This window comes from Anopheles stephensi, chromosome 3, assembly GCF_013141755.1.
Source record: "Anopheles stephensi strain Indian chromosome 3, UCI_ANSTEP_V1.0, whole genome shotgun sequence".
In the NCBI taxonomy this organism is placed as follows: Eukaryota; Metazoa; Arthropoda; class Insecta; order Diptera; family Culicidae; genus Anopheles; species Anopheles stephensi.
The window spans coordinates 74708326-74826163 of NC_050203.1; the positions used below are offsets into that span (position 1 = coordinate 74708326).

Sequence of the window (117838 nt, forward strand, 5' to 3'; positions counted from 1 at the left end):
AATGCTTAACCAAACAGATTTACCTGCGGTGAGAGTCCGCGCGGGTGTATTAATCGATTTTTAATAGACGGAGCGCGGTTTTCGACAGTTGCGAGTGAGATCAGCGTCAAGGTTTAGTAATTAGCGGTTTAATCTACGCGAAACTATTCCCCGGAGGCATTCGGTTTCATGTCCAAATGACCAAATCAAAATGGACGTTACAATTGATTTAAGTTCGCTGGTGTTTGCTTATCTACAGCGCAATCAGAGAATGACAAGAGAATGGCAAGAAAGCGTTGACTCACGCATCAAATCATTCGCTCGCATTACTCACTCACAATGCGCTCTGCTGTTGCTTCTGAGCTGCAGTAGCTATTAAATGCCTTTCTTTTGATAAGCTACGATAATAGGAAGAAAAAAACTCTTCCATAAATTGCCCTTTTTCTTCTAGTGACATTAGATGTTACGCCATGTGACAACACCAACCCAGGGAAAAGGGGAAACAATCGGTCACGACGCATATCGTGATATCTCGCCAGTAGTACAAAAGAATGACTACCGATTCGCTGCGTTTAACCTCCCCATTAGCAGCAATTAGTGTGTCACAGTGCAGCTCGTAGCCCGGGTGCTGCATTAGTGCTGCTACGAAAGCGATCCGCATGCCGATGCCACGAGCCCGCGCCGAACCGAGCGTGACATGATCATGATGAACTTATCACATTTGCCCGTTAGTTTGTGGTGCCCTGCAGTTGCCATTGTTTTGCCCGGCATTCACTAGACGGAACGACTGTCTGTTCGGATTATTCCGGAGAAGTTCCTAATGAGATATGCGAACCGGGTGTCCTTGCCATACGGTGTGCGTCCTTGCAAGATTAGAGCTCGCGCTAGACGCTGTTGACAAGATTGAGCGAATTTCGATGTTGTGCCGACAGTTCAAGAGCAGGTTGCGAATCGGGACTTAATTAAAGCTGTCCGGAAGGGATTAGTCGGGTAGATCGTAGGCATATCAAATTACCAGCAAAAAATTTATTATCTCGTATTTTAATAAGTACAAATGCTTGTAGTCGTTGAGAGTCTTATCTGAAGAAATTATATCTTGGTTGGTGTAAAAATCAATTCAATTGTATTTAATTCAACTCGTTTTAATTGATTAACAATATCTGGTGGAATATAATTAAACCAATACGGCTACGTGGAGCAAATTGTTCAAGTTCACGGCTTACTGGAAATCATGATAACGTATAGTTAAATTATTAAGATACAATGACAATACAATTAGACCACCTAATTAAAAAAAAATCCTTAAATGATATTGATGTTATCGATATTTTTTCTGTAAACTGTAATTGATGATTCTAGGAAAACGATCTTAGTATTGAATAAACCAAGAGATCGATCATGAGTACTTTATCATTCATTATGATGAAAATATGGACAAAACACATTTTACTAAAGGCTGTATTATAAAATAAAACTGTATACCAAATTTTAAATACAAATCCAATTTTCCAAAAAAATCTTGTTTCTTGTATTTGTATTTTATTCTTGTATTTGTTTTATTCTTAACACATTATTTTTAAATAGTTAAACATAAACAAAATTTATTTAAAAAGATAATTTCAGTTTTATTATTTTAGGGAGCGAGAGAAAGAGATATAGCAAAAACTATAATATAAATAAAATGTTTATAATTAAAACAAAGTTTTTACCTTCAACTGAACGACTTTACCCACCATGCATGAAGCTCCAAAGCTTGGACCCTGAAAGTTATGCAATCCCGCATTACATTTCCCACATACAGCTTTTCGTTCAAAATGTATCGTTTCGTTAAAATTTCAAATCTTTCGTTAAATCAAACAGGGTTGGCTGTGTACGGAATGCACAATTATACGTCAATAAAACTTTTCATTTTTCATTTCATAAAAACTTTATAAAATGTTGCAAAAGTAATGTGACAAAAGAAATCGGATGATTCTTCTTCCTATTTGGCACTACTACCTCGAGAGGTCTTGGCCCGCTATTTCTGGCTTTCTGTGACGGCGAAGCGGTCTGGATGGGATTTGGCCCCCGGTCCTGTCATGTGAAGGCTGGCACTGGAAAAAGAACCTGATAAACCGGAATCTATTTCAAAAGTAACCTTTTCTGGATCTAGTTAATCCTTTTTACAAGAAAAAATCATTTAAAAAATCCTTCTAAAACCAGAATTCGTTCATAATTTCCATCGCCATGAACGTCGTGCAATTTCAGCCCGAAAGCACACGTTTCCGATCGGAGCCGATCAATTAATTGCTTGATTACATACCGCCAACGACCGACGTGCAGCCATCATTACATATTCCAACAATGTACCACCAGATCAGACAACGGTGTGAAATTGTACGCCAATCGATAATTGCTGGGAAGACACCCCACCGAACCGATCACCGATATCCGGATGGGAAGCTTCATTTGGTCGCTAATGTTAATGTCGTACGTAGCTACATTCCTCACCCGGGGTTGTGGCGTTTGTGAGCAAGCCCGTCAATCAACGGGCACGTGATGTAGTGTGATTAAGTGACACGCGATAAGCGGCAGAGAAGATAAGTTGTAAAACGCAGGTTTAACATTTTATTGACTATCGATGACTAATTTGTAGCTCTACTATATCCTATGGGACATTTCATTATTTTGCTTAAGGACGCGAAATCTCCTCAAACAGCAACAAGATGGCGCTCGGCAAACCAAACTTAAAGCTAAATAGCACGGCGGTGGTTGATAAACCATAGACGCACGTCCTGCTGGACGTAGGGGGAATTTTTTATATGTACAGTCACTGAAATGCATTGCGATATGCGTTATCGCGTGCGCAAGTTGGCGCATTCTTTAGCACCGTCCGATAAGCGCAATTGGCTGGTAACAAGAAAATGTTTTGGAAAACCCATTTTTGGTGTCGTGTCGGGTAATGCAAATCACATCCACCGATTGCTTGGCATCACATTTAATCGTATCGAGTGCTCCCGAACGAAAGCTCCAACGAAGAGCTGACTTTGGTGCGGACGTGTTTACCGCACCGACATAACCTTCCATCGGAGACAGAAGTAGCAGAACACGCGCACCAACAGCAGCGTGGCACAGAGAGCGTACACATCCTTCCAGAACTGATCGCCTTCCATGGAAATCTCGGACAGGAACTTGGCAGGATATCTGAAGGGGCAGAGGGATAGCTGATGTTAGTGGCGATCGGGTACGATCCACGCCTTGTAATGGTACGCACCTGTAATGGCAGTACGGCTTCAGCTCACAGTCCAGCGTCTCCCGATTTTCGCCATAGATTGCGTTCACGTAGCCTTCTAAACCGTACCGTAGATAAGAGATGTGACTGCCCCATTTCAGGTAGCTTGGCAGATCGCGCAGCGTCACACCGAAACCGGCAAACATCATCATCGGGATGGTGAGCACCGGGCCGAGGAAGGTACCATTCTACACGTACACAAGAAGAAGAAGTTCGATTGATGGGCCGATAAGCAAACAAAAGACCCGGCTGAGCAAGGGGCTTTCGATAGATTACTCACCACCACGTTAAACCAGGCTCCGATCGTCAACCCGAGACTCTGCGCTATCAGCACGATCAGCAGGCTGATGGTGAAAAACATGCCGAAACGGAACCATTCCATTGGCTGGCCGCTCATCAGGTAGATGATGACGGTGAAGATCAGGCAGCAGAACACGGACAGCGGTAGATCGATGATCGAGACCGAGAGGTAGTAACACTTGAGCGTATACCATCGATTAAAGTGCTCCTTCAGTATAACGCCCATCTCGGTGGGGACTGTAATCGGAACGGGGGGGGGGGGGGGGGGGGGGAGGGAGAGAAGCAGAGCAGTGTAAGATTCCTGTGAATGGCCGCACCACAGCAGACGGTCTGCCGACAAACCGGGACAGACCGCAACGACCCCGGCTAGTTCGCCCGAGAACTTGCGGGAGCTGTCAGGATTGTTTTACACTTACATGTCAGCACGGTCAGCATCATCGTGGCCATCATGTGGTGCATCAGGATCGAGAAGAGTAGATTGTAGTTGTCGAGTACGCGCGAACCCTCGTTGCCGGCATCGATGAACAGAAAGCCCAGCATAGCGGCGATGACGATGTTCACCCCGATACGCAGATGGGTGAGGGTAGCGTCCCGCTTTGCCTTGATAATGCCACGCTTGATCAGAACCTGCAGCTGATGGACTTGCGACGTCGCCGTCAGGTCTTCGCTCTGCTCGATGATCTTCTTCAGCGGGTGTTTCTTCCGGAGCTGCTCGAGCTTCAGCAGTTTCCGCTTGTCGGTGAACCACTCGGTACATTCACCGTTGCCCATCTCCATCACCATCCGCTGGATGCGTTCGTCCCCGTACTCTCCGCACGCAAGCTCGATCACTGGTGAGGGAATGGAATCGATTAGCGAAAACGCTTATACCTACTCGCTAGCGCATTACAGGCTCACCATAGTCGGCAGGATTGTGATATACCGGGCAGGGCATATCGACGGACTGAAGGAACGGTACCAGGCTGTTGGTGCAGCCCTGATACATACACTCGCCGTTCGAGAGTACGTACACCTGGTCGAACTCCTGGAACAACTTGGCGGACGGTTGATGGATGGTGCAGATGATCGTGCGGCCCTGTTTGGCGAGCTGCTTGAGCAGGTCCACGACCTGATTGCACGAGAAGCTGTCCAGTCCACTACGATACAGAAAGATTTATTAGCTCGAGAGTATGCGAACAGACAGGAAGCACTTGCGCTACTCACGTCGTTGGTTCGTCCAAGAACATAATGGTAGGATTGTTGATCAGCTCCAGTGCGATCGAGAGACGCTTGCGCTGGCCGCCGGATAGACGCTTGGTTATGGTGAACTGATGCTCGTACAGTCCCAGCACAGTCAGAATGTCTTCAATCTGCAAAAGAACAAGATCGTTCGTTACTTCGTTCACAAACCCCCCAGCTTTCTATTGCCACAAAAAAAACGTACAATGGACTCCTTCTCGTGGCGCGAGACCTCCGGACCCAGCTTCAAATCCGCCGCAATGCGCATGTTCTCCAGCACCGTCAGCAGCGTCTGCAAACGATCGTCCTGCGTAATGTAGCAGGTCATCCGCCGGAAGCTGTTCAGGTTGCGGATGCGCCCGTTCACGTAGACCGCACCTTCGACGCCCGTTTTCCGGTAGCCGGACAGGACGTCCAGCAGGGTCGATTTGCCCGCACCGGACGGTCCCATGATGGCGATCAGCTGCGAACCAGGAAATTTGCCATTCACCTTGTGCAGGATCTCTTTCTGGCCTGGAATGAAGATGCGAAATGAAAAAAAAACACAAACGGAAGATGTAGAACTGTAGTATCAACAAAAATAAAACCCCTCCATTAACCTTGAGCCACGAGCCGTCAATCGGGCGTAAAATTTACACACAGGCATGACGGAGAAGGCCACAGTCAGTGCAGTAAATCGAAACAGTTTTCACACAAAAAGTGCCACGACCCGTGACAAAATATCAGCAATCGATATCTTATCAGCTCGTTACAGCTTCCATCGGTCGTTCCTTGCGTAAGGAAGTCTCGGCCAATGGGCGTGAGTCTACCTTATGGTGACTGTGTGTGTACAGATCGATTTTCAAAATACACTACACTGCTCTGGTGTGAATGTTGTTGCAAAAACGGTTTCTGTATATGTCGCAGTAGAACAACATCCTACTTGCCACCCTAACGTTTGTGCCGGGTGCCTGGGCAAAGTCCTCGAATTCATAACAACCGGACCGTTCCAAGTCCAGTCCAACCAGGAACTAGTGCTGAGGTACCGTAGGTTCTAAGTGCAAAAAGCGAAAGGAAGTTGACAAATCGCTGCACGTCGCAGTTCCCGGAGGGAGACGAGTCTTGGGGGTTTCAGTTTATTAGAGCGTTTTTTTGATAACGCCCAACGATTGTACACTTGTTTTCGGAAGGGTGTCAATCGTTACTACTGCTAGTGCGATCATTGATCAACAACACCGGGAACTAGTTCAATCACGCTCGGAATGCTTCGCGATTGATTGGGTCCAAACAGCCACTACCGTACACCAGCAAACCAACTACCGTTTGACGTAAGCAGAACGCATGATAAGCAACCAGGCTAGCTGGCTGGCTAAGGGACCGGCGACAAATGTGTATGGCGAACAGCGCAGCTCAAGGGATAATACCTAGGGCAGGTCAAAACAACTACACCCTTAGGGTAGCGATTACGCGGACCGCTCCAATAGCCCTGAAGATCCGGGAAGGATTAGCAGGGTACTCGGTTGGTGGTGTGTCCACCTAGTCGTCATGTAACCGACCGCTATCAGCCGCAGCACAATGGCGTCCCCTTATCCATCGCCCAATTGTACGATAAGACAGTGACGACGAGGTGATTGCTGACCAAAGGTCGCCAATTGTCGAGTGGCTCGGCTGTCGAGCGATTATTTGATGCGCCGAAAAACATGCTTCCTGAGTGGGGATCATCAAGATTCTTGATGTTTTACGTTGGAGCAGGTTCTCGAGTTGCAAAATCGAAAGTAGATCACTACCTTCCTCGAGTGGCAGCTTACCGTGCAATTCCGGTGAGCGTGAACCTGACAACTTCTGCCCACCTTAACTATAGGAAGGGGACTGAATACCTGTTTTTAAATACACCTCATGTCTCGAGCCTCCTTCCAGTGCACACGTGAATCAATCATTTGTGGTGTCGTTCCAACGCCACTCCTAGCGTCACGATCGGCCCGATCAGTCCACCCGGATAGTTCAAGTTCAAGTTTTGCACCAGCCAGGACAAATGTTAAAGGACACGGTGTGCGGTGGCTAGCCGGCTAGCAAGATGCCGTCCGGTTCGCCTGCCTCCCCAAGCTCATGGACGCGTGCGAATCGTTCACACGCACGTGAGTCACTGCGAACGCCAGGGCGATAGAGGACCTTTAGTTGGACGAAGTGTCCAGAGGGTCGGGTAACGCGCATAGCGCCAGTTAGTGAGAAATTAACGGCTTGGCGATGATGTGTACGACGATCACGACACCGCACCACAAGCGAACCAGTTGACCGTGGCGAGATCTCTTTATGCTGGGAGGGAAGTGGCGGTAGAGCACACCACGTCTGTCACTAGCGGGCGCGATCGGCGCGCGATCGTTCGATCGAAACGACGCACACAGCGTCATTTGACAAGTGTCTTATCATCACTTTCTTTCTTTCTTTCCCCTGCCATTTCTTTGTTCGCAACCGTTTGCTCCATCGCTAGGTGTTGGGTGTCCTGCCCTGTAAACACTTCAAGGACACGTACAAACAAACGACGCTCGGTGTTCCGTTTTTGATGCGGCAAAAGAAGACCCCTCCTAAGTAAACTGACAAACAAGCACGCACCCGATCGTAGTACGTATTTGTTATTCCGGTAAAGTGGTGATCTATAGGTCCGTTAGATGAACATGAGTAGCTCGTGCATGCGATTAGAATATTAAGAACACTAGGGGTGGAGAGACGCATTGCCGGGAGTGGTGCATGAATCAGCGATCGGTGCGTTATGTGAGTGTGGGCGATGTAGGAAATGAACTTTGCACGCGATCGGCGTTGACATCACGGGCCGTTCTCGAAGCGTCTTAATTACACACACCTGTACAAAGTGTCTCGATCAGTGCAATGATACACTTGCAAACCAGACCAGAGCAGCGGCAAGATTTGTTGTTGAAATGCAAAACAAACGCTCTCTCTCTCTCTCTCTTGTACGTCACTATATCCGCAGGCTTATTTGCAAATTTCATTGTTTGATCAATTATTGCCGAGTCATGACCAAGCTGCTGACTCAGAATATTTCTCCCCAAAAATACGAATGTATGATAGTCAAACAAACAGTTAAAAACGAAGTTCCCGACAACTAATTCCCGGACTGAGTTGTCTTTACGTCAGGCGCCAACATAGTGGATTGTATACATTTATCACCTTCAAGGTTTGCCGATCGCGCATTTCATTGCTCACCTGGACAGCGGTTGAAGGTGTGCATGAGCATGGCGGCGACAACAACTAGCCGACAATCATTGCCACAATAAAATGTAAATATTCTGTCCTTGATTTTTTTTCTTGGTAAAAACCACCAACTTCTATGGGAAGTCGATCACACACAACTGTTCGGTGTAATTTTGCTTCATTTCAGAGTAATCTCTCTCTCGCTAATGTCGCTCCGATGGCAGCTTGACAGGGATGCTAATCAATGCAAATGGCTTACACGCTGCGTCGGTGCATCGAAACTCGCCGAGAGTGACATCAGATGTCCACTATTTCTGTCTTCTCCTGCCTATCCTGACCTATCCCATCCTGACCTAACCTGTTCTCACACTTCCAATTCACACCAGAAGATGGTCCTCAAAAGCAGAATATAATACGCCCGATCCGATTATCAAGCCTGGTGCATCTTCCGGCCACGTCTTTGTTGACAACACAAAGAGGGAAAACCATCATCCCATTTTCCTATCTCCGCACGGAGGAAATAAAACGTATCTGTCATGTGCCCTTTTCGGTTTGTCCCGATTATCACTGTGCGATCGCGAGGCCTGCACACACAATACCAAACAAACGAAAACTCATAAAAATTGCACACTCACACCCAGTCAACGCCGTGGGGGAGAAGGTGATCGTCCTCGGTCGTTTGGTTCGATTTTGTGCCAACCGTCAGCACAAAGTGACTGCCTCACACGCTACCCCAGCATGGTCACTGCGCTGCGCCCGCTTGCCCACGGTCACGTGTAGCCGGCCACCAGCGGGATTACGGATCTCTCGGTACCGGAGCTCGGGATTGCTTACCTTTGCGAAACCCGAGACTGACGCAGTACGACACATCTTTAAACTGTAGGTCGACCGCTTCGCGGGCAGGCAAATTCTGGAACGGCCGGATGTGTCCCTCGATGTCGTGGTTCGACGGGTACGAGTTCGCCGTGTTGTTCCGTATCACGGCCTGGTCCATGTTGCGCGAATCCTTCCGATTCAGCGGCACGGTCGTCTGGTTGTACACCGGGGCCGATTGTACCTCGGACAGGTTGGCCAGCGCGATGCCGCGCACCTCCTGCTGCAGGATATCCATCGCTGGGTCTTATCGGGCGACTCTTTTTTTTTTCGCGCACTCGCACTTCAAATACACTCGATTATTGAGGAGGTGTTTATGGAGCACTTGTCACTAGCCCTTCACGGCGTTTCTACAGTATCTTCACAAGCTCAGGACGGTCGCACCTAGTCACACTATTATCGCATCTTCCAAACGAACCGTTCACTCTGACCAATGTCCAGTGAACTTCTGACTCAGGCACTGACACACAGGGCTCCGACGACGCCCCTAGTAACTTCAAGCAAGAGCGAGTTCTACGGAGCGATAAAAACCTCGAAACATTTATCACTAAGTAGGGTACAAACTTCAAGAAGCAGCGTGCGAGCAAGATGGATGTACCTCATTCACTACCGCGCGCACACACACACACTCACGAACACTCCAAATAAAATAAAAAACAACAGGTCGAAGAGAACTGAGCGCACAAACAAGTCGCGAACGGGTGTGAACCTAGGTGGACGATCGTAGTCGCCAAGAATCGATCCCCTTCTAACCCGATCCAGCGACAAAGAACTACTGATGCTGAACTGACGCAATCGAAGTCAGCAAACCGTGGGCCACCGCACGAAGCCGCGCTCGTCACCGGCTGCGACGTACGATAGAGACGGCACGAGTCTTTGTTACCTCCGTGTGTCTCGCGGTCGGTGTCGGTGCATTCGCGCGATTGACCGTCTACTAAGACAGCGAGCCTGTGCGGTAGAGCTGTGTTCGGCCCGCTCGGTACGGCGCAACCCGACCAATGAGTGGGAGCGGGATCGCATGGATGACCAGCTGATGAGCTGATAAGCTGCGATTGATTCGGGAATTGCAATGCGACGCGAGCTACTTTTTAACCCCTTCTCTCAGCCCGTCTTACGTGTGTGCCTTGCTAAGGGAATTACGCACCCCACACGGCAGGACCGGACCGTCGTTATCTGCAGCTGCTCTACGCTTTGCCAAGGTGTACGTCGGTCGGGGAAACCTTCAAAATTTCGTATCACTCGATTTCGATTCTGCCGATAACGGCGAAGGGGGTGGTCGATGTTTTGAAGTAACGTATGAAACCTTGAAGTTTGGTGTGGTGATATCAGAAGCCGCTAATCCGCGAACGAATTCCTACGACTAATTTTTCCCGTGCCGTGACGTTGATGGGTTTAAATTTGGCGCTAAGCAAGTTCCGAAGGTAATAAATCTAAAAAAAAAACAAGCCCAATAAACACTATTGCCAACTCAATTGCTACTGAGCAACTGACAGGTGAGATTTATTTCCTGGACGGTATCGCTCAAGATATGAATCGAAGTCGAATGTGGTCAACAGGTGGCGAAAGTTACTCACCCGTAAGCCCGAAGGTCGCACACCGGAACCGGCTCCGATGCAAGCTAATCGGGCGAGCTTTGACGTTCGGGCCTAGAACCGGATGAGACAGCTCTGAGAATCATCCCAGACCTCGACCCCTTGGGGTTAACCCTGCAACGTGAGAAAATGCACTGCCACTGCCAGTTTTCCCCCATTCACTAGTGCATCAGCCGTCACACACTTCCAATGAGTCAGTAGGGCGTGAGAGGTGCCGAAGTCCGAAAAAACCGGATGCTTTGTTGGAACATGGGATCGGGCAAATAAGCGAGTGTTCCGATCGTCCAGAACAAAACGATTTCGCAGTAATGGGTTGATAATTGTGGACCAAAATCTGCCGTCGCGTAAGCTGCTTAACTGCTCTGTAATTATTTGTATTTATCGAGCTGCAAGCATCAGCTCGAGACGGGGAATGACTTAGCGTTTAGTGCGAGGCGTGGTCCACTTGAGACTTGAGCGCGATCCTCGAGTGTGATCTTCAACTGAAGCGATTGTCGGCCTTTTTTTGTCATCGATTGCATAAGAGATCTTGAGAATATAGCTATAAAATAAGATTCATTATGTCAGATAAGTAACAAAATTAAAAGAAATTATGTAAACTTGAGATAACCATGAGCTCAGGTCAGGGAGCAGGTAGAGGTTGCTACACACAGGGGCGGCTCATATGAAGGAACTTTACACCTCAAAACCAGTTCTAGCACTAAGATCCGATGCCCGGTGAGATGGTTGACGTCAAGCACAAATAATTATGCAGAAAATTTCCATCATATTTCAGCTGAACACATGTCAGGTAATGCTTCGATTTGCTGGAATCGTTTTGCAGAAGCGCGAAACGGTCACGACCGGTGTGAGAAAGCTGTACGGCGTTCACCGGGAAAATCCCCTATTCCCAAGTTTAATACGTAAGCATCTTATTAGGTTCCAATGTTATAGCACTTTAGCTAGAATTCACCATTACTTCATGAAGTAGAAGTAGAAGGCTCTCTCTCGCGTTCTAGAAGTATTTTAAGGTTAGGTACAAAACGCGATCACCTAAGTGATCGAGAGAATTCTCTCCAACCGAGCATTGCAGCTCCCAGTTTTTCCTTCTACATGGCACCACAAACAATAATTGTTAACCTGCAACGCCTACTGTACCACCGTGACACAGTGATTTGGTGACGGTGAGCGCCGTAATGACATACTGAACTACCTCTGGATCAGGGCCCTGGCATACCCACAGAGCAAAACCATTAATTTAGCCGCTTTAGACCAAGCGAACGTCGAGCTTGACACTTCCGCTTTCGCTCTAGTCCCCTAGAATTGTGGCCTCAGATTACCTGCCACAACGTGAGCGGAGAATGGGACACGCGCATCACGACACGCAGTCTCCACATCCTGACATTGACCGTTTAATGTGAAACGGATGTAGCGGTTCCCATGTGGTGCATTACGAAAACAACTTTCCAACCGTTAATTGTGACATGAGTTCGCCAATTCTGAACCCCTCTCTCTGTGGGACACTCTGTCTGGAAAGATGGAGTAAGAATGGAGGAAACTCAGTGATGTAATGCGAAGTATGTCAAACAGGGTGGAAAAAAACATGTCAAATATATTTCACTCTCACTCTCACTGCACACCACAATCTGTATGTGCGATGGAGCCGTACGGGGAAACGCTATTGCCTTCCGCGGTGTGAAATGCGTTCCCATTCAATCAAGAAAGTGCAAAACAATCGCCTGCACTCGAACGGTACGGCTTTGGCCGATAAGCCTTGTGAAGACTCCTCCGGGCGGGGGGTTCGAAAACAAACAACTCAACTCACCCCCAATCCCCAGTTCTTTATTACTACATCAAAAGTCTGTTGAAGAACGCACGACCAAAGGAGACGCCGATCGCACCGTGGCAATTGCGGACATCGGACGCTCCCGACTTCTGCGACTGGACCAGCAGCAGGCACGGGCAAAGTGCGTCGTCGTTGCTCTGACGTCAACCGTCAAACCCATCGCACTGACACTGGCCCTTCGGCCCCGGCCGCCGATGGCCTTCTGTTCATTGGCCTAGTAAATATTGCCTTAACATTAACACTCCACAGCTTCCCCTCGGGCCACCTCCTCCCCCTAAGAGGAAAAGGGGTCGATGGTCGAGATGTAAACGGCAGCAGCCTCCCATTGCTGCAACTGTCAAAATTTGTTGCCTCAACCTTATCAGTTCTTCCGCCTTAATGGTCGAGGTTGACCGGCATGCGTGGGAAACGTGCCCGACTTTCGTCCAAAAAAAAAATTCACCACAACGCAACTACGAGGATGTCGGGAGCAAGGTTTAACGTTCATTAGCATATTGCGATGCGGTAATTAATAACGACGGAGGTTTTCACTCCAATGTTTACAACCGCGATTCGCCCTTTTGGCAGGAATGCTTGTCCACAGTGTTCCTAGTAGTGGTTGAGGCGCGAGTACTGTGTCCACCGTATCTCTCGCCACCTGTGTAATCCAATCGTAATCGAACTTGAACTTTGCTCACCCTCACTCTCCTACTGATATCGGCAGCTCGTAATCGGAAACTCCTTGTGGACAAAGCGTACCAACGGTGGTCAGATTCTTCGGAGATCAAAGTCCCAATGGAAGAATAGAGCGAGACGGGGTAGCGGTAAAATACTTTATTGAGAACTCTGTCAATAATTTCGGCTGCGAGTCCTGATGGCTTTGAGAAGCCGGAACAGTGTGCATAGCTGCTTGGCTTTGAAGTAACACAAGACAGCTCCCATAATAGCTATAAGCAGGAGAACAATGGCTGTTATACAGTGAGAATTAAACTCTATACTACCTGTACCACTATTGCTACCACTACTCGATATCAACCATGTTATGGTCAACTCGTCCACTCGATTCCTTGCGATACATTCAAACTTGTCGTCTCCGGATACTGATGCAATCAGCATAAAGTTGGTGTGCGGCAGTTCGATGCCATTTTGAAACCAGCGGTACTGCGGCATAGGCCTACCGTTCACATTACAACTTAGTAGTAATTGTGTGTCGGGTTCTGCAACCAAATGTCTCACCCTGTCCTGAGCTTCTATGTAGGGCTGTACAATGCTTAACGCTAATGTTTTGCTTATTAGTGTTCCATTTTGATGCAGTGATTCGCATACTATACGGTTTTGGGATATTGTGACATTGTTAATCGTTAAATTAGCTACCCAGTTAAAGTTTTCTTGAAGACCCAATGCTTCCTCTCGTAGATCGAGGACACGGAACGTAAATCTGTTTGTGAAATTGTAACGATCTACGGAGCATTGGGCAGTGATCGTATCGCCTACGTAGATTACGCTACTCGGGTGCACTACCCGTAACGTTATTGCTTCGTACTGATGGAGCTGGAACAGTTTGGCGTGCGTCCAGGATGTACCCTGGGAGTTGGTAGCCTTACAGTGCACTATACCGGAAGATAAGGTCGAACCGATCACTTGCGTACTTTCGTTGAAGGCGATCGAACTTCTAGTGGATGTGGATTCAGCTAAAGTAACTGGCGGGTGGTTACAATTGTTCCACTCCTGTGATGGACATGGTGTGAAGGAAAACGTCACTCTCGGTGCAGGGACTGCCGTTCCCCAGCAGCTCAAATCGATGAATCCCGTGTCGGGTAGCATCGCGATATCATGCATCTTCGGTCTAGGTTTGCCTGGAATGTTATACAACGAAGATAAGTAACAGGTACCATCTTGAAGTAGCACAACACTGGAACCGCACCATTTAAAAAGACATACAAATAGTACGCTGCCTCGGACACGCTGTCACTTAATTGGACTTGAAATAATCGACTCTCGGTACGAAGATTGTACTCCACATTATAGTACAGATGGTTCCATAATAGTGTTCGGTCAATTTTTTTCCTGACCGTCTCGTTGTGATGGTGATCAGTACCGGCCAACGATACGATATCAACATTTTCAAACTTCCATCTGTAGCGTAGACATAGCGCGAAGTTAAATTTGACTAACTGCTCCGGAACACCGTCGGCAGATTGAGTTTGTAGAATCAGTACACCACTCGTTTCGTTGATCGGCATTATCTGACGATCCAATGTTGTGTACAGTACGATCACACTCTGCGATGCACAAATCGTTGTTGAGTCATTCAAACAGCAGTAATAAATGTTGGTCTGCTGTCTTAATACGTGATTGATTTGAAGCGTGCTTTTTCCAACGGTTGGCGAATGATACTTGTTTGTGCTTATCTAGAGAAAGAGATGCAAAGTTGGTGAGAAAAACAATTCTGATTTTCTTGAGATGTTTGTTGAACGATCGTGTACAGGGGTCATGATTTCTGAAAAGAACCAATTGATGGTAGCGTTTTGAAGATCTTCCGCTACAGCTTCGCATTCCAACGTCAGCTCACTGTGCTCAGGTACTAGTCGTGGACCAAAGATTCGAACCACGTCCTTTTGGTCGTAACTGCATTCTGGAATGAAACGAAACCTGCATTATTTAAATCTGAAAATTGAATCGCAACTATTTCGGGCACGTGGTAAGTATCTAACGTACGAATGTAATTAACAACACATAACACTAGTAGCACGTGATTTAAAAGCTGTATGCTGCTGTTAGCGCAATGCATTTTAAACATTTCGTTACACCAAGGCCCGATTTTATCCATACGGTTCACAACATACAACTAACGATCTGCATGGGCAGAAAAAGATGTTCAACCAAGTTCGAGTATTATCAATATACGTTTGCAGTGAATGATTCACCGGGGTGGTAGAATATTAATATGAATCATTTTCTGTTTTGCATTACAAAGTATTAATGTTTAACTTTCGCTCCCGACCGCGTGGCATAAATAAACAAGATAAAGTAGAGCCGGAGAAATCGTATAAAGAAAAGCTACGAGCTGATAACTGCTTGTTTGTTAGAATAATATCGATTTTATTACAGATTTTCATATGCGTGAAATGTTTCCAAACGTTGTGAAAAATATATTTTTAAAATTTAAATTGAAACCTAAAATATTTCAAATTCCACCACACACCGCATGGGGCCGTCCCATTGTGCGCGCTCGTGCGCCGTGCTGTCAAACCAGCCAGAACTGTCAAATGGGCTGCCCGTGCCATTCGTCGCTGTCATTATTTTCGTCGTCCTCGCAAGTGTTCTGTGCGTTCAAAAAATTGATGTTTTTTGTGTTGGCCCAACCAAATCTGGACCGGAAAAGGGTCACATTCCTTCTCCCGGTCGGTGCGCGACGTTGTTCCTTTGTGTGCGATACACGCACCGTGGTACCGGGCCCGTAAAAGGCGTATTGCTCGTCGCGTCACAGTGTGTTTGCTGCTACTGCTGCTGCCGGAATCGTTTCGAGACAGTGCTCGCCCGTGCACAAGCACACGGTGTGTGAAAGAAAGTGTGTGTGTGTGTATGTGCGCGCGATTCTAGGTGAAAATAACAAAACCGGGGTCGGTTGGTAGAAGGAAAAACGGGCCCCCACCTCCCCGTATTGGTGTAGTGCATAACCCGAAAAGGTGACATTGGGTGTGTGTTACAAAGTGATGTTGACGGGGTTTTCGGTGTGTCTGCGTCTCCGGTTAGCAAGCTCCAACACCCGGTAAGTTGACTCTTTAGCATCCCATACACACCACCTTATCACCACCACCACTACCATTGCCCGTTCCAAGACTGCAAACAAGAAGAGCGGGATGGGAGATGGGTGTTGGTGGTTCCAAATAGTTTGACAGTACGGGAGCATGCTGGGAAAAACCCAACATCCCGTCTCGTAAGCAAACCGGGCCTCCTATACACACACCCACCCACCACCCCAAGGGCCGTTGTTTACTTCGACGATGATTGCGAAATTTGAATAATCTTGAGCTTATACTGGAAAAGAAATGAACAGCACAAACCTGATAAGACACCGTCACGAGACGCAGCTGGGGGTACGGAATTCATCCCAAGGGGGACGGGACTGGGTGGTGCATTTCCAACCGCTTCATTAGCGGGTGATATTGATTATCTGTCAATCGAGTTACATACACACGCCGATGGGCGAACAAAAAGGAGAGAAGAAGCAGCGAAACCGTGACGAAACGCTTTTCCACCACTAAACACACATGATAACGGGGCGATTGATGGGACGGATCGGTTTCCTACGCTTACGCCACCGTACGTACCTCATTAATCGCAACCGCGCACCGGAAACTGATTTTATCTATCGATTCAACAATGCGGGGCAATCAAATTCGATAAGCGGAAGCTCGTGATCAATTTTTACTCAATTTTTAATCTATTTTAGGACGCTTATCTTGCGGGAGGCCTCACCGCACGCAGGACTGAATAGAGAGAGAGAGAGACTGTGAGGAAATTTAAGTCATGAAGGCAAGAAATGGCAAGATCTCTCCAAGTTGTAGAGCCAACGAAGGGAGTAAAAGGTTATGTTGGTCCAATGATGTTTAGTTTTTCCAAACCGGTTATCGGGGTACGGATAAATCAAGTCAAGGATGTAATACATATGCCTAGTGAAGGAACATTCCTGAGGTTGTAGAGCCAAAGAAGTTGAAGCGGGAGATAGGATTTGTAGAATCAGTGCGAAGGCATTTTAAAAGGATTTGACAACATACTATCAATTCTGATTGCCCGTAGGACAATTTATCGTTATGCAGAAGAATGTTCTTTTAATTATGGAACTGATGGCAGAAGTTAACGCGGAGAGACCGGTGTCAAATCCCACACTAACTATTCAACTACGGATATCAAACAGAAGAAGCCGGAGAGAGTCTACTCACGAAGTCCTCAGAAGAAGAAGAAAGGATATCGATGGTAAAATGGACTATTTAAAGGATTTTAAAAGTTGACAACCTACTGTCACCTGTACCCGTTCGGACGGCTTATCAGTATGCAGAGCAAGTACGTTTAATTATAGAACTGTAGTCCCCATCTTGTCCGCTCAATATTCTAATCCCGTCCGTATGCCGGTGCGACAATCGTTTTCAATGCTGCACACTTCGTCCTTCCATCGTTCCACAGAAAGAAAGCGACGTGTAAATCCTTATCCATCGCTGAGTAGGTCGCAGATTAACGTGTCTTGCCCACGTCGCCTCTGCCTCCGGTCAACAATCCCAAAAGTGCAGTTTGATGGAGATAAATGGTGGATTCCCTTTGGTCCACCCCGTCGCATCCACATCACTATTACCACCCCTCACAAACACACGCGCAAAGACGCAGCGGGATGAGGGCCAGGTCAGCGAAATAAGCGTCTTGAATGATGCTCGATTCATGCTATCACCTTTCGGTGCAAAACGCTATCGGGTGTGTGTGTAGGTGATATTATCCTTTGCGCGTCAGCATGATGGAACGGTGTGTTCCGGTGACGTGCTCCATCTTCTTCGAATCACCCTGTTGTAGGACGAAGGACGTCACGGCAACAAAGTACAGGGTGGGCCAGCTAAGCTTCTCACTCGCTCCACGGGGACACGGGAAAACGCTTCGTAGACCGGTTTCATAAAAATGGATTTCCACATGGTGCTTTACTTTTATGCTCTCTTCGCTCTCTCGCGATTGCATTCGCTGTGCTTTCCACATAAAAATGTTTGTGTGTGTGTGTGTGTCCGTTTCTAAAGGGCTTTCAGGCGTGGTTACGATGCGAGCGAGCGCAAAACCTTTCTATTGATCCTGTTGTGTGTCGGAAAAACACCCTATCGGAAAAGTGTGTGTCGAAATGAGGGAAAAACAGCAGTCCACACTAACACTAACGAGCTGTAATGTTGCTATGTATCCTTGTACAGCGAACGATAACAAATACACACGCACGATGGTAGCATAAAATCACCAACTCACACACATACGTGTTCACATTTATCCTTTTGTGGGTAATGGTTTGGGAGGAAAACACGGCGGCGAAAGTGGAATGGGGATCCTTTTGGTGGGGGAGAAGATTTTTATGTGGAAAAGCAGAAAATAAATGCTGTGTCCTTGCCATCGGTTGGTGCGACACAAAACAGTGCGTCTTCCCAGTAAATGAACGGAATATCGATGGTCGAGCAATGGTAGAATTATTTTGCTCAATTTTTCCGCCTTGCTATTAAAATTTTTTATCAAAATTTTAAAGTGAAATAATTTAATACATTATCAAGAAAATAATCAAAATTATGCGTTTATTTTTAGGTTTAAAAATTTGTTTACAGAATGTTAAAAAATTGAGCAATACTGTGCAACCAACGAAGACACTAAGGAAAATCGCGCTTAAGAGTCAGAAAAGGACATTAAACTTTTGTGCCGACACTTTTCCTGCAGGCTGCGGCAACCGACGCCGTTATCGGCAGAGCCAGCACAACTACAAACGCACACACGACACACCGCGCGCTCTCTCCATCCACTGAACTGTGCCAGTTTTCCGTGCTGGCCACACAATTTTCACGAACGCGCTTTTCCTCCCTACTCCACTTGGTTGGTCTGCCTACCGCCATGCCGATGTATTTGTGCGCTGGATTCGAGATTGCCACACTGCTTATCCTTCGTTTGCAGCATTCCGGCACAGTGACGATGGCACCGCCATTAACTTCCGTCGCTGCCGGGTCTCTCGCTCGCACGCGAGGCGCTCTCCGGTTCTCTAAGGGCCAATCTTTTGATCATCATTTTGAGATTCAACGCGCGTTCCGGTGGCCGCGCGGTTGTCACCATACGGCGCCCGCCGTTCCGTTGCTATCTTTATTTTCTGACGAAGGATGCTCTCCTTCTGGAACGATTTGATTGTAACACACGCACACAGGCGAGGCATCGGAGCCTGTTGGGGAAGGAGAATGAAGCAGGTCGCTTTCTTAGCGTGCTGTGTGATGTGGTTGGAAAAATGGGGGGGAAAAAATCGTCCTACAAGGGAAAATCGATTTCGGACGCGCTTTTGCGTTTGACGTCATACGGCGTGTGAGTGTGTACGAGGAGCTGAAATTGTTCGAGTGGTGTTGGTTTCGGTTGTCGATTCGGGAACGGGAACTGGCAGCCGCCTAAGGGAAAAATCATCACAGAAGTACAGAAGGACTTGCCTCGAGAGCTCCGCATTTGTCGGCATCATTGGGCACTGCTCGAACACGCACCGCAGTTGGTTCTATGAATAGAAGGACTCGTCGGAATTTTTGTTTCGAGATTCTTGTAATGTTTCTTGATTCCTTTTGAAAAAATCTGAAATATTTTTTTAAGTATTAAAAATAGCAATAATATCCATAAAATAAGGATGAAAAGAAAAATGAATAGCAAGGACTGTAATAATTCCCATTCCGCAAATTAATTTGTGGACATCCGCACAAGGACAGCTGACATGTTTTGTTTTGTAGTTCTCCAAATCAATATTGATTTTCAGTAAATGAAAACCTATCAATGTTTCGAGGCCATCGCGCAGGAAGGAAACTCTAGCTCGGTGCTGTCCTGTGCAATGGGGTGACCTGCCGTCGTCCATTGGATTGTGGAGCAAACTGGAAGAGATACTGCAAACTGCAAAAACAAGGTTGCGAAAAAAAAAAAGGCGGTCAGTGTATCAAATATCTTCCCGTGCTGCTCATCTGTCACCTTTTTCCTTCCCGGCTGGGGAAGAGGATGAAGTCTCCATCAACGTTTCTTCGCACACGGGAAGAAATGGTTTCCGGCAACATCCTTCAATTGTCACTCGAATAATGTGCCCCGGGTGCCTTGCAAATTTTAAAAGGGAAGACTCCGTTTTAAGATTTCCCTGACACCCAGCAAAACGTCCGGACGTTTAGTAAAGCACACGATAGAACAGTGAGCTGATAGGCGGACGAAGGAAACGTATTGTCTATGGGAAGGAAAAACGTTCTTCAGGTGGTGTGTGTGTGTTGCGCCTCTACCTGTATCACCGGCTGCAGCGAACGTCAACCTCGTGTTGAGCAAACAGAACGCACCATGCCACCACGTCACTCCGCACGTGTCAATGTGCTGGGAAGCATCAGCCTTGTGGGTCTGTGTCGTCGCCCTAATTATGCCCTATTCGCTTAAACCGCAACAAAACAGGAAAGCCTATCCACTTTGGGTGTGTGTGGTTTTTTTTTGGTTGTTGTTGCGCCAGAAAGAAGGGATACACCAGGACGACGGACCACTGGTGACAGGTGCGAATGTGCGATGTGTTACACGCAGACACACAAACACGTGGAAGTGCAATAGGAATTTAATGCCACATGGAAGGGGGGGGGGGGGGGGGTTAGGAAATGGGGCTAAATGTATGCGAAACAGCTGGAGGAAAAAAAGGCAAGGAAAACTGCAGTAGAAATGTAAGTTTATGAGGCCAAACAGTGGGGGCTTGTTTTGAAATGTTCGTTGCATGAAGCGAGGCACGGAGTAACTCAAGGAAGGTACATTAATTTTACTTAACCTCTGTTCGTGCTCTTTAATCCGCAGTTTTGAACTCAAAATTATTAAATATAGGCTATTTTTTATCATTTTTTATTCAAACTGATTTATAGCAAAATCTACTACTTCATGTCATTTCATCAAAAGACGAATGACATCAAAAGTTATGGCGGCATGAAAGGTCTAGTATCTTATCTCATCCGGACTCATCTCTGATATACAATGATATCCTTGTAGATACCCTAATCTCGCTTACAAAAGCTGGAAGTTTTGTAGAACTCTAGAACTCCAACGTCACTGTAGACGTCCAAGAACTTCCTGAAGTTGAAGTGTCAAAACAAGACCCAGACGTCGAAAGGCTCAAAGTTTCAATAATCAAACCACTCAATTTTATATTAAAAAAAAACACCTCAAAATGCATTTCTCCATGCTTCACACAACAATCAAACAGAGAATAAATCGCATTTTATGTAAGATACCCACCCGTTCCCGGTTGCACACGGTACACGGGAAGTGAAATCCGCCTGCTATTGGGAAGGGTGAGATTTTTTTTTTGTATGTCACGGATGTATTTTTTCGCCTTCCTTTTCTAGGATACCCAACAGGCGTTGCTGCGTTTTCCTTAAGGGAGGAAGCAATAGCAAAAGCCGAATAACAGTGGAACAGGGAGCTGGAGCACATTTGATGGAGCCGGTAGATGCTCTCTCCCTTCCCTTAGGGCGATATTCCGTGTGTCGCTGTGTGCGTTTGATAAGCTACCACTCTAGAAAGGAAGTGTGAATATGCGGTGTGGATGAGGGCAAGAAAGAAACACCTTCTTACCCCATCTTCTTCAACGTTTCGCCGGCAAAAAAAAAAAAAAATGGGCGATAGATGTGTTGTTCCCATCGTTTCATGCGAATCGAACGGATGTAACACATACTGCTGTTCACTTCTGCTGTCGACGGCGGACATCCTGGTGCGGCATGTCTGTTCGACGCGTTCGGCAGCCGACCCGAAGAGGCCCAAAAATGCCGGGTCTTCTCCAGCGGCTTTCTTGTCCTGAGAAGGATTTGTGCACGTCGGTACAGCTGTGGTAGTGTGTTGATGGTGCGTATGTCCTGTGGACAGGTGCGCAAGCGCACAGACACTTCCTTTCCAACACATCCGCACACAAAACCTGTCCGTGTCTGTGTGTGTATGCGCATCAGCGCCATATGGTTTTCCATGCACGGACACATCGGAGCAATCCTCCATACAAATGGTTCGTGCTTGGATTGCGCTGGCATGTTTTCCCCTGACTGTTTTTCGCCCGAGCTTTCCCGAACGGCAGTGCTGGTACTGTAGTGACGCCGTGACCAGTCAGACGGTCGGTCGGTTTGCACACCGTGGCTTCAGTCGAGTGTTAGTCGTTGCCGCCTGTCGTTGAGTTTTTCAGTAGCCCGTCCGGTTGTGTCTCGGCTGTTTTCGGGGGAGAGTTTGTGTTGCACGCGTGTGTGGCTGCCGCCTTGTGGCGTGCGCTCTGCCCAAAGGGTGTGTTTGTTGGCGTGCGTGCCGAGTGTGTCGGTGTGTGTGTGTGTGGGAATCGATAGGAGCAGGAGTTTGGTGCGGCGGAGACCGTTCGCGTGTTACACAGCTATCCTTGCAATCGGTGAATATTACTTTCTAATCGTAACTTTGATTGGCAAAGGATTGATAGGGCAGGGATTCCTTGAATGGGATACAGGCAGCAAGTGTCGCTCTGTTGGGGACGTTCATTATAATACAAATAGGGTGTTGTACAACATAGAAGCGAGGAGTCAGTATGTTCTCGAAAACATTCGATCAGTTTATGTAATCATTGCGACTGACCTACTGACACTCTTGCTCCAACTGGACAGAGTTGGCAAGCTGTATCTCCAACTCCAACGAGTCCTCGCAAAAAGCTGGATCTGTGTCCAAAATGTGTACCGCCAAGTGGTGCTTCGCTGAAGTTCCCCTGGAAACCTCGAACGAGGACCACTAATTTGGAACGTGTCTAAGGGCGTCTTAGGCGACGGTTCCGTGCTTGTGCGAACCGTGTCAGGAATGTTTTGACGCATATCATTTCTACTAGCTGCTACTAGAAACTGTCCAATTTAGTAACCTATTCCTTCTCTCCTGTAGAACGAACTCGCATCCCACTTACTAATTCTTTCTTCATGCATTTTTTTTTCGTCCTATTTTTGCCAGGATTCCGAGACATCCTTCACATCAAACATACAGCTTCCCGGTGCGAAAGTGTTTCCATGCGGCATCCTAAGCTAGTGGCACTCGACGAACCAGCAAAGTGAAAGATACGTTTCCGTTGTTGTCACAGGAGCCCGAGCCTAGTCTGTGTACTGGCCCAGAGAGTCTTCGGTCCGACGTTGGAAGTGTATGTGTGAGTGTGTTTCGCTCCTTTCGTCGCACTCGTTATCCTTATCCAAAACCGCAGTTTCCGTTCGTGTGAAACAGTACGCACACACTGAAACATTCGTGAAGGTGCTAGAGTTTTTTCGCTGTGGCGAGTTAGGTGTGCAAGTCTGTGTGCGCTGTGGAAGGAGCAAGAGCTGCTGGTGCCAAAAGTCACGCGGAAGAAAGTTCCCGGTGGGAAATAGCTAATGATTAACGATACACAACCAAACAGTGCGGAGCTGTCGGGTGTGTAGCGGCGGTCTTCAAGGCAGTAAAGATTCTAACAGACGTCTAACCCCACATCGGGTTCGTGTAGCGGATGCGGAAGTGAAACGCTTGAAGAAGGGAACCTCGTGTGTTCTTGATTTAAACGGTGCACAGTGTTAGTGTGTGAATGTGTGTGTGTGTGTGCAAGTGGTACCTGTAAAAGGAAAACCTCGGGGGAATTCTAAGGGATAGGAAGGTGAATCGTACGGTGTGAGACTTGTGTGTGATAGATTTGTGTTTCCGGTGCTACACTTCCTTTTTCGCTGGTTCGGCCTGGAAGTAGTCCCTCGTACGTGGTTTCTATTTTGGTTTGTTGCTACAACAGCAGCAAAAGAGAAAGGCAACAAAAATCGCTTTTCCCTCCCTTTTTTCTTCTGTAAGACTTCCGGGCGTGTAAGGAGCTTCGGCTGGTTTTGTGGAAGGTAAGTGAACCGAACAAATGGAAAATAATTAGTATGGGAAGAAGAACATCACGGATGATTAGTTGATTGGAAGGGTATAATGGAGATGTATTAATTTTCTCGCTAGATTTGTTCAAAACTAGCTTAGAAACTAATTTTGAATGCTAAAGAGAATTTTTATTAATTTGACAATCGTTGTTTATGTTGTCTTGTGGTTCGAAAGTTGACACATAGAGGGCTGCATCCATCAAGAGCATTGTGCATGATTTTTTCACTGGGAGAAAGACTTCTTCAAGCAATAAAAATTTTATTCCGCAAAATTAGAGAAATTGAACATTAGAATGGCTACGCAATCCCTTTTTTTGAGACGTTCTTTGAATAACAATTTCAAAACTCCATATTTTCCAATTTTCCTAACCTTTGAAACTCTTTCGCGGTGGGAAAATGCAAATTACTTTCGCTGAAAAACCTACCTCATGAAAATTAAAATAAGCAAGCATGCAAACCACTTTCTCTATCGCTACCCACATGCAATGAAACTGTTACATACATATTCGCAAACCAAGCGCAAAGATGCACACACAAAAAATACTTCACCCGAAACAGAAAAACGGCAAATGCCTCGTGCCTACCATCATAAAGGCGAGAACGTCTGTGATGTCGAGAGCTGTGTAAAATAAGTTTACCACTTCAAACAACACACACCGTGTACATCTGAGGCACCAGAAGGGCAGGCAGAAAGAAATCCGATATAAATATAAAAAAGAAAGAATGTAAAAAACAAACCTCAAAGAGCAGTGAGCGTGAAATGTGTGCACCGCAAAGGACGACGGAGCGCGGCACTTGAGGTTGTGTCGCCAAAAGTTTTCGTTCGCCGCCCCAGGTTTTCGCGTCTTTTGGGAGTGCCAGGCTCAAACGCAATCATGAAGGCAACGAAAACCGCCCAGTATCCTTTCCACACACAGTACGCACACATTACTTTGGCCATTACTTCAGGAGGGAGATGCTTTTCTTGCAAAAGGTACGAAATGTCGTGAGAGTGGTTACGGCGAGCTACTTCCCACCCATATCCTTCGGGGGTGTTTTCTCTTATCCTTCCCTTTTTTTTGCCGATAGCGTGTCCTTTGGGAAGTCTGCTGGGTGGTGTAAGTATGGTTACACTTGCGTGCGTTTTTTTTTCGCTATGAGTGCTGAACTCATCACCATGCTCGCTCTCTCTCTCTGATATCTGGTCGTAATTTTCTGCATATTTAAACAAATTGGAATTAAGCACAGCAACCGAGAGGCATAATTCGCCAACGGTGGAACTAAACTACACAACTGCTGGCAGTTTTTTTTTTTTGTCGGGCGACGATCTGCGCTGTGCCACGTCTTATCATCATGAAAACGTGCCCAAGGGCTCTCATGTCAGCGGAAGACCGCCGGAGCAAAAATACGCAACCAACGAAGCTATCGTGAGCTAAAAATCGTAATCTAATCCCTTTTCGCCATTACTGAACTGTTATGGAAACGAGCAGTGGCGGTACAAATCTTGCGGCAGCGAGTCGAAGAGCGCCCACAAATAATGTCCTGGCCTGTTGGTCTGGTTTTCTTTTTCGGGAGGACGTCTGGAGAAGCAAGATTGCCCATTGGCGTTGGCGCGTTTCCCCCGGATCCTGCCGAAGGGGTCTGGAGGGGTCTGGGAGTAATTAAAATCAGATTGAAAGTCGCTGATTAGAGCCCGTAATTGCCGTGTCTGTCGCTTAGCAAGCCAATTATCTGGTTCCCGTTCTTGTGTGCGCGTGGGCCACACCAGGATCTTGATCGGCCGGGCGAAGCGGCCACCCGAACGACATGACATGAGATGTATTGTGCGAGCGACTTACTTTTGCACTGCCGTTGGCATGGTGAGATTGATCCTGTCAGCTACTTAAAAGCGTACCGACCACTTGAAACGAAACGGAAAATGTAATTATTTGGAAAGCGCGCCTCTGCTCTCTCTCTGCTAGGAATTAACAGTTTAAATCTTCTAATGGTGCCATTAATACAGTCATGCAAAGCTTGTGCAGAAGCTCAGGATAAAGAACCGGGATATCATGACCAAAAATGCCTCTCAGAATATGGAGCATGTAAATAGCTAATTTTGTCATGCTAATTGCATACATTTAGGCGCTTTACATAATCTTTTCGCGTGCCGCGCCTAAAGCTATGCAATTCTCGTAGCCAAAAAGGATTAAAACGTGCAATTTTCTTCTCTTGCGAGCATGATGCAAATTAGATTTTTGGGGAAGCAAAAACAAGAAAATTACCCCAATAAAAATGAAATATGTTTCCCCCAATCGGACCTCTCTCTCTCTCTGTCTTGCGCACCGTCACGACGTGGACGAAGGCGACGAAAAAATGAGGTTTCCTTTCTACAAATACTATTTTATCGCGGCTAATTAAACGCGCTAACTGTAGGAAAGATTTGCTCATTTGCGTTCGTTTCAAATGCCGGAAAAAATCCCTCCCGTAGTAGACTTGGAGTTTTTGTGTGGCGTGGGCTTTTTTTTTGCCCAATTTTATTATGACTATTGTTGTTCATCCATCACCGTGGCCCGGAATGTGGCGTGACGGTGGTGGAATAAAGGCATAAAACGATGGATTCACAACCTGATAAGACTAGTTCTTCTATCTCTGTCTCATTAGCTGGCTGATAATTGGGGCAGCAGCGGCGGGCGAGAATGAATGGAGCAGGAGCCTTGATTAATTAATGCCGACTATTCGGCTGCTAGAAAGGAGCTTTACTTCCGTCAAAAAATATGTAGCTACATTTATCACGACCATGGACGGAATAGGACATACACAAAAAAAGTCCTTCAAAAACACAGATTCTTTCCTTCGTTACGGGAGACTAAAGATATGGATATAAATTGACGGAAAACAGGACAACGGCGAATGGCAGGGAAGCGAGACAGGCCAAACGACGGTTACTAAAAATAGCAACGCAGGAAAGCGTAACGCCCGTTGATTTGAATCGTCATCTGCAAATATCCTACAAAACTCAGCGTCAAACTGGCTGATGGAATCGTTTTTGTCCCGCCGTCTTGTGCCTTACGTCTCCCAATGCTCCACTTTTCCCGAGCAGAGCCAGTTGTCCTCGCGCTGGAGCGAACTTTCGTAACACATTTACACCGCCGAAACGTCGTCACACAGACAAGGAAAAAAAAACGGGGGACTCAGGCATCATTGACGGTGTTACGGGAAGTTTATGATGGTCTAAACTGTCCTCTCCTGGCAGAGCCACATCCACCGGCTAGTAGGTGTTATATCCTTTCGGCTTTTGTCTTTTCGCATTTGGCTGGAAGTTGGGAATCGCTGCTAGGCCCCGGTTTCTTGAAAACAGTGGGGGAGACATTTTATAGTGGGTCCCTTAATGGTAGTCGGGCAGAATTCCAGTCGCCCTGTTGTGTTCTTCTCGCTAGTCGATAGAATTTGTATTGCGCATGTCATGTTTTTGTGCGAACGGCAATGATTCGGCATTTTGGTTGGTTCTACCATTCGCTAGGTTCTACCGTCCGTGGAACTGTGGACCTTTTTCGATGGCGCCGCTCACTTGATGCGAGTGTGTGTGTGTGTGTAATGTTCCAAAAAAAATTAATTTGATTTCGTCACAGGAAACAAAAAATCTTTTCTTTAAGCGCTGATGTGGGTTTTTCGGAATAACTCCTTTGGGGGATTGCATTTATGGGCAATTTTTATTATGCATGAGATACTGATCTGCGCTGTAAGGAGGAAAAACACAAGCACAAGCTTTACATTGTTTCACTGTAAAGTCATAAAATGTTGTTGAAGGGAAAAGAAATAGAAGAAGATTCGATTTCATATTCATTCAATCCCTGAGGCTCATACTTCCTTTTCCTGATGAATGAATTCGGCCATTAAATATTGATCGATACGTACCAGGGGAGTTACCAGCGATTTTCTAGTCCTATCTATTTCTCTTCGCGAATTCATTCATTCCCCACTTACCACCAGTTCATATAGAACCGATTAAAACGGCGTTCCTTTGTTCACAGCAACAACCGAAACATGTCTAATTATGGAGCGGAGGTTTTTCGATTTGAACCCCGAAATCAGCTCACCCCTCGCCTGGTATCAGTTTTAATGCATCACCCCCTTAATACCTTCACCATATGTTACTGTCAACGGCAGCTTTTCGCGTGTCTTTAGCTGCTTTGCTAAATTATTCCGCAATTAATACAGCCAGTAATCCCATTTTGTATGCAGCACTTAAATCGAATCCCTGGCGTGTGTGTGTGTCTGAATGGCGGGCAGGCAGATAGAATTCTCGATAGAGCCTCGGTAGTAGCGTATCACGACGGGGTACAGCGTCTCTCACCGCCGCTAGACATTTCTAATGTTGGGCGTCTCGTGTTCCCAGGTTCTCCGTCTCTTGGCCTCCACCATCCCGCACCAACCCAAAACGGCGGCTAATATTTGTCCAATAAATTAAGCCAAGGAGATAAGGATGACGAACCCCGTCCGATGGCGGTGTTTTTGTACTGACCACCATTGAACAACTGTTTGTTGTGTACTTTGAGCCCACCGCCGCACCAAACACCGACCATCACCGCGGTCGCTTTTTATCGCAAAGCAATGTTTTGCAGGGTTTTAGGGGGCTGGCAGGCAAATGTTTGGTGAGTTGAATCACTAAACCAATCAGATGAACCTTAAATAGGGGGTTTCACTAGGATCTTTGGTTTACATCCAGTTGCATTATTTTATTCTATACTTTCAATATTCAGGAATTGAAAAGAATGAAATTCGCAAACTGGAGATATGATTTGAAATTTCGAATATATCCTCAAATCATGCATCGAAATATTTGTTTAATTGTGTAAATATTTGTTTGATTGTGTAAACAGGCAATAAATGTGTACAATATTATTTATTCTGTAGCAGTGGGCTTATTAACTTGACGAATAGTTAGTGGAATCAAAATCAAAAATCAAATCAAAATGTCAAAAGGTCTATGAAGATAGACCTGGTCATGTCTTCTAGATGTCCTCTTCCCTTGAGCAGGCCAAGAAGAAAAAAAAGATTCCAAGAAAAAAAGCGAATTTAATTGCAAATGTGTGAAATCGAACACTACGAATATTTGTGTGAAAAATATGCTAAAACACTTAACTGAAACACACCACCCTTTAAAAAATGCGAAAATATGAAAACTGAGTGTTTTACCTAAAAAACTAACAAAAAAAAACAGTTGTTTTAAAAACAACTTCTTGGTTTGTTGCAACGATCATTGATACCCCCGACCGGTTTAGTGCTTTCAGCTGTCAATCCAATTTACAGGCCTTTCTGGTGGACGTATCATCGCCATCGCCTCATCTCAACTAAGACTTATCACGTTTCCTCTATCAATATGAAAGGCCGAAAAGCACTTTACAATATTGGGGTATATCTATAATAAAGTATGAATAAATCGCTTGTCAATAGTTGTTATCTGCCATTACTGGCAACTGTATGGAGGATGTAATCAAACCGCTTATTTTAACAGACAAATTTAAACCATTGAAGAACTCCTTGAAAATAATATCCAGAGAAATGAAGTATCCCTTAAATACCGAAAAACTCCTGAAAAGAGAAGAAATCAATAATTCTGTTCATAATTTTAAAAACGATTCGTAAAACCCTGCAATATCCACCCAGCCAAACCGAGCGCATGTCCTGCCGTGCAATGCGGTGTGTTGTTGTTTGCAGAATTGATCCCTCCTTAAATGAACGTTAGGGTACCGATATCTATCGCCAATTGTTTCCGGTAGCCGTTTGTTGTGTACCTTTTCCACGGTGAACTTAATCGCTCTGGCAGTCACAGCCACAGCCACACACGCTGTCTGTGAAACTTTATCGGTGAACTCTGTCGGACTGTTTTCTAAGCACGCTAAGAGCTATGTGTTGTTACTGTCGCTTGTCAGCAAATTTATATCCTTCACAAATGTCGGCTACAGTCTGCGAGACCGGCTAGAGGCGGGTGCCCGCTACTCTACTGCAGAAATGGTGACCGGAAATGTGGAATTGAATTTGCTAATTTATTCATAAATTCAATCGCACGCATTCTCCCAACAGAGCACCAAGGGAAAGGACAAAAATATGTCCGTCCCCAGTTTCGAGGGCGCCTTGTATGTGTGCGTTTGTTGTGAGCGAAGTGCCAGCATGGAATTGTGGGCAGTTGTCTAAACATTGATGTTCGTCTGTAGTCTGTGGCGTGGTCCGTCCGCTGACCATTCAATGCGATTAATGGAGGAAAATTCGGAAAAGCAGTGGCAAGAGATATCCAGCCCACTCGGTTCCGTTCAGCGAGCTTGTGTTTGAACAATCTGTCTTTTCCCATCACGTTCCGAATGGTGTAAACGGCTTGCGGCACTTCCGTTCGATGCTTTTTCTGCAGAGATGGAGAACAACTCCCTGTCCACGCTGTCTCTCTCTCTCTCTCTCTCTCTCTCTCTCTCTCTCCCCCTAGCCGATAGCAATCCGATCTAATTCAAGGCTGACACTTTTCACAATCAAATCGGCATGTAATCGGCAACGCCGGATTCACATCGAGAATGCAGAGTGAGGAGAAGTCACTGCTTTGCGTTGAATAGAAAATGCCGAACTCTGGTGCTTCCGTTCGCGTTGCAATTTAAATTTATATTCGAACACGTTCGGTACGTGTGGCGTTTACGCGTTTCGCCGACAGAGATAGAGAGGACGCACGGGCGAAAAGCTTCGGCTAATTCCTTGCGTGAAGAGTCTGGTACGGATGGGGCTGAAAACCGTTCTCTGCGATTTTGTGTGGCTGTTGGAACAAGTGTATTGAACAAATTTTCATTCAATTGACAATTTGACTTTTCACCGTGGGGTTGGGTTAGTTGGGGGGCTTGTGGGTGAAGACAGGGAAAATATGTTTTGCTGATTGTTGACATCGGTAGTGACAATTTTCATTGCAGTTGCCTTGTGGTTTGGAGTCTCCCGATATTGGACAACTGCATGGCATGAAGGGTGCAATCGTTGGTTACGAATGCACGCTGTTCACTATTTACGAAACATTCTTTTGTGGATTCGTAATTCTATTCGACCGAGTCACACAGCGTACATTGATAGGAGGAAAATAATCGAATTGTAAATCATTTCTGGCACGGAAAATAGTATTTGTGGGATGTCATGTTAATAAATGTAAATTTGACACGAAACTTGCATAGATTTAGGCGTTTTATGACGCGGATTGCACTTTGCGACTTTGAAGCATAGTTTAGTTAAAAATTTGCTTTTCAAAAACTAAGCGCCTAGAGTTAGGCAACTCACAGGACATAACTTCTAGTTTATTAATTTCTAAGAAGAAAGCTGTCAATTTGGAAGCCCGCTGCTTGCATATTTGTATTACGAAGGAGATAATAAGTTTTTCAGAATAGATTTCCAGAACAGTTTCCCTCAAAATAGTTTACTTTTTCCTTTTTCTTCGAGTCGGATCTGCCAAAAATTGTTTTATGAACTTTTTCTTCGAGTCGGATCTACCAAAAATTGTTTTCTGAACAAGAAAATACGAGGAAAATAATCGATTCGAAATTGTATTCTATTTGAAAGGTATTTCGGGATACTTCACTTCGTAAAACATATCTACTAGTTCGAAATTAAATTAAAACCATGTTCAAGTCACATTGTTAGGCGAGAGTGGAAACTCTCCTTGTTACTTCGGTTCCGATCATTTTGTAATAAAATTTGCATTGGTTTAGGCGTTTCTTGTCGTGGATTACAGTATGCACAGGATTCTTAAAGATAATTGATAAATAATTTATTCGAAAAGTAAACGCCTACATGTAGGCAACAAAATTTCGAAATTACTTGTAAATACTGCCTGTTCATGGCTTTCATTCAAAGGCTTTCATGAAGCTGTCATATATGTCTATTGAAAAGGGAAAATTCGTAAAGATAATGTTTATGAAACAGTTTGCGCTAAAAGTGGTATTTTCCGACTCGGTTTCCGAGGAAAGTAATTAAATTTTAAGGATTTTTTAGCATTTTGAATAATAATTCTGGGATGTCAAGTCAAGCAAGGCAACCTTGTTTTAAAATTTGCATAGGTTTAGGCGTTTGTGACTGGGATGGTTTATCCACTAGAATAAGCAATTTCAAACATCCAGTGCCTAAAATTAGGCCACATTTCATATTTGAATTAGTAGGGATGCTGTCGATGTTCTATTACTCTAGTGAACTCGAAAATTAGTTGAAGGAATCCTTTAAAACGCTACTCTTTGTCCCTCAAAAGAGGAACAATGTCTTTTTAATAAAAATACCCCTTTTCTTCACATGATTGGTTTCGAACCCCCCCCCCCCCCCCTTTTATGTGTGTGTCTGTGTGCCCTGGTTAAAACAATCTCGATGCTCTACGGTTCGATGAAGCAATAAGATCGCTCAACATATTACAACACACTTGTTTGATTTATTTCTCTACGACTCCTCCGTCGTCGATGTGTATCGCAGGTTTGAAGCGCCACATCCTTTCGGTGACTAGTCCCCGGTAGCTATTTACATGCTCTCAAAGCAGCATCAGTTATAGCAGCGTAGCACGGCGTGTCATGCATCCGGCTGTTTCATCTTTCGCACATCACGTCCCGGAAACGTGGAAGAAAGTGAGCGCACCCCACCGTATTATACTTCTTCAAAGAAACACCATTTTAGACCGTAATATCTTCAAGGGCTTAAGTGAAAGGATACGCCCCCGAAAGGATGAACGATGCGCGTGGTGAAAAGTGTGCGAGTAGTAGTCGACCGTCACCAGATGCCAACACGCACTCACGCGCGCTCTCTCTCGTCTAGCGGTGTATCCTCACGGTGTTCAGCCCTCAGTGTGGAGGGCTCGGTTGGGGATTTTGCTTTCTTTTTTTTGGGCCGGCTTCAGCGAACAATGTGGGATGAGAGCTCAGTAAAGTTGGGAAAAATTATCTTAGTCACGTACCGCGGACAGTCACACGCGCGTGCTGCTACCCACTTCATTGCCGCCTCTGTGTGTGTATGCCCCGAAGCAGCTGGAGCAGCAGAAGTTCGTTTCGTAGAACCACACTCTACGGTGGGAAGAGATTTGCGGTGGCTAGAAGCGAGGAACCGTGGCTTCCTCCAAGTTCTTCGGTTTTCCCCGGCTGCCTATTGAATTTTCCAATAATATTCCAATCGATACTTCATGAGTTATGAGGTGCTTCCAAACATCGTTTATTTCTATGGGGAAAGGTTCTTCTTCTATTTTTTTTGTGCTTCCAAAGTCAGTCGTCCTTAGCCATGCCGAATCCAGAGCAGCTTGTAGGAGGGGGGGCCCGGTTTTATATGTCCATCGATTCGTTGTGTCCTCGTTTTAAGCTGCAGCAAAGTGGATTGCGAAGGAAAGCCAAACAAGCTGTTCTGGATAACGTCCGTGGATTCTTTTGACACACAATGCTGCATACGAAGCCACTCAGCTTTATTTCGTATCGAAGTCCTGACGCGCACACATCCAGGGAAAAGCTCTTATTATTGATGAGCTTGTTCGTTTGCGCACAAAAAAAAGCACAATTTATTTACCTAACGAGAAGTGGCCATACATCAGTATTTTTTCCCGGGAAAATCATTTTATTACAGTTTGTAACAAAGAGAAAAACAAACTTCCGATCCCGGAGCTCTCCAGGAACGCGCTTTTTAATTATCTTAATTGTCGATTGTGAGGCGCCCCGAGCTTCACCGTTTTCAATTCCCATCCCTTGATATATTATGGGGAAAATTGTTCCTCAGGCGCCCAGCCACGGGAAACTCGAACACAATCAAACAAATGGAAAATAGTTTTGCGTAATTGCTCCGCCCGTGTGCACTATCAGCTAGCGCAGGTGCATCGATTGCTCGAATCTCGTTATTGAACGGCTAAACTGTGGAGCGCTCCGAGAAGAGTGTTTAATTTCATTAAAAGTATTTTCATCTTTCAAGACTCGCGACTGCTCTTATTGCCAACTCGCGGAGAGGGAAACGGGGTTCGAGGAAAATCGATGCCGAGAATTATATCCTTCCCAATGTCAACATTTTCTGTTGGTCTTTATTGGTCGTGTTTTCCACAGGAACCACACACCTAGTCTCCGGAGACAGGAAATGGTGAGTTTCCCGCTCGGGTGTGTGTGAAGGTGTTATTTTTATCCGAAGGTTTATTTTCCACTCTATTGATCAGTTGCTTTTGCTCCCTTTTGTCGGAGTTACTGTGCAGCTGTTGTGCTCCTGTGGAATGTGGGAATGATGCTCATAATATGTTTCCTCCGCCTTTCCGCCTGCTTCATTTTTCCGAGGGTGGGTTTTCCACGGTGCCTCGGTTATGCCCGAAACGCCTGCGTACCAGCTAAATACATTCCTTACACGCTGGCTGAAGGAAAACACCATTTTTCACATTCATCTTTTTATTCGCTGCCAGTGTCGAGCCTAGCGCACAGGCGTAAGGGCGGTTATTGGAGTGTGTGTGTGTGAGCGTCATTTGAATTCGTCGAAATGTACGTACCACCAGAAAAAGCACAAGCGTTTTTCGTTTTTAAATTTGACTACAATTTTCCTTTTACATTGGGCACGAGTTTCCAGCCCACAAATACACCACCACCACCCTTCTGAAGGAGATTTATTTTTCTGTTTTGTTTGTTTGTTTATTTTTTGGCAACAACTCACTCAGAGTGGCTTCGTTTGTGTTAGCAGTAGAACTTTTTTTTCTGGTGGAAAATTGTAGCAACGATGGCGCGTGTTTGGCTCTATTTTTCACCTCCTAAAATTACAAAATCATCCCTATGCCTCAACAGAAACAAACCAAATTGGAGAACGGTTTGCCCCAGGACACGATCAGCTTTTTTTGTCGGAAACAGAAAGCAATGTGGGGCTGTGTGTGTGTGGCTGCAGTCAGCCCTCAGCCCACGATGTCACAATAAATTCTGTCCCTTAACAACGCACACGAGCTAACGTTCTGGAGCCTATTCCAAGTGGGTTTTCTTCTTGCATTCATTCAAAGGCCATAGTAATCGGAGGTTGTTATTGTAGCTGCTGACGCTACGAGGCGTTCGTGTTCTGGGTGAAATATTTAAGACTTTTTTCCACTCGACACTGTACAATACACGAGAAGGGGAAAAAAAGTTAGGAAAAACACTCACACACATACGTACAAATGAAAAAGAGGGAAAAAGGGAGTAAACAGACTGCGCTGCTGCGTGTCGAGGGAAGTTGTGCACAATTTGGCGCAGTTAAGTGGATGAAGCACTGTGGGTGTTGTCGTTGTGCCTGTTGAAGAAGAAGTACGGTGCACCTTTGGCTCGTGTTTCGAGTTGATTGTGAACAACACCGAGGGAACTGGTGCTCGTTTTTCCAGATTTTTAAGGAGTGTCCTTTTCCACTCGGCGGTGTGTTACGAAACGCAGGCCAACGCATTCTCGCCACATGATGCAAACACATTATCGGATGGATTGTTTTTTGTTTTTTGCCACAGTCCCTCGCAGTCGGCCTACTTGTCACCCGAACCGGTAACGTTGTCATTGACGTTTTTCCTGCAAACAATTTCACAACTTCCAAGTGCCGTGTGTGTGTCGGAAGGGAAGGATGAACGTTTGATAGATCGTTCTTTGAATCGGGAGGAACCACAAACACAGCCAAACAACAAACAGCTGAAGGGGGGAAAAAGTGAAAAGAATTTCAATTAAAAGACAATGTTTGCTCTTTGGTGCGATGGGTGTGTGTGTGGAAGAGAGACTGGGTAGTTGATTTGCATCGACCGCAAAAAGTTAAGTGCCGTTAGATGTACTCAATTACCGATTCGAAGGGTAAGAATGGCGAGAAAAGAAGTTGAAAGCTGTAGGTTGTGAGGCTTTAATTAAAAGACAGATAAAAAAGAGTTCGACAAGAAAAAGAAAGAGTAAAAGGAGGACTTTAAGAGACCAAAATTTAATTATCTTTTATTGAGTTGAATAAATTACATATAAACTTATCAACAAAATTTTAAACAAAACGAATATAAATAAACGTAAAAAATGTAAATTGAATAAACGAGAAAAGTAAAATAAAGCGCTCTAACCGTTTTTGGTACCAGATTTGCATACATTTAGGCGTTTTTCATCGGTGCATTGCATAGATTGTGGTATGTTTTTTTCTGTTGGAATTTAGGTCATCAACTTTCGCATTTCCAGAAGTCAAAAATCAAAATAAATAAGAAAGAGACTAACATCAAACAACTATGTCACTTTTGCCTAGTAAATTGCATATCTTCAGGCGCAATGTATCTTGCGTGCGTTTGAAGCTGGTTTATATTTTTAATAGAGTTAATATTCACCATAACAGATAAATAAATAACATCTTTGAATTTGATAATAGATAAGTTATGGTGGTGGTATGCAAATGATTTGACTCAATTTTCTTATAACTTAACGAATAACTTCACGACTTTGATTCACTATTTGCTCACTGTTTGAAAGTTCAGATGTTTCTTATGCTTTTGTCCTTCCTTGAATTAATTTTATCCTTAGCTTGAAAGCCTTTGCTGCGTACAGCAGGTCAAAAGCCAATAATCTAAAAATAAAACATAGTTCACCAGTTTTGCCATATAGATTGCATACCTCTTGGCGCTTTGGCGATATAGATTCCATACCTGAAGGATTTCTTTTTCAACAAAACAGTAATTGATGATAAAACAAAAACAAGTGTTGCTGCTTGGTTTGCTATTAATCAAGCAACTTCAACGCTGTTTATCGTTATCCGCACTTCCGGCAGTCATACGCGTACAAAAATATATTAGCAACACACACACAAACACAAATCTCTCAGTACCACTAATGTTGGTTGCTGTTGATGCCTCCCTTTTTTTTGTACAACGATCTCAGGCAGCGGTCAGCAATTTGTACCATTACATAAATATCCTTTTTGTACTGCTTTTCTACCCTTCCCGCATCCTGAATTCTAGCCCAAGGACCAAGCGTTTGAACTCGGGACACTTCGGGGGAAAGGTTGAAGCACGTGAGTTGCTAACTTTTTAATTGAATTCTGTGACTGCGGTGACCCGGAAAGGGGCGACACTCGGTAGAAGAGCGATAGGGACTGAAGCTTCGGCTCGAAGGAAACAGCTGACCAAATATTAGTGGGCTAAAATGGGTGGCAAGGCCAGTTTGTTCAGAGTGAGTAGAATGGGAGAGCACAAGGATAAGTACTCGCGCGCATACTGTTGTAGGTAAGAAAATAGAAAGCGACTACCCCGTCACCATAGCCACCGCCATGTCCAGTCCAGCGAGGAAGAGCTTTCCTTGGTTGCGTTGGGCATGAACGGGGCATTACATACAAATACCTGCTGGAAGCGTTTCCGTGGTTTGAATTTTCAATAAGTTTTCCCCCCCTTTTTGTGTGCTCAGTACTGCGCGAGTTTTCGTTTTTTTCCAACCGCGACCTGCTCGCATATCTCCCGGGCGCGGTCGTATCTCCTGTGTGTACGGGCTTCTTCGACCTGGACGTTCGTTCTGCGCTATAGAGTTCTAGAAGGAAAGTAATTTCTGTGTTTGAGTTGTTGGTCCGCATGTCCGCACGATACGTTAGCGTGCGTGCGTGTGTGTGTGTGTGTGTGGGTATGGGTTCAAGGAAAATAACTAAAAGGAAGGCAAGTTTCTGCGCTCGCATCCTCATGCTGCCGACCGACGAACAACTTAACTACCACGACCTGCGACGGCTGCACCTAAAATACTTCTTCGTCAGGCAAGCAAAAACGTGCCCCAGTCACGCAATGCCATATGTTTATTGAACCCTGGCTGCAGTAGAAGCAGACATTAAGGGGGGCTTCAGCAGTTTTTCTCACATCAGACGTGTTTGTCCCTTCTCGTTTTGTTTTTTGCTACCGAAGTCTCGTTGCTGGAACATGTGGACAACCTGGAGATACGGGGAAGCGAGAGTTCCATGTTGGAAAGGTTTTTATGTGCGAATTCGGTGTGGTCTAATGCCGGATAAATTCAACTTTGGCAAGTGTCGTTGAGAAAGTGTGTTGTCATAAAATGGATTTCGCAACCCAAACCTAAATATAAGCACGAGTCCCGATGGGTAGTCGTGTGTTTGGTACACGAGTTGGACTGGCCAGCATGGCATATGTGCGTCCTACAACGTTGGTCCCGCCTGTCTGAACACCGTGGAAGGAAATAATCTAATTTTCATAATTATGAGCCTATCTAATCCTTATGCTGCGGTGAGGCGACGCGACACACCACTGGCCAATGCTCAGCGTCGCTGGCGCAATTGGAAGAAGTTCATCAATTTATCATCGGATGGTAAATTTTTGATCCAAAAACACACATAACCGAAGGGGTAGAGGTACCTCACGACCATGTGCCAACACGCAAAACTAAAGTTGCTTCTTTGCTGTTGCTGTGTTGCCGTCTAGAACAATTATCGATTGCACTGCGGGACGATGTTGGACGAAGATCTGGAAACCGTGCTGGAATGGGAAAGACATTCCATTTACCGAAAACCAACTTCACCTTCGCCACTGCACATGAAATATAGATTAAGTCGTCGTGTGAGGTACCCATAGGACGACGCCAGCCTTAATCGAAAATAATGGCACAAGATGTGTGGCGGTGGTTGCCCTGAGGCTTCTGGAGCCGTCCTCAATTTTTCTTTTGAAAACAAGACACCTACACACACCCACCTAGGGCTGCCAAAAAACTTTCCAATTCCAACATCCCTGGATCCCGACCGAGGGCGCCCGCGCTAGGATCCCGGTGGGTGGGACCCGTTTCTTGGAAGGTAATCGACTAAACTTCCCACATATCTTCGGAAACGCGCCAAACGGGACAACATGCGACAACTTGACCTCTAAAGCGTTCGGAATATGTACCTTGGGCGACGGTAGCAAACACGGAATACCGCGCTATTGGTTTAATAACGTGCTGCTTAATAATTCAAGCCCAAATCAAACTTCACTGCCTAGGAGCGGTCGGCGAACTCTACTGGTAAGGACTGGTGGGACCCTTGTCGTTTCGTGAAGTTTTCCACGTGAATAGTTTAATCGTGGCAAGCATCGCAAAAGCGTGTGCTTCTCCTATCCAAATATCCAGCATGTCTAGTGGCAGCCCGTTTTTCGATGGCTTGGATCAGATTAAACTGGTTATAGAGACCGCACGCGGCAACTTTCGCCGAACTCTTACGAAAATCTGGATATGGATTTTGGACGGGGAAGGGTCCCGTAAGTACTCAAACCCAGCAGCAGCAAAGCGCGTACTGGAGCGTGGTGGAAGTTTTACGCTGACGACTCGCTAGTCGTCGTCCGCCCAGGGTTCTCCGGCTTTTGCTTATCAGGGGTGGCAATCAAAAATTATATCGCTTTTCCCTCGTCCAAAACTATCGTCGTGGAGGTAAACTTTCCTTGCGCTTGCGGGAACGATAAATTTAGTCTGGCAGAATTTAAACCTCGAAAGAAAATGAAAGGGGAACTGGCATTAAACATGCAACTTCACGGTGGTTCCTTGGAGAAATCCCAACATCTTGACGAAAGGTTTTTTTTTGGCTGTCCTCCGCGTAGCTAATGTAGCTTTAATACAATTTTCCTTCTTCTCGTTGGGTTTCGTTACAGATCGTTAGCTGCTACTGCTGTTGCTGCTACTGCTCCAGCAAGACTCCCCATCACACTCAATCAACGGATTTCGGATCATTCTTTGAGACAGGTTAGTGACGGTGAACTTTATGAATAGACCAACAGCTCGCGGAAGCGAGAGTTGATTGCTTAATTACTTAATTCCTGATGAAATGGAAAATCAGCCCGAAGAGTCTCAGGAAGTCAGGAAGAACACAGAGCATTCATTTGTCGTCTATTGACGTCGATCTGTTTGACCCCCGGTACGGGTTGTCCACGGACAGAAAAGTTTCAGGAAAAAGGTATTCATTCCGCTGTCAAATTAGTCACCTTTTTTGCTCGGACATCCCGGACAGTTCTTGGATCTCGTCAGTCTCTTCAGTGGGGAATGGAGAGCTTCATTGCGGCGAAGAGACGCCAATTCCCATCCCTATCAATTTCGCGCCTGATGAGCATTTAATTTGAAGCCAAACTAATTTATGCGACTTTTCACACCTCACAAATCGCAGTTTGATGGAGTTGCTGGGTGTTCTTGATTTTGGTCCCGCAGTTGGGAAGCTCTTTGTTCTCCGGTTTAATTTAATCAAGCAGCAAGGCACGTCATCGGTCGAGAGTGATTGATAATCCGATATTCCGATCTCTGGCCTGGTATACACGGGAGGGAAATTAGCAGTTCTTGAGAAACAATCGTCTAATAGGGCGTGCTGGTTACCTTCGAGAAACGAAAAGAAAATGGGCATCAAAAAATTATACATTCAAAAACTCCTCCTCCTCCCTAGAGAGAACGAGCACTGGTTTCACTCGGTGTACTGTGTCCTCCATTTTCCCCGAAACGGACCGCGGAACATTGTCGCGTGCTTGGTGCGGATTAGAAAAATCGATAACTCAAATCCCCAACAACTCACAAACCGTTTCAACGCGCCCAACTGGTGAGCCGTGGTTGAGCATGCTTACCCCCGCCGTATTCTGCTGCGGGATTTGTCGGGAAAGTCAGCCAACTTTTTGAAGCTTTTCTCGCGCGATTTTTGGTCGACAAAACCTCACTGCTTGTGATTGTAAATCGGTCGACTGTGGCTGGTCACAGCTGTTCTTGGTCGGTAGGCTTTCTAATATTTTGTCTAACCATCATGGTCGTCCATTAAATTATCTCCCACTGCGGTAGAATAAAATTGAAGTTGAAATATCCTGCAGGCTCTGGGTGGAGTTCGCCATTAAGGGGGAAGTCTTCCGTTAGGTGTGCTCTCTCGGCTGTGACGTTGCAACCATTAATCAAACCTAAACCACAACCCAACACCAAAAACCCGGCCATCCGTTTCTGGAAACGCGTGGAAAAGTCCTGACGACAGAGAGGCGCACGATGACGACTTCTTAACGAACCCAATTACACGGCCAGCAGCAGATAGGTGACACTCTCACTTTCTCTGTTTCGCGTCTCGCCGCGAGTCAAAGCTGGTGCCACTAAGGGTGTCGTCAATCGACGATACATATTTCACAACAACCAAGTTCGCGTCTAATGGCCCGCACCTCGCAAATTGGTCCACACCACCCGGCCTTGGTACGGTGGGTCCTTGTCAACGCTTGCCACCATTAGAGGAGGCACATTGTGCAACACATTGAGGTTTTTGATGTAGACAGGCCTTTTTTTTCTAAGCGACGGCCAAGTGTAGTGGTGAGGGACACAAACGTAAGGTTTTTCCTCGATATTGACGGGAAAAACAATGGGCTTCAGAACGGTAGACACCGTTTTTTGCTCTGTGTGTGTTGGTTTGCAGGGAAAACTGAAGCTCAGGAAGAACAGGGAGGCAATCGTATCGATTTATGTTGGCCAACCATCATCATCATCGCACACCATACACACCACACCATCATAATCGCCCCCATTTTTTGGGGAGGTGAAAACGCAACGCCAGTCCTTAACCTACCGCGCACTCGTCGTCGTCATCCTTGGAAATCGTCCGTGACAGGTTTTGCGGTTGAGCCTTTTGTCATGTCAATTTCTGTTCGCGTTTTGTGTGTTTTTTGCTTTGACTCCACCAGAGCAAACGAGAGCAAGGTTTGGCATTGGAATTTTGCGTTTGCGGATGGATTTGCTACTTTTTATGTGACGCACATTGAACAGAACGGAGAGAGATTGGGGGAAAAAAACGCAAACAACGACGCGCCATTCATAAACGCCTGTCAGATTTTTGAGCCCAATTGGTGGAATGGTGGCGAATGCTCCACCGAACAGCAGCAGCTTTTAGCTTCTCTATTTTTAACACTTTCGTGTGTCCCTAAGCTTAGAAAGATTAAATTTTAAAAATAGCTTTTGCTTTTCTTTTCCTATGGAAATTCTTCAAACGTCAAATTGTTGTCATAAGGGATTTGCAAGTGTCTTTCGTCTTGGTTTTTTTTCTGTTTTATGTTTCTTGGTGAACTTTTTGGTGCTTCTTTTCACTGTTATTGATGATATTTTGTTTGCCAAATTCTCACTTACGAGCCCTACTGTGCGATGCTTTCAGTTTTAGAACGTGTGATCTATCTTTTTCATCTTGAATACATTCAATTCCCACGTGCGTCATTCATTTTTGCTTCATTTGTTTCCAGTTTTTATCTTTTTTTATTTGCTTGTATTCATGTTATGAGAAGCTATTTAACTTATTCTTGTATAATCTTAAAACAAGTGCAAGATCTTCTTGCATCACTAGACAGAGAGTTATTCATTTAAAATCACCAATCTCTTAGTTCCCGACCTCCTTAGGGGTCAACCGTTCACGTTCTGCACCAATCCCTTCGAGTTCATTGTTGAGCTAGTTTATGCAGCTAGACAAAATAAGTGGGTGCCATGGGAGATTATGTGAACCGATTTTGCTTTATAAGCTTTAGTGTGCTGCTGCCTCCGTCGTTCTTTCGTCCGCCTTCTCCAGCGAAGCCCATTTTCTCGATCATTGGTTCCGAGCGATATCATGTTCTATCATCGATCTGACAGATAATCGAACGTGCAGCATTTCTTTTTGGGGGGTTTTCCCATCGGTCCGATTCAGGTCCGGGTCGGTTGGTGTACCTTTCTAGCCTCTGCAGAAGGTATTTGGAGCATGAAAGTGTGGTGGTAGCTCCTTTTTGCAAATACAAAAACCATTCCCTCAAAAGCGAACTCCAAAAACACGAAAGCTTTTGTGAATGTAATTTGCATTATTTGCCGAAAACTTTACCCACCGCTCGGTATGTTTTGGAAGATGGTAAGGAAAAACTGGTGGACTTGAGTGAGTATTGTTCGGTTTTGTCTTTGAGCTGGTGAACGGGGAATTTATTTTTAGTTAGATTAGCACGTTTGGGGGGGGCTACGTAGAGAATTTGTATAGAAACGTCGGACGGATCGGATCGGGTCCTTCGCAAGGTTTATGCTCTCCGTTGGGATATAGGGAGAAGGTGAGCAGGCAAACACATAAATTGTAGCCTCCGACACACCTTATCGGAACAGACGCTGAGGTCGGCTGGTGTGATTTGTTGGCTAGAGGGTGAAGCGAAGTCTTGGGTTCCAGGGGTTATAAAATTTCGCGTTGGTTAATGTTTTGTTTCAATTTATGTGCCGTTGGTAGATTAAATGTACTGTTGCAAGATTTGTTGACTTTTGAGGAAAAAAGATATTAAATAGAAGCCTTTATACATTACAAAACGAGCTAAAAATATTTCTGCTAAATATCTGAAATAGCTTTAAGGAGTATGATTTGTCTAAGCCTTTGTCCTAGGGAAAATCCCAAGAATAAAATCGTTCCTGTACGTATCCTGAGCTTTTATCGCAAACATCGAGAGTGTGTGTGTGTATAACTGCTTCTCACATTAGAATCCATACGGAAATCCCCTCAAGCGTACTGCGATGTCTTTACAAAGTCTTCGGACAATCCCCGTACAAATAGGATTACAGAACGGGCATCCGTCTCGTTGCAACAGAGCGCACCCAGTAACTAGTACACAACCTCCCCATCTTCCGAACTGTTGTGCTCCATGCTTATTCCGCTGTCGATGCACAATATTTCTAAAAGAAGCAAAGCTGCGATCAAGCTTTAAAGATAGGAGTGCAAAAAGAGTGCAAAAGTTTCAAAAATCTCGCATGTAACACGCAACATCGTTAGAGTAAGACACAACGCAAAAGAAAAGTTCACTCTCAATGGAATGTATTTCATAAGTAACGTTCAGAAAAGGCAATTGGCAAAAGTCGTTCGCCCAGTACAAAGTTCTTACCCCGGTTCGGAAATGGTGTGATAAATTGTAGCGAAATATTTTTTTCCCAAACTGCAACCAGGAACGAGCGCACAGTGTCCTCCGGATATTATAGCTTGGTAGCGGACAAACACAAACACAACGAGTCGACTCCCCAGGGTGTGTCATGACGGGTGACGAAAGGGGCAAAAAGGAAATAGAAATTCTACCGGATGTTCCAGCCAGAGCAAACCTTGGTCGAGTGTGTAGTGGTTTGGCGTTGGTAAAGTATGTTTGACTATTCCAAGGGACATTAGTAACCCTCGAGGGTTTTGCAAGAAGTTGATGAAATTTTTTATTTATTTTAATCACCCCTAGTCCTTGCGCGCACGTGTTGAATAACCCCGAGGGCGATAATATTCATCTTCTTGAACAGGAATCGTATATCAGGACAAACAGTCGGTATCCGCTCATCTAAAACTCATTGCAGCTACAGTTTGACTGACATCACATCACGAATCCTGTAGAGATCCTTGCTCTAAAATCCACTGTATGCGATCAACGACAGGTTCGACGTGTGCTCCAGGATTTGTCGTTATACTTCCTGTACGATTCCTGTAGAGATCCTTGCCTGTCCTAGATTTAGACTTTACTTGTCTAGCTGACTTATTCGCTATTCTTGATGCATATGAGATCATAAACAATAATATCTTTGTGCCCGTCAAGTTCTAAATTTCCTGAATCCTAGAGCTCCACAGATTCTAGACCAGGTCCTTAGACATTCTGACGCTTGTCATTTGACTTGGCAAAACCGGTACTTGTTTGGTCCAACATACAAAACTTAGTCATCATTTCGGACATTCAAACACTACCCTATCAATAATATTCGACAGTGTGCACAAGCTGCTACTTCTATATCGATTATGAAATCCAATTTATTATGTTCGCCGATCGAAAAAACAGATGTTGTTCTTCGACCACTCGGATGGACAAAACACCCAGCACAGGGAAAACTTCGACATCGTTCGTGTGAAACTCCCTTTTGAGGAGTGAGCTCTGGTTTTTCTTCTCGGACACTCCACCGTGGATGCCATTGTGTGTGATAAAATCTAACTAGCCCATGGCAATGCCTAGCCAAAACCTGCCCACTGGAGACACGCAGCACCACCAATGGGTAAGGTTCGGCCGAAAGTTGGGCCAGTTATTTAAAGCGATAATTTATTGGCGTGGTTCTTCGCCCAGTCGCGCACGCTGTTTCTTCCTGTTTTTTTTTTTCGTTTTATGGTTCGCTATAATGTGTGTATTATAAATGTATGGCGTGTGGGAGCGAACGGTCCTGTTATAGTTGCCAGGGGATCTCTCTCCTTCGCTCGCCAAGATAGTACGAGCCCGGTGTGAAGCGATGGAAATTGATTTATGATTAGGTACGGCCATGGTAGACCCCGGCGGTCGTTATGCTTTCCGCAAAATGGTCAAGAATGTGCTGAAAATTGCGTCACGAGCGGTTGTATCGGAAACGTACGCCTTCCTGGAAACGGACTTTTCCGAGGGGGGGGGGACGAAGGGCGAAAATTCGATCGGAAGCTGGGTAACATTATTGCTGTGGAATGACGGGGAAAATGTAAAACTTTTTTTGGGAACTCTTCCCAGCCCGAATGCGTTATTGTATTTTTTTTTTGGGAATGACGGTATAAATTTTAAAATATGATAAAACTAAAGGTTTGTTTTTTCTATCCCACCGCACTTCCCAATCGAATTTATGTATCCAACGGCATATCGCCAGCGGGCCAGACGTTAGTCCACAGATTCCTCAGAGGTTAGTTTGAAGAAGGAAGGAAACAAAAAAACCACCCAGGCTTTCTTCGGTCCATAACGTGCATGATTTTGAATTATTCTATCCGACAGGTGCAAGCGCAAATAAATCCCGCAGCTGACTGGGCAGAGCTCACCATTAGTGTAAGCTTTCGATGTGACCGTAGAAACATCCGCTTTCATCCTTTTGCTTCCCACCCTGAGCATTTAGATTTCGTAGAACCGTTTTCATAATCTTCCCGGGCGTCTTCAAGTCTGCGGCGAAACGGGACCTTTACATTTTTCTCCCTCCCAACAGTAAAGAATTTTGCAAAGGGGTTCAACGGAAGGATCAAAGTAATGTTATATTGATGTGGACGTGGACATAAATAAAACAAAAAAATGTAAAGTTAGGTTCTTAAGAGGGATTCTTTCGCATTATCCTTCTTGGTTTGCTGATGCCGATCTTAAGACATAAAAGCATTCCGCGATAGACATTCAAGCTGTCATGATAAGTAAGCATGTACCACTTTAAAATAGGGAACAACAAAATCCGCCTAAAAGTATGCAATCCGTCATTCCAAATGTGACTTTGAAATCTGAAGAAGAAGCTCGATAATAACCTATCAGATAGTTACGGCTGTGTACATGAAACAATGCTTTCTATAAGCCAAATAAACTCCAAGAGGGCGCTTAACAGTATCTATTCGACCGTCATTTAGACGTCATTGAAAATTCGTGCTGTAACACATTTCTTGGTAACGGCTTTCTTCTACCGGCTTCTGCAACTGACAGATGACCAACAGCGAGAATACACCAGCACCACGAGACGGTAACAAAAAAAAGCGGCAACTTCCTTTTCTTGCCCTGCTGCTGCATTTCGTCTGACGTAGACGCCCGCAAGGATACGCGGGACAGTCTTGGTCGTCGCAAAAACAATGGCAAAACGTGGCGTAAGTGTCGTGTGGCTGCATGCATCTGTGACCGTCCGCCGTCTCAAGATGGAGCGCGTTTCGCTCGAAATCCATCCATGAGTTGGGTTTTGTGAATCACAACAATCATCGCCAGACATGCGCCCGTCCCCGGCATCTTACGCCACCATACTTACGGCCGGGTGTCACATCAAAAACATCCGCTTGGTGGCTCCTCCTTGCAGCCAGTGTGCAGAGTAGTGAGTACGTCGGTCGAAAAACGTGGCCCGTGTTGGTGACAGGAAATCTAATCCTCCCGTCGGATGTGTGGTGTGTCACACTTGGAAGCTACCACCGGTTGTGTCCTGTTTTGCTAGGTAGGATCAGTCATTTTATGCCATCCGTAAAAGAAGATCCAGTGTGCGTTTGTTTCAGGCATCGATAGCGGTGAAATTGTGGCTAGGAACGCTCGGAAGGTATTTGTTACGGTGAGCTACTTTTCTGAAACATGTCTGATTTTCCCATTCTTATCCTCCATAAGTACCTTTCGTTGTCTTCCCGACCAGCTGTACTTCATGGCGCTAGTTAGCAGTATACGGAGGCATCCTGCGTGTATGGCGCTCATCACCGTTTTCGTGGGATGCAGTAATCCTTGCGAAACCACTCACACAGACACGTTGAAGTACGCCCTACCGCATGGTCCCATTTTCTCGAACACTCTTTCCACACTTACTAACAGCGCGTAATTTGCTCTACCTCAATAAACCTTTTTAATGATGGCTGGCCTTTTGCACCACACCACCGAAGCATGAGCGTACGCGGATGAAGAGAAGTGTTCACATAATAGGCGGGCTGGCTATAGCGTCGTGCAATCGAGAACCCTCCCATCCCGGTGCCATCCTAGAGAGAGAGAGCTCACCTTAAGAGCTTAATTATTAGAGCATTAAGGCTCAGTTGATAATTCTGCTTCTCTGATTCTTGTGCTGTGTGAAAAGAATGGTAGAAGGACAATCCAGCAGTAACGGGAAGGGAGTGTTGTGTGTAATGTGGGACCGAAAGGTGAGACTCGGTTGATGCATCCCAGAAGGATTGGATCGATTCCGGGCGGTCGTTCTGTAATCGACGGCTCGAGCGAGAACTCGGTGAGATGATAACATCAAGCATGAAGTTCTGCACCATTCAAGCTATTTTTGGCACATTACTATTCACTCTACGGGATTTTTAAAAGGAAGATTTGCCTGGATTTGAGGACCGTCCAGAACTGCAAACTTACTGACATTAAACTTTGCCAGGAAAATAATTACAATCAACACACGCTACAGGAAAGAGTGATGAACCACGGCCATATTGCAAACGCTATTGCAAGCCTTACTATCGATTAAAAAACCAGGTCATTGCATCCGTAATTCTAACGTCCGCTTTGCGCCTAAAGGACCTTAACTGGAATGCAGAAAAAGAGGCAAAACATAAAAGCAAGTCCTAGTTCCACTTTCTCTCACGGTCGTTTCCTCCGTGTTTTTCCCCCCCTTTCTAGAGCCACTCACACAGCAGTGTTCTGGTCCATCAAATCGTTTCTGCCGTGCCATTCCGATCTGAAGGACTATCTGCATTAAATGGACACGGCGATGGCACAGGCCTACAATTCACACAGACCACCACCCATCGCATCCTCGACAGCTCCATAGATCCGCTGTTGTGAGTCTTTCCTCTATTGAATGTTTTGCAAGCATCTCCCAACCGGCGGACGTTGATCGACCTGGATTCTTCACTACTCGCTGACATTTACAGCACAGGGTTTGCAAGGCAGCGTGGCATGGTCTGGTAGTGGTGCGGCTGTGTTTCATGCTTCCGGCGTTTCGGCTCTCTAGCGCTTGTTAAAAGGTAGCAATATACTGGTGCAAAGGTTAGATAAGATTTCCTTTCTAGAATGTGATGTGAACGGGATGAGGAAAAAACAGTCCCCCGTTGGCAATCTTATGCAAAAGCAAGTTAAACAAGCCTTTTATCAATGGTTAAAAGCTCATATTTCCCTTACTTTATGGGTTTGGGGCGATTTTTGTAGCCTAAATGTATGCAATGCGCATCACAAAAGCGCGTTTTTGTACAACTTTTTACTTTGTTAATAGCAAAACCAAGTGGATTGTTTTTCCCCAGAACCGAAAGGAGTCAATGTTTATGAATATCGGTTTGTTTCGTCACTAAAAAGCAACGGCTGCAGATGGATTCTGTACGTGTGTGTTCTCAGACGATAAGTTACCACCGATCCCGGCGCCCAAAGCAGAGAGAATGTGTTTGCGATACGGGCGATAATTTTATTTGACATCAACCTAATGGAATGGCAGTTTCAAAACCAATCGCATCACGTTTCACTAAATCTCGGATCCATTTTCCCACCGGGCACATCATCTCACTTGCTGCTGCTGCTGCGATGGATGCGGGAAAGCAACCGCGTCGGGGCAAGTCACCCAGGGCACGCTGGTGGTGGGTCGCCCGTGAAGACAAGTAAATCATTTATACGCGCACCAACGATTTAGAGCGTGTCCGCCCGTTTCACCTTTTCCTGTGTCCACACGGGCCACAGAGTGGCACAACAGCAGGGTGTTGTGACCCATGGTGGGTGAGGTTAAAGGAAGGAAGGAGACGAGGTACCCGGTGAAATTGAATATCGATCGCAAGTCATTTGCCGTATGCGAAGTTTTACCCACTTTTCCCGATCGTGTGCACCACCGTCCCTCAAGGGACGCTCATTGCGCCTGAATGTTTGCAAGCGTAATGCATGGAAAATTGTGAGCTCTGCCGCGTGAGGAAAGTCGGGGCGAGGATCTCCGGAGGCTGTGATCAAGGATAACTGCTTGAGACTATCGCCGGCTGAGATGAGGCGGCAGCCATGGTGCTCTGCGCCACAAATTGGATGTGGTTTTGTGTGTTGAGGAAGAGTTCAATTTGTCCCAATGTGTTGTACCACTCCCATCAGCCGGTTTGTCTTTGTCTTTTTTGGGTCGGGAAGGGTCGGGTGGTTTGGTTCGGTTAAGTGTTTATGATTTTGACATTGTCTGCGCATTGTTTTACATGGAGCCATTGCTTACTTCTCGGAGGCGTGTGTCCTCTGCCGTCGGAGGATAAACTCACCAACGATCACAAGGGCTTTGTGCTGTTGGTCGTTGAGATTTGTTCTAGACGAGATGTTCGAGTCGTGTCCTGCAAGTGACAGAATTTACAAATTGTCCGATGACAATCGTACCTCAACAAATCACGTTTTCTGGGAACCGTTTAGGGCCATCAGGACGTGCAAGAGCGTTCCGTAGAAAACCGCTCTCGACCAGGAAAATGGTAATATTGATTTGAAATCCAATGAGTTCCTTCCAAATGCTCGCCTGATGTACCGGGGTCGTCCGTTGGTCGCTTGTCCATTTACCAAGAGTTTGAAACTATTTGTCCAAAACGTGCAAATAATCCTTCCAGACAACACTACGAGCATGGGAGTAGTACCATCACACAGGGCAGGAATGAATTCCCCCAGCGACACTCCGCATCCCGAGTGTTTGCGAATGTCGCATTGATGACCGCATCAAAAATAAACGACCCAACGACACATCGCATCAGGTGCCCGGGCACGAGCACGAGTGGTTTTTTGGTAGAGCCTCCCGGGACACACGCGGAGGTCGGCATCACATCGAGTCGAGCATGAGATGAGCAGTGAAGCTCTCAGGAACACGCCGTTGTTGTGGGTCGTAAATACAGACGACAGTTGGCATGGCTGGAAATAAAATGCTTGCTCGAAATAAATGGCCTCTATGGCTTGGCGCGCGCGTGTGTGTGTATGTGATTGTCACTGTACACTGACGCGCGAGCAAAAGACCCATAAATAAATGCATAAATAAATAAATACGCAACATTGGATTTCTGTTCTTTCCTTGTGTGGACAACGACGACAACGACGCCGACGAAGATGCATGCATGCGGAATTTGTGCGACACTGCACGTTCTATGGCCTCCTTTTGTTTCCAAAAATCTGCGCGTCTGCCTGTCTGACGGCTTGTTTTTCCATGGGTGAAATTCTTGGTGGCCCTAGCACACGATGGTCCAGAGGCGGACATTGGGTAAAATATTTTCCGTGCTAGTTATTTAAAAGAAATCCTGAACTTGACCTGGATTTTCTTGAAACACATTCTCTACATACACATATTTTAGGTGTTGTTACAAATCACTTATAATGATTAAACTGAAATAAAACTGATTTTTCGAAAGAATATTTGGTTAAATTCTTTGGTAATGCTTCGGATCTCTGCGACGACAAGTAGTTCTTTCAACTAATTATTCCTGATTTTGGAGATCTAGATCTCTCTAGCTACTACTAACTCTTTAACCTATTGTTTTGAATCGTTTTAGATTGCTACTCTTGTTCAGAATACTAATATCAACGGCGACTCAGCACATTAGTAGAACTATGAGCGGATACTAAATAAAACAGCGCCCTCTAGATGTCAAATGCTACACCGCCTACTGCGAACATTATCATCATCACTAACATTACCACTGAATTTGTGGGAAAAATCATATTTTTTTATGATGCCTCGAAATTGTACCCCATTAGCCGTTTGACCTTTAGCTGGACCACTGTTTTGGGCTACACGGACATCGTCCGAGAAGCGGGGTCTGGTCTCATAATTTTTCGGAGGGAAATATTATTGAACCGCTGGAGGATGTCATGTGCGCGCTCCGCTCACTGGTGTGTGTGTGTACCCTTGAACCGTTTATAAGCTGATGCTAGACAGCAAATAAAATTCTGCTTTATTGGGGCCGAGGGGGCCGAACCAAAAAAAAAACACGAAAAGGCGTGGAGAGTATAGCATTGCTTTCTGGCCGGACCTTGATATGTAGTTGCTGTCCGAGCCTGTTGGCCCCAATATCGCCCCGAAAAACGACGAACACAACGGACGAATATCAGGGCGATGGAAATTGGAGAAACAAACATGAACGCAGCTCCAGGGTGGTTGCTCATGGAGCGATTGTAATCGTTTATCCGGCATTGCACTAGCGGGTCCGCCCAATAATATTGGTGGACCCGTCCGGCTAGCTTTTTGACATTTATTTCGGCAGTGGGAAACAAGGACAATTTCTGCTATCGCAAAGCGAGATTACACCATCGGTGAAATGTTGCGAGAGCACGACAAATAAAATAGGCGGATGCAGTTTTTCCTTCTTTTTTGTTTTCACCCTTACAATAATGATAAAAGTTTTAGTTGTTAAGAACGAGTTGGTATCCTATTACTCAGCACGATTTCGTGAGCGTGTTTCCGGTCGTCCGTCGTTTGTTAATGGAAATAATCCCGGCATTGATCAGACGCGCTACTCTCTTCTAGTGCTACAAAAATAGCCATGTTTCATCTTGATACTTAGTTCTAAATTTTAAATTACACTTTCAAAGAAATCAATTGATGCGAAGAAAATCGAAAAACTTTTACCATCCCCCTTCACTACATAAAGCCTCTTCGCAGTCCCAATCTCTTGTTGAAGGGCATGAAAGGAATCAACAACAGCGAAAAAAATGAAAGAATTACCGGAAAATCAATGTTTGAACCTCTCTCCAGGCAAACTTCGGCCAACCACAGTTTCTGCTGTCCTTTTGCTTCCATTTTTTCACCACAACGAATTGAGCGGAACGTAACGTCGCTCAGGGAAATCTGGCTCCGGTCTTTGCTTTGTTTGTTTCTTTTGACTTCCTTGGGTGAGTCTAAGATTCACGAGCTCCCTGCATCCTGTTTGCTCTCTCTCTCTCTCTCTTTAGCGAAGCTTTCTTCGTCATCTAGTAATGGCTGCTCGAGACATCCTTTTCCTGATGGATGCCAAAACAAAGCATCGATTGGTTTGTCCGGGCCGCTCCGGGCGGTAGGAAGAATGTGACATTTGTGCCCTTACCGGGGCAGATAAATGAATAATGCTCTAGCGAACGATGGGAGGGTTTTGCCGTCTCGAGAAGGATGTCTCGTTAAACTAGACGTTTCCGGTGCATTAGCGAGCGAAAGCGGAAGAAAAATGGAGGGCCAAACACAGACCAAGTCAAACAAACACATCCGGAGAGTGTGTGTTTTGGCAGCAGTCGTAGCATCATCATCACCTATGCATCATCATACGTGCCGTCGTGGGCTAGGACAAATTTCGCCTGTTTGGAAGCCAGCCTTTATCTATTGCACTCCATAAATCGAACACATAGGCAGAAGCAAGCAGGCACGTGCATTTATCGTGAAAAACAGGTCTATAAATACTATTCTACCATACTATGCTTGTTCCTATCTCTGCACCATGCTTTATTCGCTTCCCGTGATACGATATCAGGCACGGTGCAACATAATGCCACACCAACTTGAATGCTTGTGTGGAGTGCATTTTTCCAATGAAAAGTTCGGTAGGAATTGCTCTGAACTCTGAACTCTCTCTCGCAGGATGAAACACCGACAACTGCATTATGGCCTGCTTCTTTAGAAACGTTTCTGGCTCTATTTTGAGCGCTCTGCAGGGAATTATGTACACACAGTAGTAGTCACACAATGCAATGAGTGGCAGATAATTAATAATAAACAATCCCAGCATGATTAATGTGATTATGTTTCACAGTATAATTAAAATTGAATAAACGGGACAATGCTCCATTTCGCTTAATGTCAGCCGATGTGGGGGGAGGAGGGAAACCCCGTACGGGACAAACGGATTATTTTAGTTTGGGTTGCGATTGTACTCAAATGAACGAATTAACCTTTTCCATTTATTCCCCACCGGACTCATAACTGTCTGTCTGTGAGTCTTTGTGACCTGTACCGCTAGAGTGCAATAGTGCAGGATTCAATAGCACAAACAGGAACCACCGGCAAAGGTCACCATTTTTAGTGGGTGTTTGTGTGTGTGAAAAAGAGACCGCACACAAGGTGGGAAAGGAAATGGTTCATTTTTGATGTTTTAATATTGATGCTTCTGGTGTGTCTGTGCTCGTTGTTGTTCGGTCTGCTACTGTTTCTGTCTGTAATTACACTACAACATGGTGAGCATAAAAATAAAACACACACGGGAGAGACTAATAGTACGTGTCGATGATGCCGTTTGGCTGTACCGCGAACCCCATCCTCCAATAGGTGGTACATGTTGAATGCAAATTGAACAGATAATTGGCCCCTATTGTTTTTATGGTTGGTTGGGCATTTTTTACCACACACGCACACACACACACGGAACTAATGAAGCAATTGTGTGCTATCATTAATATGTTTTTTACTGTGCGATGGAGAAATACAGGACGAGAGCCAGTTTTTAAAACCAAAATTGAATTATATTTGATGGTTTTGACATGCGGGTTGCATACGTTCGGGCGGTAGTATTTAAAACCATTCGTGCAGCTAATGGGGAAGACGCCAAATAAGCTGTGGTTTATTGCTGTGATTTTAAATTATTCAATTGCACGTTTGTAGAATTTTATCATAAATATTTTTTAATGATTGCTTGTAAAACTGTTATCATCTTAAGTATTAAGCCTCATAATAATCAACAGAAAAAAAGGATAATTTTTAATAAATTTCCCTTAGTATATGGAGGTAATGGGGGCCTGTCCTTTTTATATAAATGCTGGTAAATGTATGTACTAAAAGCCTGTTTTTTAAACGAAAACTGAATTTCAATTATGGATTTTGACAGGCGGGTTGCATACTTTATGGAGTTCGAATTTAAAAGCGTATAAACGCTGTACTTAGAACGCCAAAACTGTTGCAGCTTGTTAATTTTTCTGCTTTATTTAATAATTTATAAGAACATTTATACAATAAATTTCTGTTTGCCAATTAAACTCCATCGATCGAGGGCTCATGAAACTTTTATCTTCTTGCCTGATGTAAGCATCGCAAAACACAGAAGGATAATTTTAAGTACCCTTTCAATGCCTGCTTATTAATTTTTGATGCTTTTCTGTTTTCTTGTGAATGGTGAAAACTTGCTGATGATAAAAGTTATCCCAAAAGACGAGCAAGAAAAATAGCCGCCGCCATCAGCAGCGAAGCCTTGATCGATGCTATTGAATGAAAAAGTAAAACTTTTTAAAGGCTTCACAAGTTTCGTCTCTCGGTTGATTTGGCTTTCCCCGAAGCTAAACAACAAAATACAATAATTACAAGTACGCTTAAAAAAGGCCTCAACTTTTTGCGCTTCCCATCCAGAAGGAAGCTTAAGCTCGTTCGCGAGCAGGCAATTAGAGCACAAATTTTGCGATGGACCGGACGCGGGAACTTTTAGTCCGAATCCCGACGGCTTATGGTTGTGTGGCGTAAATCGAAAAGGGGGGGTAAAAGTGTGGTTCGTTCCCCCAAATTCTCTGCTGAAGCTCTCTACCCACTATCACAAGTAAACACAATTACCAAACTGAGAGTTACTGTAAAATGAGGATAAATTGGATGTACTTGTCATGGTCGTATTCAGACGGACGGGCAGGACTCGCACGCTCTAATGCGCACAGTAACCTAATTTTGGGAAACGCAAACACACACACTCACACGCTCAAATCCGGTCTGTATCAACTGTGTACATTCACTGGAACAACTTTCACAAAACTCCCCGTCCCAGTGAAAATCCCGATCGAACCTGCTGATACGCATCGAACCGTTGATAACCGTCCTTTTTGTTAATTTACGGGCAGGAGTCGCGATCCTTTTAGCTTGGTGGTGCTCCTAAAAGGCGAACGACGACGGCTTTTGTGTCGTCTCATCAGGTCCGTTTTTATCCGTCAGCCTCTCGTGTCGGGCGTCCTGGGCAGTCGGGCAGGGCGTTGATTGGATGAAAGTGTTTTACTTATTCCAAAAATTCGCTCTTGCATACATCATCTTTCCCTGCTAGCGCACGGGGATGATGCTTCCATTTTCATACCATCGATGTTCGGAGTTTTATGACGCCAATCCACTCTCCATATGCGGCCAAGAGCGCGCGCGCGCTAGAAAAGGAAGGCATTCAACCATAAAAAGGATTAACAACGGGAAAGGTTTGGTTTTACTTTTTTCGGTTTGGAAATGGAGCTTCGTAGATTAATTATCTCGACCCCATTCGGGAACACTGCCTTCGGTTCGGTTGGTGTGCCAGGAGGTAGAAATCTTGCAAACCTCCCGCCGAGTAACTGGTACGGAATATGTAGGATTCGAGGATTTGGAAAACCTTTCTTCTCGGAGCAGGACGTCGGACATCCATGCTGTGTGAGCCTCTCTAATAACTCACTCCAACAGCAAAAAAACTGGCGTCACTACTGCACAAAACCCTAACGAACCGTAGCGGCTCAAATCAAGTGTGTAGGTGTGTAGTGTATTAGTGGACAAAGGTACTCTCCGGCTATCCTTTTGCATGGTTATTGTGTATTCAAATTTATCCCACTGAGTAGATTTTTTGGTTTTTGGGAAAGCGGCCTCCAGTACATCCTCTCTAGCTCCAACACGGGGAGTAGTTATCCTGCCGGTGGATTGCAATACCATTTGTATCCTTTTTTTTTTTTTCTTGTCGTTGTCGGTTGAAATGGTTCGTTATCCCTTTTATTTGGCCCTAGAACGCGCATCCAAAAATTCCATCAGCAAACAGAGGAAACGAAAAAATAAAAGGGAACGAATTTCACCGCGACACACGGAATGTTCTACTGGTGGCTGCTTAATGAAGAGCAAGTCATGACATCAATTTTGTATTACCTTCGCACCGGGCCTGCCCTACAGATGCCGGTCGGTGGTACGGTCGTCCGTACTCTGGCAGAACTGTATGCAAACGCAGCCAGCTAGTGAATCCTGTGCCGTCCTTGTACAGGATGTTTGGGAAAATGGGCAGGAATGCTTCGGGAGATGCTGTTGGAACATAACTCTGATCGATTTTTGTGTTACGGAAGCATATGCCTGGGCCGAATTTTTGGCTGTTACAGTGTTGTTACAATGTTGTTGGCACTGTAGATAGGATTGATCCTTGTATATCCGTACCTGGCCGTTATGTGTGGCATGTCCTGTCAGGAAGATTATTAGTGTCTTCTCAAGCGTATTGAATCAAGACTTTTTATAAAACAAGGTCTTATTGTATAGCTTGTATAAAAATATAGGCCTAAAAGTATGCAACAGAAATAGTAAAAAGTCCCCCAAATGTATGCAATTCGCTGTACAAAATAATCTTTTGAAAAGTTTATTTAACCGAAAACACTCCCGTGATGTCTGGGAGCAGCATTCCGGAATGCGACACAGCATTCCGTCAGTTTTAATAACGCCCCGTGTCCTCGGAGCCACACCATTCTTACAGCGTTCCCCGAACAAACTGACGTATGTGACAGGGAACAGCGAACCGACAACAAACTAACTTCGGGTGCTTCCCTGCTTTAAGCCGAAAAAGAGGTTTATGTTCATAAAATATTTGAAATGTTAAATTCGCTCGTTCCTCTCCTGTGGTGGTGCAAAGCAATCAGCCTGCCGACCCAGAACCGAGAGCACTGTGAAAACATTGGCCGTTGTGGTGTGGTGCTGTGAGTTGTCTCGTCATGTCATTTTACATGTTTAGGGTGAGTGTGTTTGTGTGTTGATCGAAGAAGGGTGTGTGTGTGTGTGGGGATTGGATGGAGTGGTATCAGGGAGAAATGTAAATAAGATACATATCACCAAGCAGCCCAAATTGAGATATCGTTCTGGTGGCAGGACCTCGTGTCTGTGTGCGAAAGCTGTCCATTAGGAGGCGGCAAAGCAATGATGTGCGGTGTGGGTTAGAATTGATACAAACTACCATGTTGCAGAGGATCATTTGGGACGGATTCGTGTGTGTACTAACGGTGATGGGCACAAGATTTTCGGAGGGAAATTAATTCTACCCATTCTACTGCCACAAAGTGGAAATGGAAGCGAAACAAGCATGCACAAGATTTCTTGGAGCCATTAATTTCGATACGCATTCTTTCGAATCAAAAGCTTACGAAGCGGTGAAGAGGAACCATTTTACAGAGAGCATCATGGCGGCGTCTCGACCGCTTATTGTTTTGCCTATAGATTTTTTATGGTACCTGTAAAGATGATAAAGTGATAAATGCTTTACAGCTTTATGTGACGCAATAGAATATGTTTAAAATTTCCTGACTGAATTATGTTGCGTGAAGAGATCGAAATGATCTTCTATTTTTCGTGTGTTGTGCGTAAGGCACCATGCGCCTCCACCGATTTTGGAATATTAAAAAAATGTTTTTTTTTTGCACCCATTAATATTTTTAAATATTTTATAACCAAAGACCTTCCTGTCCGGCATGCAAATGCACACCCGGTGGCCACAAAAGTAACAGCCTTCTGGAGGCTAAAGTTTAATTAATTTTCGCCTGCTCACCGGAAACTGTCACGGAATTTAACGCTTGGTTTTGTGTTCTTCTTGCCAGTTTCCTTTTGAGATCCGACACCACCATCAGGTGTAGTAATAATTGCCATGCTTACGATGATGATGGGCTTCCTCTGTTGCCATCAACGTGTCCAGCCACCAACGTGACACTTTCGCCTGTTTTCGTCTGTCCATTTTCGTTGTTGGTGTCTTCTTTGTACACAATTTCTCACCGGACACCGGTTTCGGTTTTGTATGTTTCATTTTTATTACTATTGTTTTTGTTTGTATGTTTTTCACCATCAAATGGCGGTGCGGTGACTCGAACGGGCCGGGCAATAAAAAGTTATGAACCAAAGCAAATTTAATCACGTCGATAAAACTCCAACACAGTGTAATATTTCCTTCGCTCGAAAGCCTTCAAGTGTCCGTCTGTGAAATAGAATCGGGAGGACGTGTTTTCTTTCCCTTCTTCTCCAGAGCAGTCGTCGTCGGCGTCGTCCCAAGTTTTCGCACAGGAATTATGGTTTTATGGCACAATTGTTGTGGGCAAAAGTTTTGTCTAACTAACCGTCACTGTCACCACTGTTTGTGAGGCACGGTGCCCTGTCGTCGTGTGTCCCTTATTACATTCACTCACCCCACTTACGCACACTTTATCAATAAGCGTGCTTCAATTATGATAAAAGCATTCTAAGCAGCATCCCATTAACATATTCTCCTGCTCCAGTGGTATGGTATGGTTCGAGCAGCAAGCCTCGAGACGTTGTTAACGTTTTATTAAAGAAGAAGTATATTTTCCAAAGGAAAATCATTACGTGCAGAAAGGGCCATAATAAATGGATTCTCGTACCCGTGTTTCCTGTCCTAGGTCGAGCCGTGGAGTCATGGTACGAGGGCTGCCGATGAACCTGGGACCGAAAAAGTTCTACGGAACCTTCCGTCCGACGACAGCAGATCCTTTGCTGCTATTTATTACTAACCATGCGTGTGTTTCTGTGCATGTTTTGAGGTATGGAAAATCGATGAAAGCACGCGCTCGTTCGCCAGTGTCACTAAAAATAGCTGTGTGGGCCCCCCCGTTACGATATGTCCAGGTTGCTCGTTGCCCGAATGCTGACGCTGCACGATGCATAAACCTACCAACACATGCCAATCAATCGATTGGCGGTGAAAAGGAAGCCCTTTTTTGCTGCCCACTTTTCCTGCTATTGTTACGCTCTGCCCGGTCGGTAGCATAATGCTGCGGGTCGGGGTTTTATTTTCGTCCCTTCGTCCATTCTGTGTGATGTGTGTACATCTCGATAACGCCACAGACTGTCAACAGTAACGGAGCGCCATGCTGTGGTCAGTCTGCAGTGTCTCTTTCTCTCTCTCTCTCTCTCTCTCTCTCTCTTTATCTCTTACTGTTTTGCAATTTTTTTATGCATGCTATATTGTATTACTATTATTTCATTTCGACACTTCTCCACCTTTTTTTCGTGTTAGTGGATGCATCCAATTTATATCACACAGCAAAGAAATCTGATAAAGTAAACCCGTTCGTACACTCATGCAGGCGAAATAAAATCACCAAACACACACTGTAAATCGGTTTGCACAATAAAAATTCCACTACACAAATAAAAGCGAAAACCTTGTCGCACTGATTTTGTTTTGCATACTTTCATGCCTATTCTTTTTGCTTCGCAATCAAGTGCTAGTAGCGATACGGGCTCGGCCATATTTACAGTGACATATGGAAAAATGTTCGAGTGTGTATGTGTGTGTGTAAAAGTCCTTTTTAAAATATGCCATAAATTATCTTGTGTGCACCGTTTTGCTTTATTCAGTGGCGTTTGATTCGATATTCGATATTCGAGTCTACCAACGAGGAAGGAGAATATGGAGAACGAGAAGTGGCTTTTTCCTAGAACGATCAACAACCCGATGCAGATGCAGCAAAAACTCCGCGCTGGAAAATATCACCATCAGCTCGGTTTACCTTCCGTTTAACTGTTTCGGTATTTTTTCTTTCGTTGTTGATACTTTTATGAAAGTGAAGGTAATTGATCCGTATTTGACACTGATTCGTCGATGTGCTTGGGGGGCTATTAGTCGGTTGATCTCCTTTTAATTTTCGGCTGTTTGGCAATTGATATTGAAAGGGGTTTTAATTACTGATCAAACTAGTTTTTTTTAACATTTTTTACACTTGAAAGTTTAAAAATAGAGGGTTTCCGAAACAGTAATACGAATTTCAAATTTTATCTCATCATCATCTTTTAGGCTCAGCTACTTAATCGCCAAAATATGTAAACCAGAACATTGTTAAGATATTCTGAAATCTAGTCTAATAAGAAAAATAAGAAAATAAGAAAAGACTGACTATCCAACTAAGTAGTATTAAGAGGCCTAGTTTTTTTTTCGGTAAATTATGAATGTATAGAGGGACTACCCACATAAATTGAACAAAGAAGATGTTTAAATTTTAAACATAAAAAGACAAGCATAACAATTAAGAAATTCGTCTTATTTTATTCCCCGTCACTGTACTTGTTATAGCGCTCTGCAATATAGTGGGGCAAACGAGGTCTCAGAGACCCAAAGCCTCTGCAGTTTTAATAATATTCTGGAGTTTGAAATAGAAATCTATATGATTCATTCAATAACTAACGATGCAACAGACTCTCCCAGTTCCAAAGCTGTTCGCTTGTTTCACAGATGGTCACTTGAAGTTTATAAATTATAATTAAAGTTTCAAGAAAGCTCCAGGACAAATACTTACATACTTACGCATCTAAGCCCCAACACATTTCATGCTGTGAACCTGCACAGTGAGACAAGCATAAAGTAACCGCAGACAAAGGATTAACATTTACATTTCGGGGCCCACTTTTGTTTCGCTTTCGGTAAGCTCGCTTTACACTTCGCCACAACAAAAACCTCTGCGCGGTGATCGGTCAGGGATTAAATTTCCATTTCCAGTTCTAGAAGAGCTTTTATTTTGTTACTAGATGTATTCCACTGTCAGTATGAGTTTGTGCTAATTGTCTCTGTTTTTCTTTTTCTCTCTCTCTCTCTCTTCTTGGGCAGGTGTTAACATAAAAGACGGCCACCATAGAGTTGACATCTTCCGTGCTATGATGGGATCTTCTGCATTATGGTAAGTGATGCCTACCATTTCGCAATTTTCCCCGCCGCCACATCTCGCCTACCCCCTTCTTTACCGGGTTCTTTTAGTTACCAAAAAGCACCCCATCATCATCATGGATGGTGGTGGTATTCGGTGCTGATGGATGAAGCAAGAAAGATGATTTAGTGGTGAAATGTGTAGGAACTTTTTTTTCGCCTCCATATATTGTGTTGGAGTTTTTGTTACATTTGCTGCATTCTTTTTGCCGGCCAACCGTACCGACTGCAGTGTGTCAGAATCAGACGTCTTCCGTTCGGAGCGCAGCACATAAATCTTTCGCCCGGTGATCTCGGCGTATATTTTCCCCATTTCCCGCGCACACAGCAATGACGTGCGTTTTCTGCTCGTGCGTCTGTCAAAGCGCGTTACCGTAGCGCGAGAACACTGTGTGTGTATGTGTGGAAAAGCGTTTCCTTTTATTTTATTTTCACAAACGGAAAGCTCAGAATTTGGTGTTTGGGTGGAATAATGGAATAAAGAAAAGCTAAGCAGGATTATGCTGGTCGGCAATGGAATGGTCTTAGGCAACAACATGATGATCAAAAACCACGTCTTTAATGTCTGTATGTGTATGTTGGTTCGGTTTGTTGCAAATGGAAACCCAGAATGCGCTTGGAAAAACGAACCGAACGAGAGAGCTTCATCATGCGGCGCCAGTATGCCTCGGAAAACGCTTCACATACACACACACACACACACACACAGCAGGAGAATAAATACAGAGCTTTAGAACCCTGACGATGATGATGATATTGGAGGGCAAGAATAAACAAAGCCGGGGGTCGAATCATCATCATCAGCGTGCCTGTGTGCTTTCGGAACTGTGGTACTTTGTTATTTTTGGACCACAGCCAACACGGTGAAACGTGGCCAAATGGGGCCGAACAGCAGCGCTCAAATAGGGTCATTAGTTTGTGCAGCAACGAAACTTCTTTTGTTTTCGATGGGCCAGCACCAGTAAGAAGAGGAGGAAGCCATACTGCGACGACAGTACAGCTTCTGTCACAAGTGCAGACTGCGTGACTCCAAGAGTTGACCGAACATTATCATCATCATCATCATCGTTTCGCCATCAATCGGGTGTAAAAGCCTTACCGGGAGGTAGCCCGACTGGTCGCCGGCCACCCTTTTCTACCGACGTTTTCTATTTTTGGAAAACCAATCTCCCAAATCCGAATTTCTGTGTATCCATTTTTGTTCCGCACCAAGCTACTGAGCATTTCGCCGGAGATGCCGTAACTGTGTGCAGGATTTTTGCTCCTTTCGGAGGGAAAAGAATCCTTTTCAAACAGCAGCCACATCCTGTACATGGTGCTCTTTCCTTTTACTTGGAAAGACCTTCTGTGTCCCATACGCACGGCTAGATGCTGGTTTTTTTTTTGTTTGAGCTCAGCGTCTACAGATGGTGAATGTGAAGCTGCTCAAACTTGAATCAACGCTCTCCAGTGCCCGCTGTGCTGCCATCACACTTTCGAGGAGAGTTCGACTTCATTGGCACGTAAAGACTGCTGACTGGCACTACTTCTTCGCCCTAGGAAGCCCCCCGATAAGGGTTTTAAGGTCATCGGGGAGAGTTTTCCTTCCCAGCAGGAATTTAATTTACATTTCTTTGCCAATCGCCGTTTCGTTTCTCTCCCAGTGTACATAGTCGAGGTGTCCTGTGAGACTATGCAAATTTGTGTGCAAAAAGATTTATACGTGCCGTTAGAATGGGAACATAATTTCCCCGGAACTTTACGCTCATAACCATTGACAATAGGGCTGGTTGGAAAGAAGATTTGCAAATGAACTAGCTGGTGGAAGAATGATTTTCTATTCATTTAAGTTCTCCATTTTCATAAAGCAATCCGGGATAATGTCATTATTCTTTGGACCGAGTTGGATGAGCAATATTTTAAGTGCGCTTCTCCAGAATACACGCCTCACACAAATCCTCCAGGAAAGTTAGCACGCGGGTTTTCCAGTGGTGAAAGTTAGCGCTACTGAATAATTAATTGTTCACGTCTAAATAACCACACAAAACACTCAGCGCCTACCGGGGTCGAGAGCACGCGTTACTGCACCTCAACCACCGAACCAATGAATCATTAAGTTGTGCACAATTTTCCACCCGGTCGGATTTGCTGCAGATGTTCCACCACTGAAGCTTTTCGCTGGGAAGCAGCTGTGTGAAATGAAACTTGTTTCTCATAATGATGATGGCGAAAGAGTAGAACAAACGCTTTGCCAGATGTGCCAATTGCTAATTTCGGCTGGACAATCACCGAAGCACCCTCAGGGCCTCGAGAATGGACCCCCGCGGAACGCTCATTAAATGGCGATCGGTCATTCGATGCTCAGCGTTGCCATTTAGCCGCGTGATCTTGATCGGATCGAACCCTCCAAAAAAAAAACGAGGGAAAAGCTGAACATCACTGTTGTGTGAGCTTGGCGGTTTAATCCTCGTCGAAGCGAGATTGAAGCAAAACTGTTTGGACCACACACATAAGAGCACCGCAGGAGAGTGTTTATTATTTCCTCAATCAATCATTTTTAATGAGCACACATACATCGCCGCGCAACGGCAGAACAAAATAGGGGCAGCAAACCCCGTGAACGAGCAACGAACGCACTTCAATATCATCAACATATCCATTGGGTGGTTGACGAACCGCTTTTGGTGAGCTGTGGAAGTAAACCGGGATTGATGTGGAAATGGAATTCATTTATTCATGAACACGCTGTATAGCGCGCGCCACGAGCTACTACTACTGTTGACAGTGCGAACGAACGGACGAGTGGTCACAATCAACCAGGAAGAGTAGTGGTGGTGGTGGTGGTGGTGATGGTTGATCACCCCGAGGGAATTCGGAAGATGGGACAATCCCAATCAGAGAGCCTCAAATTGTGTATACTGTGTCTCCCCTTTCTCCCCCGTTCGGTACATTAACTTTCGACGTAAAAAGGATAAGCCCACCCATTTGATGTTACAGTAACCACCGGAAGCGAATCGAACATGTTACCCATCCCCGTACAAGTAATACGTTCTGGGGCTTTTTTTGTTTGTTTGTTTATCTGCAGAATAAAAGGGCCAACAAGTTAAGGGTAACTACCTCTTCACTGGGAAAGGTACATACTAACGTGTCAATACTGCAGGGTTTGGTGTATTCCTCCTAGACTACCAAAATGTAGATTTATTTAACATTTATATAAATTTATTTTATAGTTGAAGCTGTTGGAGTTTTTGCATACAATTCCCTGAAAAACAAATGGAAATTTTATCAAGGAAATACTTATAAACAGTGATTTTAAAAAGTTTAAAAAAATTGTCTTGCAGGTTGCATACATCTAGGCGCAAAAATGTGAAAAAGTTATTTGCTTCTTTCTTTTGCCTAACACTATTTATTGATATATTTCGAGGGTTTTTATCTTGAGTTTAATATAAATTGAGACCATTTAAATTAATTAAAGCTATTTTGTCTCTCAAATTACATAAATTAAGGCGTTCAGTAGAAAACATTTGAAGAGCTTTACGTTTCTTTGCCAAAAATATTCTACAAAAAAGTTATTAAATTCAAACTAAGGGGGTTTAATTTTAATTTCGTATAAATCTAGGCGCTTTAATTGTCTCGTTATTTGCTTTTCTCCTACAATTACAATGCACCAACTCAGGTTTGTAAAGAGAAAGAAAAGTTGCATGGAAATGAGTTAATTTTATCAAGGCTGGTTTGTCTTTGGAAAAGCATAAATTAGGAATTTTTAATAAAATATAAAAGCTAGTTAAAATATTGTTTTTAATTGAGCGATTTGATTATATTTCTCATTTTTGCATAAATTTAGGCGATTTTAATTGTTTTTTTGTTTGCATTTTTTCGCCTAAAATCAACAAACCCATTCTCTTTAAGGAGGCATACTTTTTTACATAGATTTAATCAGAGTTTAGAACAAGGATTTTCATCTTTAAAGTAAAATGTAAAACACCCGTGTGTAATTGAATCCTCCAGGTTCTCCCTCTACTGACAAACTTCGAAAGTGGGCCAAAAGTTCACGATGAAATCAAACTCCCCGTTCGCAAACTCACGCCAGCAGTCAGAGCCCGGATACCTTTTAGCAGTTTGATTCCATTCGGTGCGCGTTTTTCGGTAACAAATGAGCTCGCAATCATTTGATCGCTTCTTTCCACCAATTCCACTCGCACAACAGGCCCAGAAGATCCTTTACAGCCATCGCACGCACACAATTGACGTGGGTTGTGCGAAAAGTTGTGCTTGCTGGGAAGGAAAGAAGAAGGGGGTTGCGGGTTCGCACCGTGAAAAGCGATCACACTTTTCGGTCGTCAGCCCGGGGTTTTACCTTCATGCGTCATCACAGCTGCGAACGTTACTTTTTTGCATCGAATTTTCTCAATGAGTTTCTTCCCTGTCGGCAATCTACCCACTCCCACCAGCGATACGAAAAATGGTCCTCGCAGGCTTATACCGGGCCGGCGAAAAGCTCCCTCGAAACCGTTGGAAGAGCAAATTTCAACAATTGTGTCTGTCTGTACGCCCGAGTGCGAATAAGTAATTTGCTTTTCGGCTACCGGCAGCAAGCAGTTACATTAAAGACAGCAAACGAAATAAGTGATTGGGGAAGCGGTTTTTGGGGCGGATGCTTCGTTGTCCTCTCCTCTCCGTATTATTTTCCCAGGGGAGAAATAACTTTTTGCGAAACTCCTCATCGGTACAACTTTGGGGCACAGCGTTGGGCACACGATTCGGAATGAAATAAAGCAACGACAAATTGGTGCCAATCAGTAAGCAGGAAAGCGTTCGCCGTTTGCTGTAACATTTAATTAATCGAACGTAATAATTGTACTAACAATTCTCGGGGAGAAAAAAAAACCCACACGCGAACATAATTATTTTCTCTGCGGAGACGATGGAGACGCCCGGTACTTTACGCCGTTTGTTCGGCTCTTATCGCAACGCGAGCATCGATTTTAGTGGGTCTTGCTTTCCTGCACTACCACAACACTTCTAGAACGTATTGTTGCGAGGAACAGCTGTAACGAACAAATGAGACCGGGTTTCACATAAAAGAAATCGTGCGCTAGAACGATTCTGAAGCTGACTGTATTTTCGTTTGATGTTCAGCTTGCATCGGCAAAACCAGTCTCACCTTGCATGTTCTCTTCGCTCGGGGAAGAGGCGGTTGGTATTAGCTGTAGACTGCACAATAAAACCGTACACCGAAGCACGAAGTGCGATTGTGGATGGAATTTATATTAGAAGAAGATTAGACATTCCTATTGCAGCAGCGTTATGAGAGTGAGCGCGAGATCGCTACCTGGGCGGAGTAGAGTTTAGTGCACTTTTAATGTGAGTTTTATTAGGTTCTAGAGCGAAGTATGAGAAGCTTGCTTCTATTCTCTGTCGGACATTATTTGTAAATGATCTTTATTTCATCATGACTGGAGCGGGATTTCATTAATTCAATTTTGCTCCTTACATGAAACATATTTAGCTCAATCTACTGTGAGCTGAATGCATAATAAATAATTTATATTTTTGCCTATAATAATTAACATACAAATACGCATAACAAATATTAAAGAAAAAGCCATTTAAAGTTAAAATAAAACCGAAAGCTTAATACGCTCCTTCTCAGGTGCAATCGTACCAAATTTCTAAAGCAATGCTTTTCTCTGTACGATTTCCAACGCTTCCAACGAGTGTATGGGTGCATGTAGCTTACCGAATCCTTCGCATTGTTCCTTCCGGGGGCGTTTCACGGTGAACTATTTCCAAACGAGTAAAGTTTTGCCCCAAAATCACTTCGGCAAAAGCCATTGCAAAATGGGAGTTTTCCTTTTTTTTCTGTGCAAAGGTTAAGAGCGGCATTTCGGGGGCGAATTTTCTTTTCCGAAAGAAAATGGTGCGATACTTGTAGATTCACAAAAAAAATCAAGAGCACTTGGTGAAGTATTTCGGAATGAACTTTTTCGCTCCAACGTTGGGCGCGCGCCCAGTCCTTTAACGATCGCCGGGCGAACGAACAATTATCATTATTGCTCGAACGATGCTTGTCTTGTACATTATGAAGGGAAAAAAGCAAAATGAAAAGTAAAAATGTTTTTCAAGGGAATAGATATGTTTCCTACCAACCGGAATTTATTATTTGCTTTATTAGATTTGTTTTACTACTCTGTTTAATTGAAGCAATAACTTGATCACTGATCTGCTTTTCTTCTACATTCTCTCCATCTCTTTCTAGACAATAACAACAATTCAAGAACAAGTGAGAAACAACTTCGGGGCCTCAACATGAGCTCACGTCACGCCTTCTACACCGTCGAGGTGGGCGACACCAAGTTTACCATTCTAAAGCGATACCAAAACCTGAAACCGATCGGATCCGGTGCTCAAGGCATTGTTTGGTAAGTACTGGCAGATCAGCACCACTCCTCGGGCCAATCGATGGACGCCAGCGTCCTGCTGCGCTATGATGAGTGTAACCAAGCCGGTTCCCACTTTACGGACATAGTTTTGTAATTAAACACCACCATTCGAGGGGGAAGGGAGAGAACCCTTGTGTCGGTCGAGTGTCTAACGAACTTTTACAACGAATGTCGATTATACGAATGCAACTTCTTGCATAGCTAGAAAAAATAGGTGAGACAGAGAGGGAAAGAGCGAGCTAGAGGGAGTTGAAAACAATACGCAAGTTCTATTCATATCCTCTCACCCAGTATGTGAAACATGGGCCAAGTCGCGTCGGGTTTACGAATTTCAAAAAGTCAATGGAAAACCCAGCTTCCAGTAGCTTTAACACACGTTTGCATGTTGCTATTGTGATGTTTGTTGCTGCTACTGCTCCTGCTGCCGTTCGTTGGTCGGGAATATGTTTGCACTACCAACATTCGCCCATCTAAACCCAAACAGCATCATGTACCGTGATGAATAAAGCAGCAGCTTTATTCGAATGTTGAATTTTCCCGCTCTGGTGGAAGCGCATCGAGAAGCGCCCGGTTCGCGGTTGCTGGTTTGTTTCACAGCGACTGCTGAAGCGGGGATGCGAAAGGGCGCAACAATTTTCAATTATGCAGAAAGTTCAAACCCACGGGCAAATTTCCATTCCTCACGTGAATGTGTCTGTGTGTATCTGTATACAATACCGAAAAAAAGGCACAAGCCCCCGTTTTTCCAGCGAATTGGGAATTGAATATTTCACCCGAAAAAGAAGGAATACTTCGCTATTGGGAGAAGCAATCCATACGGGGCTTCCTACGTCTGCTGCACGACGGAAATTGTAACTTTTGTATCTGGTGCAGTTGTTGAAATCGTTACCCATTACTCCTCTATCCACGTTTGCTTCTCTTTATGGGTGGTGCCTGTTGAGTTTTATTTTCCAAAAGATTTGCCACGAAACAGGTCACCTGCGAGCGAGGTGGGTTAGAGGTGGAAAATCGAATCCGGAAAAGCATCCACTTTAATTGTTTGATCATTGTGTTCCGAATGGGCAAAGCTTTAATATTTAATCAACAAAGCAAAGAAAATGTTTCCGGGGTGGAAAATTGCCTACATTTAGGCGCTTCGTTTTTTCATTTGTTGCTTGAAAGTATACAATCGACAACAGACAGAAAATCCTAAACAAATGTTTTGTATCGAAATGAGGGGTTTTCTTTGCCTTCTGCATCGGTGTTGGCCGTCGAAAACAGCATTTAATTTATTAATTTTTAAACTACAAAAAGTGTTGGAGAAAATTGAACATCGAAACGGGAAAGCACCCACTTTAATTGTTTGTTGTGTTCCGAATGGAAGTAGCTTGAATATTTAATCAATAAGCATTGTACGAAACAAAACGGCAAAAAGTGTGTTTGTATTTTAAAATTGCATATATGTAGGCGTTTCTTTTTTTTATTAGAAGCCTGAAAGTATGCCATCCATCCACAGAACAGAATGTCCAGAAAAGTTATTTTGTATCAAATTGTACTTTTATTTTCCTTTTCCTCCTGTTTTGGACGTCTAGTATTGCATACATGTAGGGGCTTTGCATTTTTGTTCCGCCTGAAGGTATGCAATTCACTGCATCAAAGCACCCTAAACAATTATTTTGTATCGAAAAACATGTTTTTTCAGTCCTTCTCCAGCTGTTTTAGACATCAAAACTCTTCTTTTAATTTACTTATTTGCAAATCGCTCTTTCGCTGCGTATATCAAGCTGCTCGATCTCTCTAACCTTTTAACCCACGCGTCGCAAAGCAAACTTCCAAGCATCTTCTGGCAGTTGCGCCGAGCACGGAATGATCGTTGACAAATATTAATATTACCCCATAAATCTTCACCCAATCCAAGCACCAGCTCCCTCCTCCTCCCGATGCTGGTGGCTTCTTCGGGAGCGCTCGAAGAAAATGGTGAAGTTATTCCGTGCGCCTAATTTGCTTTTGCACACAACGCGCAGGATGGCTTGCGGGCTGTGTGTGGCGGCAAAGATGGTGGCAGAACAGAGCAACCATGTTCCAGCTTCTCATTTTTCGGTGTCTTTTGGGACATGGGCAAACGTGTACACACAACAGCACACGCTCACGGACATATCCTATGAAAATTGATGTTACCTTATGCGGCGCGCTGCACACGACGGGCGAGTCTTGTTTCGCCCGGTGAAAAAGAGCCGCCGGATGGTGTGGTGCTCTGCGGACGATGCTTGAGGAGTTTGGTTTCTGGAAGTTATGAAATGCATGAACCAGCCAGCCAGCCAGCCAGCAGTGAGTATTATACTCACTCGCATGAGTAACTTTCCATGCATGAAATTTGTGAAGCGCTGTGATGATAATAATAATTGTTATTATTTTTATGGCTACGCTCCTGGTTTGTTGTCGGAAGGATGGGATGATGTATGTGTGCTTGGCGCTCTACCCGCAAAACTACACGATGAGTTACCCCCCTAGGGGGAGGGGGGGTTTCAGCCGCAATTGCACAAAACTTTCGCCACGGAAAATCTGCTACTAATCACCTACCCGACGGCTTTTGCCTCTCGCAAATTTATGAAACACTCCAGCAGGACTCGCAGCTCTGCTCGAGCAAAATCTTCCGGTCGATTGAATTGCAACGCTGAGGTGGAAAATTCGGTCTCAAAATTATGCGGTTTGTCATTCGGGCTCGGTGGGAAAACGTTTCGGTCCCGGCGGACCCAGCCAGTATTATCCTGCCGGGTGTCCTCTTGTCACAAACAAAGCTCACACTGGACGCGCGCGTATGTGTTAGTTTTGGTGCATTGGCGTGTGATATGATTGGCTAAATGGGTGGGGGGGGGGGGGGGGGTTGAATGGGTGAAAGCGAGCGAGAGATTATGTTGCAGAATTGTTTACCAATTTGCATACCACTACACACAGGCGAAACACGAGCCGATGGTGGTGAGAGGCACGCGAGGACACGAGCCCCGGATGTGTCACTGGAATAGTAATTAATCGCAAACAGGAGAGTAATTAAAAGGTTATTGCACCGTGCACGGGATGATCTGAATGCATAGTCAACACACGCACACACACACAAGCGTACCGTCATTGAGAATTGTTCAACGTCCAATCAAAATCCTTGATGGGACGATGGGTCCTTACATGCTACGCTGACCGCACTCGATCATAAATCACTGTAGATCTCGATTTTGTTTTGCCTCTTTCGGAGGGGACTGAAATGAGATTTACTGCACCTTTTTCACCAACGGAAACTCTGGTTCAGTGGACTTCGATCGATCTTGATGAATCTCGGGCTGGGCGTGTACAATCACAGGGTGCTTTGTTTCTCGAGATTTTAGCTTGTTACAGTCAACCATCAACCGTGTAACGGGGCGTGTGTGGACACTGAAGCAAAAGGTCATTAATTTTAATGGTCATCTGTCGTCAAGAGTTCAGAGGGGCGGTGTGTGACGCTCCCTAGCTCAATGGATTTTCCTTGCTAAATGAATCGAAAACAGTCGGAAACGGTTAATTTACTTGAATGAATTTTCGTTTGGACCACATTTAGCTTGTTTATATGTTGGGACTATTTTTTGTATGATTTGTTTTTGATTTATTTTCCATTTATTTTTGTTTACTTTCATTCTCTCATTTACACATTGTTCATTTACCCTTGTTTTACGTTTATTTCCATCACCCTTACTATACTTTACATTTATTTTTCATTTCGTTTTAGTTGAGTCACACCTTACCACTACTTCTGCCTCGTGTTGTCGTTGTTTTGCACACATTTTGTGGTTTTATTTTTTTAAATTTTAATTGCCGTATTTCTCATTGTGACACAACACAGTCAAACCGTAGCTACCTGCACACCTACCCTCTGTAAAGTTGCGTGTGCGTTGATTGAATTCCCTCCAGCTCCGTCCACAGCTTGGATTGGATTGCTTTAAGCCTTGCCGGTCCGAGATTCCCTATTTGCAAAAGTTTGTATGGGTGTGCTGTCTAGTCATACGAAAGCGAAGGACCGAACGAAACCGCTCACAAAAGAGCCTCGGCAGGGGCAGCCGCCGCCGCAGCAGCAGCAGCAGCAGCACACCGTTGCAAACATGAACCGAAGAGCGAACAACTATGTGCGGGTCCAGTTCGGGGACACGGAGTTCGAGGTCCCGGATCGGTACATCAATCTCGAGGCAAAAGGCTTCGGTGCCCAGGGCACGGTGTGGTAAGTCGTTGCTTGCCTTGCTTGCGGTCCTCACACCGCCGCGGTTGCAATATGGTGGCCGGTGTATTTAAAGTTGGACGTACAAACCTCCTAACTACTTCTAATGCATATTTTTGTTGTGTAGAATAAAGTAATAAAATGTACCATAAGTAATGCTTTTAGGTTGGGAGAAAAAGTTGTGACGTGGGAGCCTCCATTTATTAATGGCATGCAGTAGAGAAGAGTAAATTGATTCCTGCCTTTCTGTCCCCGTAATACGTAATCCTTCGAGAAAGAGCGACAGATGAGATTGAGATTAGCTGGCGTGTGTGCTCGGGGTGGAAACCACAAGCTTCGAAATAATCCGCACGCGATGATAACTTTATTAAGAAGCATTCTTCTTCCCTCGTACAGCAGAATCTCTTTCATCGATCAAGATTAGTAGTTAGTTCGGTCGTGGTTGGCGTATGGTGATTGGGTTTCCTTTCCTCTCTGTTGCTTCCTTCGTGTTGCGTCTGTGTGTCACTCAAGAAAACACACCGGACCGGAGACTGCAGATGTCCGCAGTGTGCAATATTAACATTCACATTATCCTTTCTCTCTATACCCGTAACCCTAACCCCAAGATCGCAAGGACACACGAGTAAAGTCTGCACATGTCACCAAAAAGACCGGAAAAGAACAAAATGAATGCAAAGTCTCTCCTCTGTCTGCTTACACAACTCAATGTATTCTGCTCTCTGTCTCTCTCTGTCTCTCTCGCCAACAGTGCCGCATACGATACAGTAACACAGCAGAATGTGGCCATCAAAAAGCTATCAAGACCTTTCCAAAATGTCACTCACGCCAAACGAGCCTACAGGGAGTTTAAGCTTATGAAATTAGTCAATCATAAAAATGTAAGTATCAGTCATCCCGCCGTCGGCTGAGATTGTGCGTCACACGTGCTCGTATTGAATTTCTCCCGTTTTTGTTCGTTTGTTTCTCTTTCAGATCATTGGACTGCTGAACGCGTTCACTCCGCAGCGTACACTAGAAGAGTTCCAGGATGTGTACCTCGTTATGGAGCTTATGGACGCGAACCTCTGCCAGGTCATACAGATGGATCTGGACCACGAGCGGATGTCCTATCTGCTCTACCAGATGCTGTGCGGCATCAAGCATCTCCACTCGGCTGGAATTATTCACCGGGTTAGTATATGGTGTCAGAAGGGTATTCCTCCAATGCTAACATTACACCCACCGTTACTAACCTGCAGGACTTGAAGCCATCCAACATCGTGGTGAAATCGGACTGCACACTCAAAATATTAGATTTCGGGCTGGCGCGTACGGCCGGCACCACGTTCATGATGACACCGTACGTCGTCACGCGGTACTACCGTGCGCCGGAGGTGATCCTCGGCATGGGCTACAAGGAGAACGTCGACATCTGGTCGGTCGGCTGCATCATGGGCGAGATGATACGCGGTGGCGTACTGTTCCCCGGCACAGATCATATTGATCAGTGGAATAAAATCATTGGTGAGTGTGCTAGCGCCGATGCGCTTCTTTATCTCCTCTCATGCTAAATGTATACCCTCCGCTGCTTGCAGAACAATTGGGTACTCCGTCCCAGTCCTTTATGGCACGGTTACAGCCAACCGTGCGAAATTACGTGGAAAATCGGCCCCGCTACACGGGGTACCCGTTCGATCGGCTCTTCCCGGACGTACTGTTTCCGACCGACTCGAACGAACACAACCGACTGAAGGCTAGTCAGGCGCGGGATCTGCTCAGTAGAATGCTGGTGGTCGATCCGGAGCATCGCATCTCGGTCGATCAGGCGCTGGTGCACAGCTACATCAACGTATGGTACGACGAGAGTGAAGTTAATGCGGTAAGTGTTGTAACCCTTTGTTTTGAATGTCAGTTCTAAAAAGGTATCTACTTAGTCTAGTTCTAAAAAAGAGCTCTTTTTAATGAGGATAGAGAAGTTGCTTGTTGTCATATGATAGGTGAGGTCTCACGGTAGCTCCGCGCTCACTGAGGACACAGAGTTCAAAGGGTGCGAAGAGATATCGTGAGGGAGAAAACTACCTCTCATAACCTCTTGAGACCGAACAGCTCGTGCAGAGTGCGAATAGTTCGAAGTATATGAAGAGCTCGAAGAGTACAAAGAGCTCCAAGAGTCCGAAAAGTGCCTTCTGGAAGCGCTACCTGTAAGACCTCCTGGAAGCGCTCGAGCTCACTACCCAGCACTAGGGTTTAATTAATGTACTCCATCCTATCATGGACTCTATAATAACCCTTTTCTTATCCTTCCTTTCCTCTGCTTTGTAGCCCGCACCCGGTCCGTACGATCACAGCGTGGACGAGCGCGAACACACGGTCGAACAGTGGAAGGAGCTGATCTACCAGGAGGTGATGGAGTACGAGGCGCGCAATAATCTGGCGGATGGTGAGGGTGCTCCACGGTAGAAACCGGAGGGCAGCTGTACCGTGAGTTCCGGATCACAGCCAACTTCAGCAACGGACGAGGCAATGGCGGCAGCAGCAGAAGCAGCAGAAGCATCATCAACCACGGCAGCAGCAGCAGAAGAACTGCAGCCTCCATCAGAGGAGCCACCCGATGCCATGTCGCCTGCTGAGGAGTAAGCGACGGCCGCTCCCTCTATTGCAAAAATGTATGTAAACACTTCAATCCCTGTGTTCCCCCGCCTGGGCGAGTGACGTGGCAACGGAAAAGTCAAGCAATAAGGCCGGGCCATTTAGCAAAACAGCAACACCCTCTCCCGTTGGCCGTGTACGATCGTTGGACTGGTCTGGACTGGTAGGATCTCCAAGAAGAAGCAGTGACAAAAAAAAAACACAGGTAAGCGTTCGCGAGTGTGTGTGTGTGTGTGTGCTGCAGCAGAAGTGATAAGGTTTCAAGTATCTATCCTAGCGTAGAGAAAGGAAATGGGGCGTGTGGAAGGTGATGATGATCGGTAAAGGGGCCGCACACCTGCAACAATAACGCTCTCCTCGCACACATCCTCTCTCTATCTCTGGTCATATAATAAGTGCAATAATTTTCGTGAAGCGCGCCATTAAAGCGATGGTTACACGCACACACACAGAGTGCAGCACAAACCAAAATTGTGAGTGTGTGTGTGTGCGGGCGCGCACGAACGGACGAGAGAAACGTGATATTTACTACTACAGCCTGTGTGGCCAACGTCCTTTTAGTAGAAATCGGGGGAAAAATGGAGATAAGTAACGCCACGTAACAACCACAAGCTCCCGCATAACGCGTAACGCTAAGCTCTACCACTATTGCTGCTGTGTGTTGCGGCGTAGAGCTGTGAAGACAAACGACCTTTTTTTTTTACTTTTGGTAATTTTCGACTTTTTTGTGTAATTTATTTACCTAATCGAACTAATGACACAGTGGTTTTCATAAAAGTATAAATAATGCAGCTCTTTTTTTCTCTCTTCAAAAATGCGACAAGATGGTGTAAGAGTGGGTATAAGATAAAAGGATTGTTCGGATTGTATAATAATTCCATCTAGCTTCATTTTGAACACCACTCAGCCCATACATACACACTGCCCTTCTACTTGAAGTATAGGGACAAAAAAGACTCGAAAATAAAGACACAACCCCACGGACAGTCAGACAGACAACGGACAACGGTCGTCTCTCGCGCGCAGGGTCGAGGGACAGAAGTTTTAGGCAAAAGTCATTTTGAAACCCACACACACACACACACTTCCTTAACCATCAACCCTTTCAAAAATCATTGTGTAAAAAAAATCCTCACACTTACACAGCAAAGCAGTTTACTAATCACCTCCAAAATGCGTACTTAAAATCGGAGATTAACCCGGAAGATTTATAATACTAAAAAACCCCATAGAGCAAAACATTATTTAGTTCAGTTACTAAAGGGATAGTGAAGCGATGCTGCTGAAGGAAAGACAACACTCGCCCTTCCTTGAAAAAAACAAAAATAAAAAATAGGAAAAGAGAAGAGTAAAAAAAAAGATAAAAATCAGTACATTTAACGCTAAAAACTGACTACAAAAAAACAAACGCCGCTACACTTAGATAAAACGTTTAAACCTTACAACAAAAAAGAGAAGGTTAAAGCCACAATGGATAAATTGTTTAATTCGACTTGAAGACAGAAACCAGCACACACACACACTTTGAGTAAAAGAGAAGAAAAAAAAGGTGGTGAGCATGTGTGTGTGCGTGAGTTTTGCGTTACTTTACCACACTGATTTAAAGCCAGACGTCGGCAGTAGTAAAGGCAGTAAATATTACTTTTAGTAATTCATATACTATACATATTATAAAACTACAATAAACAACAGCGGCGAGAGATAAAAAGGTAAGAAACAGTCGTGTAAATAGCAAACGCAAGGAAAAAAGAAAAACAAGAAAAAGGGCCGTGTGTCATGCGGACGCAATTCGCAAATAATCAAGCTAATGCAAATAATAATTACGGTTACATGAAAGACTACTAGAAACGGTGAATGCAAAACTAGACAAAAAGGAATGAAAAGAGTACAGGTTTTGCTTACAGAAATTCTCATACTTTGTGTGTATAAGTAGGTGATTGCGTTGCGTCAGAGTCCGCTTCCGGGGACTCGAAAGTGAATGTTTGTGTGAGGCAACCGAACGCGCTGTGTAAACGAGAGTGATTAGTGTGATCGAATAATACGAGCAAACGGAAGAAGAGCAGTAACACGTAAAATATGCAAATATCGTCGCTTGGTCGGTACTTCCTGCTGTTATTAGGCGGTTTTAGAAAACCAATAAATAAATAAACAAAGGAAGAAGGCAAACGAAAGAAGGAGAATGAAACATACAAAAACACACACACACACTAAGAAACACAAAGAAGATAAATATGCGAAACAAATTAAATTAATCACAAAACACAGAAACAAAAGCAGCAAACACAACGTTACCCCACCCCCCTGGCCAAGTCTCCAACCGCAAAACCAAACAGCTCCCATTGTTCGCCCAGCCAGCCAAAGGCCTCCATTCCTCTCTTTTTCCCCTCTCTATTTCTAAACACTAAGCAAACACTAATTACGTTACCTAAAGCGCTCTTTTTCTCCCTAATCGAATAGAAGAAGAAGAAGAAGAAGAAGGAAAATTAAAACAAGAAAAGACGCAAAAAAGAGCAGGAATAAAACAGCAAATAAGTAGTGTAACACAGCAAATAGAAAACTCAAATCCCGCACCACAGACACGTAAAAATACACGCGCAGCTTAAAACTGGAAGTGGAAGAAAGAAAGAAAACGAGAGAAAATTCAAACGAAAAAAAAAACCAGTTAAAATTTATGAGTTAAAAGCGCTAGAAAACATAACAAAAAACCTTAAAGAGAAGAAGAAGCAGAAGAAGCAAAAGAGATAGAAGAAGAAGAAGCAAAAATGGTACAGTTTTACGAATCCGCCCTTTTTATAAAGAAAACAAACAAACAAAAAATACACACACACATAAAGAGAAAGAAGGAAGAAGAATTGTTTAAACAAAAAAAAATGTTGTCCCGCTCAGTAGAAGCGTCGTGTCTCCCGAGCAAGAAGAAGAAAACAACCAAAACGCCACCATTAAACCACACACACACACACGCCGGTGAGCCTGTTAACGGTAGCGCTATAATAGCAAAAGTATGCTTAGGAATAACTAAACTAATAACACAATGTGAATTTGTATAAGTAGAAGCTTTCCTCAAAACAAAACAAAACACTCCATTCTCTATCTTGTCGAATCGTTTCTGCGAAGGAACAAACCTATAACACAGCGAGCAAACAAAAATAGAGTTGTTAACACACACACACTAAAACACATCTAGTGACAATCGCTTTATTGTTTAGTTAGCGCCAGACACACACAGACAAAGACACACATAAAGACACGATTTTTCCCTCTTTTTCCCCCTTCCGTCGGTTGGCAATAGTTTGAATAAAAAACCAGAAGAAGAAAAAGAAGAAGGGGTGCCATATACGAAGCTTAAGCTCTCATACAAACACACATAAACACAGCCAGACACAACAATATAGGGCAAAACCAAGTTTAAAATAGTAGCGAAAACAAACCAACAAACATCACCATTAGCTCTCGCCCTCCTTCTTAACAAGCTCTTCCTCTCCCTTGATAAACCAATAACGAGAGAGGGAGAGAGAAAAGGAACGCTCTCGCAGTTACTGAAAGCAATACTGCTTGCGTGTGTGCGTATTGGACAACACGCCGCCCACACATGCACCAGGTCAGGAAGAATAGCAATAGCCGATATCAGGAAGAGGAACGCATCGCCCCATCCCATCCATTCCCAGAGAAAGCAAAAGAGAACTCAAAGAAGAAGAAGAAGAAGAAGAAGAAAAACACACTCACACTCATCAGGAAGCCATTACCCCTATATATTAACATCGGATAAACATATATAAAGCAAGAGAAGAAAGAAGGAGGAAGAATTACAAAACAAAACGGGCAAAAAAATGGAAAGAAGAAAAGTAGAGAGGAAGAAAAACCCCCAAAACACAGATTATAAAAAGCGTAATTAAATTATTTCCGTGAGAGTGAAACAAAAACAAACGAGATAAGAGAGAGAGAAAAGAGAGAAAAGGATATTAAAGACGGGGAGTTTACTACTGCCTAGCTTCTAGTGGGGAAAAACAAAATGGAGTAAAAGAAGAAAACAAAGCTTAACAAAACCCGTATAAGAAAACACAAATCCTTCCCCCTCAAAAAAGAAGAAATGCAAACAGTAAAACAGAACAAGAAGAAGGGAAGAAGGAGGGATATAGAAGTAGAAAAGCGGTAGAAAGGAACAAACGGAGAAGAAAGTGAAACGAGAGAACAAGAGAAGGAAAGAAAACACTCCTGATACACTCCTGTGGAAAAAAGCGTGAAGAAAAAGAGGAAGAAAAAGAAGGATAGAAATGAATGAATGAAACCAGCTGTGTATTAACAAACAAACAAAATAAACAAAAACACACACGCGCATAGAATTGTAGAGAAAGATAAGAAAGGAGGAAGAAAACACACGAACGTTTGTATAAGACAAGGAAAACAAGCGACGTGCGAAAGAACTGGATGTGTGTGTGCGTGTACGAGCGAATGAGAAGAGAGAGAGAGAGAGAGAGCGAGAGAACGCGAAAGAGATTAGGAGAAGAAGAAAATAAGCAAAACAACAAACAAAAAAAAGAAGAAATTATTCGAATGCACGCGATAAATGAAAATAAATGAATTAATAACTACCAATAAAAGGGTGATTTGGTTCTGTGTGTTTTTATTACTATACAAAAATATATTTTTAAAACATTGCCCCGAAAATGAGAAACTTTTCTGCCGAAACTTGATTTCGGATACCAGGCGAGCATCATCCCAGCGAGGAGAAGGTAGAATTGTTTCTTCGGCGATCCCAGATAGCCGGCGCAAAAAGTGACGAAAATTCGATCTTCGATACCAGGCGAGCATCCACATCAGGAGGCAACCTTTCGATCCGCCTGATGAGCCTGGTACTTTTGACGAAAAAAAATTGATCGAAAATTCGATCGTCGATAACAGGAGAGCATCCACAGCAGGAGGTAACATTTATCCGACGGCGCCGGGTATTTTCGCCCGAAATAAAATTGGCCTTAAATTTGGTTTCCGATACCAGGAGAGCATCCTTTTCAGGAGGTATCATTCGATTCACGGCGACTTACTTTTTTCGAACCGAAATTGATCCAAAATCCAGTTTTCGATACCAGGGCAGCATCCAAAACAGGAGGTAACACATTTGCCGCACGTCGATCGTTGCTCCGCCTGTTACTTTTTCCGAACCAAAATTTTATCCACGATACCAGGAGAGCATCCAAACTAGGGGAGGATGCCATTTTAATGCCCGTTTCGGATACAGTGCTAGTCAACATAATAAGACCGGTCCAAAATTTAATAAAACGCATAAATTTGATCAGAAATGTTTTTGATGGTATTGTTATTAAACTTTTTCGGGTTTTCTTTCGAATTACTCTAAATATATTTAAGTGTTAGTTTTGTTATTAATTAGCATTATTTTTATCTCTTAAGCTTAAAATGCACTTTTTAATTGTTTTTCTTTCTTTTCTTCCTATTTTTCTTCTTTTCTTTTCGTCTATTTAAACCAATCTTACTGTTTTACTTTGTTTTCTTACTATTGTTTTACCGTTTATGTTTTTTTTTCTTGCTGTTTATTTGTCTATTCTTGCTGTTTAATTTCGTATTTTCCATTTTATACTGTATATTTTACATTTCTTATAGCTGTATCTTGTTTTGTTTTCTTCTTTTTGGTATAATTTGTTGTTTTCTTGTCTTTTCATGTCGTTATGTGTGCGTATTCTTTTTCTATGTTTTCCTTTGTGTTTATTACATGTTTTCTTTTATTTTCATTGCTCTGACTTGCATTTCCTTCGCTTTTCTCTTAGTTTTCTCGCGAAATTATAGTTTTTTCTCATTTTAACCTACTTTTTATGTTTTTGCTGTCTAAATTCGTATTTTTTATTATTTTACAGTGCTTTTTTCTTTTCTTCTTGATTTTTTTTGTTGCTGTTTTATAGTCTTTCCGTGTCGTTACGATTATCTATTCTAACTGTTTTATAAGTCTCTACTCCATGTTTATTTTAGTTCTTTAAGTTTGGGTCTGTTTTTTATTCTCTTTACTGGTACTTTAAACGTGGTGGCATTAGTTTTTCGAGTTTTTACCCCCTTTTTAGTACCTTTCCTCGATAAACTTAAGCTGTACTTAGTTTTTCGATACGTTCAACTGACTATAGGCTTATAATTGGTTGTTTTTAAGTAAAATTGCTACATTAAATGCCTGCAAATACTGGCTAGAGCTCTCAAAAACAGCAGAACTCACGGGATTTTTGCCGATTTGTTGAGCTTCTTTTGAACTTGTGGTCCTTATCATCTAGGAAAAAGGAGTATAGTTCTTCGATTTGGACTCCTCAGCAAGCATTTCCTCTAAATCCTTCGGGGTTTGACTCGAAGGGAGCATTCTTCGTTCTTTCGATGCTTTTTCTAGCCTTCTCCACATCAGCGTCTTAGCCTTTCGCTCTGATCCCAATACGACACTTGGCTACCAGGTGCGAATAGCTCTGTCTTCTCATCTGCTTTCTGAGCTCGCCTTCTTCCACCCATCAGACCTATTGCAAAAAGAAAAAGAAAATAAGATATGTATTAATGTTGAGAAAACAGACACACTTTTATATTTAAAAAAATAAACTAAAAATATTAAGTACAAGAAGATTTAAATACTGGTCAGCTATAATTAACTGGCCACCACTGTACTTCTCAGAGCAAAGAAGAGTATAGAATCACATACTATTGTCTTATCGCTCGCTTCTCATTGGTTGATCGATCGGTGTGATCGGGAGATGATAATCCGGATTTGATCACTCCCTATCAGAAGCAATACGCCATTTCTTTCCCTCAGCTAGTATTTCTCTCTCCGATCTCTCTTATCAAACGGTAATCAATGGTAGCTTAGTGAAGCGATAACGATCAATCCCTCCTTTTCCCTATCGGTCGTTAACAGCCGTCCGATAGAAGGAAACAAAAATACGTATCAAATTCTTATCGAGACTGACCCAGAGCTATAAGTAAGTGTGAACTGTCGGACGGTCCCAACCATGATTCACCGCCGCCGTCCAAGCGTGTGTATGTGGCCGCGCATCGTTCACCATGACCATGGCCATCAACAACAAGCATATCTTCCTTGACGTCACTGACCCAAACAACGCACGGCGAGACTGTGTCGACATGTGTCGTTGTGTAATGTGAGAACCCGCGCGTGCCCTCGCGTGTGAGTTCCAACCAGCTGATCGTGCGGTGAGTACCGGACTCACCGCTTTACGAGACCGAACGACTCTGCGCATTAGAGAAATTCAATATCCATGTGAAATTTGATTGGGATCGCGATTTTTTTGCTTTTTTTCCGGTTTTCTAGCCCAACCAAAAAGGCGCCGACTGACTCATTTTTGATTGGGCGCGAGCCAGCCTCCTTCACAAAAGAACAAAACCTGCTTTTCTGGATGGCTTTCGATGGCTTTTCACTCTCCTGCCATGCAGCTTCTTCGTCGTCGTCGTCGGGGGCGATGAGTCACGAGCCCACGACGTACCCCGCATATCGCATCCAAAAATAACGTCGAGGAAATTATGGGGCTTTCGGCTGTCCCATAGTGTGATAAGTCGCGTACGTCCTCCTCCATTTGGTGACCCACCAGGAGAGAGAGAGAGAGAGAGAGAGAGAGAGAGAGAGAGAGAGAGCTTATCGCACCCGAAACCTTTAGCCAGGAGTAGTGCTGCACCAGTCCAATCTTGAGTCCGGCGACCAGAGAGGGGGGTCTGGGAGATGTATGGTTGCGATTTATGATTCAATATTCGGGTACGCACCGCCGGCTGTAAAGTCATATCGTTGACCGGCTTAGTAGCTTCTGGATGGTCTGGATGGTTGGTAAGGAGACCGGGCCCGCCACTCTAAGCGCCATCGTTCGCTCTTCTGACTGAGGAGACGTGTTGATGATTCATGGTCACCACAGCAAGCAAGCAAGGGATCCTGGGTGTTTGAAGATCAAGCCTCCATAACTCACAAGGTCGCGGGTCCATTTTATCTGCAGCTTAAAATAGAAGAAACTCGGGTTTGTGGTGTCAAAGCGGCAGGAATGTGCCGGTGAGATAATAAGATCCAGTTTGCAGACGAACCACCGCTAGCTACCGGATGGCATCATCCTTCCATACTCCGCCGGGGCTCCAGATTCCCGAGACATCTTCCCAAGCACGTGCTGCTAGCTCGGGGCGACCTCCGTGTTATGACCGTTTGTTTGTCTCTGCGAGTACGATACGGACTTCCCCTTTTACGGCTACTGTTGTTGGCTTGTCACTGCCGTTTGCCTTATTTAACTGGCATTTCTAGGGTTTGCTGTGCTAGATCTACATGTGAGAGGAGTTTATCAGAGGCCCGAGATGTTTCCCTTTTCAAATTTTATGCCTCCACAGTTTCATATTAAACTCAAGCCTCATCTTCAGCGGCCTACGGTAAGGATTCTAGTGGCTTATCAACCTAATCAATCAATCAACCCACCAAACCAAATCAAAATGTCCCCTCGAAAGGGTGTCACATAATCACGTGTCTGTATTGTGAATATATTTATAACTCAGCTTGACTCGCGGGTCTTAGGTTCTAATCTGCGCTAATCTTCCACCGCATTTAGATCTCACAGCGTTTGTCTAAGTGAGTCATAGAGTTATAGAGGTTCAGCACCAGACCAGGCAGATGGAAAGTTTGAAGCTACTATGTAATGCAAATTCTGGAGGATTGAAAAGGGAACTTCATATCGTAACTCCTGAGTTAAGGCGATCTTCATTCATATTATTGTGACGGTAATGTTCAACTCGTTAGCTTTAACCTTTTGACTGAGCCGTGCCTCTCATGACTGATTCATGCCACAATCATCCAGGTGTTGGAATACAAAACTGAGATTCATAAGATGCGAAGATTCAGGTTCGACGACGCGTTAAACAGACTGTTACGCATGATCAAGCGCACAAGTCGCACAGATCTTCACTGTCTTGTCTGCGTAACGCTCTAGTCTATTCTTCGATCAAACAGCGATTATTCTCATCGATCGCGGTGAGCCTATGAGCTTTAGAATGAGGTTTCAGCTGGCAGAATGTTAAGCTCGACTTTTATCCGGAGCTGATACAGGACCAGCTGACTTAGGTATTCGTTAACAAAATATTGAAGAAGTCAGAGACATGGCAGTTTTTGATGTTCAACCATCTGAGTGATTGGGACTGGCAAGAATAAAAGCGATATTCGTAAAAGGGACACTTGCTCTCTCTCTTCTTGGCCCAACGACCTATCTTAGGGCATGGCTGCCATTTCTAGCTTACAAGGGTCGTAATGATACCACGTAGTTGGATAGTCAGTCCTTACTACGGGGAAAACGGACCGGATGGGGTTTGAACCCCACTTCTGCCGTATGCCGGTCTAACACCGGCCCGCCCTACTTGAACAGCTTTGTGGACTGCTAATTAGAATATTTAGATTAATTTTACTAGCAACCTCCTTAGGGCTTACTGCCTCCTGCGGCAACAAACTCTTTGAATTAGGTGTGACAAGGAGACTTACTTACTTATCAGGCGCTACAACCGCTTTGCGGTCTTGGCCTGCTGCAACAATCCTCGATACCGCTCACGGTTCAGCGCCGTCGTTTGCCAATCCGTTATCCCGGCCGTTCTGGCGGACGCATCAACGCCATCACTCCATCTCAATTTGGGCCTACCAGGCCTCCTCTGTCCTTGTGGACGGCCTAAAAGGACTTTACGGGCTGGGTCGTCCGGTGTCATTCTCATGACGTGACCAGCCCACCGGAGCCTAGCGAGTCTAATGCGCTGTACGATAGTGAGATCATCGTACAGCTCGTAGAGCTCGTCATTGTAGCGGCTCCTCCATTGTCCTGCCACACATACGGGGCCAAAAATCCTTCTGAGCATCTTCCTCTCGAACGCGGCTAAGAGGGCTTCGTCAGTCTTGGACAGAGTCCATGTCTCAGAGGCGTATGTGAGTACTGGGACTATAAAAGTTCTGTACAGATGTGATGTGACAAGGAGAAGTCTTATTGAAAACATGTTCAGCTCTGAGTTTAATGCGTTTGACTAGGCAACTGTCCGATACGGACCATAATAACCGTCAATGATAGCATTCCAAGATCCATTTGGGCCGGTCCGAAGACCGAGGCGACAGTTGCACCGACAGTTCACACGGCAGGGCCGGGGTTCAAATCCCATCCAGATCGACGCCTTCCCGTATGCAGGACTGATGACTATCCAGCTACGGGTACAATCAAGTCACAGAAAGCCAAAAAAAGGCAGGCCCGAGACCTCTTGAGGCTGCAGTGCATACGATCTAACACATCAAAGACTGTGAGTCGGACCTTATCATCAGCCAACTCCTAGGAGCCACAAGAGGCGAATGAGGTCTCAGGGCCGCCGCCCAAAGACTCTATAAATGAACAATTACAACAAAAAAATCTAGGAGCCACGATTTGATCGGCATAATACGTACTCTATGTGACAGGAATTTGGCGTTTCGAAGGCAAGAAGAAGGCATAAATCTTCAATTTCTGTGTACTACCAGTTTCACTGTTCGTTCGGTTCGTCAATTAAGCAGTGATGATAATTTTGTGTGGCGCCAGTCTTCACGCGGCAGGACCGAAAACCGTTCCCCCATAGCGAGGACTGACTGCGGTATCAATAAGTCTAGTAAGCCAGAAATGACAAAACCTTAAGAGATCTCGGCCTGTAATTTTCTTCTTCATCTTAACCTCATCAGGACATTTGTGCTTTGATGCTTATAGGTTACTGTTCTCATGCAAATACAAGCTAACGCTCTAAAAGTGAGCTTGAGCCAGAGTATCAGAGCCACGAGCACAGAAAAGTTGAGCTTCACAAGCCGGTAGATCATCAATCATTAGGGAATAGGAATAGGAAGACCAGTGCTACATACACTTGACAGAATCATCAGCTGCTTATGGATCTGAGGCACAAGAGTCGCCTGTGAGATTCTCTCTTCCCTTGCGGATACACGTAGCTGGACAATCATAAGACGGGGAGGACTCGCATACCCCTTCTCGATTCGATTACGAGCACAATTATCACCACCGATTGCATTAGCCCCCGCTGCACAACATCCGAACATCCGCCACTCGCAGCCTTCAGAGGAGCGAGCCTTGGGACTTCCCAGCAGGGTTAAGCAAACTGTGGCCCTTTAAACCCCCCCTGACTGACCCACTGCGACCAAGAAAGAGAGAGAGAGACCGTGAGTTAGCGGACCACCATCCTCCCCCCTAACGACGTCATCAGCGTTGTGTGCATTGATTGCGTGTGGTTCGATTCGGTGCTATCAAAGTGAAGCGCGCGTCCGGTGAGCGATACGGTGAGAGCGCATGAAGAGAATACCGTCGCCCCCGTCGTAGGTGTTCGCAATGGGCAGGCGAAAGGGAAACAAAACCAAACCTTTTCGGTGAGAGTATTGGTGGTGGTGTCTGCAAACGGTCGGGACCGTTTTCGCCGGCGACCGAACCATGCTCCATGCTGCTGCTGCTGCTGCTGCTGCTGCTGGTACACACCACGACGCCGATGATTCATTCAACAAAAACTTGTCCCGCGCGCTCGGTTCAGTCTTCGGCTTGGCGCAACTCGAAAGGGATGGGTAGGGGGGGGTAGGTGAGAGACCCGCCAGGAGACCACGATGCCGCCGAGCAGCGATTCCAACACACGAGTAAGGGAGTGTTGTGCGCGCGCACACGCTCAACCGCGAGGCAACGGTGGCAGTCTTAAGCATCCCGGCGTTGTGATCGGTCGCGTTTGGTGGAGAGAGGATCATCATCATCATCATGTCGCGCTGTGGTGCCGTACGATCGTCTTCTGTGCGCCGTACCTGAGGGGAACGGGTACCACCAACACCATCATCGCCAGACAGCAGCAGTGGCGAGACAAAGCGATCATCGAGCAGCAGCAACAGTGTTGTTCTAAACGGAGACAGTCCAAACGGTGTGACTCTCCAAAGGCAATTTTCAAACAAGAAAGAAAGTGTGCGCGATCGTGTGCTCCAGTGTGTATGTGTGTATATGTGTGTGTGTGTGTGCATCGGGAACAAACACCGTCCGCGTATCGATCGGGGTTGTGTGTTGTCGCGGCGCGTAAAGTTCTTTGTTTATCCGCGGTTCCAAACAGAGGCGCGTGTCGGTGGACACGTACACCCTCTTTTGCTTCTTAAAGCCGCAAGTTTTGTGTTGCCATTTTAATATTAATCGGTGAATCGGTGTAGTGAGCTAAGCTAAGTTGTCCAAGGTGAGTTGATCCTTCCACCTATCTGTGCTTATCTGACTCATCTCAACTCTGCGGAGACCAACAACAACGAAAAAAAGTCCCATTAGTCAGCTGTGTGTAACGCACGCACGCACGCACGCACGATCGGACGGTTGGAGTTTCCAAAAGTGAGTGTTGGTGGGACACCGGATCACGTCCGCCACGGACGGAAACGCGCAAGCATTCCACCACCGCGCTGCTCTACGCGAGTTTTGCGAAACTCCAACCGATGACGTCGCGATCGTTCGCGTTCGCGGAAAGTGAGTGAGTAACCAAACCCCGCTGAGGAACCGAACCGCCGAGGGGTAACAATAGCGACACCCCTTCCAATGACATCACGCACAGAATAAGGGTTACTGTGTTACACATACACTGTTCTCGCGCGCTCGAAAGATCAGCTGGTGGGAAGAGGGTTTAAGTGGCGATGCTGTCAGGGATGGGCAAGCTTTTAAGGGGGTGGTTTGGAGCAATATCCATCGGTGAACGAGTTTTTAAAGTGATTTTTCCAGCTATGGACGAGCGGAATTGATAGCCCACCAACGAAGCTCTAAATCAAAATATCCGTGAAAAAATTATTTAAAAATTATTCTTCGATAATTTGTTCTTGTTCTTAAGCAGTACGGCCAGGCCGTTCTTGTGGAATAAAAAATCGCCCTTGTCCAGCTTTTTCGGATTGCAAAAGGGCTAGGTTAGCTAGTGGTTTCAGGATGGGTAATCAGAGTCCGTAGCCATGTCCATGTTATTAAATCTTGCGTCATTGACTCGGTTGAAGAATGATCTGTTATTCGATATCAATAGTCGTATTGATGCGACCATATTTCACAACACCTGAGAGTTTGGGGCGGTCCGGTTGAGAGCCGAGGCGATAACGGCGACGGTCTATACACACCAGGACCGGGGTTCAAATCCCATCCAGACCCTCCCTCCGTACGGGCTGACTATTTTACTACGGGTAAAATGAAGTCATCGAAAGCCAGAAACGGCAGGTCGAAACCTTTCGAGGTTGAAGCGCAAAGGAAGAAGAAGAACCCATCAAACGTTTTAAAATTAGGTCTTTTAAAACTAGTGTTACTTCTGATGGAGCTTAAGTTGCTTTTTTAATACTGTTTCATGGTAGCTTTCGTTTTGATTACCTGCCATGAATCTAACGCCCAATAACAAGGCCCTATTTTCCTTGACTAGCAATAGGTCATAGGAATGTGTCAATATGGAATTAAGACAATAATTGAAATGAATAGGTTTAAAACCCATGTCCCAACGTTGAAATGTAAGACAGATTATAAGCAAAATTCGTTACGAACACATAACTAAAATGCGAGCGGCGCCACATTTATCCGAGCTTGACCGTAAATGACCAACGAATTCATTTAGACAAGTCTTTCAGTTGCCGAGCAATAAAAAATTCTTTAAAATATTCCATTTGAATTAGCACTTACCTTATGTTTTGGAAGTACGCCGTCCTCGTTCAGCTTGATCCTTGTGATCGTTGAAGAGTTGACGAAATGCTTTGTCGCTTCAGGCGATGCTGCAGTAAAAAAAAGAGGACAAAAAAGGAAAATTATTAGTTACAAAATACTATTTCCACGGGTCTTTCCCATCTTACCCGTTTGATGACCACTGGCAACCCGAGACGATTGGCCCGCTCTCTCCCTAATCCACCGAACTAAGCGAAATCCAAGAGCGCCGGGTAGGATCTCGAGTGGGCGAGATCGCGAACTCATGTGGCGCTCAATGAATCTTTATCCCCCCAAAAAAAAAAAACACGCGCAATCCCCGTCGCCACTGAGTGTTGATCATCGCACGTGGTGAAGCTCTAGCGTTGATGCTGGCCACTCAGCACGAGACAAGCATACGCGACACAAAACGATGACGTGTGGTCTCTCTATCGACGTCGAATCAATTTCAACCCCGTACCAAGGGATGATTCACGAACCGATTCCGCACCGAACGGGGTGATGTCGCGTGTGTAGAGCATCATGACGAATGGAAATAAAGAGAGAGAGAGAGAGACAAAGCCGTTATAACAATATGACAGTACTTCGATAGTGTGTCTACATACCTCCCCTACACTGTTCATCTCACGCTGCACTCCACCTGCCCGTGATAAGATCGTAGTAGATAGGAATTGGGCAACCACCACCACCACGGCGTTCGTCGTCATCATTTGTTTTAGGAAATGAAGATCACCACACACGGAACTCTTATCGGAGGGCAGCGACGCGACGAGCCACAGGAATCTTGAATGGGTGTCATTATGATGCGTTCAACAGCACACCGACTAAATATATGTCACACAACCTCTGCGCTCAACGCGAGGCACACCTTCGTTAGCGGGCGCCTGGTGAGACACAATGTTGCTCGTCCACACCCTCCAGACCTCGTTCGAGTTTCCTTTTCTTTTTTTTCAAAAGTCGCTTCACGCGGGGTGGAATAATCAACCAGCTTCAATTGCAAGGTGCTAATCGTACGGTTAAACAACTTCGCTGTTTCCGTTGCGCTAAACAAACACTCTAATTCTGCAAAGGAACACCCTTTTTGGGGCTGGATGAAAAATAAAAGACACCTTCCCACAACAATGATCGCCGGTCTGCTCTTATCCCATAGCATGCAATCTCAAGCAAACGGTGCCGATCAGGAGGAACAAAGCAGTGCTGTCCACCGGACCACCGGTGGCTGCTCGTCGACACATGAGTTCCGCTTCGATCTTCCGTCCCGTTTCCCGCACGCACACCTGGTACCGATCGGGATCGGTGTCCAGGGTGCCGTATGGTAAGTCCCTTGTACGATTCAAGATTCTTCAAACGCGAATGACTCATTCACACTGTGCTCTGCTCACACGCTCCATTACAGCAGTGCGGTGGACCTGAAAACGGGGCGCCAGTTAGCAATAAAGAAACTGTCGCAACCATTCCAAGATGTCACATTCGCGAAGCGATCGTACCGGGAGCTGAAGCTGATGCGATTAGTCGATCATCCTAATGTAAGTAATCGTCCGGAAGAAACGGAGCTAGGCTTGAGGAGGCTGGGGACGGGAACGATTTACGATACAATCTGACCCCTGACATGATGTGAATCTTAGCTGGAAGGGCAACTTGGACGACGAAACTTTCCAGGCTACAGAGGTGCTTGGACAATAAGACCGTTTCGATAATGAGGTTTCTTGGTAGATGTAGCTTGGACGAAGAGGCCCACGTCGACGATAGACGATGATGACTCTTTAACTACAACAACTCTTGTTTTGTAAAGCCAAATCTCCTCCAAGGACTCTTGGTAGTAGAAGGTTAAACGGATAGGGTTCTTGGTAGATGTGACTCCTGCTTGATTACGAGGACTTTTTGTAGTCAAAGTCCTTCCTTCGACTTCTAGCTTTCTTCGTAGATGCAACCCGAATGACGAAGCCTCCATTTAACCGCGAGTTATTTGAGTAAAACAAAATCCCTTGGAAGAGTAAAAAATCCACGGACGCCAAGTTCATCTATGCGAGGAGATAATTCTGGAAGATATGATCGACCAGGTCTTTTCTTAAAGCCAGGCTATGTGATGCGAGATGCCAAAAAGATTTCGCTAAAAAGGGGAGGGGTTTGCGTAATTTTTCCGTCAAAACCATCTCGGCTCATCTACCCGCGTTGTTTAGAGCACTGCATGCTATCTCTCTCTTCAACCGAAAGCTACCATGGCAACGCATGGAAAGTGACAGAGAGGGCTAGAGAGAAGCGAAATCTTTCCGAGATTTCAGCTCGAGGAGGCGAAATCTTTTTGACGGATAGATTTCGCATAACCCCCCCTTTTTAGCGAAATCTTTTTGGCATCACGCATTAGAGACGAGGCTCTCACTGTTAGTAATAATGCCCTCCGCCCTTCCATTTCTTCTCCCGCGCCCAGATTATTAAGCTCCAGTACGCTTACACACCCCAGCAGACGCTGGAAACGTTCCGGGACGTGTACATCTTCACCGAGCTGATGGACAACAACCTGCGGAACGTGATCGGCACCAAGCTCGACCACGAGCGCATCTCCTTTCTCGTGTATCAGATGCTGTGCGGCATCAAGTACCTGCACGCGGCCGGCATAATCCACCGCGACCTCAAACCCTCGAACATAGTCGTGTGTAAGAACTGTAGCCTTAAGATACTGGACTTTGGGCTGGCGCGCAGCATCGACACCAGCTTCACGATGACGCAGTACGTCGTGACGCGCCACTACCGGGCACCCGAGATCATCCTCAACATGGAGTACGACACGAAGGTAGACATCTGGTCGATCGGCTGCATTATGGCGGAGTTGATTACGGGCCGGGTGCTGTTCCCCGGTACCGATCACGTCGACCAGTGGATGCGCATCGTACAAACGCTCGGTACACCGAAGCCTGAGTTTATCGCCCGCACCACACCCGGCACCCAGCGATACATCAGCAATCAACCGACCGTGCCGGGACGCCCGTTTGCGGAGCTCTTCCCGGACGAAGTGTTCGATGCGGGAACTTCGAGCAATCATCCCCAGCTAACGAACGATTCGGCCCGGGACTTTCTGCGCCGGATGCTTGCGTTCGATCCGAGGGAGCGGATTTCGGTGGACGAAGCGCTGAACCATCCGTACATTCACGTGTGGTACTACGAGGAGGATGTGAACCGGCCACCGCCCCAACCGTACGATCATTCGATCGACGCGCAGGTGTTGACGGTGGAACAGTGGAAGAAGCTGCTGTTCGCGGAGATACAGGACATTCAGCGGACGATGTCACTGGACGATGGGGAAGGGTGAGGGGGGCGGAAAGGCGGGTACGATCGCACAAGGCCATTAGTTTCCTTTTTGAGGCTGTTATTTGTTAGAGACACTAGGATCTTATTAGGTGAACGTATACCTAAGGCGAGGCATTTACTTATTACAATTGTTGTTAGTCGAATCGGAACTAAACCTACGTTCTCAGTTGATCGGTGGCGTAAAGTCGGCTGTAGCTGTACTAAGAACACTGTTGTTTTATTAAATAAAGTTTTAGAAATATTTGTTCTTTGCATTAATTACATTCCTATAGACCTAAACGAGACGATGCTCACGCGCCAACCCGCACACGGCCCAACGATGAAGACCACAGGGACCGGTGCAGAGAGTCGAATATAAGAGAGAGTCGAGATAGAGAGGAGGACAGACGAAAGGATCCTGTGTTTTGCTTTTGCTTCACGAGACGAATATTTACATCCTATATATCCGAACGGACGAGAAAACTACCAAGACGCCGACGAACAGGTGGACAAGGAGAACATTGAACGGGGGGACAAGGCGAATCAGAATCCAGAAATCCTTACTCCAATCGAATTAGTAAATGTACAGAGGACAAAGAATAGAATCGATCAGACAGCACTTATTATAGGAAAGACAGATCGTTAGATATAGATTAAATGACTTGCAGGAAATTAAAGAAAGAGGGGGGAAAAGTGCATACGAGCCTGCCACTTATTCGGTCGGTATGTTGCCCCGCTCGAACCCATCGAAGTACTTGTGCTCGAGGATCTTCTTCGCCGAGATGCGCAACATCGGATCGTAGATAAGGCACTTTTGCAGCAGATCGATACCGGCCGAATCCAGGTTCGACACCTGACTAGCGAGATTGTTCTGCGTCCAGCACGGGAACGAGGATTTGTAGTCCGGTAGCGAGGTCACACCGGGCCAAATGTCATCCGTCGGTGTGCGCAGTATGCGGAACATCCGGAACAGCTGATCGATCTCCGAATCGCCCTGGAACAGTGGCTTTCTGGTGGCCATCTCGGCGAAAATGCATCCAATCGACCAGATGTCCACCGGGCAGGAGTAGCGCGGCGATCCGAGCAACACTTCCGGCGCCCGATACCAGAGCGTTACGATCTCGTGTGTGTAGTTGCGGACGGGAATGCCGAACGAACGGCCCAACCCAAAATCGGCCACCTTTATAACGCCCTCCTTGTTGATGAGCAAGTTCTGTGGTTTCAGGTCACGGTGCAGGACGCGCCGTTTGTGGCAGAACAGCATTGCGGCCGTAATCTGGTACATGTAGCTTTTGACCAGATCCGAATCGATCATCTTCTCCGGCGGCAGACTGTCCATGTACTTCTTCAGGTCCATCGACAGGAACTCGAAGATCAGATACAGACGGTTCTCCTCCATCAGCACATCGAGCAGCGACACAACGTTCCGGTGCTTCAGCTCCTTCAACAGCGAGATCTCTCTGGAGGGACAGAAACGAATGCAAGGTGTTTACCGCAACTGCCACGTGTAGTTGGCCACCTGCTGGTGGTGGTTGCTTACCTGATTGCCGTCGACGGGATCCCTTCGTCCTCCGCTTCCAGCCGGATCTTCTTCATGGCCACGATCTCGCCGGTGATCTTGTTCCGTCCCTTGTACACCACCCCGTACGTACCTTCGCCAATCTTTTCTATCTTCTGAAAGTGTTCCATCGTGCACCGGTGCCCGCTTTTCCCTGTGTTCTCGTGATGTTCTGCTGGACCAACCGCGTGTTTTTCCTTACAATCGTGCTAGAGAACGGAAGATGCGTTTAAATGCCAACTCCGAAGCAAGATGCGCGTTGTAAACAACTTCGAGCGCGTAATAAATGGCGTTCGTTATGTTTGAATAGCGTTGAAGCGGACGTTACTGCTCGACTGTCAGCGGTGGTTTGACATTTCGCTTAGGTTGCTGCTGGAACAGCAGGATCGAGCAGTTTTGCTTTATGAGCGCTTTGATCGCATGGATGACATGTACAATATTGTCTGCTCTTAACATTTTTGTTCAATTTTGTAGTGAAAGAATAGAATAAACTTATAATAAATAATACATATACCAATTTTAGTGCAAATTTTTATAAAATCTCTTATTTATCGGCTTCCTTTTGCAAAAAGCAAACAATCAGCTGACAACTGCCGGCAGTTGATTTTTGTAAACAAACACACACCAAACAACATCCCGCAAGTGCGCACCGTACCGATGGAAACTCCCGTGTTTAAATTCGAACCACAAGATTACGACACGGTTTACGAACCTTCCGAAGATTCGTTTCTCCTTCTTGACGCGCTGGAAGATGAGCTTGAGTCGATAAAAGCTCGCCAACCTTTACTGTGCGTAGAAATCGGACCGGGCAGTGGTGTGCTTATAGTCGCGCTCGAAAAACATCTTCCCTCCGGACGAAGCCACTTTATTGGATTCGATATCAATCCGAACGCATGCCAGATGACACAAAAAACTTGCCAACTGAATGGCACTGCGTCGGTGGATGTAGTGAATATGGATTTACTAGCGGGGTTACGGACGGCGTGTGTGGATCTGCTCGTGTTTAATCCACCGTACGTTCCCACGCAACCGGCGGCCGATTCGCTGGAAGAACATATCGGCGAGTTTCACCTATCGGGCGAGGATCAGAATCTGGTGCACGCGTGGGCTGGTGGCGCTGATGGTAGAATCGTAACCGATCGTGTGTTGGATGATTTGGATCGGATACTATCGCCACGAGGAGTGTTTTATCTGTTACTGCTTAAGGAGAACAAACCGGAGGAAGTTTTGAAGCAAATGGAACGCAGAAACTTCCGGGGCGGTATTATCAAGGAGCGACGGATACGCGGCGAACATCTGTACGTATTGCGGATAGAACGGACCGGGGGAAATTGAACTGACAAGCGGACGAATAAATCCCCCTAACAAGAGAAGACAATCTCTAAGGAACGTTACAGAATTTTCAACGATGCAATTGAGAAGTCCATCGGAATATTGATTTGTCCAGCCATATTATTGATTTATTCATTGAGATGCTGCTGTTTTAGCAGTATTGTATACCTATACAAATCAACATTCCGATGGACTTCTCAATTTTATCGTTGAAAATCCTGTTTAACGCACTACAAAAATTTCCGAGAAGGGCGTGGACCGTATCAGCAAGCCGAACCGGTTTCCAGCTATATTTAGGAACATGTTCTGGAAAGTAATATAACAGTCTTACCAGTCATAGTAAAGTTAATACGGCAGTCATACCCAAGACGAGTTGGATAGCAATCAATAAGGACCAAACTTGGAACAATGTTGTAAATAATAGAAGAATCCGATTTTTTAACCGTCCTTAGTAGATACAGCCAAAAAATTAAGTTAAACATTACGGCAAAAATACCAAAATTACCTACAGCACCTCCACCACTAACACAGTGATCGTGGAGTTTGCCTAGCAACGGGGAAAAACTAAAATAAAAAAGAAACAACCCACTGTAAACTTGATCCTACGCGTATTATTATTATTATTATTATTATTATTAGCCTTCATTGATGCTTTTTCTTTTATTATTTAATTTCATTTCGTTTTACCATCGAACGAACAAATGTTGTATAATATGACCGTATAACTTATGTACGTGTGTGGGTGGGTTTGTGGGATGGTTTTTTGTTGTTCTCACCAATTCTTATTACCACACACCCGCGTGTTCCAATTAACATTCCACACACACACGCGCACATTACATCCTTTTTTTACGTTATCAGGAAACTTCCTAGTACGCTCGCACTTGTACAAGAGAGCCGCCGCTGTCTTAAGCATTACGGGATCCTTACGAAAAGGCGAACAAAATGAATAACAAAAATACAAAACAAAAAACGATCTTTTTTGTTTGTTTGTTCAGGCTTCCTTTCTGGCGCGTTTGGAGCGACCCGGGCGGCGGCTACCAATTCCAATTCCAATATACAAATAAAATCTCCATAAAGTAACATCGAACAACAACTTATATCCTGCCGGTTTTTTTTCGTGCGCGCGTATGTGTGTGTGCGTTTCTTCCTTTTAACCTTCGCGTATAGCATTGCTCTTACACACTAATACATACAAATATACGTACAAATATTCATACATGTATGTTGCCACAAAAAGGAAAGGGAGAGGAAGAAGAGAATGGGGGGGGGGGGGGGGGGGGGACCTGTGGATAAATCATAATGCATCTACAGCAATAATTGTAAGATTTACGAAACAAGAACGAAAACAAATACACCACACATAAATACTACACACACAAGGGACCGATTGCAGGGCAGTTTTGGGGAGCAGCTGAACTTCCGAATACGTTCCACCTAAAGACGACTTTTTGTTTGTTCTCCCACACCCACACAAACACATCGTTCGCAAAAGCGAATTTTTGTATCAAAACCAGCGAGAGTGTTATAAAAAACGCACACCGAAAATGCTCCAAAAATTGCGAACCCCGCTAAAATTGTGTTTCGTTCGTCCTAATTCGCTCTAATATTGTGTAAATGATCCGAAACGCTGCTCCGAGAAATTAGCCAAAAAGGGCATTTCTCCTGGGTTGGGCAGGTTAAAACAACCCCCCCCCCCCCCCCCCCCCCCTCTTTCGTGACGGTGTATTGCGTTTACCCCGTTGTAGAACTTTGTTCTTGTAAGTCTTTTGCGTTGTTTTCTTGTTGTTGCTGCCGTTTTTTATATTGTGCTTCTTTATATGTGTTTTCCTAACTTCGCTTCTACATTGGCTTGATGGCCTATTCTAATCGCCTACATCCACCCAAATTGCTCAATCAATTGGTTCGGCCATTTTGGTATTTGCTAGAGCGCGTTCTGCTGCTGAAGAAGGAATGCTGTTTATAATGCTGTTCGGTAGGTTTGTTTCTAGGTATTGACGGATGTTTCGATTATATTATATCGTAAGAGATTGTGTGTATGTGTGATTCTGAGAGAAGGAAAGGCTATAGCTGCGCTAGCTGAGTGAGTGCTTCACTTACCTCAGAAGCTTCCTAAATCTTCCGCCACGTGCGATCGCGACTAATATTCCGCACCATTTCTTCTTCCGGCGTTTTTTCTTCGCATGGCGCTTCACATCGCATCCGCACCGATGCCGGATAAATGCTTTTACTCATCGAATATTGGCCGGTTTGACATGGCTCCCCTTGCGAAGCCTGTTCTGATGAACCAGCATAATGTATATAAGTGGGGGAAGGAGACGAGAAGGGAAAATGGAGCAGGAGGAGAGGGGTTTACTATTTACAAGCGGCATATCGCCCCTTAACGCGCATTATAGCTAGCTACACTCTAATGATTTGTCTTTCTTCAAAAATGTATCGCCCGGTGAGCGAGAGAGAGGGAGCCATAATGTCCAGCGAATATCCTGAAGGGAATATTATCGTGACCCAACCGTTGTTCCCAAGCCCCCCCTGGACTGGTATTCGAGAAAATGAAATCAATGTCCGTGCCGATAATGATGATGATGAAACACACACTCACTCGCTCTTATGGCACCAGTTCACCAACTAATACGATGAACGAACACAAGAATACCAAATTACAGTAACAAAATAGTGAACAAATTGTTCTAAGAACGCTTAAAACAAAAACCGGCAAACGTTTCTCTCACACGCGTCTTCTGCAAACGGGAGCGAGAGAGATATGGCAATAATGTATGACTAATATAAGAGCAGCAGGTACAGGGTTTCTTGGGCCAGTTCAACATGGTAACACTACATGTCAACAGCCTAAGAGGCGTCGGTCGGTCATAGTATATGTAATTCAACCTCGTTAACCCCTCTCAACATGGAAAAACAGATTTTTAACTCCGTAAAATCCCAACCATATATATATATTGTTACCATGCTGACCTGAGAAACCCTGCAATACAAAGAAAAACAGGTTCAGTTGATATAAAAGGGCGATGAATTAGGTGGGCGCATATTGTACTATTTCACACTGCTTCTCGAATTCCCGCACCAGGAGTTTTCCTTCGAACACGATTCTTCCCCCCCCCCCCCTTTCGCGGATACGCTAGACCCCGGACACAGACCCCCCACCGTGTCGTGTGTGCGATTAGGCTTCCCTTCTCTCCTCACGCTCTCGACATGTAATCCGTTTGTTTCGATTAGATTCATATTGTCCGCTTCTTCCCTTATTATTGCTGGTCCTAGCCGCTCCATATCAAGATGCATAGGTATTATGAACATGTGTGTGTGTGTGTGTGTGTGTTTTTGTTTCTTTTAAGATTAAAATTAGTTTTTGGTTTTTTGGTGTAAATTGTGCATCCTTTTGTTCATGTAATTTTTGTTCCGTTCGGGCTGCTCGTTTGCCCGTTTTCCAATCCCGTCGCGATGAATGTCGGGTGAAAGAATGAGGAGATTCACTAAGGTGGTTGGGAAACAGAGAGCGATTTTGGGGTGTGTTACGTTTCACACGCGAAACAGAGGTAAAATCTGTACGCAATGAGCTTCTTGTCCTTCGAGAGATGTCTATTAATTCAGCTTTTAAATTCAAAAGTTGGTTTTAATATTAAGTTATTCATTCATTCAAACCATTCTTTCACCACGCAGTGCCACACCACCGTACGACGAGATGGATGACCATATCTCTCGACACTAGGAGATACCGACAAAGCTTCGCAACCACACCCCCCCCCCCCCTCCCCCCATATTCAACCTCTATCTACAATTCGCCCCCCATTAAGCATAACAATTACAAGAGCCACTTTCCCTCCCCCTTTGTTCTTTATGGCAAACAAACAAAAAAACGGCGATGAAACGAAGCGAAGAAGAACGGAAGAAGGTGGGAAAAGAGGGTGAAAAAAAAACGGGACAACCCTCGCTACTGCAGCATCAGTGCGGACAGGTTGCGGTGCAGGATCGTGTCCTTTACCGAGCTAAACACGACCTGAATGTTTTGCGTGTCGACCGCGTTCGTGAAGTGATGGTAGATGGGCGTTTTGGTGTTTTTCCGCACGTTCATAAACATCTGCAGGATAAAGTTCTGCACGTCCAGGATCGAGTGCGGGTTGCCGGTGAACTGGGGATAGTACCAGCGGATGTCCGTGTCCGGATTTTTCACCTTCTGCTGCAGCAGGTCCGTCTTGTTGAGGAACAGTATGATCGAAATACCCTGGAAGGTGGTATTGTTCACGATCGTGTCGAAGATGTTGCGCGACTCTTCCAAGCGATTCGTTTTCCTGAAACGAGCACAAGCGGAGAAGTGTGATGAAAGGATCGTCGCTTACAGCGGGGCAAGTTGCTGCTGCTGCTGCTGCTGCTACCTATCCTCGGCCAACACCTGATCGAACTCGGAGGTCGATACGAGAAACAGGATCGACGTGACGGAGCAGTCGAAGCATTTGGTCCATTTTTGGCGCTGTGTCCGCTGTCCTCCGACGTCAACGAACACGAATGGAATGTTCTAAAAACGTGAGAGAGCCAAGCAGAGAGAGGTGTTAAATGAGGAAGTTTGGTGGAAATGGTCGCTTACCACGCTTACCTGTATCCTTATCGTAAACTCAAATACACCTTTAGTTGCTTTGCGACAGTGCAAAATATCACGATGGGTGGGTATGTAATCTAACCTCGATATTCGGTCTAATTCATCTAGGAAATAACTAACAGAATCACTCTGCAAGAAGGAAAAGACGTTTGATTAGAACTGGGTAGTAAAGTGTTTTTCAGGAACTGAACCACGAATAAAGAATCCAATGCGCTCGCAGTACATGTTCTCCTTCTTTCTTGGCCTAACGACCTCTTCTCTGGCTTACTAGACTAAATGGTACCACGTAGCTGGATAGTCAGTTCTTACTAGGAGGAAAACGGTCCGGATGGGATTCGCACCTCAGTCCTGCCGTATGAAGAGACCAGCGCCGATGTCACCTCTACCACCGATCCGGCCCATGTATGTTATCAACGCGTAATATCCTGGAGCTTGTAATCGATCGTAGTACTGTAACAACCTCACGCCCACTCTACCTCCCCTCCCCTCATACGTCCTGGCGCTCCAATAGCTTAACGTAAATATAATCGCCCAATTAAGGACGGGTCGTAAGGGGCCAGCCAGCAGCAGTTCTCGCTTCGATCACTTTCCGTCTTCACCTCGAGCGACACGGCCGAGAACGAGCGACCGGGGGACCAATCGTATAATGAACTCCGTTCACCGTCCAGTTACACCACACGCCGTACGGCGCGCGTTCTGGCGGTGGCTAATCTTATGCAAACAATCTGCACTGGGGCCCGCACTGCCAAGAACATTGCCCTACATTCAGCAGGCCAACATATCGAACGCGCCCTTCCCATACGACGCTTGGTGTAGATGTGTGTCCCGCCAAAAGACCAGACCCCGCCGGTTGTGTACTTGTTTCTTGGACCTCCATCCTCCGCCTTACCGCCTCCTCCGCCGAAACAACTCTTCGTCCGTCGGTTCGCGGTCCGCTCTTATCGATAGAAAGGCATCGGAAATATTATAATTTGAATAACACTCTCGCCTTCGATAGTGTCTCGACCTGTTCGTGCCAACGAAGGGGTGGGTGCGGGTAAGTACATTTGGCCGGTTTGTTGCAGTTTCTACTAAACCTCGTGATGGTGTGTCCGTGTACTGGAACCATTTGGGACCTTTATTATTAAAATCCCAACCCATACCGATAATCTGGACCACTTTTCGAGACACCTTCTCCGGACGTATGGACATTTTACGTTCCAATTTCGAATTTACATACACCGAGAAGGGGAAAGGGATAATTGAAATGGTGGAAAATGTTTTCCTTTTTTTCCACCCCTGCAAGCTTGAGATTATCAACGGTAACGTTAATCGGATCTAATACGGAAAATGAATCGAGTTCGAGCCGTTTTAACAGGGGTGTTTTTGGGTAGTTTTCAAACGCCAGAAACGTTGGTAACCGAGGCGGAGATTTGCAATGGAAAGCTATTAAGAGCGCTATTCAGCGTTGAATGCAGCAAGCGGCGAACACGAGGAAAGTGTTCCACGTCCAAGCATTCAAAAAAAAGTTTGAGGACGAGTCAATTGATGCCCACTTAGTCGACCAGGGTCGAAAACCCTTAAAACCTATTCTGAGATTATTAAGTGTTGTGGCTGAGAAAGGCAATTTGGTGAGATTAGAGAAGAGTTTTGTCCTATGAGCCGCTTAACCCCGAATGGAGTAAAAATTGATGATCACCTTCCCTTTTGGCACTTCGAACTGGCGAAGTCTTGGATTGCCATTCCTGGAAGTCTTCAAAATTGAACTATTAGTGGACGGATGACGTTGGCGATTCCCCCCAAAAAAAAAAAACAACTTCGATTGGATATCGCCTAATGAACGACTTAAAGGACTCTTTGCTACAAGTCAAGTTATTAAAGGGTTCGATAGGCCAAAGCATATCTCTTAATTATCACATGGAATTAAGATGGATGATATTACACATATATCAAGGAACATATGCTCCGAGTAACCCAAAAAAGTTGAAGACGAGAACAGCTGAGGACCTCGTGCAGTAGGTACGGTAAAATGTTGAACACTTGCCTAGAATCTCAGCATCTTTTAAACATGAAAGGATCGCCTAACAATTTTTCTACAGGAGCTGTATGTATACCGATAAAGTTGAACCTCATCTTGGGCGAAGCCTTCAAGCACTCATCCTCTAGACTTGGGACCCTTACTTATTAGTCCCACTTTTGTTGTCTTCAAGGAATCACTCGGCAACTCCCAATTATTGAGGAATTCAAGACACTGAAGTGACCTACTCAACAAAATGAGTTGGATATAAAAAAGTAATCCAAATTGCAGTATAAGAACCCAAACGAACGAACTAGGAATTTTAAACTTCAAAGCTCCACAAACAATTTTAATGGCGGTTTAAGCGCTACCCACCATTAGAGAATGTGCGCAGGACGATATACTTTTCCCTTTCCCTTCATTTCCAATAATCCATCACACAAACACGCTCCCCGCCCCCCCATACGTTCCTCTCAATACAGTTCCATTTCTCGCTAGTGCCATATGTGCCCACCTGTTTCCTGCAGAGCATTCGCCAGCATCGCTAATGAAACTAGTTCCACTAAACAGTCAATTTATACGCCGTTTAGCTCTCATCAGTCAGCTCGCAATGGTTGCTCTAAACTGGCAGTAATGCGCTTAGAGTCCCGTGCTGCAGAGCAAAGGTGAGGTGAGAATCCGCGGGGTGTAATTGCCACCAACATCAATCTACCGGATTCTTGTTCTCCCACATCGGTCTCCAAAGATCGAGCAGCGAGGGCACCGCACCGCGTTGCACGCGGATACTAGTAGGGACCACGCAACACACATCCGTCGCCCGTCCGTTTTGAAGCACACGCTTGCAGAATGTGTTGGGGCTAACATTTTACCATTCCAATATGGTTCACGCGATTGAAAAGCGTGGAGGCGCGCATAAGCCCACCTAGCCCACCATACAGCTGTCTCGCAGATCAACGCTAATACATACCCTACCGTCCTACCGTAATATGTCGCAGGGTGGTTTATTACCATCAACATACGGTGCGGGCTCGTCAGCCAGCCAGCCGTCTTTGGGGCGTCGTTTGATTCCAACGCAGCTTCATGTGCCAATTTGACGTTCCCTTTCGCGCCTTTGGAGTTGTCTCCAGACCACCAGCAGCAAAACGAGCAGCTCCGAGCGATCGACAAGTTACATAAAATCTTAATCCTCTCGGTAAATGGGCTGCTCGTTTCGAATTCATTCATACATTCCATTCGCCACCGTTGAAGACCCTTTGTGGCGACGTTTGTGTTCTCCTTCTTCGTCCTTATGCTGCCGTGCCGGAATCCTAGGCGAGCTACGAGTACGGTGTGGTTGTCATAAATTTAATTAAAATTGAAATTAAATACACGCATTACATCGCGGACGCGAATAATCCGTTAATGGGGGGGAGCTGCTGCTCGATCGATTGCAGACCGGTGCGGGGTACGCGATATCAATTGCACCCAGACGTTCGAAAAGCAGCCTTTCACGACGTCAGCTTGCGTACGGCCAGATGTCGACACTTCATGCTAACTAAATGTTCGCATTTATTTGCAGCCAAACCACCAGAGCTCGGTTAGGTTTGGCTTGGTTTGCGTTATTTATTTTGCTTTCCTGCACTGCCATATCAAATCAATAATAAATGGGCGAGAGGAGAGTTTCACAACCGTTCGAGATTAGTAAGTTATGTGTTTATCATTTTTTAAAATGCTTAAAACACATCACTCAATGGCTGCCGACGCTGGGCGAGCGTGAGAATGTGGTGCTCGAGTTTATTTTGCATTATGATAGAAAAACACATACACCACACCGACTCGACTCGACCGACCGATCGCCCACGATCATTTTCCACTTGGGTTTAAGTAAGCAAGCAAACAATCAGTGTCTATTTTGAAATTAAAATTAAAATCCTTTAACCCACTGCCGCATTGTGACGACCGACGACATCGTTTGCACAGTGGGACAAGGAGTGGACATTGTGAAGGCGGGTTTTGATGTGTTAGTATTTAATATAAATAATTAAAAATTATTCGACCGTTCGATGATTCACTTGGTATATTTATACCAAATATCCGGATAGTTAGTGCTTGCTAATGAAGCCATGGCTGATTCGTTACCAAATACTTGGCCAAATCGTTTGTTTAAATTTATTTTATGAATGATTTTCCTCAATATTTGGTACCGATAGAAAGGATTTGCCGAGAGCTAAATGTGAGCTAATAAAATATTAAATTTATCAATAAACGATGAAGGCCTTTACAATACGGCATCAGTCCGTAATAATTAATAAATAAATAATAAACGATGAAGGAAATTTTCTAATATCTTATAGAGTTCTAAATATATAATATTAAGCTTAGCAAAACCTATTCCGACTTGCATTTTGCCACTACCTTACATGATTTTCTAAATTCTTCTTAAACTGATCGGGCAACAAACAATACAAGGATTGGTTTCACAATTGCTTCTCGAAAAAGGTTTAAACACTATTCTCAACATCTAAGCAACTTCTTTAAACAGGGTTTGTGAGCTTTTTATTATTTTTTCAATAGTGTTGCTATCGTCAAATAAAAATCAAAAAGCTTTTTAAGACACATAATGGCAAAGAAAAATGTTTGAAATTATATTAATGTCTACACCACGGGACGTGTTTAGAAATTTTAAATAAATATTTATAAATTTAAATTAATAATTTATAGACTAATCTTTCGAACTACGATGAACCTAAGACAATTAAATATTACTATTTGAATCTAAATTTGGTTAAATCAGACAATCGACAAAAATATTGCCTCCTTGTCTTGATCGACCTTCCCGCAATTACTTGGTATTTTGATCATCTTTCCAGCACAATTAATTGCCTTTCTCTGACTTGAGTACAGAATGTTTGGAAAAGGTCCTCCGCTAAAGGCTTCCATACAAAGCTATTAAAGGATGGTAAGGTCAGATAGGAGGATCATGTTCCATGTTTCCATCGCATGAAAAATATTTAAAATCTCCCATATTTGTTTGAATGCTTATGAAACAGGTTAAATTTGCTATTAACAGTTTTACTGATTTTTTTAATTGATTTTTACGAAATTGAAATCGTTTGTTCTGCGCTGTCCCACTGTGCGTTAACGGCAATGAAGATTACGCTATGAAACACGCTGCCCCATTACCGGCTCTGCTAACGATCCATGTGCGTCGACCGAGAGGAGGTGTGGTGTTCGGTTGCGCCCATCCAATCGCAATGACACACACACAACACAGCAGCAACAGCATCATCTACCACCAGCTCTAGGCTTATAATATGTGTGTGCAAATGCAGTGTTTGTGATACATTGCACATATTTACACCGCCCCCTTACCGATCGTTCCAGGCCCGAACCAACCGTCTTTGGATTGTCGAAGGCTGGCTGCTGATCGATTGAACCGACTCGATCGATCGATCGAGAAAAACCAGACTGTCCTCAGAGTACACCTGACCTCGCGTCTGCACTCGCTGCGATGTGAGTACGCGCACAATTTTCATTTAATTAGTGCGCTTGCAATTGAGGATATTTATTTATCTATCGTACCCTGATCGCTACATACAGGAGAAAAAGTGAAGAAACGCGCAACATTGCCATTTTGCTTCTTTTCTCTTTGCATGCAAAAGCGGGATAACAACTTCTGGGTGTAAATATTGTTGCAAATATATCGAGACCTGCCGATTTGCACTTCCCGCTAGGGCTCTATAATAGTAACTCTCCCCCGGGTAGTGTGGAAAGATGATTTTATTCCATCCATCCATCCATCCCCGATAGCTCTCGTGAAAGCGCAGCATCCCGAAAGGAAATCTTTCGTCACATAAATCACACAACACAGTGAACGATCGGTCGGGGCGAGGGTTTTCGCACTCTTCACAGCGCGCTTCACTTTCAAATAATCAACCTCAATCGCGACCGGTGGTGGACCGTGTCTCGACCGCGGTTGGCTATTTGGCCACGGGGCAGCAGCTGACACAGGCAAACAATTTGATTCCAGACTCGGGAGAGCAAGGAAAGGGGGCAGAAAAAAAAATCTATCCGATCGCTTTCTAGGTCAAGGCCCATCCGGTGAGTTTTTTCTCCATCATCATCAGCTTGTGGTGGTTATCGCTAGAAGCGTCGATTGGAGCAGAAACCTTTTCTTCCCTCTTCGCAGAAGACAATGTTCGGAGGAAGCGACCGTTTGACGATCAAGCCTGCGGGTAGCTTGATCGAGCGAGAGAGATAGAAAAAAAGTAAAACATAATCATGTGAGTTATGGCGAATCACATGCGCGGAATGCCTCCACTATACGGGGGATTTGGTCTCGCGTACAAGCAAAAGAAAGTTGCGAAAACGAAGCTGCTCTCGAACCACAACACTCGAAATGCGTTCGACCGGTTTACTAAAACACCGGCAAACAGCAACAACACCGGTTTGGGCCAGCTGGTTCGAATCAGCAAGACAGGAGGAGCATAGCGGTCGTTGGCTGTTTGCGAATTTCTGCTCGCGGCTGACGATTAGCAGGCTGGACGTGCGTTTGTTTGGAGTTAATCCAATGAAGCAAGAGAAATGATGCCAAATATTATTATACCCCGCGCGCACACACGCACGCATGCCCACTCTTGAATCTCTCTTGGGGTCGATTTAACGCAAATTAATAAGCTTCACCCCTAGGTTCAGGCAACAGGTTTTCGTGGGAACGGATCCAAGCTCGACCTTGCCTATTATATTGGCTACTAATCGATGCGCGACGCTGTGTCGACGATTGAGTGCTTGATGTTGAGGTTTGATGTGTTGATACTTCTATCATATACATGTGAGCTGTACTGCCGGAGATGATCTCCCTGTCTAGTCATTCGATACAGCCCCATTGGAGTGGTAGCTTAATTCCAGCCGTCCATCCAGCAGTGTTGTGTTGTAGTTAACTCCGGCTCATCGTGCCTTTAATTGCTGGCTGGCAATCGTTCTCGTCCTTCTCCCTATGGAGACGCGCCATAGACCGTACGACCTTCACGTTACGCGTTCCGTTAGACGAAGCAGCGGGAGTCATAAAATTGGACACCACTAATAAAATGTCATTTTTACAACTGCTTAACCTTTTGCCCGTATTCGCGAATCGGTGCTTCTGGTGCGAATTTCGAGGTGGGAGCTACTTTGGGGAACCCACTTAATGTACCCGATCAACGGGCATGTTTCCCATTTTGTCAAGAAGGTTACAAAAAGGCGTTGTGCTGCGTCTCTCCTTCTCTTTCCCTCGCTCAAGATCAAGATCGCGCTTGTGTTCAGCGTCATCGTTTTCGTACGTGCCTGGGACGGCGCGACTCTGATCGGCCATCTTCCAACGTTGATCCTCGAGTGTGTACGCGCGCAGACGGGAGACGGTTTGCAAACAATGTGTGTGTTTTTCCCCATGCATCACTCAACAGCATATGTGTGCCGTCGCTACGCTTTTTTTTAGCAACAAAACGCGCACGCGAGCTCTGTTGCAAACATATGATTCCCTGAGTTTGTGTTTTTTTTGTTGCCCGCGCATGTGACGATCGTACATGAATCTTAAGCATGTTGACAATGCTTCAAAGACACGCAGATCCACACAGGCAGTAATTATCCATTTCAAATCGATCAACACACACATACACAAAACAGTACGTGACTTTCTTTTCGTTCTGCACGCCTTGCAAGGCTGGTGGATTCTTTGTCCGTAGACAGCGGTAAAGCTATAAGGACAATTTCGAGGACGACTTACAATTTGGAACTCCCTTCGCCGATCGTACGCCTTCCGGATGGCGCCATCCGTCCACAGGATGTTGATGATCGGAACGTACTGGTGGAACTGTTCGGCGTCCAGCAGGCAGCCGCTGTGAAACATGACCGCTTCGTTCGCGGCCAGCTGCGATGTCGGGTGCTCCCAGGGTATATCTAGCTTATCTCTAGCGTCACACAACACTTGCATGCCTGGGTGGAGAAACGGGGAGCAATTAACAATCAAATCAAGCCTTCGCTTTGCTTCTGAACTCCTTACCTTTGACTATGTTTTGGTAGATCACATGTTGGTATTCTCTAATTAGTTCGGGCTCGAAGTTGATCCCGTGGATGATTCGCATCTGCTTGAGAAACGTCGATTTACCGGATTCGCCTGCGCCCAGCAACAGTAACTTAACCTGTTCAGCGTGAGAGAGGTAAATTGTGTTTAACATTTCATCACCATATTCCCTTCGTTCATCATTGCCCATCACAGTCGCAGGTAGAAAGGAGCAGGGCGCGGACGGAATGGTGCTGCTTCGGGGTTCGGTCCCTCATAAACTTCTATTGCGGTCCACACCCGAAAGGGTACAAAGATAAGCTACAAGACGCGATCGGGCCTTCTGTTGCATCTTTCGCACATTATTACGTAAAAGAGATTGCGAGGACCCCGGGTCGGGGGACTTTATGGCGGATGGCGTGCAATATTGTAAACGGATTATAGCACACAAACCCCTTTCTTACCAGGGTACAGCAAGGGTACAAGGTAAAGGGTGTAAATCTTTTTTTCCACCGAGCGGATGGAACTGGGTTTTAGGGCTTTGCCTTGACAGGTACAATCATATCGGTGTCTTTTAACACGATGTGCAACCTGTTCCATCATACCTCTCATTAAGTTTTACATATGTAATGAGATTGTAGTATGAATATTTCTCACACCTTTGTATCCAATAAATAAATTGTAATTCAATAAAAGCAGCAACGATTGGCAATGGTTTGAGCAACTTGCTTGTCCTATTCGAGAAGAAGAGTTATTTGAGGACTTTTTCAGTGTGGATTCCGCAACGGAGAGTCAACTAATGACCAGTTCTACAACATGCAGAAAATCTTGGTTAGTATGACAGAGCAGCAACTTCCTTGCTTCCTTGGGCTTGTCGATATGATCTTCAGCCTCGAGCTAGAGAAGGTCATCCGAGCAGCAGCTAATCAAACGGTCGAACGAGAATTGGAGATTATTGAGGCATTGGATATCGAATCGAATACAGATTCACACGACTTAGATGCCGTCCAAATCTTCACCTGCTAAGCTGGGCTCTTGTATATTATTCGCTTATCCACACCTCAATTCGGTGTACAACACTGAGGCATATCATGAGAATGCTACCGGACGACCCGCCTCGTAAAATCTTTCTACCTCTTCCACATCGACACACAAGGCATCGTAGACCAAATTGCGATCGTGTGAGGGCGTTGATGCGTCCTCCAGAGAGCCCGAGATATTGAATTGACAGGCGACGGCGTCTGACCGCGAGCGGTATCAAGGTAAGCCAAGACCGCAAACGTGCCTGATAAGTTGACCAACCTAAGTGTCGCTCCCGCGCCTCTTAGAGCGGCATAGGTAAATTGATTAGAGCGTTGAACGAATTAGCCCCGCACCGACGGACAAACTCACACGTGCCATAATTCAATTCAAACACTCAGCGGTGCTACTACGCAGCGCCACCACACATGTGAAAGGGTAATCAGATTTTTCAATTAGCTACAATTCGTTACACCAGCAGGCAGATTGTTGCACCATAAATCTGACCATATCGCCGATTCCGTTAGGAAAACGTGGAGATGGAGATGGAGTTGGCCCGCAGGGCGCACACACACAAACACACACCTCTAATGAGACGCGATCTTGTACATTTAAATTGAAGCTTTTATCACTTTTACACCCGCACGGAGGGAGCCTCCAGGCAAACGCCGGTTGGACACGAAGGTGATCTATCTTGGCTTGCGATCTTGCACAAGTGAAAGTGATGCTATTAGATCGTGTCGCGAACGAAAGAGAGAGAGAGAGAGAGAGAGATCGCCGGGAATGTGTGTGAGCTAAAGACAAAAATATGCTACAAGAATGCTTTTATGCTGGACCCCACAACCACACCATCACCCGAGACACGGTGTTGGGATGGCCTTCGTTAACCCACTTTTGACCGCGCCAACAGTCTCGGAATCACGAAAGGCTTTCCTTAAGACATGGGATCGTGAAACAGTCCATTAGCATCTACACTCCTCAATGATCGTCGTCCCGGTTGGCCGATCCGTCCTCTCCGTATGCATTCATTTTACTCTAAAAAAAGGAATCGCAGGAGAAACGCATATAAGGAAACAAAAATCTACCGTGGAGAGATTCATCACAGGCTTATCAACCGGAATGCTTTAAATCGGACAGCAATAAACAACGGATAGCATCAGATTGCCTAGACGCCACCGTGACTGTGGCCGCCCGTTGCGTGCTACTACTACGCTACAAGTAAACAAACGCTTCGAGAATAGAAAACAAACACAAACTCTAGGGCATGATGTACTGTGGCTGCAGTTTTTTTTATTTTACTCCAACATCCTCTTGGGCCGAACAAAATCAAATACGCCGCTCAACCGATCAACGTACCAGGAAGAAATGCTGGTCGGAGATGAGGCTGCACCACAGGGATCCACAGTAGCGACCGGCTACTGCGATGACAATCAGCGGTAGCAAAAGGTGAAAACAAAACATAAATATTTTCGCTAAACGCTCCTAGGCCTAGGCCCTTTAAGTACACACCGATGCAGCGACAGCGACATTCTGCACAGCAGCGAGCTACATTCCACGGCAGCGATGCCGATCGACGAATGACGGCGACTCGCTCTACTCATCACATCAACTCGGCAAGTCGCGACTGGCGCTTCGTAAAGACGCTCTCGAAACGCCAAGAACGTTGGGAATCTTCGGCCTGCGCGCGCTCTCGCTCTCTCTCTCTTTCTCTATCCCTCGCTTGATCTGATGTGTGCGATCACGAGATGTCGTCGCCACGAGATCGGTGCCAAAGGGTGTCTCCTTTCTGGGTCACAAGCAGTCACCAAACACAAGTAGCGCTTTTTTAGCGCCGAGACAACAATCGATCGCGAGAAGGATGATCGTGACGACACGTGTGCCTCCGTACCGATTCTTCCTTAACGTACCGCAGGCGAATCGCGAATCGCGCGCATGAATCAATAGCAATAAATCAGATATTCACTCCTCACAGCAACACCAGTAGCGGGAGTGACCTTCAGGGCCCTGCTTGCTGGTGCTAATCGCTTTCACTTCTCTCTCTCCCGGAACTTTAGACCCCGCAAACACAAAGATCACGCGTCAGAGAGCAGATTATAATCCGCGTGACGCCCTCCCTGCCTTTCAGTAGCAGGCGGGAGCAGCTGCGATGATGATGTTGGCTGGAAATTGAATTTCCTTTCTACCAGACAAAGAGCGGCAGTAGGGGAAAAAAAACACGCCATTCGATGATAATCGAAACGATCCGGTACTTTCCATATGCGCGCTTTGTCTTCGTTCGGTCGGACTGTTTCATGCCCGAGTAGTGAAGGGCAGGATCGATGTGACAAATGCATCTAAAACGGCCGCTGGTTTGCATCACACTTTGTACGTCAGTACTTTCCCTTTTGCCCCTCCAAGTTGCGAGTAGCAAGACAGGCTCAATCGAATCGAGCACCCATCAGCACCAACATACAGAGTATTGCGAGGGCACGCGCGCTCGCCAATGTGTAATTCATTTGTCCAATTAACATTGTTTACAAGCTGCCGATAGTGGGCAACAACATCACCCTCTCGCGGACAACAAGTGCGCCCGGCTCACCATTCAACACGGGAAGCGAAAAGAGGTTGTCAGCGTTTAGACTCTGGAATCGATCTTTATCGGACGAATTCGGCGATGCCGTGGACGGACAGCGTCAGAGTGCTGGCTCTGACACCTTCCATTCGCCATGGGTCAATGTCAAACAGTGCGCAAGTTTGGTTGTGGTCGAGTTATTTTTTTCTCGTTTTCCCTCCCCGGAATGTTTGTTTTATTTAAATGCTATCGAAAGATCATGGAGCAGAGTGTGCGTTCTTTTTTTTTTGTGGATGGTGGGAAAGAGTTTTTGATTACGTTTCAACACACTTCCAAGCTTCCCTTCCCCAGAGCAGTAAAGGTTATCTTGAATTTTGTTGTCTTTTTTGGTTGTTGATAAGGACATCTATAATCTGCCTTAGAGGCGTAGCGGATTTTGTGCTCTGCTTGAAGATGAGCTCCATGTCGAGGATTGTTAAATGTCGTCCAGCTTCCGGGAGCCACCAAAGGCGCAGAAAAGATCACCTCGTTTCATTGATAGTATGTGGCCTTGGACGATTGAAATTGGGCTCATCCTCGCAAAGGAGTATTTCGGCCAGAAAAATAACTCTACCATAATTAAATGCACTTTTTTGACAATTATTTTTTTAAGTCTTTCATGTATAGTCAATATTGAACTGCAGGAATCAGTTGATTTGTACCAGCTGTACCCAGCAAAGCCAAGCAATCTTACTCAAGCAAAGACTTTGAATATTTTGCGGCTCTCCGTGAATGCTTGAAAAAGCCAAACCTTTGAACCTTTGAAATACTCTCATTGTTATCAAGGAAGCAAGAAGATCGCAAGAAGGCGGCCTAACACTAAGAGGAAGGAAAAGCTTTAGACTAGAGGTCGTCAGATTTTGGGCAGTATGAAAGTGTTAAGTGGAAGCATCGCTAAATAAGAACTTTATCGCGAACAATTATTCAGGAGGAACATCTCAAGTTGCTGATTAAACATACTTCATGGATCGAGACTTATTTGACTTAACTGGCTACGAACTTGCCGATATGCAGGGATTTTTAGTAATTACAAAATACAACACGAAGAGGTATGTGACCCTTGGGTCTCAGAGCTCAGCACATCATGGGCAGAGGTCTCAAGATATAAGAGAGAAGGCAAGGACATATATTGTTGGAGTGCATGTCTGTACGAACTTGATATTAAGATCTTACTGCAATTATTTTGAGACCAACAAAGTCAAGGTCAAGACATATTTACATCAAGACAAATCTATGGTTCTGGCATATATTGACCTAAAACCAAAGGACTTGGTATTAAAGCAATAAGAAACGTACTGGCTCGGTTAAGGAAAAATTGTTCCAATGTGCTTTCTGAAACAGATCAAATTGTCTATCGTCTTCGGCGGGAAAGTCAGGGTTTTAGCCAACAATGTTTTGGATAATCTGAACTTGACGGGTCGGTCCGGTGGCCGAGGCGACAGCGGTGGCGGTCTTCACACGGCAGGACAGGGGTTGAAATCCCATCCAGACCGCCTCCACGTACTCGGGGCTGACTACTTTGCTGAGGGTAAATCTAAGTCGCGGAAAGCCAGAAGTGGCAGGCCGAGACCTTTTAAGGTGGAAGTGCCAAGGAAGAAGAAGAATTCGATGAATATGTCCGTTACGTTAAATATAATATGGGATAATTCAAGGTACAGTATATAACAAGCAAAAATCAAGACTGTCACTCGCAGGTTGTACATTTCAAGAGTTATTTCGCCACACTCTCTACTAGTGCTACTGTTTGGTATGAAGTTACTAATTGCAATTTATACGAATCGTGAGCCTTGCATAATATTACTCAAGCAGCTCGTGTAGGACATATACCATTTTCCTATTTTATTGTGGTCTGCCATTTATGGCTTGCTCTTCATAGTTTACTTGTAGTTGGATAATCAGGCCTGCGTACCAGTAAATGACGCCTCTTCCAAATACACCCTCAGATCAGGTCCGCCGCCACAACGAATTGCATTCCCAAAAAAAAAACCCATCACTCGGCCCAATATTTTCAAAACGAACGAAACGAACCAACAAGAAAATAGAATAATTTCGACATGACAGCAGCACAACACGCGCTAACAGGAGAATGAAAAACTACTCTCATGTATCGAAGAAAATGTGTACAACAGCGTGAAAAATCGATAAGAAAAACAGTACCGTAAAACATTTCCCCTTTTTACCGACCAGACCACCAGATACATCATCATTCTTTCGCCTCGCTTAGCAAAATAAAAAAAGAAAAACCCCCGAAACCGGATGCAGGATGTTCATATGCAAACAACGGCTTTACTCACACTCGATATTGATTATTTTACCATTTTGCTTGAGACAATGTTTTCCTAACCGAATGGCGGATGGTAGGTAGGATAGGGTAGCACACATGCAGAACTCTTAATGTAATGTACATTTGGTGCGTTAATTTTGACGCACGACGAGCACAAGCCGGTAATAATTGTATTGGACCCACATGGCGAAGAGGCATGTTCTTTGGAGGGAAAAATCATTACCAAACGATCGACCGTGCCTGCTGTCACGTCGTGGAACAGTTTCCGCTAAAAAAAAAAGAAATGAAAGATGACGTCTCGTTCGAGAGAAAGCATCTACCAGGTGGGAATGTAAAAAAAAAAAATCCCAACCCCAGATAGAGTGTCCGTCCGTTGTGGTTTGGTGAGCGCGGCGAAAGTTGACCGCATCAAAACGGAAATCGTCTTGTTGGAAAAAGGGCACAGCACACAACAGGGAGTGCTGGGAAGGCAAAGGGGGATGGTGGCAAGGTCGTTTTGAGGATGAAACCTGATCGATCGTCGCATGAGGAAAGAAACTTGAAGACGCGCGTGATCATCCCTCTTCCACCTCCCGATGATTCTCCCCCCAGGGAAGAGTATTGTGGAAAATTGTGGAAGCTTTTCACTCCATTATCCAATGATCGGTATTTTCGCAAAGCAAATTTCTGCCCACCGTAATTCTACAACGAGAAGAAAACACACACAAATATCGGGTTGTTTTCCACCTTGCCAGTGGGTCGTGATTTAAAAATAGCAAGCTGACCACCACACAGCATACGACAGCGGGACAAATATTATCGGGGATTGGGATTTTTCCTCCACATTTATGCTTCGAGCGCAAACGGCAACCAACCAGGCCCCTGCAGCCTGATCTTGTCCACATGTTTTGGTTTGTTTATCAACACACCGGATTCTTGGTATGCGGGTGTCTGTGTGTGTGTGTGTTCCACACACATTTGTTCTGTTTTTCTCGTGCGCCGTGCGTGTTTTGGGAGTGGGTGAGTACAATTTAATCCCCATTTTCAACCGGCCACCCTCACACAGTAGATGAGGTCGTCCACGGATACGCAGAGAGCATGAAATTTAAAAAAAATAATCAAAATCAGAGTGTGCACGATAGGGGAAAAAATAAACATTTTCCTCCTGTATTTTTTTCCAATGAAAAGTCGATCGTTTCTGTAGGGGTCTGCTGAAGCTCTCGGGAATATCGGAACCAAATTTCTTCCTTCTTCTTATGCTTCTTTTTCGTGTCTGTATGTGTAGGTTGTCCTTCACTCTCCTCCTTGAAAAAGGGTGGAAGGGGGTTGGCGTCTCGGTCCGGGGCCTTTTGTGTAATGAAAACATTCAACCCCAACCCCAAACCGGAGGCGACATTCGGTGAGTCGAGCTGGCTGGATGTTGCGCTTTTTTGCATACGCCTACTGTGCTGTGTACGGGCGGTTGCTTAGCGCTGCCGTGTGGTTGAAATTAGCAACAGTGTGTGATATGGGTGGTTGAATCGCATTTTGCTGGTAGTGTAGGCACAGGCAAGGTCTCCTACACATGCACACACACACACAAGAGAGGGCACCATTCCATAGCAAATTGCTGGGCATCATTAATCGACGCTGACGCTTTTACTTCTCGAAAGCTCGCGATGCGGATGCTACATCGAACAGGAATATTCACGTTTCACAGCATCACACACGACGTAATGATCATTCGTCGTTGTATCCTTTCGATCACAACACGATCACACGATCATACAAACACGGATGTAGTAGTAACGACGTCATCCCACCACTGCTGAATGTGAATCACTTGCTGTGCCCAAAAACAACAATCAGCAACATTGGCCACGTAGCGTGCCTTATACCAAACAGCACATGCACACACACGCACACATACACACACAGCTTGGATTTCCATCACAGTTGCACAACAATAACAACAATACGCATCAATCAGCTGATTCTAGTAGCGCACCCCAGGCGTCATCATCATCCTAGGAGACTGTGATTATTTTTTCATCCACTTTTTCTTTCTCTCGCTGTATTTTCCCCACCGTCAGGGAAACCCTCAGCACATTCCAACTCTCGCGGAACAATAAATTAACCCGGCATCGGAGGTTGGATTAGGATTAGAACCGGTGGAGGTTAATTTAAGGAACAAACAAACAAAACCCGCACCGCGCACCCTTGCCCCTTCTCCTTCCCTCTCTCTCTCTCTCACACACACACTCTGGGTTGCGCACCCACATACACACACATCCTAGTGATCCCGCCCGTACCTGTCGCCGGAACGCATGTTTATCTTTCTCGAGAAATTTGTCGATTTCGCGCGATTTATAGCGCTGCTCGAGCTCTTCCGGGCTGACACGGAGCCGGAGCAGGTACCCGAACAGATCGCCGCAACACCGCGTGCATGATAATTTTGATAAAGTGCTTTCTCTCCGCCTGTTATTCGATGCCGCCATCTTTAAATCTCATCACGCACACACATCCGCACCCACAAACACACACGCGCGCTCCGGTGCTCCGATGCCGCGCAGCAGGAGTGACAGATAAACACACACACACGCACGCGGCACGCACGCACACATCCACCGAAACAAAGCCCGACCAGGCGGTAGTGGTGTGGTGGTGGTGCTGGTGTCGATGTTGTGTGACGCACGCACTTTTCCACTCGCCCAGAAACGACTTTCACGGCTTTTCACATGGTCCGGCTAGGGGTATCGGTGTGCCCGAACGGTCGGAAAAGCGTTTCCACTGGTGTCACCGATCGACCGTACACTCGCGTCCGTTTGGAAAATGCCGGAAAACACGTATTTTTCGCGAAAAAATGGCAGACCGCGTACGCGACGCACCCAACTCCCGTGAGCGAACGATGCAAACTAGTGATGGGTGCCGTGGTGGTGTGCTACGCCGGGAACGATCTGTTCCGCAAGGGGGAAATCGAAAACATCGCACCGTGCACACTGGGCGAAATTAATCGAAAAAAAGCTGAGAGTGGATTGGTTTAGATTTTAGTTGTTTTTACTAACATTTTGAGAAAAATAAACTTTAAAATTGATGTAAAATCTTTTCAAATTAAGATGAATATCAAATAAACATCAGATTGATGCAATTGTATGCCTCGAACTGGTTTCTAATTGTCAAATTCAAATTAAAATATTAAAATAATTTCATTCGACCTATTTCTGAATATGTTTGGTAAACTTAGTTCAAACCAGGTAATATGACCTAAATTTTAAAGCTATTTTTAACAAGAATTGTGACACAAACACCACGATTGCAAGCAAACACACACAGTGTGCAACCCATCCAATCCGGATGCAAACAAATCCGTTGCGATGTTTTTGAAGTTGCGCGCGGAACACTACGTTCTTTGTTGCTTTTTTTCTACCCTCTTGTTTGAATTCTTTTGCAAACAATTACGGAACAAGTGTTTTGTGCTGGTAAATAACATCAACAAATAGTTTGCTTTTATTTTGTTACACTTGAATCCTTTTAATGTTTTACTTTAGGAGTAATCAAAGTAAATTTATAACTAGTTTGAGTTTAAAAATTAAATTTATTGGAAAATTGTAAAACAAATTTGTCATTATAAAAACTCGAAATTACCATTTTTATACAAATTTGCTGCTAATGTTCCAAAACTCTCCCATCGCTATCTCCTTCTATTTTGCAACAAACCGTACGTACGTACCTGCTGCGGAACGGAAGACAACCAACACCCCAAGACCCTACACGAAAGAACTGTAAGCGCCTTTTATGCTTTTATGCCTTTATTGTCCTTTCCCCCCCGGGTTTGTATACCCCGATGCAGTACCGGATGCAGAACAGAACCGAACGGAGTCGGGGTTTTCCCCACCGAAGTACTTGAATACTTTTTAACCGAAAATTGCTTTCGGTTCAATTGCAATTTTGGTGCGTTTTTTTGCTTGCTTTCTTTCCCTGAGCACTGGCACCCTGCAACGTTCCACAGGTACTCCCATAAAAACCCCTTTGTGAGATATGCCGCCGAATGCACCAACGCCAGGTTAGATTTGCATGGCCGCCTTTAAGCCGACTGAAGATTTGTTGTTCTTCGGGACGGCGGTTTTGGGTCAGGCTCAACCAACCAACAGAACTCAGGATTTATGGGTGGGATTTAGAAGATTTGGGTTTTCGTTCGGCGGCTGCTGGCGTTAGAAAGGCGTCGACCGTGTCGGAAATCTGGTCAGTAGGTAGACGTTAGGGAACGCCACACAACAGTCCATTCTGTCCCAATTGTCACGTTTTAAAAGCGTATGCGAGTAGCCCTCTCAGCCTGAATGAATCAATTTGGCACGGTTTGTTGGCTGTGATGGTGGCCGCGTGTTGGTGCGACTTTGTGCATAATTGTCCAATAAAGCAAACATCCGCTAATCAAAAGCGGTCAAGACGTTATCGCGGACACACGTAGGACGGACGAGTACCCTGGAAGCAAGCGTCCAGAATATTTTGTGAGTGAGGATGTGACGATCAGTTCAAATTAAATGTCCAATGGCCAACTCTCTCGCCTGATGACTTTGTACGGATTCTTTATCGTAATTGAAAAACGAAAAAGAAACGACACCAACTTTAAAGATCTGTCATCTAATCAAGTCTTATGAGCTTAGGAGTGCAGTTTAAAAGCAATTAAACAAAGTCCCGAAAAAAAACCTTCAAGTCTTATAAGGAATTAGTAGCTGAAGTAACATGACCTTAACCATTACGCCTCACGCGCTCAGTTTTATTGCAGTTGTCGAATGCAAATGGCTTAACTTCAAACGGATTTTTTTTAATTTAAAATTATTTTTGCAACATGTGTTTTGCAACAACCAAGAAGATGTGATCTCTTGCAACTCTTTTCCTCCAAGTAGGCGCCATCAACAAAACCCATGTTCCGGGAGAGCCCAGAGAAGAGGCGACCGAAAAAAAATAAACAATCGTCTACTGAGCAGTTGGGAACTTTGGCCAAGGACAGACGCACGTGGTACGGTCGACCGATTTCACGCTCAAGTAAGCAAAAGAAAACCACCTCAAAACCCCTGGTGGTTCATCTTTATGGTCGCGTTGCTACGGTAACAACGGCCTTGACAGGGAAAAAAGTGTTTGCGTATGCAAAAGAAAACCGACCTGGAAGAGATGCGTCGGTTGGTCAAACTGAGCGTAGTAGGCGCCGCCGCCATCATGTTTTGCTTTTCACTCATTTGGAGCAACAGTTTGGACCTCTTTCGGGAGGTTGAATTCCTCGAAAGCGTGTGGAGCGAGTTACAGTGCGATGAAAATGTAAGGTTGTTTATGATAACAAGACTATTAGCAAGAACTCTAGATGTGTTACAGATAAAATGGACATTAACATTCTCGTATGGAGGGGTTGTTCTTTTGGAGCTGTTTTCGAATAGGAATTATCAAACGGGTTGACTGGTATCGGTCAATGAACG

At 45.1% G+C, this 117838-nt stretch overlaps 7 protein-coding genes and 1 long non-coding RNA gene across 15 annotated transcripts; 3 read left to right on the plus strand and 5 right to left on the minus strand.

Annotated features, from left to right (window-relative positions):
• Positions 1-2559: 2559 nt before the first annotated feature.
• LOC118510742 (ATP-binding cassette sub-family G member 4-like) lies at positions 2560-9730 on the minus strand. The gene is made up of 8 exons (XM_036052973.1): positions 8789-9730; positions 4974-5281; positions 4754-4899; positions 4448-4686; positions 3967-4380; positions 3531-3787; positions 3233-3438; positions 2560-3162 (listed from the first exon to the last, which is right to left on the minus strand). Exons 1-8 carry the CDS (start codon positions 9063-9065, stop codon positions 3021-3023), a joined length of 1989 nt encoding a protein of 662 aa, XP_035908866.1. The 5' UTR covers positions 9066-9730; the 3' UTR covers positions 2560-3020.
• Positions 9731-13051: 3321 nt separating this feature from the next.
• Positions 13052-15019, minus strand: LOC118510749 (tyrosine-protein kinase receptor ver-3-like). Its single transcript, XM_036052988.1, has 4 exons — positions 14942-15019; positions 14710-14858; positions 14148-14634; positions 13052-14079 (listed from the first exon to the last, which is right to left on the minus strand). The coding sequence occupies exons 1-4, from the start codon at positions 15012-15014 to the stop codon at positions 13073-13075; spliced, it is 1716 nt and encodes a 571-aa protein (XP_035908881.1). The 5' UTR covers positions 15015-15019; the 3' UTR covers positions 13052-13072.
• A 473-nt stretch (positions 15020-15492) lies between these two features.
• On the plus strand, positions 15493-76551 carry LOC118510750 (stress-activated protein kinase JNK). 5 transcript variants are annotated; one of them, XM_036052989.1, is made up of 11 exons: positions 15493-15995; positions 22928-23820; positions 39383-39473; positions 60679-60748; positions 67013-67175; positions 70930-71415; positions 72164-72293; positions 72388-72585; positions 72654-72918; positions 72990-73273; positions 73717-76551. In XM_036052989.1, exons 6-11 carry the CDS (start codon positions 71183-71185, stop codon positions 73852-73854), a joined length of 1248 nt encoding a protein of 415 aa, XP_035908882.1. In that variant the 5' UTR covers positions 15493-15995; positions 22928-23820; positions 39383-39473; positions 60679-60748; positions 67013-67175; positions 70930-71182; the 3' UTR covers positions 73855-76551. The 5 variants fall into 5 exon arrangements, with proteins under 5 accessions (XP_035908882.1, XP_035908884.1, XP_035908886.1 ...); XM_036052990.1 differs by lacking the exon at positions 15493-15995 and adding an exon at positions 22065-22367; XM_036052991.1 differs by lacking the exon at positions 70930-71415 and having other exon boundaries at positions 15494-15995.
• Positions 74748-88678, minus strand: LOC118510756. Its single transcript, XR_004906060.1, has 4 exons — positions 88328-88678; positions 87872-88150; positions 87705-87793; positions 74748-80540 (listed from the first exon to the last, which is right to left on the minus strand). It is a non-coding gene; the product is annotated as an uncharacterized LOC118510756 (long non-coding RNA).
• On the plus strand, positions 85682-91271 carry LOC118510751 (stress-activated protein kinase JNK-like). 4 transcript variants are annotated; one of them, XM_036052996.1, is made up of 4 exons: positions 85682-86250; positions 88873-89037; positions 89119-89248; positions 90151-91271. In XM_036052996.1, exons 2-4 carry the CDS (start codon positions 88874-88876, stop codon positions 91027-91029), a joined length of 1173 nt encoding a protein of 390 aa, XP_035908889.1. In that variant the 5' UTR covers positions 85682-86250; position 88873; the 3' UTR covers positions 91030-91271. The 4 variants fall into 4 exon arrangements, with proteins under 4 accessions (XP_035908889.1, XP_035908888.1, XP_035908890.1 ...); XM_036052995.1 differs by lacking the exon at positions 85682-86250 and adding an exon at positions 86262-86532; XM_036052997.1 differs by lacking the exon at positions 85682-86250 and adding an exon at positions 86263-86528.
• LOC118510754 (cyclin-dependent kinase 1) lies at positions 91221-92869 on the minus strand. The gene is made up of 2 exons (XM_036052999.1): positions 92548-92869; positions 91221-92467 (listed from the first exon to the last, which is right to left on the minus strand). Exons 1-2 carry the CDS (start codon positions 92694-92696, stop codon positions 91720-91722), a joined length of 897 nt encoding a protein of 298 aa, XP_035908892.1. The 5' UTR covers positions 92697-92869; the 3' UTR covers positions 91221-91719.
• A 294-nt stretch (positions 92870-93163) lies between these two features.
• On the plus strand, positions 93164-94497 carry LOC118510755 (methyltransferase N6AMT1). The gene has a single exon (XM_036053000.1). It carries the CDS (start codon positions 93223-93225, stop codon positions 93898-93900), a length of 678 nt encoding a protein of 225 aa, XP_035908893.1. The 5' UTR covers positions 93164-93222; the 3' UTR covers positions 93901-94497.
• Positions 94498-94542: 45 nt separating this feature from the next.
• On the minus strand, positions 94543-115294 carry LOC118510753 (guanine nucleotide-binding protein subunit alpha homolog). The gene is made up of 6 exons (XM_036052998.1): positions 114680-115294; positions 106516-106654; positions 106240-106448; positions 98501-98632; positions 98283-98422; positions 94543-98198 (listed from the first exon to the last, which is right to left on the minus strand). Exons 1-6 carry the CDS (start codon positions 114863-114865, stop codon positions 97841-97843), a joined length of 1164 nt encoding a protein of 387 aa, XP_035908891.1. The 5' UTR covers positions 114866-115294; the 3' UTR covers positions 94543-97840.
• Between the last annotated feature and the right edge of the window lie 2544 nt (positions 115295-117838).

What these genes read in the sequence shown, in the direction of transcription:
- LOC118510742 (XM_036052973.1), bottom strand. Translation starts at nt 9,065, where the DNA reads ATGGATATCCTGCAGCAGGAGGTGCGCGGCATCGCGCTGGCCAACCTG. An exon ending in TTCTTGGACGAACCAACGAC is followed by an intron (nt 4,687 to 4,753) that starts GTGAGTAGCGCA and finishes TCTGTATCGTAG; the next exon opens with TGGACTGGACAGCTTCTCGT. An exon ending in GAGCCTGGTTTAACGTGGTG is followed by an intron (nt 3,439 to 3,530) that starts GTGAGTAATCTA and finishes GTGTACGTGTAG; the next exon opens with AATGGTACCTTCCTCGGCCC.
- LOC118510753 (XM_036052998.1), bottom strand. Translation starts at nt 114,865, where the DNA reads ATGGCGGCATCGAATAACAGGCGGAGAGAAAGCACTTTATCAAAATTA. An exon ending in AACATGCGTTCCGGCGACAG is followed by an intron (nt 106,655 to 114,679) that starts GTACGGGCGGGA and finishes CACGCTGAACAG; the next exon opens with GTTAAGTTACTGTTGCTGGG. An exon ending in CAGGTGTTGGCCGAGGATAG is followed by an intron (nt 98,199 to 98,282) that starts GTAGCAGCAGCA and finishes TGCTCGTTTCAG; the next exon opens with GAAAACGAATCGCTTGGAAG.
- LOC118510749 (XM_036052988.1), bottom strand. Translation starts at nt 15,014, where the DNA reads ATGCATTGCGCTAACAGCAGCATACAGCTTTTAAATCACGTGCTACTA. An exon ending in TTTCAGAAATCATGACCCCT is followed by an intron (nt 14,635 to 14,709) that starts GTACACGATCGT and finishes CTCTTTCTCTAG; the next exon opens with ATAAGCACAAACAAGTATCA. An exon ending in TTTGTATGTCTTTTTAAATG is followed by an intron (nt 14,080 to 14,147) that starts GTGCGGTTCCAG and finishes ATAACATTCCAG; the next exon opens with GCAAACCTAGACCGAAGATG.
- LOC118510754 (XM_036052999.1), bottom strand. Translation starts at nt 92,696, where the DNA reads ATGGAACACTTTCAGAAGATAGAAAAGATTGGCGAAGGTACGTACGGG. An exon ending in ATCCCGTCGACGGCAATCAG is followed by an intron (nt 92,468 to 92,547) that starts GTAAGCAACCAC and finishes CTGTCCCTCCAG; the next exon opens with AGAGATCTCGCTGTTGAAGG.
- LOC118510750 (XM_036052989.1), top strand. Translation starts at nt 71,183, where the DNA reads ATGGGTGTGCTGTCTAGTCATACGAAAGCGAAGGACCGAACGAAACCG. An exon ending in AATTAGTCAATCATAAAAAT is followed by an intron (nt 72,294 to 72,387) that starts GTAAGTATCAGT and finishes TTTCTCTTTCAG; the next exon opens with ATCATTGGACTGCTGAACGC. An exon ending in ACGAGAGTGAAGTTAATGCG is followed by an intron (nt 73,274 to 73,716) that starts GTAAGTGTTGTA and finishes TCTGCTTTGTAG; the next exon opens with CCCGCACCCGGTCCGTACGA.
- LOC118510751 (XM_036052994.1), top strand. Translation starts at nt 88,814, where the DNA reads ATGAAAAATAAAAGACACCTTCCCACAACAATGATCGCCGGTCTGCTC. An exon ending in GGTGTCCAGGGTGCCGTATG is followed by an intron (nt 89,038 to 89,118) that starts GTAAGTCCCTTG and finishes GCTCCATTACAG; the next exon opens with CAGTGCGGTGGACCTGAAAA. An exon ending in GATTAGTCGATCATCCTAAT is followed by an intron (nt 89,249 to 90,150) that starts GTAAGTAATCGT and finishes TCCCGCGCCCAG; the next exon opens with ATTATTAAGCTCCAGTACGC.
- LOC118510755 (XM_036053000.1), top strand. Translation starts at nt 93,223, where the DNA reads ATGGAAACTCCCGTGTTTAAATTCGAACCACAAGATTACGACACGGTT.